At 46.4% G+C, this 121,896-nt stretch overlaps 1 protein-coding gene across 5 annotated transcripts; it reads left to right on the forward strand.

Moving 5' to 3' along the window:
* The first annotated feature begins 30,606 nt into the window (after positions 1–30,606).
* On the forward strand, positions 30,607–121,594 carry LRIG1 (leucine rich repeats and immunoglobulin like domains 1). 5 transcript variants are annotated; one of them, XR_009743818.1, is made up of 20 exons: positions 58,718–58,990; positions 66,935–67,006; positions 71,651–71,725; positions 89,367–89,504; positions 90,520–90,663; positions 92,870–93,013; positions 93,803–93,946; positions 99,136–99,279; positions 102,767–102,847; positions 108,269–108,340; positions 109,615–109,686; positions 111,345–111,508; positions 112,974–113,294; positions 113,888–114,169; positions 114,749–115,168; positions 116,266–116,388; positions 116,993–117,139; positions 118,223–118,531; positions 118,886–119,248; positions 119,854–121,594. XR_009743818.1 is itself a non-coding variant. In XM_061455808.1 (19 exons), the coding sequence occupies exons 1-19, from the start codon at positions 30,908–30,910 to the stop codon at positions 119,116–119,118; spliced, it is 3,267 nt and encodes a 1,088-aa protein (XP_061311792.1). In that variant the 5' UTR covers positions 30,607–30,907; the 3' UTR covers positions 119,119–121,594. The 5 variants fall into 5 exon arrangements, 4 of the variants coding, with proteins under 4 accessions (XP_061311792.1, XP_061311793.1, XP_061311789.1 ...); XM_061455808.1 differs by lacking the exon at positions 58,718–58,990 and adding an exon at positions 30,607–31,089 and having other exon boundaries at positions 118,886–121,594; XM_061455809.1 differs by lacking the exon at positions 58,718–58,990 and adding an exon at positions 51,234–51,444 and having other exon boundaries at positions 118,886–121,594.
* The last annotated feature ends 302 nt before the right edge of the window (positions 121,595–121,896 follow it).

A 121,896-nucleotide genomic window follows, 5' to 3' on the forward strand; every position in this document is an offset into this window, starting at 1 on the left:
CTGAAAGAAGGCAATGTTCTTCTTTCATTTAATACAACAAATGATGCAGTTGGACAATCTGTTGCTCATGATGGTCTTTTCCAAGCATGTGAAAGTGCAGGAAAACCCACAGTGCATTGACTTTAGCCTTGCACCAATTCCTGCCCGTGCTGGGTCCATCCCTATTAAATGTCAGAATGACACGACTCAAGAGGGAAAAAGCCCAGATGACACAGGTCTGACCCTTTGAAGGAGAATATATTCAACAGTTTTCATTAGAGATTTCTATTTAAAATAGATCAATCTGTGCTAAAGCCATCAGGGGAGGACACAGCTACAGAGATGGAATGCTTTCAGGATCAGAACCTGGATGGGTTCATACACTCAAGCTGGGTGCCTTGGGAGCTGCTGGGCTCCCTCCCTCAGGCAAGGCTGCTCTTTTTCCATGAGATCCATGATGGACCTAAACATGCAGCAATGACCTCCACAGTTCTCCTTTTCTCACCCCACAGTAACATCCACTGCCATTTAGGGAGGAAGAACTGGTGTGAATTAGTGTCAGAAATGAACATAGTCCAATTCAAGCATCATGACTAAGCACAAAGATAATAAAGGAGCTGCTAACGCAGTTTTCATCCCTTGACATCTTCACTGGCAGGCCAGTTTGGAGTAAGAGTTATCGGGCTCATTGGCAGGGTGACTGTGATCCTGTGATTCATGAAATGTAAACTTCCAGTTGTTGATCTTGTGATACTCTCTGCCCTTGAAACTACTCCGGCTGTACACAGGGGTTTATTCTGGTTTCCTGGAGCCTGGCACAGTGAAGTGCAGGAGAATACAAGAGTGTAAGGTCAACCCGATGGGGCCATGTCCTGACTAATGTATAGGCCTCTTTTTGCAGATGGGATGGTGAGGGACTGCTGAAAAGCTAGTCTTTGATCAGATGAGAGAAAGGAGGAAGACACCCAGTGGTGTAGAAACTATCACAGTGAAATCACATTTTCTGCCTTTCAGAAGGATGAAGCTTATTCTTCTCTCTGCATCTACAACTAATTTACTTTGGGTTGGGTGAGAGGGATGGAGAAGTGGGACAGCCCTGGGAATCTGCAGACCCATTCTCCTGTTAGAACATGCTTGGCTCACAAAGCTAAGCTGTTGTTCCAGCTTGGTTTGGGGCTATGCTAGAGCCATTTCCAAACTTCAGAATAAACCAAAAAGTAAAAGAAGCAAATAACAATCCAAAAGCTTATAATCAGCTGAAGTGCTGGGTCTCTTCCCCCAGAAAGTGTTTCATACTTTTACTGCAGTGTTACCAAATTGGGTCTCCACTGACCTATTACATAAAGCTCTTAGTCAAACCCAGACCATTACAAACTTTCTGCACACAGCCTCACCCCCAAAAAGGGTCAATCAGGAGTTTCCATAGTTGGTAAAACACACTTTCAATTCCCTATGCAGCACACAGACTCTTCACAGCTTGCTTTAAATTAGTCGTGGGACAGCAGAGAGGAATGAGAAAGATTTGGAAAGATGGAGATTTAAACATAATTTATGTCTTCCAGAAAATGCAAGTCAAACCTTGCCTGTTCTGGCCCTTCAGCACTCCTGGTGGGAACAGGATATGTGTTTAGCATATCTCCAAGGTATTCTCATATGAACATGACAACCAGGTGCCTACTGTGAGGACAGCTATAACAAATCACCCACATTCTTTTCAAGCCAACGTTGCAATTGTTCTTCTCGCCAGATCATCTGGCTTCAGTGTGGGCTCCCTTCAATTTCTAACACTGAAAGTATTTCCAATAGTTGACAGATGTCTTTCCTCGCTTTACACTCCTTCCTTACCCTTCTGTGTTAGCCTTACAGGAAATACCGACCTAATTGGAAAGATTAGGAAAGGTCTCCTACAGCTATTGGAGGGAAAAGTGGGAGCAGACAGAATGCAGCAAAGGGAGAGTAATTCCTTTAGCATTTTACTTTAGTATTACGCTTTAAATATTAACACCCAGGGAAGAAAGGGCTCTAAAATTGTTTGTTATCACTCAGCACAAAGTTCTCTCTCTCATAATAGTTTTAAACTAGGAGTTTAATTCCTTGCCCACATATAGAAGACATTTTCTAAGAAGCAAGCATTTGTAAACAGTTACTAGACATACCATTTGATCATGCTGTGCAATACTACAGTGTATGGTCTGGCTCACTGCTTTATACCACACACAGACCTTAGGGGTTTTGCCCATTAATTTCTCTCCTGTGGAAGATGCAATATCCATTCTCAGCAGCAAAAAACATCACCAAAAGAAACACACAGATGAATTTTTGCAGCATGTAGATAATGCAAATTTCTATAGAAATAGTCCCTTATGAGCTCATTGGATTTGGAAGGAAGCAGGGTTTGATGCCAAGATTTCTAAAGGATGAGAAGTGTTCCCAGAGTATCCAGGAGTCTGATCCAGGTTTTCAATTCCACCTCCTCTCCCCTATTTCACAGACAAAATGTATATCCTCACACCGGTATGCTCAAATCTGGAGTTTGATCTGCTCTGATTTACAGGCTATGTTCAAGTGTGAGCAGTTCCAAAGAATTTTCTTCCTGAAAGACCACAGAACACACCCTGTCCTAATTATTTTCCTAAATGCACTGGGGCCATCTAAGCTGTTTGGACAGCAGGAGCCTACAGTTGTAGCGGAGGTATCTGAGCACCACTGAACTAAATATATTACTCCTTTGGTAGTGCTGCTCTTGCAGCAAGACAAGCACCATTCTCCTCAAAAAGAGATTTGTAATCAGAGGGAGGGGTGGGGAAATGGACACCTCTATCCTGCAGAGACCAGCTGCATGAGGAAAGCATACCAAAGGAAAAAGCTCTGTATGAGCAATACTTAACATGCAGCAGTTAGCTCATATCCAGCATGAGAGGACACAGAGAACGGACACGGCTGGAGCACGGATGTATGAACAAATAATAGACTAAAACCCAGTTCTGTGCTTAGACCTAGATGAAGAAGCATGAACAATTAGCAAAGACATGGTAATTCAAGGTACAAGTCAGTGACAGTAACTGCAGGGCTCTACAGCAGGAAATGGTTTCATTAAGGTGCAGGTCTCTGAGCTGTTACCACCATTACGGCTGGTGGGGATAATTTGGACTAATTTTCAGGATCGGTATTATTTGTGTCATGCCAGCCAGCACTTATCCTGCAGGTCAAAACTCAGCACTCATTTAAGAGACATTTCAAAGCATTACCTGCTCAGGCATCTGGAAGCGCTTAAGCACGTGAACCTGTTTGCTATTTATGCTGCTTAACTGTTCCCATGTTAGAGTGTGGTGGAAAGTTGGGTGACAGCAAAGAAAACAGTAAAGTGCAAGACCAAGCGCCTTTCTCAAGGCAATGGGATGTTAAAAGTTCACTGGCTGCTTTGGTCTTTGGTTTCTCCTTGTCTTATGCCTTGAGAGTCCTGGGGAACAAGTAACAGGGAAGGAAAATGAAGAGTAGCCATGACTGCAGATGAAGAGCTGCTCTGGTGACATCAGGATGAAGACTGCCAAAGTCTGATGGAGAGCAGGAGTATTCCAGAAGGGAATCTGCAAGAAACAGGACCTTGACAAAGGATGCCTCAGCTGAGGACACTGAACAAATGGGATCGAGTGAGGAAGGGTCTTTTGCCAGCAGCCATAAAGGCTGAAGAAAGCCCATGATAACTGCGATGAAGGGCTGCAAGAATGCTTCATGAGCATTACTGAACTGCCAAAAATAAGTCACAGGCCCAGAAGTCATAGCAAAACTACCCACAGCTCATCCTGAGTAATTCTGACTTAAAGTTCAACTCAGCTTTGTGTTAGCAGATCATACCTCCACATGCCACACGTGGTGGCTGGCAGAAGGAAAGAGACAAATTACAGCAGAAGGCAGGCTGTGATGTGTAAAAGCTCCCAAACAGCCGTGGTCCAGAGGCAGGACTATCACCTTACGCAAACAAAGCAATAGCAACCAAAGTTCAGTGCTGATAGAGGCAAAGCTGTACACGCTGGAAGGTGCTCACCTCACTGCATGGGGCAGGAAGGGACCGACAGCATTGAAGCAGCAGGGATGACCTCAGCTGAACACACATGCATGGTGAACAACACACGTCAGTGAAACCCCATCACAGGGAGCAATATGGAGATAAGCAGGGATGTGCTGCTCTGCTACAGGACACTCCATCCCTGGAGGATGCTGGACAAGGAGGAGTTTAGAGAAGCCAAACAAACACTGAGGCAAGAAAAAAGCTTCCTCTAGAAAGCCTGTACAAGATACTTTAAAAGGAGACAAAAAAAGAAGACAAAGGAATCCACTTTCTATGACTTGAAGAAAGCTGATGAGCAATTTCTCTTATCCTTCTCCCATTACTCAAGAACTACCAGAGCAAAACCAGTCCAGAGGACAGCAAAAGGCAGTTTCATGCAACCTCATCCTGAATTATCACTCAGGCCCCAGGCTGGGCACATGTACTACGTCTTGGAATTACTACATAGAGCAGTTTTAGAGATGCTGTGCACAGATCTGCCTGCTGCAAAGCTTTAACGCCTTCCCCAGCAGCAGGATGAGTCCCCCATGGCAGAGGCAAGGCCAGGCAGCACATCTGGCACAGCAGGCAGCAGATGTGGCAGTGCACAGCACCACGGTCTAATGCTGCCTCAATGGCACACATGCAGCAATGTGAGGACAGACACCTGCCAGCTCTCAAAGCCAACGCATTCCTGAGCCAATGGCAGGCAAACGAACAAATACAATGACTTGCCCCAACAGCAACGCAGGGCAGGAGTCCCAGCTTGTCTCAAATATCAATAAGTTGTTCTTCGGAAGGGCATGGGGCTGATCTGCTCCAAGAACGCCCACACAAATATTTGGGGGTATGTGTTTCTCCTTAGCTTAGGAGTTATTGTAAAGCTTCACCCTATCACCATCCCTACGCTTGCAGCCCATGGCAGTGCTCCCCTGCCACTCTGCACTGCTCTGCATGCCATAATGTCCCCATAGGATCTTCCAGCCAAGGTGCCCATCACAGAATACCAGCTTGGAAGGGACCTCAAGGATCATCTGGTCCAGCTTTTCAATCTAAGCGTGACCTAGACTAGATGTCCATCACCCCACATCAGATCATCTTCCAGCCTGTGAATAGATGCAAGACGCAGCCATGGCTCAGGAAATCTTGCACCAGTACGACCTCCACAGCGTGACACCCAGCTAAAAACCCCTTCTATTTTCACCCTTTAATGCACATGTAAAAACAAGTCAAATATCTAATGTGAAGGCCTCTGTTCTCTTGGCTTTCTCCTCTCAAGCACTCCATGGGATAGTTGGTCACTATTTTTCTTCACCAAGTCAGTTCTTTTCCTCTTGCTCTGCCAAGGTTTATAGTCAAATCTCAGTTTTCCTCTGAATCCCAACTTGTAATTACCATTGTTATCTAACTCTTTTTTAAGAGAAAGGAATGCCCCTTGGTCTTTAAATCAGCTCAGATTTGTGACCTGAGTTTAAATACATTCAGCTGAAAGCCATTAGCAATTACTCGATTGCCTTTGCTGTAAAATAGCTTAAATTACTCAACTTTAGTCCATTATTTGAAGAAAAAATATCAATTAAACCTTCAGGCTCAGAGAACTTACATCTATACATTAGAGGCATTTAGCAGTATTTGGATTTTAAACTTTTTCCACCAGATTCAAGCAGGGGCCTTATTCAGAGCACAGCTTTCCCACACCAGAGTGTGTTCCCATCTGAGATGATGCCAGGTGTGCAGCATGCTTGGCCCAATGCTAGATCTAAGTGTGCCATGGACCTGAGGTGGTGCTGGGTCTAAAAGCATGCCTGGAACCATGGATAGGCTGCAGAGCACATAACCCCAGGTCCATGTGTCCTACCATGGATATGTGTACCTCCCAGCATACAAAACTCTTCCAGCTGAGTCATGCAGCAAAAGCTTTATTCAGTTCCACTGAACACTTTGCCCTGATGCTGTTGGCAGCACGGTTTGTGCCAGTGAAAGAAGAAGGGTGAAAAAAGGAGTTAAAAATAATAAAGAAGGAAAGAGTCAAACAAACGGTCTGGTGGCAGTGCTGACCAGAGCATCATTTCTGTGTATGCCTGTCCTCCTGCTGCTTCTTGGCAGTGAACAGGCTTAATTTTCTCCCCTTCTGCTCTGAATTTGACTCTCCTTCACGGCCTAGGATGTGGAAATGCTCAGGTCCTGGCCATTAAAATCATCGGTTGTACACAGCACACCCATCTGGCACCGGCCACAAGAAAGGGTGGCTCTAATGGTAATGCAATCTGTTTGATTTCAGGAGTGCGTGTTTTATTATCCTTCAGAAACTCTGAGCAGCATTTCCCAGGAACAGATATCGGAATTTGCCAAAAGAGGGAGCATTCCCTAAGCACTCGGACACGGCGGAGGGTGTACGGTTCCTGCCGCCTCCATCCAGCCCCAAAGCCCGTGGGGTTTTGCAACAGGGGAGCGGACAAAAGCTTACACTCGGACACCATCATGACTACATATTCCAGCCTGTTGCTACTGCAGAGCACCAGGTGAACAAACCAAGCAAGGTCTGCCAGCCTAATTCAGTGTGAAAGGGGCACAGATTGAGCGGAGGACCCTCTGCCACCCTGATGGAGACATCCAGGCACAGGTTCACCCTTTAGGGCAGCTTGGGCTAGGTACAACTGTTTGTGGGGAGCAGCCAGGAGCAACATGGGGTGGACATAAAGCAGGAGATGACTCCCTGCATGAGGTTTTGGGCCAATAGCACCTTCTTCTAAAGAGCTGGTCAGAAACAACTTGCTTAGATAGCAACTTTCCCCTGGATCCATCTCCAATGCAATCTGAAGGCAGAAATAGCCAGTAATGTGATACAGGGCTGGTGTTAAGTCTCTCTTGAAATGGAAGAGGGAAAGAGCAGTTACGTTGCCATTACTGATGCCACAAGTGATGCCACTGCAGGGAAACACTTGGCTCACAAGTGCCTAATTCAAACACTGGGCCAAATTCAGACACAGATTCTAAGTGGCACGGATGGAGAGACATTAAATGTTCACAGAGAGGGAATGAAGTCTGCAGTGTGCAAACCTCCCCCTGTACCCTCCTACCAACTCCATCTCGGATATTTTCTTAACAGCCTTTTCTGGGGCTGACAGTCAGTGCTGCAGAGGAGGCCAGCAGGAGTCCCTGCACCACAGTGGTGGTTTGGCAGCTTTATGATGTTTTACATCACTTTTGCAAAGCGCACCATAGCTATAAAATTTGTCGTTTTCTTAAACCCCCAGAATCCATTTAATCAAAACAGTCCGGCGGCCGCACCAGGGCATTATGCAAGTGCATGGCTGCTTCTCCTTCAGCTGCAGGAGGAGGAATTTGCTGACAAGTCAAGATTAAACTCTCAGTTCCTTCTGCTCGGTCATTATGTGCAGTTAAGAAGAAATTTCAAGTTAATTAATTCAATCTCAGGAGAGGGAAACACACGCAGGGTTTAACTTGGTGCAGCTATGGAAGGGAAAGGCTGAGTGTGTTTACTGCCGAGTGAAAAGCAGTTCATGTCCTTCGACACTCCCTTCTCATCTTCCACTGCACAGGGTGTTGTCATGGGGTAGCCTGGTTGGAAATCAGTTCACTTGAAATGAGTTTTGCAGCCCCTAAATGGATGTGTACCACCAAACCCCTTGATTTCTGAGCCACTTTCTGTCCTGCATTTTGTCTTCCTCCCAGGAACTCCCTGTATTCACATTCCACAGCTTGGCACAAGCGCCAGGAGCTGCACCTTGCCTCCTTCCAAGCCAGAAACTGGTAGGCAGGCAAGAGAGCCCTATAAAACACAATTAACCTTTTCATTAAACAACAGCTCCCCAAGTGAAAACCAGGCCATATTGGAAGGAATGAGACTGCTTTATGTTAACGGCGTGTCTCAAACCTTAAAATAAAATATTTGTGCTTACATAAATAGTTGGAAAGGTAAAAGTGTCATAACACTGGGTGTTTGTTATTGGAGCCGGAGCTTGCCTCCTGCCTGCAACAGAATGTCATAACAAAGCCCACATTGGACTCGCTGCGTTTACTCCTCGCTGCAGTGTTTAAAAGTCAAAGACAATCCTGAGCTATAAACAGATTGTGTGATAGCTCACGTAAGGGCTCCTATCACAGGGGGGCTTATTTTAGTATGATGTAGATCCAGCATGCCATAGACCTGAGATGATGCTGGGTTCAACCATGACGTGGACCCTGCAGACCTGCAAAGCTTTGCAACATCTGAGATGATGCTGGGCCTGCAGCACACTTGGAGACATGGCCCAGCTTGGGACATGGACCACAATCATCTTGGGTTCACAGCACACTTCAGACCATGGCCCAACTTGGGACCTGAACCAACATCATCTCAGGTTGATCCACCTTGACCCAACTTAGTCATTCAAAGCCTGGATAAGAAGCAAGGATTTAGTGCTATATAATCATGGCAGGAAAACCCATTCTGCCACGGTGGGACTGGGCAGAAGACAAGTAAATTAAAAGACATCTATATCCAAGAAGTGGATAGGTATCCTTTTTCTTTCAAAATGGCTTAGGTAACCTACAGCTTATGACCTGCTTTGCTAGCACAGATAGGTACTGATCACTTGTCTTGTGTAAGCTGCATTCAAGTGGTCTTGAAAAGCAGCTGGCCTTTGGAATGAACCCCAGAGCAGGGACAGCCTTTACACCTGTGCCTTATCATGCAGCAGAACCTGTCCTTGGCATTGTCCCTGACCAATAGACCTCTGCAGCTGTGAGCAGCCAAGAACGAACATTCAGCATAAAGCAGCATGACTCCCCAGAGCAGCTGTAGAAATACTTCACCTAAACTAAGCATTACTGTAGCAGCAAAGTGCCTATTCACAAATGAAGAGCTGGAGGCTGCAGCCAGACTTGCTTGTCCCAGTCCCCCCAGAGCCAGGGCAGAAGGCTTACAGGTGTTGCCTGGGGACAGGACTGGATGATGGATTAGAGGACCAGGGTTGGAGGCTGTACTTGTGCTCTCAGTGTCTCTCTGTGGTCATTCAAGAGGTGGGTGATGCTCACGAGGTCTCCAAAGGCTGGATCCTGTGGCACAAGCCACGCTGCTGCCCAGAGGCTGATGCTGTAAGTGGAGCTGATACCTTTATGCAAGCATCTCCCCATGGAGAGTGAGGTCCTCCCTGAGCTGAAGTATCTCTGTCACCCACCGCAGACCCTCTTGGGTAGGCAAGAAGGTCACCCTTGTACCTGCCCCGGGGACTATCACCTTTTCAGCCATACCTTCCCACTCCTTTCCCAACTGCTGCCCTTGGCATTTACTTTCAGAAGCAGGTGTCTATCTATCTGGAGGCTTTTAAACCCACACAAAAGCCCCTTATTGCCCAATTTCCAGAATCCTGCTCACTCAGCAATTCACTCAAGTCCCTGGAAAGGCATCAGTCGTGGGTAGTGAGGATCCTACAGCTGGAACCCTTTCCTTCAGGAAAGCCACTGCTGGTTTATTTGCCCAGTGCAATCTGCAGCTGCACCATATAGACCCTTTGGCTTCCCCCTGACTTCTATGGGGCTGGGGAGCAGCTGTATGTTCATGTCTGGGTGGGGTGCAGTCAGCGAGCAGAGCCATCAGCAGAGCAAGCCAAGGTTTCTGTTGCCCTCTCCCAACCCACAGGAATTCAGGGTCATGCCTTTCCCACCGGGAGAGAACACCACAGCTGTCCTCCCGTGGAGCTTCCCTGAGTCCAAGAACCAGACTCACTGCAGCAGCACTTCAAAGGGCTTCACTTCTCATCACTGAGGAGCTGGGATCCAGCAATCCCAGGCTCCAGGGCTTTAGTAAGTGTCCCCGAGGGATGGAGGGAAACCCAGATGCACAGAACACTGGTGGGTGAAGGACTTCCCCACTCTCAGAGCTCAGCTCCCCACCTGGGAGCACCAGCACCAGCATCACCTGGTGCTTTGAGGTTTATGGGTGCAAGGCTCTGGCACAGCACTGGGGGGCTCGGGGGCCCCAGGGCAAACACAGGCGCAGGTGGGGCCATGGGATGCCAGCACAGCCGGCTCAGGCGGGCAGAGAGCCATGGCCCTATCGCTGCAATCAAACCCTCAGCTCCAGCAGGCTGGCACCCCCCTATGGAAAAATGTGCTTGGAAGCTCTCCAGCCATTGCTGCTCCATGAGTAACTGATAACCCTGCTGCCAGTAGATACCCTGGGATCATCCTCTTCCTCCCCACCAGAGAAGGACGTTTCAAACCCCATCACTTCCCGGTCCAGCCTTTCAATGCCTTTCTATTTCTCAAAAGAAATTCCTGCACAGCCAGAAGACTTTACCACTTTGTTCTCGGAATATCATAATATTTTCTTTTTTAATTAAATCGCATTCTCCATCTGCCTTGCATACATGTGCTGGGTAGTCTACTTTTGCCAAACATAAGGTCAACATCCATGCTACTAACTTTCTATAAAAGAGCAATAATACTAAAACACTGTTTTATCTAAACCCGATGTTCTTCTCACAATTCTGACCGCACCCAGGCTAGGGCTATGTGACTTCACTGCCCTGGATCCCCATCAAGAGCCTTTTAACATGAGTACACTCATTTAGCGGCATACATTGTCCTGCTTTCTTCAAGAGCAAACTCAAACCTCCCAAGAATGACTTATAACATTTCCATAACAATTATGAACTCGAAGAGAGGGGTTGCTGTATTTGATTTGAGCTGCAAGGAAATGAGCAGGGATCTCCCAGGCTTTAGTTTTAAAGCTCCAGAACTGACTGAAATCAAGGGAATTCAAGAGAGCAAAAAGTTAAAGCAAGGGTATTAATAAGGGAGACAGCCAGGAAAAGCAAATCCCAACCTGCCTCACACAGACCGACAAAGTCTATACAGTTGGCCTGAAAGATGAACCACATAAATACAGATACGGCAGGGATTCTGGGATAGATGCACTCCAATGAAAAAGCTCACAGTACTTCTATAAGCTTCTTGTCCAGAGTTCACAACCTTTTCCCAGAGAGATTGTAACCTCCCAACTCTCCAATTTACAGAACTGAAGTGCAAAGATTAATAATTCATACCAGCTTCCATCTATATCCTGCAGCATGGGATAGACAGAAATGAGCTTTGGCCAGTGCATTACACCAGTCCAGAAGCTCTGTATAATTCATAAGGGAAGGGTTTTGGACAAGAGCTCGCCCATTCACATGCAGTTGGGAAGCACGGATCTTTCCCTCCCCATCCTGAAGCTGAAAAAAAGGCTGCACTCAGCTATAAATCTGGACTAAGATCTGTAAGGCTAAATCAAGATAAGCACAAAGCAGAATGTCTGCAAGTATAAACTCATCTTCTTCAAAGCATTTCAGGCCCCAGCTGCAAATTGGTTTGTTCCGAGAACAAATTGTTGCTCAACTACTTGGAAGCAGTCTTCCCAAAACTTCAGGCTAAGCATCTTTGATTGAAAAGAACATCGTATCAGTGATAAATAATATCACGTGAGAACACAGGAGGAGGCCTCAGCCTCCCCCAGGAGTGAGATAATTAACTGCAAGACGTGTTCTATCATTTGCTGTTCCATACCAGCCAATAAGTTGCCCAAGAGTCTTCCCCATGGTATCGTACAGAGTGTCCTTCTTCCTCTGTGCAACTCATAACAACCTTCCTCCACCAAGATAAACTTGCACTAAAGAAGGACAAATAATTGTGCTCTGCTAACAGAGGGTTGGCTGGCCCAGGAATTCTGGGTGAGCTTCAAGGATGTAGAGGGAAAAAATACATCCTGTCTGTATTAACTCCTGCCCTTGCCAAGGAGAGCACAGTCACATCTCAGGTACATAGCTCCCTTTGGGAAAGGAGATGCTACACAAGGTCAGCTCTAGTCATAGAATCATAGATCATAGAATCATAGAACAGTTAGGGTTGGAAAAGACCTTAAGATCATCCAGTTCCAACCCCCTGCCATGGGCAGGGACACTTCACACTAAACCATCTCACCCAAGGCCTTCGTCCAACCTGGCCTTGAATTCATCCGTGAATTGTGTGATTGGTGGCACTTTGGCTTCAGCATCAGAAACACTGAGGCCCCCCCGAGCACCCACCACCTCCCACTTGCACAGGCATGACTCCACTTGGGCAAATGGAGAGATGGAGACCATGTCTCATCTACTGTAGCACTCAGTGTTCTCAACTGGAATTGTCTGAACACATGTTTGGGAAGGCATGGTGCTGTGCAGTCAGATGGCATGATACTCCTGCAGGTTAATGTCTTATTTTCCTTTTATTTTTTTCCTTCAGACTTAGGGAACTGCAAAAAGAATATTTTCCTTCCAGCATTCTCAGTTTAAGGTGACAAACAAGGGTCAAACCTGTTCCTAAAAACACAGCCGTCTCTTTCTCTTCTATTCTGCACAGGAAAGGGTTGTGAGAAGGAGGGACACAGAATGAGGGAGGGCCATGAGGGGTGAAGAAGAGTGAGGAGAACAATGTGAGAAGGCAAGAACATAAACAGAAACACATGAGGTAAAACATCCCTCACTTCATCACTAGACAGCTCAGCAGGGTCACAGATGACATGAGGAACAAGCCTAGCAACCTCAACAAAACACCATCCAGGTTGTGTTAAGACAAGAAACTTCCCCTGGAGGCCATCACATGCTTGGGTTGGTCAGAAGTGATGCTGATGCTTTGGGGGTTGCTCAGTCATACACATCCCCTGCAGAGCAGAGCATGGAGCAGATGGCCGTGCCATCAGCGAGCCCAGGCACCCCAAGTGCTCGCAGCAGATCCATATACCAGGGTTACGTGCACACAGCTTGACATCTGGGTCAATACTCCTGGGGAGCCAAGGACCATGCTGCAGAGGCTCACCATCAGCAGATAAGCTATTTGCATGCAGCACTGCAGCTGAAGGAGCAGCCCCCAAAAAGCCTTTCTTTGCATTTTGCTGCTTGAATTTATTAATTGAAGGAAACAAACAAGGCCATCTCCTGAAGTCAGGCTATGGGAGCTTTTGGGAGCAGCAGAACACCATCTCCCTGGAAATACTGTGGTTTTTATTAGGGAAATTAAAGACACAACAGAGCTGCCTGATCCAGGGTGTCCATGCAAGGCCAGGGGCCACATCTGGGGAAGAGCATCCACCTGCACTGGATTACTCTACTGAATGTTGACCTCATTTTGGCTCTCCTGCTCAGTGTTTGAAGTTCCTCTGCAGAATCAGATTTAGCAAGGTCCATACCTGGGCTGAGAAATATATGTCCCGGGGGCAATTCCTCAGCTGTCCTGGCTTTCATTAACCAAGCTCCTCCACTGTCCTTTTTTCACACCCATTAAACAGCACCAAAGGGAGCTGGCAATACATTTTCCTTTGCCCTTCTCTTTTGTGCTTCTCCTTGATGAATGGCTAAAGCAGATGCACAGTTGTCTTTGAAGGCTCTGGTGGATGAGCATGTTGAATCAATGATGGATTGGACCAAATGAATCACAGTGTGGGAGAAAGCGCAAGGCAATGGTTTCTTAGTGGCCTTCACATCTTTACACTTCAGAACTTGCTTTAAAAGCCCATTTTCTTCTTTTTATCTGGTTCCAGTTTCTGCAGTGCCTTTGCATATGTTGAGGGAGGTAGGGGGGGAAGGAGGAGAACCTTTACATATAAACAGAAGATTCCACTTCTCCATCAGACAATAATGAAGCATTGTCATTTAGGGAGTTCAAATAGCTGGGAAACCACTTCAAGGCCATGCAAAACAACTGGGTAGCATCAGAAAGAACAGCAGTTGGCAAACTGAGCAGCAGAGTTGAAAACTCCAGTATAGCAAACTAGCAAAAAAACCCCACAGCTGGTTCAATGGCCCACTTCCCCTCATTGGGACGTAAGAATGCTTCAGAAAACAGCTTTAATGAAATGACATTTTTAGGATACAGCGGATTGCCAGAGATTACTGGATATGTAACTGCTGCTGCTCATTCCCAACGGAAACCCTGCGCATTCAGACAAGCCTTGTGTGTCCTTACCCGCAGTGAGCGGGAGGTCTCCAGTACCCATTCAGAGCATCAGTCATTTCCAGCTTGGCTGCTCTTGGGCCCTCCCTGTGACTGACGACATGACTGCACTCATCAGAGGGATGTTTTTCTCTCCACAGATACACCAGGATGGATAAAGGAAATCAAAAGCACTGATTCTGCAGTGCTGGGCACAGGAGGGAGGCAGAGTTTGTGGGAAAAGGGAATTGAACTTTTGGGGCTGACAGTGGACAAGAGGGAGAAGCACATGTACATACACACACACCTGCAGGCTCAGACACCTGAAAAACCTCCAGCAAAAATCATACCCCAGCTGGGTATTGGGTTTTATGGTTAAGCAACAAGCCACACACATTCACATCCAGGTCTTCACCACTTCATGTTGCAATGTATGCCCAGATGACAAGGAGGACACTAGTGGCTGATCTCTGCTTGGGCAGAGGTCTTCCCACACGCAAGCCTCTCTGGGATCTGCTTTATGTTACAGCTCGGGATGATGCCATATGTGGAAATACAAGTGGAAGCTTGTTCAGACCACAGGATTTGCAAAGCCTGCTCGCCTAACCAGAGCTAAACATGAGCCAAGGACAGCTTGGTTTGACTTCTTTATTCTGGATACCCCACATGAAACACCACAGCTCCTGCAGTAGCATGGAGAGGCTGTGGCAGCAGTGCTAGTGCTCGGATGAACCTTGCGGAGAGAGCCATGGTTGACACAGGTAAAAGAAGGACAAACTGGAAGCTGCTTCCAAGACCCTTCTTGGAGATGGAGACAAAGCAGAAAGCAGAGAAAACAGGGATACAAAGGGCCTATTCCTCCAGAGTCCTCTTTGCAGTGCCACTACTCCTCACTCGGTTGTATTTGCATAGAAGCTGCCCATCCACCTACAGCAGCAGCATCACTGTGCACTCTGCTCTTTGCCTCCTCACCAGTGGATCCAGTGAGGTACAAATCCCTCTGCCCCAGAGATAATGGACTTGGATGCATTAACTCCTCTGCAAATTGCAGGCTTGCCCCAAGCAAACAGCAACTGCCAGCACTGGGCAGGGACAGATCCAGCTGCAGCTTCCCACTGAATGGTCAAAATCTCCATAGCCTGGCAAACAGGGCTCGGGAAAGCACCTCCTGGTCTCTACACAGGCAGTGATATATTAAGTGCTGTGAGGTTGGAAGTAGAATTGTAGCCACAGACAATGGGAGTAGGGACAAGCTGAAACACAATTTGCTTGAGACACTTCCAGTGTCACACCAAGTTTACACTTAAAACAGTGGAAAGGGATGTACGAGCCTGTCTGTGGCCAGAGAATGGTACTGCAGACTGCTGCAACTGGAAATGTGTGAAATAAAGGTGCTTAGGACAAAGGGAAGTCTGTTAAGGTAAGGAAAGCCTGAATAAACAGGTTTTTTTATATGTTTTATATGTTTACTGAGCATCGCACTTGCACAGCCAATCTGACAGGGACTCAGGCCCTGTGAAGCCAATGTCAGGTGTTCACAAGGGTTAAATCTCCCTTGCTTTGCAGATCCCTCGAGCATTCAAAGAGAAATTAAATCTCTCCAGCTGGAAACCCACAGGAACACACTTTCCCCCGTAGCCCCACAGACAGAGACCAGTGTCAGGATGAGCCAGGGATGCTGCGAGTTACACAGCCCTGTAAAATATAGTATCACTGTCCCAAGGCATCATTTACAGCCACCCCATCACGTTTGTCACTGGTTCTCTGTGCTTTCAGAAGCACATACTGTAACCCAGTGGGATGCAGGCTGTGCTCAGCAACGCCCTATGCATCTGCTGGGCTGCAGGGCACTTTGAAGTGCTGCTCCTGCAACGAGAGCTCTGGTCGGTAGGAGAGCTCACATACGTATTAGGAGGGGAAGATGATTAATTGCTTCTCTCCCCCCTTCCCCTCCAAGGGGGGGCTCCTCGATGCTGTCTCGCTGACAGTGATTTTTCAGGACCATATGGCACTTCCACATCCCATTAGTAACGCGCCTGCTGCACCCTGTCCGCTCCGTGATGAGTTTCATCTTTCACTGGGTTGGGGAACGTGAAATACCAAAGCTCTGGCCGAAAACTTGAAGGTCAGAAGTTGGGGTTATAGGTTTCATGGAAAACTAAACTTCTTTCCCGCTATTGGCAGTGCTGGTGTCACAGGGCACTGACCTCACACAGAGAAGGGTCCCATCTCCAACAAGACCTCATGTAGGTGCAGTGCTGAGATGCCCTATCAGAGACTCAGCTCTCCCTGGACAAAGGGCTGTTTTTAATCTGTTATTACAAGATACTCTCATAGAAGCAACTGAAACCCTACTTTGGGCTCTTGTCCTTTTACCCCCCACATTATGGAGCTTCCCCTGGTGTGCACAGGGGAGACTGGCAGCAGTTAGAGGGAACATGCCCCAATGCTCACAGCTCCAGAGAGCAGGAAACCTGCAGACTTCACGACCAGACACAGCATGGTGATGTAGTGTCAAGGTGCATGAAGCTGCAAAGCTATGGCTGTATTAACAGGTAGATCTAGATTAAAATGGCCTCAAGTTGTTCAGGTTGTTTCTTTATGCTTGGTTGGTTTTTTGTTCCAAGCTGTTCATCATTTCATGTTTCCCAGCCCCTCTAACAGTGCTCATGCCTACTTGGAGCGGGTGCATTCATCTCATCATGGATGGTATAGGGGGCATCTATGAAAGCAAACACACAGCAAAAGCGATTCCCAGTCCCCGCTGCTCCTCCAAGAACACCACAGGGACCTTTCCCACCTCATCTGCAGCAGAACACAGCACCCTTTGCAGCCAGGCACCTGCAGTAATGTGGGTGCTCTGGTCCCAGGGCCGGTGCGTGGCAAAGCGCGGTTGCCCAGGAGAGCAGGATGTGCTGCAGTGAGTGCCGCGGCCGGTGCGAGAGCGCACACTGGCTCTCAATCACTGCTCCACAGTGCACAGCCCCCCTTGGCAGGCAGCGTGGAAAATGCCAGCACTCACAGATACGGTCTCTAAGGAGGACAGTTTCCATAACCTAAAGCAAAGCAGGAGCGGCTGCCACAGCGGCTGGGGGCCAGCACCCACCTCCCGATCTGCTGGCAGCTCCTGGTGGCAGCGGGCTGAGACACCCCGCTCCGAGCCTGGCAGGCGCTTGCCCTGCAAGTGTTTTGCTCACTTATCCTATCTCTGGTGGCTGTTTTTACAGAAGGAAAAGTCCAGCCAACTAAAAAATAAATAAATACAAAAGCTAAACAGAGAGCAGCTTCCAAATGACATTATTTCACTCGGTCATCCAGTTCCCATCACAGACGGGAATTGTTTTCTTCCAAGAGAAGAAACAGTTGTTCACCTCAGCCCCATCCTCAACCTCCCCTGCGCAGGAGCTGGGCACTGCCATTGCCAGAGCCACCAGCAGTGCTTTGCCACCATCTCAGGGACCCCAAGGTATCTCAGAGCATCTCTGCAACCCCAGCAGGCCCTGCAAGGTCCTGAGCTGGGATCTGCACAGGGATTTCTGCCCGATGGTCACTGGCGTCAAGGACATGGGGTCCTTATTCCGCCAAGCACCTGGCAAAGGGCACAGCTCCTCTGCTGTGATGCTCCAGTCCCTCCATGGGGGAGGCTGGGAAAACCCTCCCTCAAAGACCTTCATTGCTATGTAAGGGGAAAAGGAGACAAAGAGATCAAGGGGAAAACAGACCTCTGCTGAACCATGGAAGATCCCTGCTGCTGAACCCCAGTGCCCACAGGACACATACCTTCCCCAGCCTCGCGAGCATGCCAGCAAACCTTGCTGCTGTCTATCTAATGTATTCCATATGGAGCATGCACCTCCGAAACATTACTTAAAATGGGAATAAATCCTTCAGGAGACCTCCCCGTGACAGATACCACTTGATTGAATTGCCAAGCGAGGAACTTTTATTTTAAGGAAAAACCTGCAATTAACCTATTGTCACTCTGCAGCAGGGGGGAAGCAATAAACTGTGTATGTCTGCTTTCCAGCCAAGTCCAAAAGGTTTATCCGCAAGCCCTTCTTAGCAGATCTCCTCTGCAAGTTCTTTTGATACCTTATGGATTTGTTAAACATTTGTAACATGAAAGCGAGAATATTATACACACTGCCCTGGCATAAATCACAGGTCTGATCCTCTGTATACGCTGGCAATGGAAAGACGGACCTGGAAGGAGTAACAAGGTTCTAGGCTGCAAGGCAAGTAACTGGGAGAGGTTTCTCTCATCCCTTCATTCAGTACTAAATGCACACCGAGGTATCATAAGGAGGTGGTTTTCCCCCAGCCCCTCCAGCTTCCCAAGTTTTACACCTAGGGAAAGAGGAATGAACAATGGCTGTTAGACAGCAGTGAGGTGAGCGCACAGGACATTTAAGAAGTGGAAAAACATCTGTTTAGTCCAGATAGAAACCAGATGGAACAGGGGGGAGGTGCAGGATGGAGGAACAGTCAAAAGGAAAAGCAGGAACGCACTCAGGAAGAAGGCTGCAGGAGAAAAGAGGCACTTCCAGGAGGCAGAAGTATCACCACACCGAGACCTGTATGTCCTTGTAACGGTGATGGGTGAACAGCAGAGCACAGCTCTGGCTCATACGGGGGACTTGGGGCCACTCAAAGCAGCTGATTCTGGAAGCTCAGATGCTGCCTGGCCACCCAGGACACCATATGGCCACTAACATTGGGAACTGCTAAGCCAAAGTCTCACTGGTGAGGAGGAAGTGAGACATGGGCTCATTTCCAGCCATCAGAGAGCCACAGACCTCCCTCGGTGTCTCCAGCTCTGCCCTCCAAAACACCCCAGTGGTGCCTGGCCCAGAAGCGTTTCCTACAAGGAACACATTCTTCTGCAAGTGTGGTGCTTTTAAAACACCACTTGGCACTATTCTGCAATCCTCTGTAGCCTCACATGCACCACAGCAATCAAGTTGTGCTGTTCTGCCACAGCACCGCTGATGCTAGGGCTTTCAGAGACACCAGTGTCTGGTGCTTTTATGGCGGCAGTAGGGGCAGTAAAAGAAAGCAACGCCTGGCAGGCAGGGTACAGCAAGCAAAACCTAAAAGGTTATGGCACAAGGCCATGGCTAGTCTTTGGGAGGTGCTTCTAGTGCCTTCAGGCAGAGAACAGCAAGTAACTTCAGCAAGAGGACTGGAAATCCCCCAAGCTGAACCACCAGGATGCTGAGGAGAAACATCATTGCAACACCAGGGACACGTTATCCATGGATGTGTTTGTAATGCAGCCAGCCACGTTGGAAAGATCACTAAAACAGGACAGCGAGATGTACTGCAAAAGGCACCCTCAATAAGGTCTGTTTCCTCCTGGTTTTGTGTCTGACTTTGCTCCCAGGTTCCACTTTGGCTGGCAGAGCAGATGTAAGAAAAAGCAGCGATATTTCTTTTTAAGCTGTGAAAGGCCTCTCCAATAGCATCAAGTGGTAAAACTGATGAGCAGTTTCCTCATTATTCAGTATTTTCCCACAGACAAAAAGATTGTCAAAGCCAACTTCTTTATTTGCAGAAAATGCTCAGCTCTGGGGCCATTTTGACCCATTTTTTCAATCAAGGTGAAGGGTCCCATTTCAGGCAAGTGCCAAAATTGAAGGTCCTTATGTTGCTGTTCAAAATGAGTGCATTCCCAAAGTAAGAAAGGGATCTAAATACAGCCCTCCTTTACCCCCTGAACAAAACCCAAGTGCTTAAACATGGCCACTATGCAATCTAAGAATTACGCCTTTCAAAGGTCTCTAAAATATTCCCCATTTGGGAAAACTATTTCCCACTCCATTTTAAAGGAATGCATTACAAATGGCCTCAAGCTACCTCTTCGCTTGATGAAATGCTTTGCATTAAAGGAGACATCAAATGTCCAGCAGCAATTTGCTCAGAGGTGAGAGTAAATGAGCCCTCTTCTGACCAGATCCTACAGAGAATAAGGTAGTAGTACAAGACTGGGTCAGGGAGAAGGAAGGATCGATGACTGCAGCAGCCAAAATAGAGAGGGAAAGAAGGAAGAAGAATATAGGGGTTCCCCAGAAGATAAGCAGTCTGTGCTCACGGAAAGCCTAATTCCAGCCCACTGCAGCCAACCACTGTAGGCAGGACACCAAGAGAGGTGGCACTTTAGACTGTGTTTTTGGACCATGAGCTGGACAAATGAAACCAGAGTTCTCCAATTTGGCAATCTCCAACAGGATCTCACCCTACCTAACCAAGAGCAAGTCCCTGCTGTTAGTCCTTCATTGCAGATGCAATGCCGCTGTGCATTTATCTTCTTTACCAGAGACAGAGCACTGACATTCTCTTCTCTGTCCTGCTGCCTATTTGCAGGAAACCTATGGAAACCCAACTTTCCTGGAGCCCGGCACATGTACAAAGCCATTCTCCCACCAGCTTCCTCTCCGGCCGGTTCCCAATTTGTCTGCAAACCACAAGTTTAATTGGAGTTGGCAAGTGTTTTGACTTCAAAAACGCCTGTAACACCTGGAAGACAACGTTCAGGTTTAAGGGGGGAGGAAATGGGATGATATCCAAATGCTATTGTCACGCTCACAGCTGCCTGCGCAAGGAGGAATGAGTAGCTGCAGGGTCTGGTGCATGCAGGCGATATGCAGGCACGCACACAGCTCTGCCTTCCTCCAGCTTCATACTGAAGTAGGGTTTTGAGGTAAAAAACTAGTTAAAAAACCCTTTTGCTGAAAAATAAAAAGCCACACCCTATAATGGTTGTGGAAAATGAATTCCAAGAACTAGGAAGAGATGTTGATGTGCCATTCCTAGCCAAAACTAGATACCACAAAGCAGATGAATTATCCAGCAGCTAAGGGTAGCAGATGGGAAAGACTGTTCTGCTGAAGGACGTGGTGGGGGAATGATGACTCCCCTCCATGTATTCCTTCAGCATCCCTCCAAGCTAGACAGTCATTTTGGATCAAATCCACAACAGTGGAAGTCTGCACCATCCATTATCCCACAAGACACAAGTTCCAGCTGCCTGGACACGAGTTTTATGGTCCTTCCCATTATGGTTGGCAATGCTTCAGGAGAAGAGGCATACAAACCAGCCCATCAGCTGGAGCTATGCCCTGGAAAGGTGTGCTGAGGGTCTGGGTTTTGGAGCTTTCTCTGAAAGACTTCAGTGCCCACAGTTAGTTTGACCTGTTGCAGGAGGAGGAGGAATGGAGCCAGCTCCCGTTGGAGCTGCCTGGGGCGCTGGTGTACCTGTGACTTTAGAGGTGGACATCCAGTTTACTGCTTTTTATGCACAAGTGTTTATGGCCAAGTCTTTCTGAGTCTTTTAAAGACCAGCTTCGGAGGAAATACTTATTGCCAGTGGCTTTACCTTAGCTGAGAGTGGAGCAGATTTCTCCTCATTGTAGGTTCTTGCAGTCCCAATCAGCAATGCCCTGCTAGTTACTGTGACCCTTCGTGCCAGCAGGGTACAGCTGAAAACCGGTTCCTCTCACACAGCTTTGGGGGGTAACAAATATTAACCCTTAGAAGAGATCTAAACCAGGATAAAACTGCTATGATGCAGAAGAATTCTGCAGTTACACCATTTTTTATCACATTACATAGACCTGAGGAGAACGCACCCACTTCCCCCCATAAGTTTCACCTTTTATTTTCATTGTTGAAAGCCCCACTAGTTTGTTTCAGGTCAGTTTATTTAATAAACACCTACACAAATAACGCAGAAAATTACAGAATCTGATACGAAAGAGGTGAACCGGCCGTTTCTGGAAGTTCTTCGCTCAAACCATTGACCGAGCCTTTAATAACAGGCACTAACATATGAGAAATGTTAACAGAGAATGAATGTTAAAAAAGAAAGTAAATGGTTTGCAGGGTGTTCCAGCTGCAGCCCCAGGGACCAGTGTGATTTGTGTAACAGATTTCCTTCCCTTTCAGGGAACCAGTAACTTTTGCATCCTTGCTGCAAAAGGGTACTGACATATTCCTGGTGTAAAAGCAATGTGCAGTATGAGAAACAAAGTAGTTGTTTTATTTTTACCCCATGCATTACACACTGTATCCCATCTTTTAGATCTTGCTGTATACCTGTATGTTTTTAGCTGTTCTGTATTATATTGAGTGACTTTCTCAAACCTGGGTAAATTCTTACGAGACAGATTTTTGGAGCAAATCCAACCTGGAAAATGTGAGTGCTAATTAAAATTGTGACACTGGCATGATTGCTACGTGAAGGGGTAGACAGTTCTGTTCATTAGGAAAAAGACACCTCAGAACTTACGCAAGCAAGAGCAAGTACAGCAAAAGCATGAACTGAGCTGTCTCTTATTAACAGCACAGATCAAATGAGCCAATGCAACTGCTTCTGCTTTGCCTAAATAAAAGTCTGGATCAGTCATCAAAGTAGGATTGTTTTCCACAATACACTTCCTTGAGCAACCCAGATAGCCTTTTTGTTGGCCCCAATAATGATGTAATGGGAAAAACTTACAGTCATTCTGTCAAAGCCATGCAGATTGCTCAAAATACTATTTCCCAAGGCTCCAGCTTCACAGGTGCAGGCTCAGCAGCCATCAGGACTTGCTGTGATTAATGACTTTTTCCAACGTGTTGCCTTACATTAATACAGCGAGCTAACCTTTATTAAATTATGGATGATCTATTAGAGGATTCTAATCACCTGCAGGCTGCCATATGCAAGGAAACTGTCAGAACCCATGCAATCCGGACATCTCAGAGACAAGCCAGTTTAAGCTTTGTGTTACCTCCGTGCATTGTGGTTCATATAGACCTCCTCTCTGTATTGTATTCTGCCTGTTTGCGTTCTGTACAGAGGCCAAAGGAAGACATTTAGGAGAATTACCACTCCAGTCTCAAAGCCATCAGCAAAAGAGGCAAGGAAAACCATCAGTCCTTATGGAAACCGCCTGAAAATGCCATGTGCGTTGGAACCAGCAACCCCTCCCGAATGCACCCAAGACTAAGCTCAGTGCAGAAGCAAAGGAGGTATCTCAAATCCCAACGCTTCACTCAAAGACACCAGTTCAAACAATACAGTAGCTCAGATAGAGTCACCCAGCCATTACTAGCCAAACTGGAAATAAAAAACCCAAACAAAATAGCACTTAATAAAACATCATTCAATAAGAAAGGCAGTTCTCCTTCACTTACCCCTCATGTTGCAGCCTGGGACCACCACAGATATTTCAAACGTCACAGGGCTCTACTGTGCACTCAAAAACGAAACAGAGGCATTCCCTTCCACCTGAAGCAAGGGGAAATCCTAGGGCTAGGAACAAGGAATCACCTGAAGTGCAGCTCTGATGCTTCTAGCAAAATAGCCAGCAAAGTCACCACATGAAAAAAATAGCACCCATTAGCTGCCATTTTACATCCTTCACAGGACAAAAGCCTGGTGCCTGATTGGCAGTTGATAAGTCACACCTGATTTTTCTCAGGTGCAGCCCATATGGGTATTCCCATCCGGGGAACCACCACATACAGAGACACATAAAACCCATAAACGTAGGGGAGAGCAGACCTTATCTTTACTGCAGATAGTCCTGTTTCTAAAAGAAGGGCTAGTAGAGCCTGTGTTCTAGTGTGTTATCAGATGGTGTTGAAGGGAAGGAGTTCAGCTTCCCTTTCTCCTCTCAGCCAGCCTGTGCTCGGGGGATATGACTATGACTATTTACTGCGTTTTTGCCAGTGATTCAGTGACTACAAAGACCTCTTCAGGAGAATGGGGTAAGCAGGAAGCAAAAGTGACATTTTTCCCTTCTTCCACCTTCTCACCTTGGGGGTTCTGTTGGAGGTTGTCTGCTCTCTAATCTGCCCTTAGAACCCTCTCTTAATGCCCTGGCAATAGGTGATGTTATCCTAGCTAGGTGAGGAGGCAGGGATGGCTGGTTGATATCTTCAAGGTGTCTGGTTATGGAGCTTCCAAAATAGAATAGATGATGCTATTGTCCAGGGTAGCTACAATAAAAAGGCTCTGGCTAAGTGAGATGGAAAGGGACTAATATAGCCTTCTTTGAGAACAATATAGAAGCTAAAGAAAAAAGAAAGCCTGGCGGAATTTAGCTCCCATCTGGAGCAGCACAGTTGTGAGGCTAAAAGCTCTATGCAGTTTTCTCTAACCCACAAGGCAAATTGCATCATACTGTGGTGCTTTTCCTTTTTTAAAGCTGGATGGCAGGGAGCATGAGGCATCTTGTGCCCCTTCAAACAGTGCTGCCTTCAGAGCATGAGCTGGTACCGGATTCAATCCCATTACTCCTGCATGAGCTCTTGAATCGCAGCGTGCCTTACTGCCAAGTTGATGGAAACCTCATTGCAAAGGCAAAAGGAATGTAATCCTCTTGGGATAGAACAGAAAAAGTCATCCTACATCCCTGCAACTTCCTGTGGTTGCTCACATCTTGTGGGAGATGGAGACTGCATGTATGAAACGGGTGTTGCTGTAGGCACACAGAGCTCCTATAAATCCCAAACATCCACCAATGCATTTATGAACAAAGCTGTCCAACTACTGCAGTGCTGGTGTGACAGTGCTAGAAACTCTTTCATATGCCATGGCAAGCTCTAAAATGACTTTGAGAAAGCTCCCATCTACTTGTTTCCCCACCCTGTTTCTAATTAGTTATGCCATTGGCATAAACCAGGTTCTGTGTCTATTAAGTCTTCATCTGCTCCTCCTTATTTCCACATGAAGTCATAATCCTTCATGTCATCCCAACTGCATTCTATGGAAGTGATTTAGGATGTCTCAAACCAGAGGGTAATAACCTCAGGTATTGAATAAATAGAATAACTGTGGGGGAAAATAAGCCGTGTGTCACACACTGATGGTCAGAAGCACATGCATTAGGGTGAGACAGAGAAGGGGAGGAGAGGCTGATGCATCCACAGAAGAATTTGAAGAACAATCATGAGATTTTACACATGGCAGATGTCTAAGATGTTTTGAGAGATTCTTTTCGGGGCCTCTAAGCCACAGCAGGGCCCTGCCACATTTTTTTGTTCTTTGTATAATGATGCTGTGCCATTTGTATTGCACTATTGATGCACTCCTGGGTGGTACCAGCAGGACAAGAAGTGTGGTTAATAGTTGGCTTCAAGGGCCAAACAGAAATATCAGCCTGCCGTTCGGTCCCTAGCCAAGAACGAGGCACTCAAGAGCGAGGGAACAGATTTCTTTCCTAAACAAGGGATCAAAGTATGATGAAGCAGCAGACAAATCTGAGTATCTTCCAGCCAGATGAAGCAAGAAGAGTCCGTTTGGTCGTAATAACCCATGGTAATCACAGAGGCAGTACCAATAAAAACTGTCACAAAGTATCTTGCCCCATTTCCAGTATGGATAATGATCAAGTACAACAGTTAGAACAAACTAGCTCTGACCTGCAAGGAAGTGCTCGTTTGCCAGATCATCCCAAAGTCTGGCTGTTGTGGTCATTCTGCAGTCATCTTCCTTTAATTGTTATATGGGATTTAGACCTTTGAGAACAGCCATAACTTGTGCAACTTTCAGCTAAACTTGCCTTGAAAATACTGCCAGGCAGAGACCACCCTTGCTGATGGTGCCCTTCCTCTGCAGTATGAAGTCTTGACAGTAAGCTACTAAATAAATACTCAGCTTGGCTACTTTTTGAGGGGGCACCCTGCACTTGCTTTGCTTGGGTTTTTCCTTACCAGCCATCCAAGCCCACAGAGAGGTATGGGTTGTTATTTTTGGTAGTTACCTTTGTTTGCTATGAAAGTAACTGGAAGACAACAGCCATCAGCAAGGAAATACAAGCTTTACTCTGGAAACACTTTTACTTTGCATTACTTTTACTTTAAACAGTTTACTTTTACATTAATTTTATTAAGCAAGCTGGTTGCTCATTTTCCCACTTACATTGAGGTAAGGGTTTGCAGTAAAATAAAGCATTTGCTACTTTCAGATGCACCTTAAACCTCTCCTCTTCCTAGAGGAGGCTTGTCCAGAGTGAAGAAATAGTCTCAGTTTAAAGCATCCCTTTCTGAAAGGGAAGTTAAACTCCTCCTCCTGTATTCCTAAATCTTCCATTATCCTCTGAGCAGGGGCAGGTGGTTCCACTTGCATGATTTAATCTAATACGTTCCTTTGGGGCTGCAAGAACTTCACGCTTCCATCTCAGCCTAGAGGTGAAAGCAAGGGAAAGAAGTTGCACCACATAATTATAGTTATTATGCCAGTTAATAGAGCTCTTCACAGCATAAACACTATTAGTGCTAGTCACTGTCGGGAATAGCTGTGACTCCAGCTCTGCTCTTGTTGTCGGAAGCTTGTCACAGATCTGATTCCAAGCCGAGATCTGAAGAGCAAACCCTAATACCTGCCAGCTCCTACATGGGGCCAAATATCAACCTGGGCTTGGGGAAACTTCTGGATTTTGGATCTCCAGCATGGCTAGGGGAGTGTAATGTCATGCAGAAATGTGTGATCCAAGCAGACAGCATTCAGACTTCAGGTCTACCAGCTTTCTTCCTACTCTTGAATTAGTCCATGGCCTTGTCTACAACAACATGTTTTTAAGCAATTGAGTGTAAGCTCCAGGCTTACACTCAATTACGCAGGTACTACAGGTTTACCTTCAAACCTTCTCTCTTATCATGCATTTTGCCCATCCAAATGGCAGGTGATATTCTAGTGCTAACAGCCACTTGCTCTCCCCTTTTCTGTTGACCATAAATGACTGTCATGCTTTTCTGATAGTCTGCTTTTAAAAGGATGACATAAATACACATATGTTTATACCAGAGTTTTAAAACAAGTCTTTTGGGAGGGAAAAACAGAAGGATCAGAGGTGGCAGTGTTGTGACAGAACATGGATTTAGTTAATTGGATCTAGCAATTTGCACCATCTTTTGCTAGCTGCCTGTGCCCGTCCCAGGCTGGGAAAGCAATTTGACTCCTTGCCTGTGAAAAAAGAAATGACAGCAGCTACTTGAGTGAACTTTCACAATTATGAAGCATGATCTGGGCTTGATCAAAGACTCTACGTTCCTGCAGGACAGGGTTCAAGCATCACTCTCTAATTTTAAGAGAGAAGGCTTATGTGTCATTGCAAGGCAAACTCTGAAGAGTCTGAGCCCAAGCTAAACTTTCATGTCAGCACTGTGAGTGACCCTGTATTGAAGCTTGATGTGATCATCTCTTCCTTTAATTCTCACTGTCATATGCTGCCTCCCGCAAAGCTGAATTGGCTTCACCCATTATCACAGTGAGAAGCGATGTTATCGTTAGTTGTTGCTGGTAGGCACTTTCGGATCACGTCATACATCTTGCAGGTTGTTCCAACAAAATGAGCTCTGTGGAGCAGGATCGGGATCCAAGACATACAAAGACCGGCTTTGGGTGGCAAGATGCCATAAAATTGTCCTTGCAGATCTGGTGTAACCAGATCAACTAATAAATCTCTGGAATGCTGATGCTTTGGTTGATCTGGTCATACCAGAGAAACCATCTCTTGCAACTTGGATGCTGGAAGCCAAGCCATGCAGCTTGCCTTGAGCGTCTAATCCTAAAGACCACTGTTAGCTATATACAAATGTGGCTGTTGCGGTGCTGAATAATCACTGTGATCTTGTATACTGTCCCTACAACACACCCTCTAACCTTTCTGAGCATTTGTCATTATCACAATATGGATTGACACATCAGTGCACCAGGATGACAGTATAAGGAATTGTGACCATGAGTATCAGACATCTTGCATGTCTCAGTGCTATCAGTGTTGGGTCAAAAGTGTAATGACTGTTATGAGAAGAAGATAAATATTGTTACAAGGAGATTTGTGGCCCTTCAGATAGAAGCAGCAAGCTGAAGCAAAGGAAGATTGTCAAATGCAAAGGTGGTCAACATAAGCTAAGGCACATCCTCATCCTTTCCTGTTGCACTGCCTCCAATCTTCAGCCTGCCCCTGGAGAAGTCAAATACATCCCTTACAACTATGATTTTCCATCCAGTGTGTCACATCTTCTGGGGTGCTCTGCAGCCTCACTAGGACTCCTGTTCAGTGCTGGGACTTGTTCTGAAATCCAAGGACTCCATGGAAATTGACTGGAGATCCATCCAAAACCACCTAGGTTGGAAGTTATTTGGAACCTCTAGCTTGCAATCAAATTACAGAGATATACTTTCTGCAGGAGCCAGGAGACAGAAAATAATGAGATGTTAAAGACGAAGGGTGCCCTGTGCTTGGGGCTCGTGTGAATCCTGGCTGCACCCCAGGTACGCAGGGTCACCTAAGGTGAGCCACTGGGGCTCCAGTTCCCCCGCTGTAAGACAGGGATAACTCTTCTGTTCTCGCCTCGGTTTGTCTTCTCTGTTTAGATTTCAAGCTCCTCAGGGCTGTGTCTTGCTACATGTATGTACAGCTCCTAGCTTAATAGTCGTGATCCAAACTGAAGCCTCCAGGCACTCCTGTGTGTTATATCATTACTAATTTCACAAGAGGTTGCAATCAAATCCCTTTATTGGGCAAAAAGGAAAAAAAATTAATCCTAGAAAAGAATAAAGCATTAAAAACCGAGGAGAATCTTTGCTGAAGTGGAAATAATGGTACTTTGTCCCAAAATGCATGAAATGCGTATTGCAATTAAATTCTCTATTGGCAAATTGCTCTACAATTAAAAAACACAGGAGCTTGAGTGAGGCAATTAGAATAATAGTAGAGTGTTAATTATAGCTTGATGGATTCTGCATGCTGTCAGCAATTACCTTCCAAGTGTGCACTTCTGAACCATCTCCAAATCCACAAAAAGACACCGGCAGAATTAGAAATATCTTCCTTGTTGGCATGCCTTTGCCACTCTAAAATTTGTTTTCATAAATACTTTTGTAAGCTACTTAATTAGGTTTAATGAGGTTTGAGGAAGAAACATCCTCCATGCTGTACACAAACTTCTCCCTAGCAAAAGGATTGACTCAGATAGGAGGGAGAAAGTCTTATTTCCTAGCAACTGCCCTCATTCAATTGTTTCCAGTGCACAGCCCAATTTCTAGGAGAGCTGCTTCTAGATTTCTGTTTTATAAAGGTTATCTAAGGCTTTCAGGTCTCTCTCTATGGGAAACCAAATGGCCAGCTTCTCACCCTTGTCACAGGGCAGGGTCTTTGGGCATAGGCACTGTAATGGCAATTGTGTGGTGCAAGGCGAGTGTCCTCCACTGAATGGGTGAGATGAAATCAGTGCGGTTTGAGGTCGTGGGGCACAAGAATAATTAAAATATGTTTAATTACTAAAATTAATTTAAAAGTTCGGTTGTCAAATTTGGAAATGCCAGGAAAGAACCAAAAGTTTTTTATTTGCCCTACTGGGCAAGAGAAATCTGCTCCATGAAAGTGCTTTGTGTTTCTGACATGGAAGAACTAAAGACATAGTTTTAATGTCTTTAACATCAGACCCAGATTCTTATTCAGCTGGTGTGCCCTGTTCTGCAGATGACACCAACCCAGGTTTGCTGCCTTTCAGGAGGCAGTATGTTTGTGCAGCTTCCGTACCACCAAACAAACCTGAGCGTGATTCCCTTTGTGCATGCAATTTTATATGAAGATACGCGATTCTTGGAGGATGAGCAGCATGATCATTGTGGTGCAATGTCCCATCCTGTTACCAAAAGGGAATACTGCTCTGGCCCTGCACCAGGGAGAGAACTGCAGCAGAAGGACAGAAACCTAATCAAAGGTAGTTGAAGCAGGATCAGGCTGTGTCTTTCTCTCCCTAAAATATCACACCCCTTCTTTGCATATAATTCCCAGTGTAAAGTTAGGCTGATGCCTTAGGGGTTAAACCCCGCTGTCGCCTCACTGAGCCCACCAAGAGCTTCCTCCCTAAATGCTATGTGGACCACATCCAAACTTGACCAAAGCCAGTTGGATGCTGTCCACTAAGGTCTAAATTCAGTCTTTAGAGTGTATCAATGCTCTAACATTAATTTTGCCCGTAATGATCTTGCTGCAGCTATCTAATGAGTCATGCTTCGACCCGTGCTGGACTGCTTGCTTCCTTGCATCTGCTGTTTGCTGGGCTTTCAAAAACAGGAGTAGGTTTGGGAAACAAACCTCACCACTTTAGTCTGAAACACGCGTGGATAATTAATCCACTCCTGCGACAGGTGTGTGTGGGAGGACACGTTTGGGTTCTGGAGAAGGGCACATCGCGGTGTACTCTCGTCTTGCAGCAGGTCATCTGCATCTGCAGGAGGGAGAGGTTTAAATCGCTTTCCCCGCGGCAGAGCTGGGATGGGTTAAAGAGGACGCGGCCCCTTTAAGAGGGGTAGCGCGGAGGGGGGGGCGAAAGGGGAGGAGGTGTTCGCCCCCGTTCACACCTGGAGTGGGAAAGAGGGGCGGGATTTAGCGCCTGTGATTGACAGCCCGGGGGCCCCTTCTGACCAATGGCAGCGGGCGCGGGCCCGCCGGAGGCCGCCTGCCAACCAATGGGCGAGCGCGCAGGGGGCGGCGCGGCTACATGTTGCGGTGTCGCCAACGTGGGTCCGCGGCGAGCGGCGCTCGGGCCGGGCAGGGAGCGGCGGGGCGGGCAGCGGCACGGCAGCGCTAGGGGAGCGGCGCGGCGGCAGCGGCCCTCAGCCCCGGGGAGCGCACCGAGGACACGGAGCTCCAGCGGCCGCGGGGCCGGAGCTGTGCGGCGTGAAGGAGGAGGAGGCGCTTCGGGGACGCGGACCCGACCCGCCCGGCGGAGCCCGCCCGCCCGCTCGCCGGCGGGTGGATGCCGGTGCCGTGAGCGCCCCACGCCGCCGCCGGCCGAGGCGATGGTGCGGGCGGCGGAACGGCGCTGAGCGGTTACGGGGCCCCGCGGCGTTACCGCTGCGCTCCGCGCCGGGGCCGCTGCTGCCGCCTTCTCCCGCCTCGGACCTTCTCCGGTGCCGGATACAAAATGGCGGTGCCGTCACGGGCGGGCGGCGGGGCGGCGGCGCTGCTGCTGCTGCTGGGCTCGCTGCTGGGCTCGGCCGCCGCTGACTGCCCCTCCGGCTGCGCCTGCGGCGGGGAGCTGCTGAGCTGCGGGGGGCTGGCGCTGCCCGCCGTGCCCCGGGACCTGCCCCGCTGGCCGCGGCACGTGTGAGTACCGGCGGGGACCGGGGAGGTGAATGGGGGCTTCGGGCAGCACCGAAGAGCTTGGGAGACAAACAGGCAAAGCTGAACAGAACGGCCGCAAAGCTGAGATTTGCTGTTTGGGAGGTGCGAAACTTATGTCGTGATCCGGTGTCCCACGGCGGCGGGGATGGAGGCAGAGCGGCCGGCGGTACCGTGCTCGGGGCTCTCGGCCCAGCTCTGCTCTCCGGCCCCTCTGTTGGGTGTCGCGGAGGAGGAATAGCTGGAGGGAGGCTGATCTGTCGGTCAGCGGAGATAGCGGCTGGTCACTGCTCGACCACCCGGCTTGGCACCCGAACGCGGACTGCAGCGCTCGGCTCTCCCTGCTCTGGAGCTCCCAGCTGGTGAGGTGTGAGAGCCGGGGAGGCAGCGGCCGTGAGCAGAAACAGCTGTAGGCTTTGGGTGTCTCAAGAAAAACCCGGCGCTGTTTTCCAATCGGAGCTGTGATTCCCTTGGCGCTTGTCTATGGAAGTTATTAACCTGCGGTGTATCGTATGTCGGGATGGCAGTTGAGCTTATAGCCCAGCACCTGGTGGTTAGTACGATGCTTTTATTCCCTAGAAGCGTGTTTGAAAGTGTTCAGGTACCTGCCCCAGTACAGGACAGCGCGGTTGCCGTTTCTCTTAACGCGCATCGGGTAACGCTCCGGTTGTGTGACCACTGCTCTGACCTGGGATCCATAGCGCAGCATCAGGCACTTGAAGCACAGGAGATCGGGGGGTGGAAGTGTGCTCAGCTTTGACAGCTTAATTCATTCAACAGTGACAGTGCAGGAGGGCTGTGTCTGTGTGCTCATAAACTTGTAAAAGTAAGTGTCCAACTCATAGCTAACTTCGGGGAAATAGGGATCCAGAAAGGGAGATGGGAAAACGACTTTTTGGTGCTTCTGTTGCTGGGCCCTTCTGCTGTCTGAACAGATTTATAGATTATTGAATCCATAAAACTCCTGGTTGTAATAGATACTCTTCAGCTCTGCCAGAGAGAGAACGGTCACTGAAGTGTTGCTGGAGATAATCCAGCTCCTTATTAAGAAGAATTATTAGAGGTTTGTCAGGTTCTCCCAGTACTATTCACTTTTGGCTGCAGGAATGCCTTGTTGTACATGAAATTATCAGGTGTCTACTGAGAGGAACGTGTGGCTGCTGTTAAAATCCTGACTCATCCCATTCACCTGTTGCTGTGTGCTCTGAAGGAGCCTTCCTTCAGCCTTTGGGCACATTTTGGAGGAAGTTTTTAGCCTTCTTAGCATAATTCCAGCATTCCCGTGGACCTCTTAAAATAGGACTGTGTATCTCTGTTCATGCAGAGAAATGCGTTAATAGCCCAGCCTGAAGAAATTACTTCTTGTGGGTTTTTTGGGAGTGCTAATACCCAGGAGTGTCTCTTTCATATGGAACAGATTTCTGAGTGTTGCGAGTTCAGTTTAAATTTTATTGGTGAAGTAATAGCACGTATGAATCTGCTGCTATGCACCTGTGGGGTGTTGAGCTTGAGCCACTTGGACAGAATATGGTTGGTAACTTTGAATTCTAAACTAACAAAATATTAGTTAAAGTGGCAATTTGTGATAGTTTTCATAGGTGATAATGTAAAAATAGGGTGTTTTTCCTTCTCCATAACTAGTAAGCAAAAGCAGGCATTTAAGCTATTGCAGATGCTTTTGTTTTTAAAGTAATATTGTTTCTAATTGCTAAAAATCACTTGAATTGCTTATTTCAGTTTAGGGGCACAAAGTTGAAACATGTTTTTCATGCTTGATAGGATCATAAATGCTAAACTTTGGTGCAGAGAATTGCTAACCTATTGTTTTAGGAGTTGTTTAATGTCCTCTATAAAAGCACCATGTGCTGGAGTAAAGTTATCTCCGTGCAACATGCCCTTTTAAAGAAACAGAAGGGAAACATGAAGGTTCATGGTGGCCCTGGGTTGATGGAGGAGCACAGGTTGCGGGTGCAGGTCCCATGGCCATAAAGAAGGGTGAGATGGGTGATGTCTGGGCTGCATGTCCCTTATCCCATCACTTCTGGGCAGGCTGTGTCTCCCCCTGGGATGATAAGCTTGGGCATGTTCGATCACTAATAAGAGACAAGATAATTCCTGATTTCAGTAGCTGTGCTTTAACTTCATTAAAGTGCTATTGAAAAACCCCTTCTTAGCAGTTTATCTCTTATTCCTAATGAAGAGCTGAAGCAGTGCTTGGGGTCAGTTTTCAGTGTGTTGGAGATAAAGCTTTTGTTTGTAGGGTTAGAAATGTGGCTGGGTGCCTTGGGGAGGGCTCCGAACAGCCGTGTATTTTGTCAACAGGACTATGAGTGCTGAGGAAAAGCATTGGGATCTTTGGAAACTATTGTTATTTCTCTATTGGCAGCAGAGCTTGCAGTTGTAATTCTTCTCCCTAGCTTGCAGAAGACATAACTGATGCACAGAAGGGCTGGAGTGCTGTGGTTGCTCACAGTTAATGCAGTGTGCACAGATGTTAGGCAGCTCAATACTGTGTGCCAGTTGAAGTGTGTGGGACTTGCTGGCTGAGCGTGTTATAAGTAGAGCACGTTCCAAAACTCCAGCGTGCCCCATACTGTCCTTATCCTGCTGTGAAAAGTCCCTGGTCCGTCTGGGAATGCCGGGAGAATCCAGCTCTGCAGGGCAGTTGCTGTGCAGGACTCCTTTGGAGTATCTCACTTTGAAGATGCTGGAGATGCTTTGTGTTTGTCTGAAATTTGTCTTTACATTAGCGTGTAATACATGGTGTAAACCTTAGAGCTGAGCTTAAGTACAAAGCACTTTGTGCCTGGACAAGCCAGATGCAGGGATCCAGCAGTGTTGGTGAATTGGGACATCCCCTGCACCCTGTCTCTCCATGCCTCTTAATTTTTGAGGAGTGATAGAAGAGGCATTGCTTCCAGGCATCGTGTATGTGAGAGGGTTTTTTCTTCCTTTTTAGTGATGGAGCCATAGTATTTTATGTACAGACTAATGATGAGAAGGCTTTGGGGCTGTGGAAGTGCAGTTGGGTAGCTGATTCATTGCTGGTGTATCCTGGAGTAGTAGAAGTTGTTAATTTTAAACATGTGCTGTGTGTTTCTGACCCAAATGACTAGAGGGAATTTTCAGGGATACTGGGCATCTGTTGCATGGACCCTTCTGCCTATGGATCAATGTGTGCCTGGCATGTCTGGAAACAAGGCAGAGTCCTCGAGTGCCTGGGGTAGAACAGGGCTGGGCACTGCTTTTTGTTTCCTGGGGATCCTCTGGGGTTTGGTTATATGGATAAGCTGTCCCGAGGCAGTTCTGTGAATATTGGCCATTATATGGTGCTGCTGTTGTATGCAGAGAGTGGGCAAAGTGGATGCTTCTGAGAATCCTGTGGGTGCCTGTCAGTGGTTTTAGAGCGTGGAAGCACATTTGAACTAGGAGTCGGGAACAGATTCTTGCTGTGCTCAAGCGTACACAAAGATTTTGTCAAAGGCAATGAAACTGCTCAAAGTTGCCTGTTAACTTAAATTTCTTGCTAAACTGGGCTTTTAGTGTGCCAGGTCTCTGATCTGTTCTCGCATAAGCGTAGCTTCTTTGCTTGCTTGGTGGAATGGGGCTCTGCAGAGCTTGCTGTACCACTGCCTGCGTGCATGGTGCTCTATGGAGGTGGACATAGTTGCTCTGTCTGTGGAGTAACTGCTGTGCCTCTGCAGATGCTGGAAGAGCAGGCTGCGGGGGGACGGTCCTGCTGACAGCGCTGGGAGGGGGGAATGCTGCTGGCAGTTCCTCCCCTGCATGCCTTGCTTCCAGCCCTGCTGAAATAATGGAACAAAGATTAAGTAATCGTCACCCTGGGCTCATGCAGCTGCAGAGCCCTCACCGTGTGCTGCCTGCCTGGGGGGCTTGGGAGAGCCCGATGGGGATGGCTGCAGGTGGCTGGTCCCCCTCCCTCCTCCTGGGGAAAGGGAATGTAAAGCAGCGGCTCCCTCCTGGGTGGTGGTCCAGGGAAGGTTTCCTGCCCGATGTTGATGGGCGATGGTGGGGCTTGTGAAAGCAGTCCTGTTCAGCTTGTGATACGCTTGGGTTTGGTGCTTCCTGGAGCATCGTCCTCAGAAGTGGGCTGCTTTGGAAGGTCTCCATCTGCTGTGTGCCTGGCCCTGGTGGGGTAACAGCAAAGCCTGTCATTGCAAAGCAGTGCCTCTCCAGGCCTGCTGCTTAAGCACAGATAAATGCGTGTGCTTGCACCCTTCCTATGTGAGCATGTGTCTGTGGATTTGCTGATTACCCTCAGCATGCAGTGATATTTATTAGTGCTTAAACTGGAGGACAGCCGTTAACAGCAAGCCCTTTGCAATTGCTGTCTTGAGTTGCTCATCTTAATTCCTGACTGAGCCACAGCTGGGGCAGAAATTATCTCAATCAGACTAGCGCTGGAAATACATGTGAGATTCATAATGAAGCCTGAATGCGGTAAAATGTCCCTACCAAGAAGCTTTTCTGGCTCTTGCAGAAGCTCCTGGCTTCAAGTGAAAGGTTCTAGGACCCCCTCAGCCTCTGCATATTCTTCTCTCCTTTTGAGAAACTTCATGGCATTTAATCACTTCGAGGCTTTTCCTCTCTGCAGTGACTGCAATTTGAAACGCAGGGGTCCCATACAAAAGAAGCAAGTGCTCAATGGGCTGTGTTAATATTCAGTGCCATTTACAATGGGTGCAGTTTGAAAAGGGGAGAATGGATGGTCTGGGAGCTGGGGGAGGAGGAGCAGGAGAGCGAAAATTCCCAGGGCAGGGGAACTAGCATCTCAGTAGGCAGCCCAGGAATCGAACACACCATCAATTGTTCTATAGGAAAATCAAACATTTCTGTTAGATACAGCTTAGTATTTCTTTTCTTTGCCAGTGCAAACTGCTTTGCAGTTGTGTGGCTGCGAGGCTTGGGGTGGCTGAGCTTTGCAGGAGTTCCTACTTGGAGTTTAAAGAGTGAATGTGAGGTTGATTGCTGGCATTGAGAGGCTAGAGGTGGTAAACTGATCTGTTTGGGAGCCCAGGCGCTTCAATAAAGCACTTGAGGTACTTAAATGCTTTCTTGAGCATGGGTGAGATTTCACTTCCCTGCTTAAACTGGTGCTGAAGTCTTGTCTCCGGTGGGGATTTAGGTAGATGCAGCAGCACTTTGGGGTGGGGTTTAGTTGGTTTGAGCCCCTCCTGGTGCAGGGAATTCCAAGAGGGATTCTCCTTTGTATACGTCTATAACAGAGTGTGCTGGAAGGGTTCAGGGTGGCTTCACGTTGAGGTGCTCCCCAGGTGATGGAGAAACTCCTGACTCCATGGTCCCGCTGGGCTCATGAATATACATGTAAATACAGCTCCCACTGGCTCTAAAGAGCAGCTGGGAATTGCTGAGGACCTGGCCATGCCTAAGCAGTGCCTGCCTTTGGGTTCTGATTGCTTTGATCCCCCGAAGAGGGATTAAAGTTGTGTCTTGAAGTTTGAGTAGCTGTGAAATGGGATGATGGCTTTCATTCCTCAGTGGCCAGCTCTGATAAGAACTTGTGTATTGTCCCTGGCAGTATTGTCTGCGCCCAGGATCTCTGTTAGGGCTACAGGGCTTTTAATTGATCACATTGGCTGCCCCTGGAGACACCTTGGATTGAGTTAGCTCAGCTCATCAGCTTTTAACATAATCATTTTGTGCTGCTAACCTAATCACCCAGTGTGACTCCCTTGTTTTGCAATGCTGAGCTGGATGGGGTCATGTGGATGAATGGAGCAGAGATAATTTAGGCTAATGCTGCTGGGAAGAGCCATCTGCAGAGAATCCAGGCTCCAGGTTCATCAGCTCTGCAGGACCAGGACTGGGCAGGAATTAGCACCTCCTTCAGGGTGAGGGGAGCGGATTAACATAAGGATGGCTTTGAGTAATAGTGAATAAACACAGCCCCTTGGGCTGGATTGTGGTTTGGTGCAAGCTTGGGCACCCACTGGTGCTCTCCTGAGGTCCCTTGCTAGTTGTCAGTGGCCTGTGAAGGAAGGAGCAGAGTGTGAGGCTGCAGGAAGAAACAGAGGGTGAATAAACCCTCTTACCTGTTTCCTGGTGTGTCCAGCTATTAAGTGACGTGCTACAAAGCTGGGTTTTCTCCCTGCTGTGCACAGGGGCCCAAGTCAAGGACCAGGATGCCGTTGTGCTAATGCACAACACGAAATACCCATTACTGTTACAGCTGAGTCATCCATTAATAGTTAACCAAGTCCTGGAGTCCTTCAACCCTGGCCTCTTCCAGCTTCAGAGCAGGACCACAACACATGTAGTAGGTTATGCTCTCTCATTATATTTTCAGCGTGTTGTCTCTCAAGCCACAACCATATAATTTTGGAGAAGTCTAGGAGCTGGCCCTGCTATTTTGGGAGCACCTCGCATCACATCAAGACCTGATGACGTGTGGCATCCAGTTCCAGGAGCGTGGCTCACTTCTACGTGGTTGTATTTTTGGTTTGAGTAGGAATTGAAGGATGGGTCTCAAACTGGAGCCATCTGCCTAGTTTTTAATGTGAACCGTGCTGGATGTGCAGGCAGGATGGTTATATGCACTTGTGGCAGTTCTGTGTTTTATGGTGGCTTTGCATGGATTTCAGCAGAAGTATCAGAGCCCTTCTATTGAAAGCACCTGATTTTAGATTAATCCTTTTGGGTTAGAAAGCATCCCCTGAGTTCAGTGATAATTTGGCTGTGAAATCTTGAATTAAGATGCTTTTTTCGTGGAGCACCTCCTCCAGCTGGCAGGTTTCTTGCTCCCTGCAGAAAGATAGGACAAGCCCTCTGGTGCAAGAAGGAACTGAGAGATGCAAAGTTGGGACTGTGCTGTTTCCTGCTTCCCCACACACAGGGACATAGATTCATCCTCTCCACCTATGTGCCTCTCCCTGGTTACCCAAAGCCTGTGCTTTTGGGGTGGGCATGTTCCAGGGTGAGACCCCATTGTCTTTCAGTGCTGTGAATGCTTATGCTCCCTGGAGAATCTACCAGCACCAGCTACTAATGAACCTCCAGCTACTGCCCCGTGAGTTCAAAACACATTTTGCCTAGCCAGCGTAGACTGGGCTGTTTTATAACTGCACTTAAAGCCTGTTTTAGCCTGCTGTGTGCCAATATAAACACAGGTTTTTATGCTATCTATCATCTAAAACATACTTGTCAGAACTGCCGGCTGGCCAGCGGGCTGGTGCTTGCGTTGTGCGTGGCACTTGGCTAGTTCTGTTTGATCACTGGTCCAGATGGGTACTGGGGTTGAAGGTGCTGGACTGAATGTGTCCAGGGCTTAGTGGGAGATAATCTGATGGAGATAGCAGGTTTCCTGGGCACTGTCTTCTTCTCATGTGAAGGATGCGATGCTGGAGGTGCCCAGTTGGTGGGACATGTGGGTGATATCCCTATAGAAGTGAGGTGGTGGGAGACCTCATGGATGGGGGGGCTGTTGGTCTGTGTGTTCTATCATGGGTAATAAAATGGCTATTGTAGGAAACAGCCTGGCTGGAGGCCCTGTGAAAAATCACCCCCTAAATGTGTTCCAGTTGTCCAAACATTGGTGCCTCTCCTTCCTCTGCTGCATGCGGGGGGAGGCTGGAGCTAGCTCTGCACCACCGCTGCCTGGGGAGCAGCCCTCAGCAGCCTTTGCTTGCTTTCTGCTGTATCTTGTTCAGCTGCAGTCCATCCGTTCTTGAGCTGTGAAAAGGCACCAGAAGCCTTCCTTTAGCACAGACCTAAATAAATATCCTCCAGCAGCATGGGCTGTTGCTGCAGCAGCCCAGCCTGTGAGCAAATAACCTGAATTTGGCTCTTTACCCAGCACCAGGAGGTTGGTTTGAGTTGGAGCCGGAAGGTGCATGGAGCCATGGGATTTCCTCCTTTGCAGCCCTGGGGGGATATGGGGATGGGGAGTATGGCAGGGAATGTGCATGGCCCATGCCAGTAGTGTCCTCCCTGTCATTTGCAGAGGGTGAGGAGGTATCTTTTGATCATCTGAGTGGCACCTGGACATTCCCCTTCTCTCATACCCACTTACTTCATCTGGCAATGGCATGGGCAGTGCAGAAATGCCTGTACTGCTCACACGAGGTGGTCTGGCCTTGCTGGTGAGCCAGGAGAGCATCCCATGCTGTCTATCCCTGTAATTTGCCATAAACCTCTTGTCTCCTGAGCCGGGGCTCAGAGTCACGTCCACAGTTGTATTTCATTTGCTTTGGCAGAATGGGGTAATTTCTTCTGTTTCAGGAGATTTAAACAAACCATATGATGTTTTATTTTGAAAGGTGTCATAATACTTTCCACTTTTCCTTTGCTAAGCATATTTTTGTGCTGTTCCTGTCTGTTAGTTTATAAACAACTCTGTTCCTCCTTTCTTCCCCCTTAAACAAGTCTAAGTCAGAATTCCTGGCTTTCAAACACCTGGAGTAGGGCACACATTCTGCATTAAATCAGTAAATAAGATATAGTGTGTGATTTGGAAGCTTTTGTGAGAGTTGGTTGTAAACCTCTTATGTATCCTCTTTCCTGCTTTCCAACCTTGTTATTGAGACAGTGACCGCCCAAAAGCTGTTGAGATCGATGGAGTTAAGGGCTTTGGATGAGGGCTCAGAAGAGCAGATGAATGAGCTCTTCCTTTTACAGTAGGATAAGCTTCAGCTTCTGCAGTTCTAGGAAATGCATCTGTTTATCTCCATGGGGCTCAGTCCAGCTCCCCAAGTGAGGTTGCTTGGGTTTTGACTTGGTGAGCTGAACCCCTTCCAGGAGCTGTGTTTTCATCCTTATCAGCAGAGACATATCCTGGCCTTTGAGTTAATCTTCTTGGACAAGAAAGCTGTACAGATCTGACAGGGTGTGTTTGGCTTTTACATTCTACTTAAAACAGCGGTTGGCTTTGCTCCTCCCTGGTTTAATAGTCTCTGAGACAGGTACTGCTTTTTACCCAGGTTTCCTGAGATAGGAGGCTATGTTGATGGTGCATGTGTCTGTTTTCTCCCCCAGAGCTTTTGATGCTGTTGGCCAGCTTCAGTTTAAGGAGTGAACTCCAATTTGAAATGCCTACCACATTCATAGGCAGCAGGCTGGGGAGAGTGGCTGTATGCCCACCAAGGGAAGGGAAGCAGTGTGAGTTGATCCCATATGAGACATCAAAGAATTTCCGTGGGGGAGAGCAGTGCTATTAAACCTTCTGTGCAGGAAGAGTGAATAATGGAGACCCAGTTGTGAAACACAGCTCTGCCAAGCACTGTGCAGGACCAGGAAGTTGGTGAAGGAATAGTTTAGAGTCTTACTGGGATGGTGCTGTCACTGGTTAATATCCATAGGCAGGAGTGGAGGGTTTGGTCCTGGGTTACCCTGTGTCTCATTCCTGTGAGCAGGAGGTGCCGTGGAGGCAGCACCCAAATCCTGGCCTCTTTGGGGACCAGCATGGTCCTTTATGTATGAAGTGGTGTCACCCATGTGGTAGGGGAGCGTCTCAGCCAAAGCAGCAAACTGGGGATTGGTTTTGGTGGCTCTCTGCTCCTCTCTTGGAGCAGTTTCCAGGAAGAAGGTGCATTTGCGGCCTGATGGGCATTGAGCTGGTGGGAAGCAGTGGCCCTGTGTGCTTGCATCGCCCTGGCAGCCCTGGAGCAGGGCATGGATGGCTGCCAGGGGCTCGTGGTGTCTAGTCTTCATAGCAGGGTGGGGAGAAGGCAGAACCATGCAGCTGGGCAGCATCCCTGGGAGATGCCAAATCACAGCCTGAGCTGTTTACTACAGCGCTTCTCTCTCATGGCTCCTAGCACTTGTGTCTCAAGTACTACCACTTTGTGGTCTGCTTAACAAGAGCCTGGCGAGCTGTCCTTTCAGCTGGCAGGGACATGGATGTGCTGCATCCCTCTGTCTCTCCCAGGCTCTCATTCAGACTGCAGGTTTATTCCAATGCCCCCTTGCCCACCCCATCCTCAGGTCTGGGTCCCTTTCAGCAGCCCTGGTGCTGGCTGGGCTCCCATTACTGCTGTTTACTTTGTTGGCTTCACTGTCCAGCTGCGGATGCTGGAGCCAGCTCCTAGGCGAGGTTTTCAGGCACCCCGTGAGCAAGTCGTAATGCCAGCGTGGGGCTCGCTGTGTGTGATTAAGCCATTTAGGCTTGCCAGACTGTTTCTTTAAAGTCAAAACAACAAAACAACGCAAATCCACCTCTTTTGGGGGAGGAGGAGGTTGCAGCTGGACACTTTTGGGGCTGCGTGCTAGTTAATGTTGCTTTGTTCGTGAGAGGCATGGCTAAAAGAGGAGGAATTCAGTGCAGACTTACGGGCCTGCGCATTTGGAAATAGAATGGGGAAGTTTCCCTGTCCAACAATTTCCAATTGCTTCCTCTATGGCTTCCTGAGTAATTCTGACCTCCAGTTATAAAAGGCTCTGCCTTGCTGTTGCAGGATGCATCATCCCTCAAAGCTCTCCTAGATCCACTGTCTCCTTGGGCTGCTTCATCCCCTTCCATTTGGCTCCCTGTGCCCTTTGCAGCTGGTGGCAGGAAACATTCCAGCCCCTGGGAAAGCAGTTTCCTTACTGTGATAGACAATAACAGCAGCAGCACTCACGGGACTGGGGTGGGATTGGGAGTGGATTGAAAACGTGCTTTGAAATGTTTCGGGGAGTTTATGGTCTGTCACAGTTGAAATGCCTTTTGATGGTTTTCCTGCTTTTAGGTTTGAAATGCAGAATCCTTCCTGGCTTGTTGGGATGGCTTTGGAGCCACCTGGCTGTGCCTGTCTTTGAGGAGCAGAGCTGCTTCTTCTCTTGGCACTTCGGTGGTGTGGGATAAGGGGTTCCAGGGTGCCTGCTTAGGTGTGAGTCTACATGGAGCAAATGCGGAGGACAAGCCAGGAAGGAGCTCTCCGGCACTTCTCCCTGTGCTGGCTCTTCAGTGTTCTCTGGAACCTCCACTGAGTGCTTTCAAGCCCATGTGAACCAACCATATTCCCTTTGGGAGTGTTTGTCATATTTGATGGTGTTTTAGGGGCAGCATGCATCTGTTTGACCCATGCCCAGGCTGCTGCAGTGGTTGCTTTCCACCCTCATTCTGCATTGGGCAATGCTGTGATGCTGGTGTCTTGCAGTCAGCAGTCAAAAGCATTCCTCCAGCCCTCATGTCATGATGTCTGTTGGGCCTCAATGGGGTTCAGGGCAGGAATAAATGACAAGCTGATGTGGCCAGTGGTGTCACAGCAGGAGCTGGGCCTTACTTTGGAAGGCACTGGCAGATTGCTGGTTTGGGGAGGGTTCCTTGGCTTGAAAATGGTCCTGTAAGTACAGCAGCGAAGATCTGTCTCACCTAAGGTAAGTATTAGGCTTTATGGTAAGCTAGGGGTCTAGTTTTCTCAGTTTTGTGGCATGCAGTGTCTGTTTCCAGAGGACAACTTAAGTATTGTCCTGGGAGCTGTGCAAGCAGAAGACCAAGAGCATGCTTGCCCTTTGGTTCTTGTGGATGGGGAGGCATTGGGAAGTGGGTGGATCCTGTCTGGGGAGAAGCGACTCCGAGCCCAGAGCTTTTATTCACAGTGTGATCATCTCTGTGAAGGCCAAGAAAACTTGATCTGAAAGTCTGTTTTATTTATTCATTCTTAACTCCAGCCCTGCTTTGAGGGGAGCACATGGAGGCCATCAGCCTTGCTAGGCACGCAGGCTGTCCTGGCACGGCTGCTTTCCCGTGCTGGAAGAGCGTGTTGGGGCGATGCTTGAAATGTAGCAGAAAACCCACACTTCCGTCAGGGTTTTTGACTCTTGCATTCTTCTTCTTGGGCAGGCTTTAAAGCTCTGTGCAGCATTCAAGGGAAGGTTTTGGTTTCCCTTTGCCCACATGTCAGCATTCCTGAACAAAGCAGCCTCAAGATTTGTGGAGCAGATTCTTGAAATTCTGGGAATGTTTCGAGCCAGAAGATGCTTCCAGAAATTGCCTGGCCTATCAAAAAGAGTTGGTAGGACTTGGGCACAGCTTGGAGGGGAGGAAAGGGGGAGGCAGGGAAATAAATGAGGCATTTTTATCCCTCTTTAAATGAGCATCATTCCGATCAAAACCACCATCCTCGGTTTGGGAACTGGTGAGCTCTGCCACCTTGTTGCTGTTGAACCACAGCTGTGCTCATGTGGGCAAACCAGATAAAGAAGATATGCACTTTAAAACTGAGGTTTGTTGCACTGACTTCCCTAGTGATCCTTGCGATGTCGTTTAAGGTTAGAGCTGAAAAGGGGCTTAGACATCTAAAGGTGGATTTAAGTGAAAGTGAAGCAGGGGTGTATGGCAGCTTGTGTACCTGCTTAAGCATCCTGGGGATGCTCTCCCGGGCACATCCAGAGGTGGTTAAGTCTTGTGGTCACCGTCACCCCATAGTTTACACCCCACAGCACCCATGTGTTGCTGTTCTGGTCTGTTGTAAATGTTCCAAATATCTATTTATGATGAGTTTTTGTGGAAGAGCTCAGTGGGAGCTGCTGCCTTTGCCCAGAAATATGGAAGTGAATGTGCTGTCTTCCCTGGGGCTGGGTAGCCAGCAGTGGCACTTTGAATGGGTAATGTGAGGGCAAGGGTTGCTCGCTGCCTTCCTGTTCTGGTTTAACTGTTGCTGGGTTAGGGTTTAGGCATTGGATATCTCTTCCTGTGAGCATCTTATTATAGGCACGAGTGACCGGGAAGGGGATGTGGAGTGTCACACCACCCAAGGCAGTCATGGGGAGGTGTTGAGAGGCAGGAAGGCTCTTGAGTCTGGGACCATTGACCCATGTATCTCATAACCTTGTTTTTGAAGGTGAAAGTGCAGATCCATTGCTAGTTTGACCCCAATATGGGGTTTATGTTGGGTGTTCTGTTTTTGCTAGCACACTTCTGGTGTGCTGGGGGTTTGTGGTATGAACATTTTCTCCTCTGAGAAGAGGTTTGACTCAGACCACAATTGCTGATTGATTCCCTTTTTTACCCTCCCCCTTTTCCCTGTTGAAGTCAAGAACCACTTCAAAGGCTCAGATGTGTTGGTGCCAGATGCCACGCAGTTATTGTTAGAGGAATCTGAAATATAATTGAAACCAAGCCTTTGTTCAGCTGGGCGTATCTGGCCATTGGCTTTCACTCACGGCAGAGATGGGTGCTCAGCCTCTTCTGCTAGATTCAGTGTCTACACACTTGTCACGGCAGATGAAATGTCTGTGAATTCTCTTCCATCTGGTAAATGTTTGCAAAACCCAGAAAGTCTGTGTTAAAGATTCTCTTTTTCCTACCTAGGAACCCACTCTGAGGCTCTGAAGTTACCAGCATACTTGTGGAATTCCTTGTGGTAATAAAACACATCAAATTGTTCTTGGCAGGCTGATCTCCATAGAGATGCTCTAAGTCCAGGTTTCTCTGCTTGGTGAGCACAGGGTTGTCTCACTTCCTTTTAAGACACGTCTTTTCTGTGGGATACAGGATATTGTTTGATGTAAAGGCGTCAATAAGGTAGATGTCAGCATTCATTTTAGCTTTATTTGGTGTGAAAGCAAAGGCTGATATAGGAGGTTTGTAATCCAGCTCATTTGGTTCTCTTGGTGAAGTCTATGAGGCTGTAGGCTTCTGAAAGAGCCCAGCAGACTTTAGGCACTTAGAATCATAGAATGGGTTGGGTTGGGTTGGGAGGGGCCTTCAAAGGTAATCTCATCCACCCCTCCTGCAATGAGCAGGGACATCCTCAGCTAGATCAACACCTGCTTGATGCTGGGTAAAAACTGTTTGCAAATGTAATCTCATGGGGTGTGAAGACATGGTACATGGTTGCAGGATGCAGAGTGTGTTTCTGGTTCCTGTTTCTTGTAGTTATTGCCTATATATAATTTAGAAGAGTGCATCAGGTCTGTCCTGCATCAGAATTTGAACTGCTGCTGTGCACATTAACCCACGGCGTTGTCCTGGGACTCAGATGCCACCCCATTCTCTGTGCTGTGCATATATGATCATCTGGACATCACTGTCCCTCCTTGCTGCAGGTACCTGAGTTGGTCTCTGTTAGTGCTGTGGCTGTGGTCAGAGAGATGCTAAAACCACTGCCACAGCTGAGAGCAGGGAGCTGGCTGCCCTATGGAGATTACTTCTGTAGCCTAACTTGGGAAAACAGGTCCCTCTCAAATGTAGTAGGTCCTTCAGCTGCATGAGGGTTGCTGAATTTGGTGTTTCTTTTCCTTTTAATCTGCCTGCCCTACCAAAAGCACTAGCCTCTTTGCATATGGCTGCCTGTCTGTTGTTTATTCTCTCTGTTACCCTGTGGTTAGTGCTCGCACATGATATGTCTTTGGTTGCAGTACAGACTGAGCGGGTTGTCTGCCACTGGATCCAAAAAATGTAAACTATTTATAAATGAAAAATACTCTCCAGTTCTCAAGTGCTGCGTTGTCCCCTCTCCCTCCAGCATGTGCACATTTGGCTGATCTCCTGTAATCCCACAAATGTAAATCCAGATCTTTAACAATTTATGGGACTGGGGGCCTCCTGGAGAAAATCTGATGTGACCTTGTTGCTTGTAGAGGGGAGAACACAACGTAATAGTGATTGAATGTAATGGAAAAATGTTATTTGGCTGTGCTGCATTCTGCACAGACACTGACCCAAACTCAGATAAACCTTCCTTCAGAGTTCAGGGATTCTTGATTTTGATTTTCCAGTTGGGCTCATCTCCATCATAAGCAATCCTTGAAAAATTGAGACGGAGCTTATTACTCTGGCTTAAAATGACCTGAAACAGCTAGAGTGGTTTTTTTTAGTACTCCTTACAATTAAACTGTTTGCTCTGTGTTTTGAGCATGTACTTAGTTTTATATTGAACTAGCTGCTGATGTTTAGTCTCCCAGGGAAGAAAAATAAGACAGGATTTCATAATGTATTAAGTGAGTCTGGGATAAGTTTTCCTGTGCCAGTTTGGAAAGCAGGGCAGCAGATTTTGATCTGTGGTGGCATGGTTTTCCATGCAACTGTGGTGACAGTAAATGAGGCGGAGCTGTGCTGCTTCCTGCTCAGATCTGGAAGATTAGAGGGTAGCTGGGTTTTCTGTGGGGGGGAGACTTCACAGCATCCCATGAGCCATCATACAAATAGAAATAGTGGAAACATTCTCATTCCCAGTGTATTTGGGTAGTCTTTGCTGTGTGGCTATTAGTCAGTATGTAACTGTGCAAAAACTTCGTGGTATAACTGGTGCACAAAGGAGTAAGACATAATGAGAGTAAATTCACTATAACTTCCAAGTTTTTCTCTAGGCACTATTTCCATTGATAGTGATAATTCCTTGTTTTGTAAAACCCAGTTGGTAGGAATATAGGGTTTGGGGCTGCTTTTGAGTATTTGAGAGCACCTAAACACATTTGCACTTCTGTGCTCCGCAAGACAGCAGTGGCTGGAAAAGGCTGTTACAGCCTAGCTGGGACTGTGGAACCAAGCCTTTAATGTACTGATTGCATATTAATGAACAGCCAAGGAGGCAGGACAGTGCCAAAAAGCAGTGAGTGAGAAAGCCAGCAATATCTGCGTGAACTTTGCACTCTAGAAAGTGTGAAGTGATGTTGGTGAAAGGAGTTTATTGCACAAGTGGAGCGCTGTGGTGTCCTCTTTGCCCAAATTTCTGTGTTAATAAACCAAAAAAGAATAATTGGCTGGTAGAGCTCAGTGGGTTCCCATTAACCCTCTTCTGCACCTGTTGAAATGTTCCCTGATCTCAAGTGTGTTTGCTCCCAAGTGCTGTGCCTGGCATATAAAGCTGTAATGCCTCTTGGAGCACATGGAGTTACTGTCCGCATCTGGTTTGTATTGCCTTCAGTGGGTTTTATTGCAAGCTGTAGTGCTCTTGTCTGTACCCTCCTCCTTGCCCAGTTCTGTCTGGCAGCATCGGGCAAGTGAAACCCAGCCTGGAAAAAGCTACAAAATGGGCTGCACATGAATTAATGGCTACTGATAGCGGGGTGTTTTTCCTGGTATTTGGCAGAAATTGGGTATCTTGGCTCTTACCTCTTCATTATCCAGGCTTCTTAATTCCAAGCTCATTACCAAGTCCCTGGGATGTGTTTAAAGGCTCCCTGCCTGCTTGGAAGGGGAGGCTGGTTCTGAAGAGCCCAAGACCTGCAGTGGGTGAATGCCAGTAGTGGCATATCCCCATGGGGCACTCGGGCACAGACCAGCAATCACGGTGGTGTCAATTGCCTCGATTATGTCTTTATGCTCCACAGCTCCCTCCAGGAATGTGCAGTATTCAGTGTGGGGGCTTGTGTCCACGTTGCAGCCTAGGAGTTTTCCATCAGGAACATTGGGAGTATTGAAGATGATCTCGCAAATGATCTTTTTAATTGGCCCCAGCCCAATTTTTGCTTGTCTCCAACGCAGAAAGTGGGTTTGGAAAGAAATGTTGTTGTTTCTCCCTCTCTCCCCCCATTTAAACATCTCAGGAATGTCAAGTCTTGTCAGCCTTGGCTTTGCTGGGGAAAAAAACTCCCTTGAGGAGCTTGGGGATGTGTGTTTTATGTGATCTCCAAGCCCTGAGGGAAGGTATGGGAGGGAGGGAAAGAGCAGGTCCTTAACAAAAGCTTCCTTTATCCCAAATTTTAACGAGGTATTGCCATTAAATAGCAGCAACCACACAAATTCAGCCACCCTGACTTGGTTCTCCAATGTTCAGTCCCTTGGTTTATCTCATGCTCTCACTTTGCTGGTTCCTGCTATTCCAGTGTTTTCTAAGGCAGATCACCCCCAAATTTGTGACATAAACCTGTTTGGTAATATGGCAGATTGAAAAGACTTTTCATCACCTTTTCCTGCTGCAGTTACACATAATCACCAGTAATCAGTGTGGAAACAAGCAAATGGAATCTGATTTCCTGAGGATTTCTGTCTCCAGGGCTGACTGAGGCTTTAATTGACTTGTGCAGAGTGTTCCTGTTATCTCTGCACTGTGTTTTAGTGTCACCTTCCTTCCCCACCTCAGCTGTCCTTGTTGTATTTTGGGGGCACGTGGGCTGCCTGTGTACCGAAGCAATGGGTGCAGGCCATCCCGGCCAAGGGCAGGTGCTGTGTGATGGCCCCTGGCCACTTGCCTGCCCCTGGGAAGGGGAGCTTGCTCACCCTTCCTGCTCCTTGATCTCATCCCAGTTTTAGACTGTTGGGATGATATATGTTTGGAGCCTTGTCTTCCTTGGGAGCAAGGCTACAAATGAGTTTCCCCCCCCTTTCTTCATTTCTTCATGGTAAAGTGAGAGATTTGGTGTACTTAGTGGAGCAGTGGAAGGGATGCTCGGGGTTTCACAGAACCCCTCTCCTGTTGTCTGGGCTGTTTTTCATGGAAAGCTGCAGTGGATCTTGCATCCCCATCTTTCCACTTGCTTATCCTAGTGCTACGGGGTTGGTGTGCCCTGTCATGATCACCAGCCATCCCATGGGTGCTCTTGGCGGTGATGAGGAGCGTGCCAAGCCCTCTAAGCCCACAGTTACACCTCAGCCCCATGCCTGCTGCCCAACTGGACTTTGGAGCTGAGCTGTAGACCTGGGGAGGAAAACCCTGAAGAAGGAGGAGGAGGAAATGTTTGTTTAATCCCTGACGTGTAGGTGTAGCGTAGTGTTTGGAGATAGCAGATTGTGAAACAGCGTGGCTGGGTAATCGCCTAGCCTGCAGCCTGCAGATAACACGTGCAAAACAGGCAGTGTTGTGGGGCTGCGGTGGCTCGGGGTGGGGGGGTGGGTGGGAAGCAGCAAGGTTTATTTGTTTGTGCAGCTTGTTTTTAATCTAAATAACCTTTTAGAATCCCCCCTCCCTCTGAATAGTGATTCCTTATTTATAGAGGCCTCCCCTTATTATTTAGCCTGAAATACAGCCTGTGCTCCGGCTTTTACGATGGGGATTAGTTTTCTTAATGGGCACAGGGGGTGGGCAGGCAGTGAGAGCCCCCCTGCCTTGGAGTTTCCTTTGCTGTCATGGGGTTTTAGCTTCTCTCGGTGCATACCTGGGGCCTGCTGCCCTTGGGGCTCCGCTGCCATAAACCAGGCAGCAATGTGTTCCCAGCTGGAGCAGGGCCGGTAATTGCTTTGGGCAGGTTTATGGTGGGGAGGTGCGAACTGCTTGCTGTCTGTCTGCCCTCCATGGAAGCGGGGCTGGGAAGAGAATGGCCAGTGTGGGAGAAGGGATGTGTTTTTGCCATGGGGAAAGGGGAGGTGGTTAGGGAGAAAGCAGTGCTGTTACCCGTCTTTAGAAGGATGCATATCATGAGGTGTGAGGCTCTGGTACCTTTGCCCACTCTGAGAGTGCTCAGAGAAGCACACTGGCTTGTCAGAGTGCATCTCTGAAGCTTTAGGCTCTGCATTTCTGTTAAGGAGGAAACCAAAAAGTGCCAAAGCAGCTGCTTGCAGACTTGTCATAAATATCACAGGGATTTCACAGCAATACGCAGAGACTGTTGAAGCTGGTTGGGCGTACCAGAGACTTTATGGAAGGAATAGTTGGATTTGATCAACACTTAATCACTCTCAGGCTGCTTGGCTCAGTCTTGCTCATCCTCTCCCTCATGCCGCAGGAGGCAGGGGGTGCAGGACTCAGCCTCCTGCCCCTGCTGCCAACGGCATGTGTCCGTGGGGCTGATGGCATCTGTAAATGCCCCAGGTGAAACTGAGCAGGTATTTAATGTGCTCTTGCTATAAGAGAGCAGTCGAGCTGCACCAGGTTGCTGATGCCCCTTTTAGGACAGTGGTAAAATGCTTCCTACCCTCCTCCACGGAGCATTGCAGACATCCTGCTTTTGTGAGCAGCCTGGCAGAGCTGTTCTTGAGTGGCTTGTTTAACAGACAAAGGTGCCTTGTGGCAAGGTTTTATTTGATGCTGCCCCATCCACTGCTGTTGCCCACATGCAGGCAGCCACCTCCTTACCTCCTGTGCCACGGGCCTGTCTCGGTGCCATGGGGTGAATGTAGGACTGCACATGAATGGCAAAGGAGTGGTTTTACAGAGGACGATGCACTTCACTTTAATTGCCAGTAAGAGTATTTTGAGTGTATACTTCCCTAAAACCTCTTGCTAATGCTGTTTGTCATCCTCATGCAAACAGCTTCCCTGTTCCTGGCTGTCCAGGCTTACAGCACTTCCTAAAGACCTTATCTCCTTGGGTTTAGAGCAGCTCCGTCTCTGTAGGCATGCACATGCACACATAATTCTTCACCCCAGTCCTTCCCAGCCCAGAGTTGCACTTCTTTTGCATTACCTTGTGGGCCAGTGTCCAAATATTGAATACATGGGTTTGATTCTTTGTGCTGAAAAGCAGCTTGCTTTTTCCCTAGCAGAAAACTTCACATATAGGTAGGAGTTTCCAATTAATTCCATGAAGTTACTGCTAAACAGGAATGGAACATTTGCAGCAGCAGCAACACTTTAAAAAAGTTTGCTTACAAGCAGTTTATTGATCTAGCAAATAAGTGGATAACACAAGCCTGGAGGTGTATGATAGTTAATGTGTAACCATTAAATAGACTTATTTGAGCACTTTTTATGTGCTTGCATGGCAATTAAAGCTTATAAACCTGTGGAGAGTGTTTTTACGTGGAGTAAAATGAGAACCTTTATCCCAGAGAAGGTGTTTGTGGAAAAGGTACAGTTTATGCAATTGGATTCACGTGACTTGATGTAAGCTTGGGGCCAATTCCTGAGGCTCACTGCAGTATTGCTGGGTATTGGCTGCCCTCCCAGCAGCCCATTTGGTATACTGAAATCAGTGTCATTCCATGATGGCGTTTTATTGTGAGCCTCCTGAACAGAGGGTTATGTCCTTGCTCTAGATGGATCTTTTGGCTCTTGCTCCTGTGTTTGTGGGAGTTTTGTGCCTTGCAGTGGTGGTTGTAGGGTCAAATTTGCTGTGAAAATCCCCCCCCCCCCAAAGTGGTTTCCCACTGGTTAACTTGATGAAGCTCTTGAAGCTTGTCCTTGTTTAAGCAATTACATAGGAACCCAAGCTTTGTGGGAATGTGGGAAAACCTTGATTTCTTTACCTTTTCCTTTCCCATACAGTGTGTTTTATTAAAAGCAAAGACTGAGATATCGGGGATTCACTAGATAGAATAGATGTATATATATAATATATATGTAAGCCACCTCCTTCGTGACTAAAAGAAATGAAGGCTGAAAACCAGACTTGTTTCAGGCCTTTGCAACACTACCTTCTCCACACCAGAGCATGTGGACAGCAGGGAAGAAAGGATGGAGGGTAGCCTGGTTCAGCATGTGTAATTGTGATTGAAGAGCTCCAGGCAAATATTGACACCAGATTTCTTGGCAGACGTGTTGTTCCCGAGATGCCTTTGGAGTAAGTGATCCTTCACTGGTGCATGAAGCAGCCCCTCTTGCAGTGGTGGAGGTGGTGAGTAAAGGGGAAGAAGCTCAGTGAGTGGAGCTGAGAAATGTGATGCTAGAGGGGGTTTCACACAGAAATACTGTGGTATCACGTTGAGGTGTCGGAGCATCCGTCCATTTGTTAGAGATGGGACACCTTGGTCTGAATGCAAGGGATGCATGTGCCTACTCTTTGCACCACAGGACAGCCCTTGCCTTTTCACATTCTTAAATCCCTGCATAAACCCCAGCTGCCAGCCAGAGAAAGGGAAAACTGTAAAATGTTGTTTTCCATCAGCAGCTGGCTGCCTGGGCTATGTGCCGTGGTGAGGGTGCTTTGCTGAGCATGTGTGAGATAACCTGCTTTCTCTGCTGCAGCTCTAGAGAATGCACCAGAGGGTTGTTAGCATCAGCCAGATACCTCTGTAGAATGGCTTTGTAGCACAGTCTGGACAGAAGGTTAAATCAAGCTGTCGTTTCTGCAGTGTTATTTCCTATACAACACTCTGGAGAAAGTTCAGTATCACTTGGTTAACTTTTGCAGGGCCATTTCCTGTAGGCTCTGTTAGAGAAAAGCTAGATTATGTGTTTCCAGTTGCGGCACAGTTATTTTCCCCTATAAAATGCACTACAATTTATTTTTACATGGTTTTCATTGGTTTGCAGAAGGCTTTGGGGGGGGAGTTTGTGTGTTTGGAAGATTGAGAATGTTTTTATTTCATACCTCGCTTACTGTGACAAATTGAGGAAAATGTGTTGTTTAATGTGGCTGTAGTCAAGGCAGGCTTGGAATAGAGAGTACAATAGCATGTGCTCTCACACTGCTATGGGTTGGTGGCTTCTCTGACACAGGGTCCTGCTTCTGACAGTGCCTGGTGTTAGGAAGGACTGAGAAGACTGCAGCCAACAGCCAAGTTGTGATTTCCCCGGAGGAGAGAAAATATCTCCTCTTTGTGGCTTCACATGTGTGGTAGGGATATGCATGGGTGTTTCTTTTCTGTGTTTTTTCAAGCATATGATGTGCTCTTACCCTCTGGTCTCCTTGGACTTGTCCTCTTTAATCTCTCCCGTGACCCCACTTGTGCGGTGTCTTGGGTTCTCTATCGTGGTTCAGCTCAGGACTTCATCTTTGGTGCATGAAGTGCTGCACTTCTTTTTCCATTGCTGTCTTCTCTTAGAATCATAGAACGGTTTGGTTTAGAAAGGACCTTAAGAACATCTGGTTTCAACCCCCCTTCCCTGGGCAAGGATGCCCACGCTAGACCATGTCCCCCAAAACGCTGTCCAGTCTGGCCATGAACACTGCCATTGTTGCTTTCCATGAGCCCTAAGAGTTCTCTTTTTCCTGATTGCCTTGTAATGGTGACATTTCTCCTTATTCTCTTCACAGAAGTTAATTTATCTACTCCCCAAAGGTCACAGTTAGAATTCTCCAAGCCATGAGCACACTTGTAGCCCTCCCCATACAATAACAAACCTTGGGAGCAACTTGTGCACTTACATTTTTGAGATAACCACCTTTTGGAGTGCAAGGTGTTGGGTGCTGGTGCAGAGCCAAGGTGATTTTTTTTCCCCATGGGAGACTCGGTGTGAGTAGTGAGCTCTTTGGCACAGGGCCTGTGAGCTTATGAGGACCAGTCAAAAGAGTGAATGGGGTGTTTCTGTTCCTGGCCTGACTGTAGTGTTAGCTTTTTCTATGATCAGTACAGCTGGGTGGCCACCCACATGGAGTTTCATTATGGGACTTCCTTTAAGAGGCCATCAGATGATTTTAAAGTGGCATCTACGTTGGGTTATGTCTGAAATGGGCTTGAAGCAAGAGGGAAGGATCTGTCTGCCTTTTCGCATTCCTCTGCAGAATTTGTTGTTCAGGCAGCCATTGTTCAGGTGAAGGGCTTCCCTGTGCTTGAAGCTGGTGCTAGAACATCCACTGGCATGTACACAGCTAGGGGGTACAAACTAAGACAGTTACAACAAAAGATCTATCTCAGATGCAGAGCCGAGCAGTACTCCAGTAATAGTTAAAAGAAGATGGAATGGGCTTATCCAAATACCTCTGAATCCAGCAGTTTTGTAAGAGAGCGAATTCTTAATTGCTTCTTACAGCAAAAGAGCAGAGGAATGTTCCCCTTCTCATCCCTGTACAATTTAGAAAGGATAAAAATCTATAGAAAAAGTTTGTTCTTTGATTCAACTTTAATAACGTCCACTCTCCTTTGAATTAGCTGTGCTTTTAGCTGAGAAATTGCACAAATCTGAGGGAGTTCACTGAATAATAAATCAAGGCATCCATCCAGTGAAGTACATCCCTTTGAAGTATATGGAAAAAATACCTTCCTGATCTGAAGGCGAAACGTTTGCTCAGCTTTAGTGCCTGAGTGATGCTAATGCAGGGTTTGAGCTCAGCTCGAGTGCCCCAACAAGGAGTGTAGGGAGCAGGAGCAAACCTAGCCTCATTGATTGTCTGATTCACCTTTGCTTTGCTCTTTAGAGACCTTGTCCTGGGTTCAGCAGTAGCAGTTGTTTTTCTCCTTCTTAGCAGCTGGTGCAGTGCTGTGATTTTGACTTTCAGCCTGGGAACAGCACTGATAACACCGATGTTTTTAGTTACTGCTCAGTAACGTTTACTCTGACCAAGGACTTTCTGAGTCTCGTGCCCTGCCAGGGAGGAGGGGAAGCTGTGAGGAAGCAGAGAGAGGACGCCTGACCCAAACTGACCAAAGAGGTATTCCATACCACAGCACGTCATGCCCAGGATGTAAACTGGGGGCAGTTACCCGGAAGGACTGGTTCACTGCTTGGTCGGGCTGGGTATCAGTCGACAGCTGGTAGTGGTTGTATTCTCTCCCCTTGTTATTTTGCTTATTATTATTATTGGTGGTAGCAGCAGTCAGTGGTTTGTGTTATACCTTAGTTACTGAACTGTTCTTATCTCAACCCATGGGAGTTACATTCTTTCGATGGGGAGGGAGTGAGCAGACAGCTGTGTGGTTTCTAAGTGACAGGCTGGGCTTAAACCATGACAGACCTGAAGAGTAAAAAGCTGCAGCCACTGGAAACAGGGACTGTGTTGTAATCCTGGGAAGTCCTGAGGTACCTGACTGAGGAAGAGTAAGCTCATGTGAAGGATTTCCTAAATGTTATTGGCTATAACTGTTCCTTTCTCTTTGTGTCTCTCTGCAGTTTGAGTTGTGCTAATAAAGAAGTCTGGCTTTGTAAGTGGAAGGAGTTGAAAAATAGCACCAATAAAAACTGTAAAGCTCTCAAACATGTTTAATAATAGTGCTTCTGTAAAGTATGCAGCATTATATGCTGGGGCAGAGTGCAATAAAGATTTTTACTAGCGCTCTTCACAACTCCTTCATAAGCTATATGTACAGCTATCCCAAACTCTCCTCAGAAAGCCTGTCTGCCTGTATACATCACTGTAGGTGTACTGCCTTTGCAGGTATAGATGTGTATGTGCTTGTGTTTGTAGCTGCACATGCATCTATAAATTCATAGTGAAAGTCATGAACATGTGCAAGTTATCTGAGCAAGAATATATGCTTATTTGTGACATCCTGCTGTATGTAAGGAATGTGAAGACTGGCATGTAATGGAAAGCAGCAAGAGATTTAACCATCCCCTTGACTTCTTTGTGGCATTCTTTTGGCAGAGACATAAGCACCAGCTTCATCTGCTTTGAAATCCTTGCTGGTATCCCGTGGCTATCCCAGCAGTAAACAGCACTACTACAGGAGTTACGCCAAGAAAGTATGAATGCTTGTTCTGATAGATGGCCCTGCTCATAGCACTGAGGCAGGAATACAGCTTTCTATATAGCACATTGTAAAATGAAGAGTGTCTTCTGGAGGAATGTTATATTCTAGGTCATGCTTATTGTAATTGCAGTGATCATTTACACGTAGAATCAATGTGAGGAGAGTGTCAAACAGTATCTAACCCGATGGCTTTCTCCTGCCAGCAGGAAGTGCACTGTGGATCACTTTTGGTAACTCCCCTATCACACCATTGCCTCTGCGGTCTGCTACTTCAGCCTTTTGCTAGGCAAAGGTGGTAATGCAGCTGTTGGGTGCTATAGTTTGTGATAATACGAGGGCAAAGGAAGCCATCTCTGCTGTTCTTGCACCATGTGCAGAGAAACAAGCTTATTGAGGAAAATGGTTTGTTTAGGACCTAAAATATGGAGTAAATTAAATTGAAAGTCTCTTCTGGCTTTTCATTTTCAAGTGAAAAGTAAATTTATTTGCCTTGTTTTGCAGCAAAAGCATTCTATATAGCTTGGCTTTTATTTCTGTTGATCTAGGTGGAAATGTCTTTTAAATGTAGCTTTTCCATCTTTGAAGGTCAGTTAAAACAGGTTGGAGATCAGATAAAAGGGACAGAACATTTGCTTCTTGGTGTATCTATTTCTGTAATGTTATCAATGTGTGTGGTTTTATTTCTGGCATTTTGTTCCAGGGCTTCCTCTAAGACTGAAAAAATTGAATCAGTTGGATGCAGTACAGCTTCCAATTTGGGGTTAGAAATCCATTAAATTGCTTGGTGCTTTATTGACAATGCAAAAGTGCTGGGAATGAAAGTGCATTATGATTGGACATTGATTACTTGAAAGGAGAGAGTGTGGATGCCTGTGTAAACCACACACCTCCTGCGAAGGATGGCCAGCTTAGGGATTTTTTTTAGCTTAAAATGTGTATGTTTTCCCCTTAAAATGCTGTTCTTTGTAATAAAGAACTATTTTTAACCTGCAAATGGAGAGCTGTCTGCCCCATGTTTTTTCACACCTCTGGGGGATTAGAGCTGGCACAGCATCATGCAGTGCTGCCAGCATGAACCGTTAGCTGGTGCTTTGAGGTTGTATGTGTCGTTCCTTTCCATGCACAAGGTCTTAGGGTTTGGTCAACCTCTCAACTTCAGACTACAGCATTGAAAACTGAAGGGAATGTCCTTGCTTGAGTGTGGTTTGTTTTTTTTTGTTTTTTTTTATGGTGAACATAGCAAGAAGTCCAATGTAATTCCACTCAGATTGCTGCTAGGATCAGAAAGGGATTATTTCCACTGTGGAAAGCTGCTGAGTTCTCTGGGGATTATGTGAGAGTAGTTATTGCCACCAGGTGGGAAGAAGGGAGCCAGAGACAGGAGAGATGACCAGTGCTTGGGGTAGCTGCTTTGGCTCTAGTCAGTTAGAATCATACAATAGTTGGGTTTGAAGGGATCTTAAAGCTCATCTAGTTCCAACCCCCCTGCCATGGGCAGCGTCACCTTCTTTGCAGCACATCAAATGGGACAGAGCTTCAAGTCAACATAGTTGCTGAGATATCTCATCGGTGATGATGCAGCAGATGTACTGGGTGAGCAGCAGCCACTGGTGATACTGGTGTAGTGCGGTCAGCCTGGGTCGACAGAGAATGGGAGATGCCTCTTTGCTTTTCCAGTGTTCTGCTGTATGAGGGTGGGAGGTGCTGCAGCCCCTCTCTGGTGTTAAAAGCAGCATTAGGTGAGAGAGAGATGAGAGCAAGCTGGTGATCCCCACGGCTGAGCTGCAAGACAAACCTGCATGCTGTTTTCCCGGTACCTTTTCCCTCATCTCTTTGCCTGACTAGTTTTAACCAGCGCACAAAATTCCTTTGTGCCGCTTCCAAGTGAGTGTGCTTTTTGGGGGAGATCCGTCCTTCCCAATTAACTGTTAATGGGAAGAATCAGTAGAGAATGAAGCGCTGGGCAAACGCCATGGGAGCAGGCTGCCTGCCCTTCTCCCTGCCATTAATGATTGACCAACCTTTGCTCCAGCATGGACATGTGGTGCTGTGCCCTGTGCTGCCATTGGAGCTGTGTGTATGTGAACATGGTGGTACTGTCAGAGCTGGGCCAGGTGATGTATTTACTTGGTGTTTCTGATGAACTGTGGTGTTGAAGCAGTGGAAAAACACCTTCTTGGCTAGTGAAGCACTCTGAGCTTACCAGAAGTGCTTTCAGACATGACTGAAACCACTTTCATCCCCAAAGAGAGCAGAGCACATCACAGTTGAGTGTTTTAGAAGAAAGCATATCTTAAAATATGGGTTATTGGATACTATTGAATGGTTGTTGACCTAGGATGTTTTCTTGTGAAAGCTTCTGAACAGTGTCTGGGGAGCCTGGATTATCTCCCTTTTCCTTCAGCACTCAACTCGTAACCCACAGCTGGATTTTGCAAAGTCATGTGGTGGCAGGGTTGTGTTGCCAGCAGTTATACACACAGCCCTGGGTCTTTCCAAGCATCCAAACAAGCCAAAGGTTTAACGTGGTTTATCTGCTGCGAGTACTTGTGAAAAATTGCGCAACTCTGAGATGGAAATATTTGCTTTGCAGAAGCAGCAGGTTTTGAAACTCCAAATTGAACTTAGAGGTGATTTATCAGTGTAGCTCTTGTTATCAGTTGATGGAGGCTTAGCAGTTGTTCTAAGGGGGACGTGGATGGTGAATTATATAGTTGTTAATCCTCAATAAATTGGTTTAGTGTGTTGAATACACAGCGGGGAGCCCTATTTGAAAATGTTAGTAAAGAAGTCATGGCCTTTATTGATTTACTGGAGAAACACAGTGGTGATGGAAGCAGTAGCAATTTGTTTCATAGGCATTTTGCTTGAATTAGGCCTCCGGCCCTTGTTTCAGCACTCTGAGACATAGTGTGCTTTGCCTTGTGGAGGCAGAATTTGCCATCAAATTAGAAGGTGAGTTTGTTCATGCAGTGGAGCAAACAATGTGCAGGGGTTTGGTTTTAGGGTATGGCTTTCTCACAACAGTAGGCAGCACTTTGATTAAATAAACACAGAAACCCTGTGGGTATTTGGGAGGATGAAGGGAAGAGTTTTATTTGCGGGTTAAAAACCAGTCTTCCACATCCTGTTTTTCCTTCCAGCTCCTTACCTGTTGCAGGTGGCAAACCAGGGTTGCTCTATGCTAATTCAGTAGTTATTTGATGCCGGTGCCCTCTTTGAAATGTCTTTGTGCTTTGAGGCGATCCTTGGAGCTGATGGCTCAGTGTGTTTTGGGGAGGATCAGCCTCCTTCAGGCAGTGCAGCTTAACAGAAGCAGCAAATAAAGTGAAAAATTGCTGCAATTACATCTCGCTTGCTTTAAGCCTTTCAGCATCCCTGTTCCCTGCGTACAATGCTGCCTTTTGGGAGAGGAGGAACATGCAGTCCTGATGGGAGAGTTTATGGTCTCGGTATCTGTGAGCTAAGTGTTGCTAGTATCTTCAGAAGCAGAGAAAGCCTTGTTGAATACCTTGTCATTCATGCTTGCTTTGTCCAGCCATCCTCAGTTGGTTTGGGTCCCTGCTGGCTGCAGGAAGGGCTGAGGCCATTGGATGGCTTTCAAATTACTTCACTTATTGAAATCTCATTTTTATTCTTTTTGGAGCATGGAGCAGTTGAAATGCTGAGAGAACAACTGTTGGGTGGACCAGGATCAACCTTTGGTAAAATGAGTATCCTTACACTTTTCCTGATGCTGCAGAGGTATAGCAAGATGTCTGTAAGCACCGGAGTTACCAGAGTGCTTTGCATATATGTTGTGTGTTTGCAGCTGTGTGTGATTATGTAGATTAATCTGAAGCTAATCTTTCTTTAAGAAAAAATTTAAAAAATCGAGGTGTTTGGAGGAGATGGTTTTCCAAGCAAAATAAGAAAAAGGCAGCAAAGAACTGCACTTTAGTTTTGCTAAGGTTATTAAAATAGCAGGAAATGGGATCCTAGCTTTTGTCAAAACACATTTGTGTAAACTGAACAGGACCTAAAATAATCTGACACTGCCCTTTTTGAAAGAGACAAGTAAAGCCTCTGAAAGCTCCTTGTTTGTAGGAGATGTAGGAGCCTCCAGCATTAATGTAGCATTACCCAATGCTGCTGCAACGCTTCTATGCCCTTCCTCAGCCAGAGTGTGGTCGCTCTCTTGTGCTGCCTGTTTGAGCCAGGGAGCCAGCAGTGATGGAGATGCCTACGTTTGCAGCCCTACGTGAGCAGACCAGCTCTGGTAGTACCTTTACCCTTATGTACCAGATGAGATCTTTGTGCTAGTGAGCAGAAACAGTTGTGAGGGCAGAATGGCAGAGGAGGAGGAAGAGCCAGGGCTGAGAATACATGCCTGAGAGTTACTTGAAGCTAATTCCCTAACTCTTTGAACCATATCTATCACATGTTTAAGTTGTACTCCAGCACAATGCTTCTCAGTGATGAGGTTTTAATTAATGTTCTTTGCATTAATGACTGCATGCATCTGCTGGAATCAGCATGGTATTGATTCTTTGGTGATCATGCTACAGGAATTTCCTTTAGACAGTATTGTTGGTCATGACTGAGAGTGATTCATGGTGCAGTTTTCTTGGTGTCTGGATGACCTCTCAAAGTTTGTCTTCACTGTCAAATTAGCTCATATTATGGCTTGAGGGTTGCCCTTAGGTTGACTCCTTTCTGCACATAAAGCCCCTTATATGAGCAGGCTATTAACCCAGGCTAATATGATGCTGCTGCTGCTAATTTGAGCTAGGGCATAAGTAAAGCCTGAGTGAGCACATTCGCTTAGCTGCTAGCAGGACTGCTCAGTGATGGGGCACAGCTTTACCCACGTGGGTGCTACTTGTCTTTCCAGTGCCCTATAGGGTCCCCTTCTTCTTTCCAAAGCACACAGAACAGTAAGGAACATTCACTTTTGCTGCCCTGTGTGGATCTTGCTTCCTTTTATGAGGCAGCTCTTGCTGATGCTTCATGTGAGAAACTTCTGTGCCCCAGCAGTGTCCCTTCTCTTGTAAGCTGGGTAGAGCAGAGCTCATCAGGGTGCACTGTAAAATCATGAGGAGTTTGGCTTGTCTCAGCCATGGGCACCCCAGAAGTTGAGCATCCCAGAAGCTGCACGGCCCAGTCAGTCCCAAGTATTGCTCAGCAGTGTGCGAGCTCATGCTCGAGGCCGGCTTAAACACAGGATGTACTATGGGTGCAGAGCCCTTCAGTGCACCCTTCAGCAAGGACGTACTGCTGTTCTTTGTCATTGCTGACCATAGGCTTGTGACACTGAGTTTGGGAGCAGTGGAACAGAGGTGAGGGTGATGAGGCACCTGAGGGGCATAAGAATCTGTGAGTTTTCTATCAGTTTAGCAGGCCAGATTTAAAGGAAACTCAGGAATGGCTGTGTTGGGTTGGGTGGGTGATTCCTCTAAGTCCAAGCTTCATCTTCTTGCAGTGCCTGAGCCACTTCAAATGAATCTACAAGAAATCCTTCAGAAAGTAAATAAGGACTATGTGTCCAGCATGTGAAAGCTCCTCTTGACTCTCATCACTGTGGTGGCTTACACAACTCCATTTGGTGGCCATTTGTTTAGTGGAAGCTGGAAAATTCCCCTTCAAGGGAAGGTGTTGCTGTGCAGTGCAGATGTAGCTGGCAGTAGCTGCAGTAGCTGTTTGGCTACTCTTTCTTGCCTTATGGAAGTAGATTTTGGGCTTGTCCTGTGCACAAGGATGAAAAAATAGACTAAAGCTGCTTCTTTCCATCCTTACATGCATACAACCACCCGAATCCTTGCAGTCCCTTTTGATGTCTTTGTACTTCAGTGTTAAGCCTCACATGTCACTCCATACAAGGACTCTGCCATCTCTCTGGGAGCTCATGAGCTTGTTCAAAAGAGAAATTTGTGTGTGCTAGCTTTTCTGCACAGCTGTATACTTTTAGCATGGGCAGTGTGTTCCCCCTCTTGTTTTCCTGGCCCCCATCCCCAAGCTAATTCAGCTGAAGCCATGCTTTTCATACCCAATCAAGTGTGCATGGGGCCTCCATTCCTGTGCTGTAAAGCCATCCACAAACATGTGGGAAGAGGATGGTGCCTATTCAGTAAGCTGCAGACTAGGCAGCTATCTTTCGACAGATTAGCCAAAGGAATTTCTATTGCAGGGCTCGATTGTTCTGGGCCCTCGGCTCCCTTTTGTGCAGGAGCAATGAAAAGTTGTGTTATGACAATGGTTGACAAAGTGTTTAATGAAAGCCACAGTTGGCAGTGGCAGAACTTTGAGCCATCCTCGTTTTATCCAATGCCTGTCATCAAAAGGTGGAGAAACGCTTTTGACATAATCTTCTGCACTGACAGATAAATGGTTTTGATGTAAGGGTCGGAAACCTTCACCTTGCTAAACAGAATTCAGCCATCATCATGGTGAACACAGACCAGGAGCTGCCTATGTCTCCATTCCTTTGTCTGGCAAGCCAGCCAAGCACCTCTGTTTTCAAGAGAGGTGACTCCTCTCTGTGCTGATTAAGTTCCCAAACAGAGCCTTAACTTCTATGTGAACTCCTGCTCTACCCTGCTCCTTGCCCAGGGAGGCAGGATTGGCATCTCATGGTTCAAAGAGCTTATTGATCCTTCCTTGCTGGCAAGCAGAACCCTTTGTGACAGCATCATTACTTTCAGGACATGGTTTCAAGGCAGGCTGTGTACTTGGTTATTTAACAAGGTGTTCTTTTTAGTCTCTGCACTGTTCAGTGATCCACAGTGCCATTTTCACTATGTGCACTGAAGGCAAACCCTGCTCTCTTATTCAGTCTGGAATGGATGAATAGAACAGGGCCCTCCCATATTGATTTAAAAAGTCCTCAGTTCCTGATCACAGTCATCTTACTGACTGGAGGGGGAAAAACCCCCTACATTGTTGGATTAGCCAATACAAGGAAGACTTGAAGTGTGCAATGGATAAATAATGTGCAGAGTATGTCTCATACCATTAAGTGAAAATAAAGTTTGAAAAGACCCACAAACTTCAGAGCAGCGTCTCTATTCAACAGGGAAAAAACAATCTGAACATTTGAGCCCACTCAAGTTGGTGGCTCTGTCTTCTCTGCCATTTGTAGAAGCTTTTGACCTTTGTAAGATGCATCCCTGGACTTACAGCACAGGCTCTCGTCCAGGATTTCTGTTGGCTGTCTGAATTCTGTTTTCTTTCCACAGTTGCCTTGGATAGATCAAAATACCCTCCCATGAGTAATTCAGTGGAAACATGTACCCATGGAGGGAAGCAGGCAGGACACGGGGCAGTCTGCTTTCTGTGTGGGTATGTCCACACTTGGGTTTGGCTGACTCCATATGGAGATGCAGGTGTCAGGAAATAGGCAGACCACACAAAGACAAGGTCTCTTGGGACCGGCATAAAGCATTGTAGATGATGCTTTATAAACTGCCATGTTGAAGAGATGCCCAGTATTTGACATAGCTCAGATGTTTTAGAGGACTTCTGATTCAGGAAAGGATAGGTTTTGCTTTCAGTTTTGAGGGCTCTTTGAAGGCATTTTAGAATACTGATGGCAGAAAGATGTGCTCAGTGATCCATTGCACTACTGCATGCCATCAGAGCAAGAGGCTTCTTGAGAAGTGATGTGTTCAGTGCTATGGGAGAGCAGGAATGTGACAGTTTTCAGCAATGAGACAGCTGTGCCCCTGAGCTTGGCATCTCCAACCAGTCTGCATTGCTAGTCTGCTCAGCTTGATGAGGCTGAGCTGATGGAGATGTTACAGCTCCTGCAGTGCTTTGTGCACTGCTGTACATTTGGGACCCATGCTTGGTGGTGAGGGAGTGTCTCATGTACCCATGACCTCAGGTTTTGAGTTCTCTTTATTTGCATTACTGGAGCCCAACCAAGACTGAGGCCTCATTTCATCGGCATCAGGCAATCCAAGACAATACCTACCTCAATTTTATTTACAGTCTAAATAGACAAGACAGACAAAGGGTGGCTGTGGAAACAAAAGCTCTGGAGAGGTGATGTGACATGACCCGGTCACCCAGCAGGAGATTAACAGAGACAGGAATAGACAGAGGTTTCCTGACTCCCAGTCCCAATGATCTATGTATTGGAGCATGTTGGTTCGTTCTCCTATTTGAATTCTGTGACTAGCATGCTAAATACTGTCTGGTGAGGGGATCCACATTCTGGGAAACACATTCTTTGATTACTAATGCTTCAGGCTAGAAATTCTTGGGCATTTTAACATCAGTTGAAATACATCTGGTCTCAGAAATGGAGTAAACTGTTTATTTTGGTGTATATGATTGACTTCATCTCCTGCTTATTTTACACTGACTCTGTATTTCTACCTTTCATTTCCCTGTCTGATTTTATGTGTATTGTGTGTTTGTGGCAGTTAGAGTGGGTAGCATGGGGAGAACTGGAGACTTTGGCATACAAGGTGTAGTTCACCTGTGCCTTCTGATGAGCCAGCTACTTGTGCAGTGACTTTGATGTTCCAACTTCATGAATGGCAGCAACAATAATCAGAAAGTCTTGATGATGTTGAAACTGTGGCCATGAAATCCTTTCATTCACCAAGACATTTGTGCTTTCACTTGTGAACTTTTGAGGTTCATATCAGTTTAAGCCCTGGTTAAGCCAGGGATCTGGTCCCTTGGATGGGGTAAGGATGATCAGTTTGTGCCTGTGATTTTCAGTGCTTGATTCATAGAATAGCCTCTTAGCTTATTGCAGAGGAATGTTTTGAGGATAAATATGTTACCTTAAGAAATGCAAAGATTTGGAGCAATAGAAGGCATAGAAATGAAAACAGGTGGTTTCATGCACGGTCATGTCTGGGTGTATTTTCCCCTTACGGTTTGTCACTAGTATTTCTGTGTCAACTTTATCTTTATTGTCTTGAGCCTATAGGACATTACCGGTTGTGTTTTCTCTTTTTTTTGTCTGTGCATCAGGCAGGGGCAAGCTCCAACCTGATCTTGCTGTGTGGTTTAAAAAATAGTAATGTAATCTGTGGGCAAATTGCACTTTAATTCATAATTGTGCTGTGAGTATGGACTTGGCTTTCAGACGCACTCTGAGTTTAAACTGCAGTTTGACTTTTATTTAGATAAATGCCTTTGAGTTCATAGTGAAGTGGATATCTGCTGTAGGCTGGTATTGATTTAAAGGTCTCTTGAGTCTTTTAAAAGACAGTAGGGCCTTACAGGACAGTATATTTTAAAGCTAGATGCTTGGTTAGGTTTTACAGTCCTGTGTAGCTTCAGGTCTAGGCTCTTCTTAGAGCCAGCCTGTATTGTTGATTTGTGGAGCCTTCTTTCACAGCAGGTATTGGCATCAAATCGAACATGTCAGGCAAGATGCAAGGAGCTGCCTTCAAAGCTGGCTGCTCTGAGATGATGGGGAACTGCGTGTGAGTGAGAACTATGAAATGGTTCCCATGTGCAGGGAATGCTTTTGAGGACTTCCCATAAGTGTATTATAAGGAGGGCAGGTGATCAATAACTTCTTTTTAACTTGGAAGAGGTGTTTATTGCTTCCTGCTCATCATGCAAAGTTGGTAAGCTTTGTGGTTTTCCAAGTCTTGGTATTTGTAAGGTTGTTGTGGGAATGGATTTGTCTTTGCAGTACCATGAAGTGCAGTGGGTTAGCACAAGCAATTCAAACGGAAGGTGTTCACCTATGCTCTTCTGGCAGCTGCCCTTTTTTATGGGTCTTGTGTCCTCTTTACCATGGGCAAAAGTTCATTATGTGCCTTGGCGATTTAGGTCCTGTTTACCTGTGTGGCCTCCAGACTTGCTTGGGTTCTGTGGACACAGCTTAAAAACAACACAAAACGTGCAGCGCAGGGAAGATTGGCTGGTTTTCTAGTCAGACTGGCTTGGTGGTTTGAATGAGCAGCTGAGTGTTTGAGGGCTTATCTGAAATCAAGCTGTGAATCTTTTGGGTTGTGTTCAGAGGTGCAGTAAGAGGGTGTAACCTCCCTGCAGAGGAGACAGGAGGGTTGAATTTTACCCAGGATAATATCCTGGAGCAGGGTGTGGAGCAGGGTGAAATGAAAGTAGGTCCCCCTCACAATTTCCTTACAACTTACTGTTGTTGTTCCTCTGCTACCACCCATCAATTTGCCTCCTCCCTCTTTAGATTACGCGCTCACAGGAACATGCAACACTGCATACATCATGTTAATTAGGCCGTTTGTTAATTTCCACATCATTAGTCACTTGGTTTTAATTGAGCTGTTCTCTCCTGGTAAGCCCATAGCTGCAGGTTTGACCTGTCGTGTGTGGTGTGCTGATACTGCATATCTTGGAGGGGAGACTTTGCGGTTGTGCTGTATGATGCTACAGCAGAGCATGCCAAAGGTCTTACTTGTGGTTTTTGGAGTCCAGCTCTGGTGCCCCCAGCACAAGAAGGATATGGACCTTTTAGAATGAGTTCAGGGGAGGGCCATGAAGATGGTCAGAAGGCTAAAGCACATCTCCCTTGGAGACAGGCTGAGAGAGTTGGGTTTAGTTCAGCCTGGAGAAGAGAAGGTCTTGGGGAGATCTTAGAGCCCCTAAAGGGGCTGCAGGAAACCTGATGAGGGGCTTTGGACCAGGGCCTATAGGGACAGGACAAGGGGAATGGCTTTAACCTGCCAGAGGGGAGACCGAGATGAGTTCTTAGGCAGAAGTTCTTCCCTGTGGAGGTGCTCAGGTGCTGGCACAGGGTGCCCAGAGAAGCTGTGGCTGCCCCATCTGTGGCAGTGTTCAAGGCCAGGTTGGACAGGGCTTGGAGCAGCCTGGTCTAGTGGAGGCTGTCCCTGCCTGTGGTAGGGGAGCTGGAACTAGGTGATCTTGAAGGTTCCTTCCAACCCAACCCATTCTATGATTCTGTGAGTTGGTTCTTTATTTGCATTATTTTGTGCTTGCTGTTGCTAGCAGTCCTTGCAGCGCATCTCTTCCAGAGGCACATTGAGGTCTGGCTGTGTTTCAAATCGGGGGGGATGTCCCACAAAACAGTTCTGCTCTCCCACCAGGCTGTTTTCAGATAATACAACACAACCTGTTTGCCATCCATCAGTGAAGTGCTATAATATGATCTGGATTTATATTGTCAGTTGTTTCACGTTGTTGAGGACCAAAGTGTGTACTGCTACATGAGTAGCTTTAATCACTGATTAAAAAAACATGTAGTGATTTAAAATATCTGGGTAGAAAATGTACACTATATTTTATGTTTATACCTGGTAAGTGTGCATACCTGTGTGTATTTATTTTGTATGTAGCACAGCGGTCTGTGAAAATACTGTGTGAATACAGCTATAAAATATTTAGCAGAAGGTTTGCTGATTGCTTCAGTTCAGACTCTAATTTGTCAGGAAATATGCTATTCATCTGTGATTAGTCTTGTGGTTGTGAATAACCAATAGAAGAATAATAAATGTAATTGTGCAATATAAAGACAAATTAAAACCACACTAATGCAAGCGAGGAAAAAGCTTAGGGAGAGCTAGATAACATTCTGAGCATGGAACTTAACTCATTCACGTATTGAACAGAAAAGTGCTGCCCTGCCGTGTTCAAGTGCTCTTGTTTAAAACAAATCAAACCGCACCCTCCCAGTGCAATCCAGAATAATTAAGTCTGTGTTTTTGTGAGCATGGTAACTGCGCTATGCTGATCTTGCTGTCTCTTCTTTAACAGAAACCTGAGCTACAACAAGTTGACGGAGATTGATCCTTCTGCCTTTGCAGAGCTGTTGGACCTGGAGGAAGTGTAAGTATTCTTTCAAATCGTTTAAACCCGTGTTTTGCCAGGGCACTTTGTGTGCCAGGAGCAAATGGTATGTAATTTCCTAAGAGAGTGCCTTCCTTCAGTTAACTTGAACGAGCAGATCTGACTTGGTGTAGTGTTTCATTTACTCCACATTGTACCTGTACTGGGGGTTTCTAAACTAATCGGCAGAACACAACACCCCAGTCGAAACAGCATGGCTGTTACTGGAAATCATTGGAGTTTACCTCCATCAATCTTATGCAATGCTCAGCTAACACACCTGAACATACACACAAAGCTCCTTGCTGAAAGGATAACCCTGAAGCAAGGCAGAACAGCCTGGATTGTGATACCTGATGCCAACCTAACCCAAATCTCCCAGGAAACAAAGGTGTAGTGTAGTGGATAACAAAGCACTTAACTGTGTCTCCTCCTCTCTGACATTTGTGCTCCTTTTTGGAACCAGAGCAAGTTCTGTTTGAAGCCTGCTAGGTGAGGCTAAAACAACAGAGCTGTCTTGTCCTTTGGTGGAGGAAGAGAAGGAGCTGGTGATGGTCCCTGTGGCTTTGCCAGACCCTCCTTGCTGATAAAGAAACCTTGTTTAGGGAATTGCAGGATTTCCTGGCCCTTGATCTTTGCTCAGCACTTACACTTGCAGAGGAGCTGTGCCTGTCAGTGGTTCCTGGAGCTCTGATTTTGGGGTTTGAAAACTGAAAGTGACTGAAATTGCAAGTGGTGGGTTGAGGTAATGAGCTCGTGTTTGAATGGTGAATCGCTGGCATACTTGAGGTTTGGGCTCTGTTTGAAGAGCTACTGATGCCTCATGGGAAACTGAAAAAACATTTCCTTTCTGAAACAATACTTTGCTCTGTGTATATCATGCATTTTCTCTTGTCCTCTGTTTGTTTTCATTAAAGTGTTGGCTCTGAGGCTTGTGGAGGGGCCAGATCCTGCTGTTCTTAAATAGGCAAAAGGGTTTGCTATGGCAGTTCTGCCTGACTGATATCTACAGGATTGGAACATGGGGACCATGTAGCATCTTGCCCCTAGCTTCGCTGTTTACACTAATAGTAAGTAGGGGCCATGATCAAGCAAGGAGTGACTACACTGCTCTGAAATCAGTTCGTCATGAGAGCAGTCAGGGAGGGGAGAGAAAGTGATGCAGGTCAGTGAAACCCTGCCTACAGGATCTGTTTTCTCAACTTTAAACTGTGGAAAGCCTTAAATTGCTCTGTGCTTAAAGAAGAGAATTGCAGCCTTGATCCCATGAGCCTTTAGAATTATCCTGACATGATTGTGGCTTAGCAATAGCTTTTATTTGTGGAAATGCCTGAAGGCATGTGACTTCAGGGAGCGTGGGCTGGGAAATGTGGAGGGGTTCTGATTCCTTAGGCAGGGAGCTCCCTGTGCAGAGTGCTGCACATGTATAGAGCAGGACAAGCCCTGCATGGAACAGCCACTAAAAGAAGGGTTTGGGATATGTAAGTGATGCAGCCTGCAAAGTAATAGTGCAGATAAGAGCTGCTTGCTGTGTCAGGGTTAGGTAAAAGGGAGAGAGCAGAGGAGTGAGTTAGGAGGGAAAAGGGAGCAGTCAGAAATGGGAGACTGGGAGGGAGGCAGAGGTCTGGAGCAGAGCCTGGAAGGCAGGCTCTGGAAAGTGTGAGGGAGAAGCTCTATTAAAAGCCCTATCTACCAATCTTGGTTGCTTTTGAATAACAGCTAAACCACAGACCACTGAAATAAACTGCATTTCACAAAGAGAACCACATCTGTACTGCCCGAGCATCTCCTCTCTGAGAGTGGTTTTTTTTTATTAAGCACTTTACAAACAGTCATGAAACAAGTATCATGCTGTAGCATGTCCTGAGAGCAAGTTGGTGTTTTGCTGTGTGCGCTGTGCTGGGCAAACCAAGTCACCCGCAGGGGAAGACATTGCCCCAAATAATAGATGCATTGACAAAACCTGAAACCTCCCATGATGCTACCAACATGGTGCCTGTAGTTCCTGAGCCTTACAGATAAGGCTCAAAGTTCTCTGTCTCTCTGCGTGTGAATAATTAGTGTGGTACATTTTGAAAACCTTTTGTTTTCCCTTGATTTTAAGAAAATGTCTGCAGACCAAAAGGTTTAAACTCCATAGTTTATCTTGGGTGCTTTGGTTTTGCTTTACTGAGATTGTAATAAAGTTATATATTTACCCCACATTTTTCCTGTTGCCTGGGTGGGGTGAAGGCTTGAGAAGCCTTTTCCCCTTGGATAATTAAGTCTGTGGGATGAAATTTAGTGGTTCAAAGCGATATGAAACCCACATGCTCTGAAATAAATAGCTTTGTACTGATGGAGGCTCAAGTGGTAGGGCTGGGGTGGGACATTACTTCAGGTCACCAGTGCTCCCCCTTTAATAACAACCCCTGCGGTCTGTCCATTCCCATCCCTTGACTGAAAGGGTGGGATGGAGGGTGCTGCTTTTAGGCAGACCTTGTGGTCCTGTCTGGAGCTTCCTCGGGTCATATGGATCACGGGATCCATGAAAGCAATGGCTGCACAGCTCTCAGGTTTTCCAAGCCCATTTGTAACAGAGAAGTAGTAACTGTGCTGAAATTCCTCCCCAAACAACTCACCTTTTATTTGCTAAAGTGCCTTTCACTGAAGGCTTTGGAGAGCTGTGCTGTTTTTGAGCAGGCTCCATTTCAGCTTGACACCAGGCTGGCAACTGGACCGTAAATATTTTATATGGGTGGCCCCCCTCCTCCTCTGCCTCAGCATCCAAAGGCAGCGGGTTTGTGTCGTCAAAGGGGAGGGATGGGGAGGAGGAAGGAGGCTGAAAGTTTAAATTTGTTGAGCCTGGCTGTTCTGTTTTGGCTGGTTTTTGCCCTCCCCTCCTTTTTGCTCCTTTATATGGGAGAAGGACAAGATGGGAGGGAAGTCAAGGCAAACACTGAGTTAGCTGTTGGCTCTGTATTGACACCTGGTGCATGTGAATGAGGAGAGAAAATGAGGTGGGAAAACCACTTCTGGCCTGACAGGAGGCTGATAGATGAAAATCACACTTATGTCAGAGGAGGGGTTGACCAGTTAGGTGCCGGTTGGCACTGGAGCTGCTTAAGCAGAGCTGACCCAGGCTAGGGGAGCATAAGCCCACCTATCCTCCTCCCATCTTGTTTCAAAAGATGCTCAGTTGGATGTTAATGAAAACACGGCGCAGATATAAGCAATATAATGCTCTTTCCAGCTAGCTTTTTATCTTTGAAAGCCCTATATCCTTGCCATAATAGGAGCAATGATGAGCTTTTAGTTGCAAAGTGGAGCTCCATGCTGCATTGCAATGCATCTGGCTTTGTTTTTCTGCCTTACATTTTAAGGTATGGGTATAATGTCAGAGGCAGAGCTGAGCCTGAGGAGAGCTTTTATCTGGGAAGTGCCTGGAGCTCCTCATGAAATCAAATCCCTTGCCTGCTCTCGGAGGAGTCAGAAAGAAGTTCTGGGATGGATGTACTACTGCCATCTGCCACCTTCCAAAAATCATTGTAAAGGAAGGAAATAAAGAATCACCATAATCTAGGATTGCCTGACTCATGCTGTGTCTTAACTGCACTGTGGTCCCCTGCCTGCTGTGGGGATGCTCTGCTTCTTGCACCCAGTGATGGTCAGAGCAGAAGGGAATGGTTTAAAGGCAGTGTCGGGAGACCCAGCGAGGCTTTGCCTCAAGCAGTTGCTGATCAGAGGTGGTTGGGGTCCTGTGGAGCTGCCGTGTGCTGCCCTGCTCAGCTTTAATCACTTCGGCATGTGGCAGTGGGGAGCAAGATGGCTGAGAAATTAGGTAATTCTCAAGCAGCCAGACAAGCGACTGTTACAGTAATTAATTGACTAATTCACCATACAAACAAGGGCTCTTTAAACCAAGGAAGAGCCGGTCACATGGCGAGGATCTGTTTTCAGTCAGAAAAACACTTCAAACATTAGGCCATTGAAGGAGACATTCTTATACCACAGTTTCCAGCAGCAGGGCTCTGTCTGCATTTGCCATTAGCCCCAGGGGGGGCTGCATGGTGCTCCCTGGCTGGAGTGGGTCACCTGCATTTGGTGGCATTGCTGTGCCCACAGTGGGTTTTATGTGTGTGTTTGTGGCTTTGTGGGACTGCCCTTGTAGGATTTGCATGGTGTGGGGAGAAGGACTGAGACCACTGTTCTGCATGGCCATGGCACCCTGGCCTGGCATGGAGGGGCAAGTAAAGGCTGCTTTGTGGAGAGGGAGTTAAACTCATCGTCCTGAGGATGGCCATGGGTGCAGTCTCCTGTCTTAGGCTTGGCTCCGTGATGACTGTGGACACTCGAGCTGGAGTGGCATAAGGACCATCCTTGGTGGCTTTGCTTAAAGAAATGTGTGGAAGGGGGGATAAAAAGCCTTGGTTTTGTGAAGAAGATCCTGTGGGACCAGTTATGGTGCTTTTCCTTCATTAAATGGTTGGGTTTGGAGGATAAGGTGGGACCATTGGGGAGATCGAGACAAACCCCTTGATGCCAAAACATCAGCATTCCTGGGGAGTCATGGGGGTTGGATAAGGAAGTGCTGAAGCCATCCCCTACTTCTGTGTGCTCGGTTTTAGGCTGCTTGCTTCAACAACTAATTTGTGTTTGTTGCAGGCGACTGGACAACAATGAGCTGACCACCATTCCCTCCCTGGGACTCGCTGCTTCCAGTGTCCGATCCCTCCACCTGTAAGTCACTGCTGCTCTTCTGGCTTTGGGTGGTTTATGGGGTAGGTTTAGGTGCCACTGATGGAGGGTTTTGTGTGTGTCACACCCGCTTCTGTTGACTCTTCAGATTTCATTGTCAGGTTTGTGGGCACCTCAATGAAGGAACACGCAGAGTTGTGTTACTTGCGTGAGGTTGGGCTCAGTTGCTGCTGTCCTTATGGTCAATGGTAACATGTCATAAGTTATATCAGGAAATTCCCCAGGTTACTGCATATTGAGTAAAATCACTTTTTTTCTCATCTGCCTTTGAGTTTCAACCATTATGTCATACTCGTGCTGTTAAAATGGTGTATAATTTTACCTTTATTATTGTGGAGTTTTTTTAACATGGTCTTGTTCTGATCTCTTCTCTTAAAGCCATTCACATCTTAATCCTTCAGGGAACTCATTCCAGACCCATTTTTATGGTCTCTTTCAACTTTTTTTTCCCCTCCTTTTGAGAGGGTGATTGGTGATTGTAAGGGTATATCTGCATAAGCTTTGAAGTTCCTAACTCTTTAGTAGTTTAGGTGCCCACAAAGTGTTAGACACCTGAGAGCCCTTGTGTATCTGCGCCGAGGTTCTTAAGGATGCTGCAGAAGGCAATAAAGACATTATAATATCAAACTACTTACACCTTAAGAATTTGGATTTCTAGAATTACTTTTGCATGTGTGTGCTTGTAATGCACACCGAGAAGGAATTTTGCTGAGGTATACATGATACCTCCCAAGTTCCTGGGAAGGGGAAGTGGTTATAGCTAATATGGACTCCAGCAAAGTGTTTGAGCAGTTCAAGTGATGGCTTCCAGTGTGCATGGCCTTGCAGTGTCATATTTGACATGGATTTGCGTCTCCTTATAGTGGAAGGTGCCCATGTCCATACTACCAGGTGACTGGCCTCTCATGCTCAAAAGGCTTTGATTTGCTCTGAGGCCCTGAAAGTACATTCCTGTTCCTTAAATGAAGGACAGAATTGGGTGAAATGAACTGGCACTGTTCCTGCTCTTCCATTAGGCAATGTTAAAATATGCAAAGCAGACAAACTCCCTCACTGACTTAATTCAGGTTAAGGATCTTAGCTTCAAATTGCTGTCCGTAACTCACTCCTGGTGTGAAGTGAGTTGAACTTTTGTTTGAGATACGGCTCCTTTCATCTGGTTCTTGGGTATACAGCGTTCCTGCGGAGCTCGTGAAGAGCCAAAGTGCTCCTCTGCTATCACGGGCACTGGATCTAGCAAGTGTTGTCTCTATTAAATGCATAAGTAACCACTTCACCTCCTGGGTGGAGGGGTGGCTTGTGTCTCAGCACTTACCAGACCTGTCAAATAAGTCGTGTGCAGTCGGTGTGAAACCATCCTGTTTGATTCCTGCCTCCTGACGCTGCCTCTCGCTGCTTGCGTGACCACATGTGAAGCCTGGATGCGTGATTTGGGGGCTGCTGGCTGCAGAGCAGGGTGGCAGCTCCCTCCGAGCAGGGTCCCTTGTTTAAGGCACGATCCCCTAACATGAGAGGCCATCTGCCTGCCACTTGAACTGAGCTCACCAGGCTGTGGCGTAACCCAGTGTGCTATGCACTGGGACTCAAAAACTCCAGAACTCTGATTTATGGGTGGGATAGCTTGCACACAGTTTACCATCCGGGATATAGTTTTAGGCCCCCCAAATTGGCTTTTCTTTCTCACGAAGTCTATAAATGATCTGAGTTTCACAAGCCCCTGTTGTTATTTTTGCTATTAATTTAGCTATTGGCAAAGGCCCAAATTGCCGGAGCTTTGGGGTTTTTATTCCTGAAATGAAGTAAGCAGTTTGGAAAGGAGGAATACTGACTGGTGGAAGGCAGTAGATTTACAGCTCTTCTGAAATTTAAGAGTGGTGCAGAAGGAAGAGGAAAGGTACAAAGGCAAATGATAAAAGGAGGGTATTCTAAACAGAGCTGCTTAGGATCACTTTCCAGAAATCTGTAGTGCTCTCCTCAGCTGCTACACATAAATAACTCTGATAGTGGGATTTGTAATGCTGCTGTCATACCTCCGCAAGAAGGATCTCTTTGTTTAGCTTGTTTCAAAGAATGCCACTTCCCCCCCTTGCATTTCCTTTTAATTTTTATCAGAGGTAAAAATAATCTGCAAGCTGTTTTAATGTACCTGCTTTAATCGATGCTGCTAACTTGCATTGCAATGATTTGCTGAGGAAGTGAAGCTTTCTCTGTCCTTGGGAGTCTTTAAATCAATCGGATTGCTTCTTAAAAGATGGTCCTTCAGTTCAGCTCTGGGTTAATGGGCTTGATAAGCAAATTGTTGGGTAAAGTTCTTTGGCTGCGTGTGATGTAAAGAATCAGATAATATGGTCATACTGGTTTCTTCTGGCCTTCGAACCTGTGAAGTAATAACTGGGGAGGCTGCCAAACCAAACCCAGGGTGAAGACTCATAATGAAGACTGTGTACTGAGAGACTGGTTTAAGTGTATAGTGTTACAGTGTATTCTTACTGCTAAAGAAAAATAAATACATTTCCTCTTTTTTTCTCAGTGTTTAGAAATGTGTGAAGTGTGTTTACCTCACAAACCTCTGAAGTAGGTCTTGTATATTGCATGTGGTTGAGTATTTCCAAAGGGCTGCACATGTATTATAAAACCAAGGATTGTATATTTGTCACTCAAAACAACCCCTTTGAATGAGTTACTTCATATCCTACTCTTCCTAAAGTAGGGAAGAGACTTTTTCTCCTTTTCCAGAAAGGTTTCTTTTAATGAGCTTGGTGGCTGTTTTGGGGTTTCCCATACCTGTCTCCATCACCCCAGTCTTGACCCCCGCATATGTGTGGACCATGGGCCAGTTATGCGTATATGTAAGCATGTGGGAATCTGTTGGACAGATAGTTCTCAAGGTTCTTTACAAATCTTTGGGTGTTTCAGGCTGCAGATGGATGCAGACATATGTAGCAAACATGCTATGCCCTATTATACTGTCATGAAGTTTAGTTCAGCTTAATTATTCCTTGAAGAGTCAGTTTGTTTCCCTTGCACATTGAAAATACTGCCAAAGTTGTCCATCTCGACAAGAGCAAACATAAGGGACTTGATAAGGCTTTTAATAGAACAGAAGGGAAAAATAATCTTACGTACGGGTTACCAAATAAAGACAGACATTAAATGCAAACATCTGTTAGTGCAAACAAAAGCCAGGAAATTCAGCTGGGAGGGGAGAGACCGAGTCTGGATTCATTCCGAAATTACATCGGAGTAGCTGAGAGGAGAATCTTGCCTGAAATTCCCACAGCATTTGTAATTTAGCTACAGTTCCTAGACTTGGACACTTGGGAGTTGATGGCAGGATGTTTTCACTGACATGCTCTTGGCTGAGGATTTCCCTTCCCAATGTTCCTTTCTCCTGCAACTCAAGTGCATTATTAACTCTGTAGGTTCTTGAGGAGACTTTTACCTGATGTGGTGGGGAAGGGGAAGGTAGAAGAAACCGTTTATTTCCAGCAGAACTGAGTCTCTATCCAAGCTCCTCAATAACTTGTGTGGAGAGTCTCAGTCTTGCTAGCAAGCCAGGTAAAGAGGAGGACTTGAGCTGCAGTCAGTTCTGTGTGGGCACAAGCTCAGCCCATACGCTAGGGCTTGTCTGCCACTGCTTCATCTAGCTGCATGTGGGTCAATGCATCTTGAGGGGCATTTGGGATGTCTGCATGGGATAACAATGATGGATCTTTGTCCTCTGCCCTGACTCCAAGCTGATCAGCCTGATACAGTCAGCATCTGCCAGTGCAGGCATGCCAGCACAGGCTGCTCCGTAGCTGTAGAGCTCAGTGGAAAGCTTGCTAACCAGACCTGAAGCAAGCGTGGTAAACAGAGCACACTGCCCTGCATCCTTAGCTGGCTGGGAATTAAGGAAGTTAAGAGTTTAAACACTTAAAAATAACATTAGTTTCTTTCACTCATAAGTCTTTTAAGCCCCAGACCATTTAGGAACAAAGGGGATAGTGACCCACGGCAGTCAGCTGTATATTAGCAACAGTCAAAGCTGCTTGAGATGCTTTGGCTCCATGATCTTGCTCTCAATAAGCACAGATAACAAGGAAGTCAGAATAGGGATTTTTGGAGCAAAAGAGTGTGAAATAGGATTAGGTGATTCACAGAGGATGCAGTGACACTCTGCAGCATATTTACTGGGGAGAGTGAAATCAATAGGACTACTCTGCTGCCAAACCGAGCATAAAAGTCTCTTGAAGAAAATCAATCTTCTTTACAGGCTCATTAATGTGAAGATCAATTCACATTAAACTGTAATTAAACAGAGAGGGCTAATGGGAGAAGGGTAAGTGATCTACTGTGCCACAGGCAAAATATATCATGTAAAATTTGAAAACTAAGTACATGGAGAATTGGAAAGCTGGGAGTGGCAGGGAACGTGCTCAGTCTGCTTGAACGGAGTGATGAGCTCAAACGTGGATTGGGGCAGCGTGGTCCTTGTTAGAGGAAAGAGCTCAAAACTGCTGCATCTGTACTGTTTATGGAGCATAGCTCAAGCCTGAGCTGGTTTCTACACGAGGTGTGAGCTCACTTCATGTTCCTGACGAGGCCAGAGTATGAACCTCTGTGTAGGCGGTGTTGATAGTTGGGAAGTTTGGTCTTAAATGAAGAATTGAGGTTGGAGCTAGTACAACAGTGTAGAGGTAGCCTTGGAGGCCATTTGTGGCCTGGGATCCTGCTGTGCTAATGCTGTACAAACAAAACAACTGCCTTGATCCCCAAGAGGCTTAGTCTGCAAGTCATCTTTGCTGAAGTTAAGAAAGGATGATCTAACAATTAGAAATAAGGAGAATACTCTGTTAATTCCATCTGGGTCACAGCAAGTGGTTTTGTACTCATAAGCACAAAATCCAGATGACTCAGATACAGCCGTGTGCGGGGTCCGGTTGAAGTCAGCAGGCTCTTCTTGTGTTCAGGATGTGTCTTGGGCAACTCAGACAGCTTCTCTGCCTCCCATGCTTTCATCATTACTTGCACAAGGAAAACTTTCTCTGGAGTGTGTTTATGCAGGTGTAGATCCATCAGTGGGAGCAGATGCACCCCCTGTCCCTGCTTGCATCAGTTCTTACATGCACTGTAGTATCTACAAGGGCCAATTGTCTGCTGTTTACTCGGGCAATTCCCTTCTGATGCTGGATTGAGAGTTGCTTTCTGAGGGGATTTGGTCCATGCTACAGGCTACGCTACTCAGCTTCTATTTTGAACGTGAATATATTGGTATGGAAAAGTGACTAGAAAGAATGCTGGCAGTCAGGCTCTTCAGTATGCATGCAATGTACAGGCATAAGATATTCTGAAACCCACCTCCTGTTTGTTTTGCTCAGAGTCCATAGTAAGGCTCTAGTGAGTAAAGTCTTGCTAGTTTTTGAGGCCAAAGACTGCAAGAGCGTTTCCCAGTGGAGGAAATTCTCATTAATCATGTGCTCCCTAGCAGCAGAAGAGATGCTGTTTTGACCTCTCTGTTGGAATGATTCTAATCATTTGCATGTCCTCTTCAAGCTTTCAGATACAATGTGAGTGCATGGAAATGGCAAAAGATCTGAGGCTATTCCAGGGAAATGAGTAATCCTTTCTTCTAGAAAAGCGAGAGCAGTAAAGCACGGAGCTATCAAACTCAATAGAAGAGCATCAGAAAACAATCTGGGCATGTACAGAGCAGTGTGGAAATTGGCCAGAGGAAAAAGATAGTGAAAGTTGGTGGCAGCTCATGGAATACCAATTACCCCTTGAGGCTATTTTATTATGTATTTACTAGTGAGGATAAGTTTTGTGAAGCCTTGGCATCTGCTTCTGCAAGTAGAGAATTGCTTTGAGCTGGGCTAGGTCTGCTCTGGATCTGTATGCTGCTTAGCAGGCCATGCTAGGTTTGTATTTGTTCTGGATGAAGGAGAGGACCACAAGGGGTCCTGTGGGATGGAGCACAAGATCAGGAGTTGCAGTACTGGAACGGTGTCTTTTTTGTGTCCTCCACGTATTCATTACACCCCAAGACAAAATAAACTCCTGTTTGGATAAGCTTGCTTCATCAGAAGAGCAGGTATTGCCCCAGGACAGATGGAACTCATGAATGTAAAGCATTTTCTGGTGTGTTTTCCAAGGGCAGGTGGTTTCATGTACAATGCACAAGTTGGTTTCCAAGTTCTGTCCCTCTTGCAGATCAAGCCTAGATTAGTTGTTAGGGTTATTTGCAACCATGATCTTTTGTTTAAGGTCAATACGGAAAATAGCCTCATATTTGAGCCTTAGAATAGCCCAAACTTGCTACTATTAATATCTGTGGTAGATTGACTGTCTCATTTAATGGCATATGGCAAATACAGCACATGTCTACAAAAGCAATTCCTTTGTTAGTCTTCACGGGCAGAGCAGATTTCAAACAGAAATAGCTTGCTGAGTTGAAAGTTTTATCAGCATATTGGAGTTTCCTGCCTGAAAACTGCTCGTAATGGCAATTTAGTTTGCTCAGGGGTGAGTAAAAGCAGAGTTGCAGCTGCAGTAAGGCAAGTTAAATAATCTCTGGGTAGAGTTCTCTATGCTTTTTTCTCTCTGAAAGCTTGGATTCGGTTTTGTAACGAAATAGCACAAAATCAAGAAGCTGTCAATATGTGTTACTGCGTCTGTGCTTTCCTTACTACTGAACTGCTCAGTCCTCATTATCGGTCCTCAGATTATCCTGTTAGTTAGACCTGTGGTGCTTGCTCAGAGCATCAAATAGATGCCCAGTGAGGAGTAAGAGTGGGGTAGGGGCAGAATTACGGTTTTTATTTAGAAATGTGGTGCCATAAAGCACTTATGAAAATATCTCTATTTTGTTTACCCTCAAGTGTCCTGGCAGGTTTGAGAACAGACAGTGTCTTTTAGTGCCTCTATATATAACAAGGCTAAAACTGTTTCAGCAGAGGTGTTAAAAAACACATCCTGCCCATGTGGTTCAAAGCCCAGTGAGTAAAACATCAGTTTTGCCATTCACCTTCTGCTCTGTAGGATGCTCAGCTCTTCCATCATTGCTTCCACTGGCACCAGCAGGAATAGTGTACAATTCAGAGTAAAGAAACACTAGTATAAACAAGCGTTTGCTAAAATGTGATCCTGCTGTGTCTAGGTTATGACCTTACTCTTCTGGAAACAGGGAGGTATGTGGGGGAAAACTCTGATTTCTGGTTAGGGTAGATGGTAGAGAGATCAATCATACCTTTAGATGAAGTGCTCACTTAAGAGGCCTCCCTCCTTTCCAAGTGTGTGCATAACTCTTGCTTGTTAACAGCAATTCCACGTGAATATTGATTGGGAATAAGTGGTTGGGTGAGTACATGTTCTGCCTGTCAAACCATTTAATGTTCAATTGCACATCAGGGAAAATAGCAACGGCAGCTGGAAAATGGAATAGGAGTGCAGGGGCATGCGAGTGAAAGGGCAACTGGTTTAGTGGTCAGACCTGAGCAGAGAAAAATAAGTTGGGGAGAGGGGAAGAACTGGTGGCAAAAGAAAGAATCTCTAAATGGCTCATTGGTTTAAGACTTAAACTATCTTCTCCTGTCTGGTCCATATACTGCAGATCTGCAGTATATGGGCTGCACGGGAGCAGTTGCTAAACAGAGGGGTGATGAGTGTAAACGACCAGGGGAAAGGCACTGGACTTTGTCTTCCTTCAGGTACCCTGCAAAAGGAAAACCTTTCGCTGTTCTTACTGAAGACTAGTTTTATTTTCCCCTCTGGTGTATGTTCTTGAGACAGTTGTCCTCTTTTTCAAAAGAAGAGGAACTGAAGCAGTAAATGGTCTTTTTAAAGATGCTTGAAGAACTTATTTGCTAAGTGGTGGTAAATGCTTGCCATTGAGTTTATAAGATCTGCTCTAAGGAAGTTTGAACAAGTAGTGTTTTACACCAGCCTGGCACAGCATAGTAAGAATTCTACTTCGGAGCTCCAGTTCTCTGTTCCCTGGGTCTTCTGACGCCTTGTTCTGCAGTTTCCTGAGGCCACCCTTCCTACTTGACACGTTTTATTAATAACAGGATACCCAGACTTGTGAAGAGCAGCTATTTTCTCTGCGAACTTGACCACTGCTTTTCCACTTCATTCTTGCAGGCTCAACAGCCTCAGCTGAGCAGTGAAGTCTGCCCAGAGGCTATCCCTGTTCTGGTGACCTTGCTGACAAGACAGATAAGCCCTTTCAACAAAGCACAAGTGCGTGTCATGTTGGAGCAGACTAACCAGCAGCCTATCTACATCTCTAAAGTGTTAACAGGAGTTTGACTGGCCAGTCAAAAATGTGTTTCTCAGACTGCTGCCTTCAAGAGGCAAGTCTCTTAGCAGCTTCTGCTGCAAGTTCCATGGGATTTCGAGACTTCGGTGGTCTGGAGAGTAGATGTACTCAAGCATGTTGTCCTTTATTTACCTGCCTTGCCACCACAGTTACAGAGCTCTTGTGTAAATCCACCTATCTTCATTGTACTCCTGTCAAAGGTGAGAAAAACCTGTGTCAGATCATGGCTTTCAGACGCAGTGTATCCTATCAAGGAGCCTGCTTGCAATTACAGCTTGCGTTAAAGTTGCAGCAACACGGGCAGAGTCATTACATTTGGTTTGCACTTAAATTGCTTCTCCGCTTGTGTATTTTCTCCTACTCACTCCTGTGGAGAGACAAAAGCAAAACAAAGCCACCCACAAAACACATGCACTCACTAGGCTGTGGTGGATCTTCTTTACTTTGATCATTTATTACACAAAGAGAAACTAAAATCAGCATCAGGATTTAAGGATAAAAGTGCCTACATGCTCTGTGATCCAGGGCTCTTTTGCCTTTCAAATGAAAGTGTTTATTAGAAGCACAAAATTTGCCTGCAATGAAAATGAAAAGCGGCTGCTGCTGTCTGTGCTGGGGAGTGGGACAGGATAGTTGCCCCAGCCCCTGCTCTGGGCCTCTTAAAATGAGCTGGATCTGATTCTTAATGTCTGTTCTTCCTCGTCACAAACCTGACTCATCTTTGAGGGCACTGATAAGGATGTTGGGGCACGAGGCAGCAGTCCTGACATGGAGTGACTCCTTGTGCTGAGTGCTGTGCAGTTGTGGGGCTGGGGAGAGCAGGAACTCGTCTGAGCAGCAAACTGGTGGGGGTGAATCAGGGCTCTTGGCTTCAAGGCCTGGCTTATGCATTTAATTTGTGATAAAAAATTGAGTTTGGCTGGCATGTGTCATCAGCAGAAGAAAGCCCTTGAGGTAAAAGTGCAAGAGGAAAAGCCAATGGCAGAGCAAGAGAATAACAGACCAAAGATGTAAGATGTAGAAACGCTGACCTGACTGTCATCTGCCAGCAACTGAATGACCCCTTTCAAATACTGATGCAACTTGGCCTTTTAAAGAGGCTCTGCTGAGCCCCACGACCCCATTCAGACAGCTGGCACAGAGCCATGTGGTTTCCTGCATTCTTGTGTGAAAACTGCCATTTACCTTATATGACTCTCTTCCATCTGTTCCCGTGGGACAGTTCTCTTCCTTCTTGGCAGAGCCCAGCACTCAGCAGGGCATCTCCTCTCCTTTGCAGCCTTTCTCCGTGCTTGCTCCAGACTGAGGTCAGGGAATGTGTGAAGATGGAGGGTGGCAAAAGCAGTGGTTTGGGCTGAGAAGTGGAAGAGAAGGGGTGTGAAAGACTAGCATGGCTCAGAGTATCCATAAACTGGCTGTTTCAAAACCAGCACTGATTGTACTCCATGACTTAGGGGTCCTTTCCCTCCCTTGTACCAGAGAACTGGCCAAACTGCATTATATGTTGGGCAGCCCTTGCTAGAGGTGCCTGCCCTGAGCACGGCAGGTGCCTCATCCCATTGAGGGATGCACACAGTGACCCTGAAGGTAATTGCTGAGATGTTCTGTGGTAGAGCCGCACACATGGTGATGAGGTTGTGTTCTGGTATTGAGTTCATAAAAGTTCAGGGAAGCTCCTTAAAGAGGGCACGTGACAGACAATGGAAGATGCTTTGCACGGGCTTTCTAATGCATCTGTGCCCTTTGTGAATACGTCATTTAAAAAGCCTCTGCGGGGTACAATCTTAAAACATCCTGTGTAACCAGAACAGAGCAGAAACTCTGGTCCTCTTGGAACCACCCTGTTGCTGATGGGGGGAGCTGTGCCCATAACAGAGACTGTCTTGTCTTCAGAAATCTTAATTTGCTTTGATGTCATAACAGGTTGTGTAATTTTCTGATAAGGCAGCCTCTGTTTTAAAGATGACTAACTTCTCCTCCTGCCTGTCCTGCATGTTTCGCTCTGTTAATGGAATTGAATGCTGAAGGCTTAGGAGGTTTTGTATTGCAAAAAAATATCCAAAATCATATGGTGGCAAGTCAGCAAAGTCTGGTGAGAGTAAATGCAGATCAAAGTGAGGGAGAGAGCTTTTAAAAACTACATCACGTACCTCAGTGCGTCTAACACACAGCATAAGGTCATCTAACATGTCAGGAAGTTTCCTGCTAGTGCAGAAATACCCTAAGAGAATATGTATCTCACTGGATGTGGCATTTCTGGTTACATCAGAAGAAAGGCTTTCCTTCATGCAGTTCATACTGAACTCAACAAAAGGCCTTAGTTCATCAAATCCAAGCTCTTGCTTATGTCCAGCTGCTATGAAAGTCAGTTTCTAAGAAGTATGCATGATCTTTGCCTAACTCTTATCCATGTGGCTGCCTTATGAAAGAGCTCTGAGAGTGTGCCTGGCAGGAGAACATCTGCCTGTGATTAGGTACCCAGGGCACAAAGATGCTCTGAGGCCACACTTGGACTGCACCAGGGTCAATGGTTGCAGTCCATTGGTGTGAGAGGCAGATGAGTTTAGTCCTGTGGGTGGCCATAGAGCAGCCTTTAATAGATAGGGAAAACACAGCCCTTGAGTCACGCTGGTCTCACATGAATAGTCCTGTTGACTGCAGTAGAACTATTTGTATGAATAATAGTTTGCTTGTGGGAATAAGGAGCTCATAACATAGCCCTTTGCAGTGTCATGGACTTGACTTGCAGGTGGCTGCTGCTCCCGGGTCCAAAGGGATGAATTAGCAATTCTTATCTCCCACATTGCTTTCTGACTCTAAACATCAGTGACCTGGAACAGGAGATGTAGTTACTTCACTATGAAAGGTTGCTTTCAAAAAGGAAGAAAGAAAACTTGGTTTTGAAGCTCCTGTCTGTCTCAGCTTGCATATATAGCTGTGGGTAGTTTGCTTCATGCTTATCCATCCTAAACTAACAACAGAGGGTGAGAACATGACCTGATGAAAGCCCCCTTGAAATAGATCTGTTTTGAAGCTGATGTACAGCAAATGGAGAAATGTCTGTAGACTTTCTACCATCTAGTGTGTGATAGTTGGAACAGTTCCATCAGCTTCTTCTTGCTTTTTGCTTAGATATGATGGCTTCAAGTGAAAAACAGTGTAAAATGGCCATGGATTTTGTTCTCTGCATCTTAGGCCTTTTCTGAAGGGGTGCTAGGGAGAGGGAAGTTCCTGACACGCAGCCTAAGACAGAGCATGTAAACCATTAAGAAAACGTGAGGATGCCTGTAAAAATCATGCAATGTTGGGGTTTCTTGGTGGTATGTGGGTGGGTTTTGTTGTTTTTTTTTGTGGCTGACCCTAAACTACAGTGCCTGTCACTGCTCTGCTCTTGTGCATGCAGCCTGCACCTGAACAAACAGAGCTTTATCTGTGGCAGCCTGGGAATCCACCAGGACTCCTTGGGGGGAAAGAGTGATTCAGAGCATCTGAGAGAAGCGTGGGCTGCTTTCATGCATCCTTGCTTCCTGCCCAAGTGATAACCCATGCAGCCTTACTTTGCAAGGGCAGTGGGGCTGCTCCCATAAGCAGATACATGTTGTGTTGGACAAAAAAAGTACCGTCTTGTAATGGCATGAAATCTTGAGCCTCACGGATTATCCTGGCAAGGCTGACATGACAATGCCAAGTGTCAGGCAGCTAGGGAGCCTTTCCCAGAGCAGTTGGGAAGTGTGAGAGCTTATGGATTCTGGGCACTTCAGCCCTTCAGGGAAGGTCTCATGCAGAGTAGCAGAGGATGGTGTGCCATGGATTTCCAGGATGTCGTCTGCATGTTTACTTCATCTGCTGCTGCAGCCGTCTGCTTCACTATTCCAAGGCAGCTCTTTCACAAGTTGTAGTACAGAAGAGGAACTTTTCTGGAATAAAAATCTTTTTTTCTGCAAGTAAAATATTAAAGTAATAGAAGAAGTTCTGTATTGATAAACTGTACGATCTTTGAGTCAAAGCTGATGTCCAGGTCCTAATGTCATTCTCATCTTGGCTTTTTTCTTACATTAATAAGAGTGACTTGGGACAGATCTTCAGTTATTGACTGTAATAAGGTGACCAGAACACACAAACATTTCTGTTGCTGCTATTGTAAAAACAAACACATCTGCCACATTGTCAGCTCCTCGTCATCCTTGTCAGGAAGATTGCTCAGGTGCTGTGTTCTATTCAAGAATAGAACAGTCTTTTATCATTTGTTTGTGTGTGTGTAGTGAGTGATGGGCTAAAATCAGCTAGTAGATCATTTAAGGTGAGAGTTCAGGAACCCGTGCCTTGAATCTTCTTTAGCATTTCTAGGAGGATCAGTATTAGATCCCATCTTTTCTGTACTGAGAAGGTGAAGGAGGAGTAGGGCAGGTAATTCCAGGCATGGCTTAGTCACACTGTATGTGATCCATCTCCTGTTACAGTGCCTTTGATCTCCCTCCCTTTGCATAGCCTGCATCTGACACCAAACCTTACCTCTCCTTCAGCAGCAAACCCCATAACTCTTTCTGGCTCCAGCATTTAGTTTCTCTGATACTTTCCCCGTATGGAAATATTAACCAAAGCCTGAACTTTTTAATCTCACTGTTTCTAGTCTTGTGATCTCCTTTGTATGCTAATGCTGAAAATGTGCTGGCATATGAATAGAACCCTACCCGAGGTGCGAACCTCTCTTTTGAAGCTTGATTTTATTCCTGATGCCTCTAACAGGTGTTGGTTTAATAGGTTTGCTGCATTACGGCTTGCCTCTTTCTTTCTTGTGTGAGCCCAGCCAGATCCGTAAGCTGACACGACATGAAGGCCAGGCATGTGACTTCTCCCTGCCTTTACCCTCACTTCACACCAAACACTTGCGCTGCAGACACCCGGCAGTCAAGGCAGCTTTAATTCAAGCTTTGTCTAAACCAGGAGGTTTTGTGCTGATTGTATTTGAATCAGCCCAGCCAAAGCCCCCTCGCGCATTCCCATCCGAGGGTCTGCTTGCTTTGATTTTCCACTGTCAGCTTTCTGAGGGGCTGCTGAAAGGAAGTGAATGTGGCTTGGACAGCAAGAGGAGAAGTGTATTTGTGCTGCTCTCTGCAGAGATTTCACACGAGGAGTTTGAAGCCACGGTCTGCATTACACTGATCAGTGCTCTCCAAAGGACAGGCTTGCTGCGAAGAGGAAGGTGAATTCTTCTCCGATTAGGTCTAGTGGAAAATGTTTCACAGCCTGTTTATCAAACAAATATTCACAAAGACTCTTCGAGTGGGGAAACCCACGGGGATTAAAGTGTAACTTTACCTCTAAAATACGAGATTCCTGGAAATGCTGCAAGCTTTTGACTTTGTGCCACCTGTTGTTTTCCTGCCATCCTGTTCGGCTCCCTCCTGACTCAGAGCAAACCCAAACATGCTTTGGCTTCACTGGAACATTCTGCTTGTTTTTCTGTCTCATGGCAGAGCTTCCTGATGTGGTCCTCGTGGAGCTGGTTGAGGTTAATCCCAATCTCCTGTAATCCTGAGGGGTCTGTTCAAGAGCAGTGCTGAGAGGCTGTGCTACCTGGGGGTGTTGAACCCTGGTGCAGGAGGGTTAAGCAGTGGTGGCTGGAGGGCAGGGAGCTTCCTTCAGCTCTTCTCTCTCCTTCTGTAGTTAGTGCCGACATGAAGGTCAAGCAGTTCCTCAACAAGTGCCATACATACGCGCCTCAGAGTATGACAGTAATCCATTGCTGACTTTGAGCTATCTTGGTTTGTCCCTAAGATGTTACAGTATGAGGTGGCTCTGGGAATGAGGTTGGGTTTGCACCGTGGAGTTCAGCTTTCATAGCCAGATCCTTCCATATTCATGAGCAAACCCAAATGGACTGCGATGGGCTCCTTGGTTGCTGTGATTTCTTTGTCACTTGAACTGTTTTCACTCCAAATTCTTAGTCCTCGGTGAAGGCAGTCCTGCATCTTCCTAATCCTGTAGTGCATTCCCATATACAGTTGGTAAACTAGAGGTAGAGAGGGGTTAAGAAGCTTGCCCAAGGCAGATGAGTCAGTGCCAGAGCTGGGAATAGAAACCAAGAGACTTGGCTCCTGCTCCAGGCTCTAATTGCACAATCTTGCATTGAAGCCCTGTCATCATATACTCTTGAGGTAACACTGGTTGAAGTGAGATGGGGGAAGCTGTTTCCAGGCTGTGACACCTAAGGAGAGGGGAGAGGAGGAGACACCTGGAGCCAGATTGGTTGTGGAAGCACCAATAATTGGTGCTTTAAAGCCTGGTCTCAGCAATTGGTCCTAAAATCTGATCTGCCAGCTTTGAAGCCAACAAAGTGTAAACTAAGGAGCTGTTTGGGAAAAATCCAGCCCTTTTCCAGTCACTGCTAAAGGGGAGAGGCAAAGGCAGAACATCACTGGTCTTTTCTGTAAAACACCCTTGCAGTGAGACTGGGCACAAAGGCAGGCGAGCTGGAAAGTTCCAAGTGATAACAGGAAAGGTTAAATCCCATTTCAGCTGTTACTGCAAAGAACGAAAAAGAAAATGTAATCAAGCTAGTAAAAGGTTTGGATGATGTTGCATTCATATCACATGCTGTGTATAGGAAAAGTCAGCCTGGCTGGTTTTGTTTGAAGTGCAGTGCTTGAGAGGGTGCAGTGCTTTGCAGCGAACTGTCTGACATTCCCCAGCTGGGACTGGCTGGGGATGGTGTTTGGAGCTGAGAGTTCCATTTGGAGTCGGCCCATGTTTGAAGGAGACAGAGGGAGAGAAAGGAGCCTGTTTCTTTCCTGTGTGAAACAATGCATCCATCTAATCTGCCAGCTGTAGCATGTGGAAATCAAGGCAAATGGACAGAAATCACCTGGAAACTGTGAATATAGCTCAAACAAGAGTTCTTTCTTGTCCTTTCTTCTGGGACAGCAGGGAGATCTGGCAGATTGGATATGCATTGACCAACTAAAGCACAGAAATATTAATACTCTAAAAAATAACATTGGCCTCTGAAGAGTGCTTCGTGTCCAAATGCACTCTATGCTCTCAGTCCCCTTGCACAGGCATTGTCAGGTAATCTACAGAGTCTCCACATTCATGTGTAAAAACCTTCATTTCCTTCTAATTTACAGCCAGATTCATCTCGGCCCTCCCGGCCTAGATGAGATCAGAGCTTAACTCGCAGCCCCTGCTTCAGGAGAGCTCCAGAAAACATGCTTGGGGTTTGTTTTCACTTATGTCTGTGGAGCTATTTTCCCGAATCAGAGTCACACATACACAGGTTTAATTCTTTTGGGAAGGGAAGAGATTAAAACTTTTGAACTTGCTGATGCTACTGATCAAGTTCATTGCAAAAGAAACTAGTCCTTGGGGAAAGGAAATCCCCCTCGTCCGTGTGCTGAGTTTATGGAGGTCACAAAATTCTGGGTGAATTTCCCTGTATTTTACTCTTACTTGTACGAGTAAAATTAAAGTAAGAGTTGAATTCAAGTAAGAGTGAAGTAAGAGTTAAATTCACTGGTCCTCAGTCCTATTATGTGCATGGATGTGAAAATTGAGTTTTCATTCCTAGCTGTAAATGAATATTGGTCATTTGGATAGTAGTCATATCGTTGCCTTTTATGCAGTTAGTGGCTGTAGAGACCTGTTTGCCTGTAACCCGTGGAATAACGAGTTTGGGGATGTGAGTTACGACTTCCCCTTAATTTGGTACCTTTTGCATCGTATTAGCAGCATATTGCTATAGTGGTATAAAATTTGTCCTTTTATGAGCCTATGATGAATTAATGAAGTAGCATTTAAACTCTTTAATCAAAGCAGTGTTTCTGTGAATGCTTTGCCCGTATAAGTGAGGATGATGTGCTGGCTGTTTAAAGGGTGAGTCTCCAGAAAGCAAATTGTTCTGGGGATGCAGTTTTTACCCTTTTGCTATTACAGATGCCAGCAAATGTGGTGAAACAATCTGGTTTTAATTACAGGGAGGGTAAAGGAGCAGATCCCAGTGTGGGGAGCAGGTCCCTTGCCATGTGCTGTTGGTATTTTGAGGGGAGGGGTTTTCTTCTCAAGAGACTTGTCTGAACCTCTGGGAGAGCTTGAAGTGGGAGTGAGACTGCAGAAGACAGCAGCTTCAGTGCCTGGAAGGCTGTGGTCAGCTCATCCATCAGTTTCAGAGAGCTGTGTTGTGAGAGTTGGGTTGTCCCGGTTTGCATTCAAGAGTGCTCTCACTGGCTGCTGTCTTCTCCTCTGTCTTCTCAGTAGGTAGCCAGACGGATTAAGGCACAGTTCTTGTCTGAGCTCTCTCTGCTATCTGTTATTATTCAGCAAGTTCTCAAGTGTCTGGTGAGCATCCCTGTTTGGAGTGCCTCACTCACAGCCTTGCCAGTAATACCAATGGCTGGTCTAGATTCACACCAGGCATGTGCTCTGCTACTTGTGACTAATGCACAATGTATTTTTCTAATTGATTACTGTTCTCTTGGCTGATTCAGGCCAGAAAGGAGTCCAAGGAAAGGACTCAGGGTTTTCTTACTTAGACCTTGTTGAGTACAGATAGGGTCTAAGAGGTACTTGACTGTTTGATGGCTGTGGAAACCCTGAGGGCAGCTTGTGGTGCCTTCTCTAAAGGAAACCATTGGGTTGAATCCTTCAAGCTGTGGCTGGTAAAACAGTAAACACAGGCGATTGTTAGAGGGTCTGAGCTTGGTGCTTGGGCACAGCATTGGCACTGTGGAGTTTTCCTATGGTAACAAAGCTAGCAAAAGATGAGGAATTATTTGCAAGCCCTCTTACAGTGTTCCTGTGCATTACAACCCCTTGTAATATAGTCTAAAGCTGTGAGCTTTTGGAAAGATCCATAGGAAGTGAGGAAACAATATTTTGTAACTTGCTGAGATCATACTTACTCACCTGTTTCCCGCTTGGAAAATTCCATTCTCTTTGTATAGCATTGGCAGGCTGCTTAAACCATTGAGGAGCACCCCTTGCCTGCGGGTTTATAATCCAGCCCTGCGTATAACAAATCTGTTCTGAAAGAGCAGTTTTGTGGGATTCTGATATTAAAACTGATGGAGTCAATAGTTCTGTAGAAGAAAAAGGTCTTGTGCTATAACAGAAGCGTCTGGAGGCTTGCAAATATCTGTGAGGATCAGCACGGGGATGAAGGAAGATCCCTCTGGTGTGGGTTTCTCCTTGGACAGCTATTGAAGAAGCACCATAACTCTGAGTGTAGGGACTGAGAGGCTGGCCTCTGGGCCTGCTGCAACCTCGGGTATTCTTTCTGTTCCTCTAAGAGAACTAACTTGTCTCTGTTTCTCCTCCGCTCTGTTTCAGGCATCACAACAGGATCCGCAGCATTGAAGCAAGTCAGCTGAAGCCCTACGTTTCCCTGGAAACGTTGGACCTGAGTTTCAATGACATCACAGAAATCCGAAACGGCTGCTTTCCACAGGGACTTCACATAAAGGAGCTGTGAGTTTTTCTTGTTGGGAACAGCTTTTGTTGAGTTACCTCAGCAGAGGAAAGGGCCTCAAACCTTTAAAAAGAGACGGAATGAACACACAAAGTACGGGGTTGTTCCTCAGGTTTCTAAGTGCAAAGGACAGCTAGAAGGCAGCACTTTGTCCCTACTGTCAGGTTGGTTTTTGAGCTCTGTCTTTTTGGTTTCTGATGGATCTGTAAAGAATACAGGTTATTATTCATTATGTTGCATGGCACTGGTGCAACACAGAAAAGGTATCCTGCATCCTTCAGGTGTGGTTGTCTTCACACCTACAAACCAGAAGAGCTGTTTGCAGCAGGCCTGTAATGTCTCTGTCCCAATGGCAAGTGTATATGCTGTTTCTCAGATCAGATGCTCTGGAGGATCCAAGGGGAGGAGGGAAGGGGGAATGAGTATTTCATCATCAAAGTGACTACTGAATGTTAAAACCAGAAATCGCTCATTGGTTGGTTGAGGAAAACTGGGGGTTAAGCAGAGTAACACCTTCCTTATTCAGGGAAACATAAAATAATCTGGTTTAGGTACCTTTGAAGAGGTGCAGACAGATAATCTGCTTGCATTAAAGTTTGCACCTAAATTTCTGCCCCTGGTTGTAAGAGGATACAGAGAATGGTGTTGTGACTGATGCTTTCCTGTTGTCCTGTAAAAGCAGCCTCTGTGGCTAAGGCTAAGTAAGAAAGAGCCCTGGGGCAGATGCGGTGGAGAAAATGCGGAATGAATAGAGCCATCCTGCACTGGAATATTCTCCAGTTTCTGGCTTCCACTCCGGATTGCCTTGCTGAAATAAGAGGATATCAAGGAGCTCTTGGGAAGTGCATAGCACTTCTCTGACACATGGGAAGGGCACTGTGCTCTTTGTGCAGCCAGAAATCCAAGTGATCCAGAGCTGTCTCTGTGATTTCACCAGCCTGTCTGGAGACCAGTGAAATGCTGATAAAAGATTTCTGACTGAACTGTTCATTTTTCTGCTGTGATTTATTGCAGGTACCTGGGGAGCAACAGAATCAGCACCCTGGAGCCTGGTGCTTTTGATAGTCTGTCACGGTCCCTGCTAACACTTCGTCTGAGTAAAAACAGGATCACTCAGCTTCCTGTCAAGGCATTCAGGCTACCCAGGCTAATACAACTGTGAGTAGAAATGCCCACTGTAATTAAGCTCAGACACACTTTATGGAGAGAAAATATCCCTGAGGATATACACAGCAAATGTCACCCTTCCTCACCTGCTATCTATAAAACTTAGAATACACTATGCAGTAGTCCTCTGCCAGCACCTAGTGCAACACGTTAGGAGAGGGTCCTTTTTGTCTTGTAAATATTGCCTTTTCAGGCTGTTCTGATCTGTTATGAAGGGAGGTGTGCTGCAGCAGACATCAGCATCTTGTGCACTTAACAGTGCAAGACAAACCCATTCCCTTGAAAGCTGCTGGTGTCTGTGGCACAAGAGAGGTTTGGAAGATGTTTGTATTGCAAGTGACAGAGCTCAGCTACTGTGTTAGTTTAAGACCACACATATCTTTATGTGGTGGTAAAAAATCAGTGATGGAGGGTTGTTAAACTGTGATATATTTGGGCAGAGAAAATAGCACTTTAGATGAGTTAACACACGCATTGTTGTTGGTCCATATGGCCTGTGGTCCATATGGCAGGAGCTGCGTGGGGATGCATAGACATCTGCAGCTATAAATATGCTTTATGTGTAAAATAGCACTAACGGGTTTAACTTTCCCCTTCTGCTCCTGGTGGAGAAACAGGCCCAGCCTGAGGCATGTTGCAGTTTATCCTTCAGATTTGATAGGGAACAGGTCAACCTCTCTCTGTTAACAAAGTCCACAAAAGCTGCTGGAACTCACGCCTCTAAATGGCAACCTCTTGATTGAAAGACAAATCCTTAAGTCAAGGCATGCCTAAGGAATGAGTGTGCATTTATGCTTGCATATATGTAAGATTTATAGCTAGTTTGGGACTGCACAGTGTGACGCAGTAGCAAATGCATCTTAAAGTCTGTTGCCTCTCAGTTAGAAGTTACTGTCCATTGACTGAGAGCTTGTAACCCTCTGCATCCTGTGCAAAATGAGAGTCAACTCAATCTGTTTAGGATCATAGTTTTCACTGAAAGTTGGAGTAATTGGCATTCTTAAAGACAGCCTCACAGCTTGTTGTTTAACCCTAAAACATGAATGAAATGCAAGCTATACAGACTTGGTGTGTTGTAGAATTCACGTTTCCTGGCAAAGCATATTTTGCTATAGCCTAGGAAGTGCAGTAAGGCAAGAGTCTTTAGGCCTGTAAGATTTTAATCGCTTGACTTTAATTACACTTGAGTGCAAGTTCAACATTGTTTGTTTAGGCAGTTACGAAGCAAGCTTAAAGTTTCTACAGCTTCCTCATCTTTTCCAATACAAGTTCTGATGTTGTAACCTCCACTGTTTTCTTCCACATAAACACTGAAGAGGGAACCACCCTTAGGTTAATCTTGTATGTGCAGAAAGGTATCTGGTTTAAAAGCTCTGTCTTCGGCTTTTAGTGCATTGTGTTAAGTTTTCCTCTGAATTTAGGGAACTGGTCTGTCTGGGTCTAGCAGTCCATAGGATTCTTTGATATAGTTGGTAGAGGTGTTGTGAAGATGTTCACAGTGCTATTCAGGCAAAAGGTATTCCCAAAATTTAGGACCCCATCCTCACCCAGGGAGGAAAGAAATGAAATTTAATGAACCAAATTGGAGGTCTTTGTATATACAAAATACTGAGGCTGCCTTATTATTGGAAACGACTTGTTTCACTCTTTATTAGTGTCTTATAATAGGAAGAACATGAAATCTTTCAGGGGAACTGAAAGCTTTCCTTTCAAACTTAGCCATAACATTTCCTCTTGGGCTCACAGTTCTCAGGGCACCCGCTTGTTTCAGAGCACGTTTTTAACTGGGCAATTAGAAGTCCCATGTGTTGTAAGGAAAATAATGCTGATGTTTAACTATGTGCTTCTAATGGTGTCTCTGCCTGAGAGAAGATGAAGTGAATTCATCCTTTTCATTGATGAAAAGGATAAATGGCTTAAAAGAAATGCAGAGAGAGGAGGGATGAAGAGGGATTGCTGCACTGTGTGATTTCTGTATAGTGCAAGTCTGTCCCAGGGCAAGTTTGTTTAAGGGATCACACCCAGCTGACTTCCCTGCCTAGCTCTGGAATTGAAAGTTTCCTGTGTGCTTCTGCTGTCTCCTGGGAACTGCTGACAGAGGAGCTGTTGGCATTGCTGTCCCCATTGTATGCTGCACAAATGCTTTTGTGACAAAGAACTGGGATTTAATAAACTTTTATGGCCCTGGTGATTTTAGGGAGCTGAACCGGAATCGCATCCGCCTGATCGAAGGCCTGACGTTCCAGGGACTGGACAGCTTGGAAGTCCTGAAACTCCAGCGCAACAACATAAGCAAGTTGACTGATGGGGCTTTCTGGGGTCTAGCCAAGATGCAAGTTCTGTAAGTGGGGGAAATGGGCTTTTTTCCCTTAAGCAGCCTAGATTTCTCTTATCATGTCCTTCACTTATCAGAGAACATTTGTGCTTCTTTCTGTGTCCTGCATGCACAGAGCTCTGACAGCAGCTTCTGTTTCATTAATCCCCATTTTACTGAAGCTCATTGCTTTACCAGGTTCAGTAAAGGAGTCCTGTTTTTCAAGCTGTGGCAGTATTTCTTTGCTTTGAACATTCAGTAGGATCTCAACTGGTCTCTAAATAAAAGTTCACGTGGCTTCTGCGAATTTGGAGTGGTACATGGAAACTCTGTGTTGCAGACCTGATTATTCTGCCTCTTGGGATACCCACAAACCAAGCTGGCCTATCTCAGCGATGTGTTCTTTCCATATGAGAGAATAAATTGAACAGTCATTGCAGAGAAATGCTTGAAACTTCCAACATGAGTTACTTTCAAGTGTGTTTGTGTGGTCACAAGTGATCAAGGCAGCATGTTTCTGGATGCTGCTGTCACACAACTGAGGCTCCGCAAACACTAACTTGAATGGGATGCTTCAAGCACAGTTTACTTGCAGTGGAACATACCTCTGCAGCCCCAGCTCATTCTGGGCGTTTTCTTTGTGTTTTCCTTAAATTTCTATTCTTCACTTGCACAAGAGTTGCTTACACATGCATATATCCACATGGATTTGTAGAAAGGTGCGTGGGAATAGCTAAAATTCCAGTTCTTGTTGGAAATTGTTCAGTATTTGGCCAGTGCTTACGTGTCAATTCCTTGTGGTTTTTGTCTCCACAGCCACCTGGAGTATAACAGCCTGACAGAAGTAAACAGTGGCTCTCTCTATGGCCTTTCATCTCTGCACCAGCTTCACCTCAGTAACAATTCCATATCCCGCATCAACCCTGATGGATGGAGCTTCTGTCAGAAGCTGCACGAGCTGTAAGATGGTTTCTGTTGTTGGCTGGGCAGAGTTTGATGCTAATGTAACATAGGTAGGAAAGGGGAAACAGGATTTTTCCCAATCATATGGCTTACAGCTCTCACAGTATCAACCTGTAGAAATGCAGGAGCTGCGGCCTGTTAAGTGATGCCCTTACTGTTCATGGTACTCTGACCTTCAGAGGACCTGATTAAAATAGGTTTGCACCGGCAACAAAGATTAGAACCCACTAAAAGTATACAGTGCCAAAGGACCTGGAGAGCTTGTGAGCTGCAGCTTGCCAACACTTTCTAACTAGCTAGTTACAAGACATGCACAGCCTGCCATATAATGACGACACAGCCTGAAGGAAGCTTTGCTTTATCCTCTGTATTTACAAAGAGCAATCATGGTTTTAACCAGCAGAGGTTTGGCCCTTTAAGGCAGTTCTCCTTGTTTCTCCTGTTTACACTTTACCCTTCCTGTAAGGCTCAGTTGTTGAAAAGTAAATCCATTGACTTTGCTCTCCTGAGATTTCCAGCTGTGAATACAGTCTCTTTGATAAATGAAAGAAAGCCTCGCTGCTGAGGACAGCACAGCAAGGGTGTCTTTTGGGTCTGTGGCACTGCTTAATGCCTTTTTGAAGAGGCACACATGGATGCTTGCAGTATTTACAGAAGTAGCTGTCATCCCCTTGGTGGGCCTGTGGAAAGATTCACTTTTTTCTTTGGAGAACTTGACACATGTGGTTAGCTGAACTGCAATTCATTCTGCTTGGTGCTCGGAAATCTCTTGTTAAACATTGTTAGGGGTTGTCCTATCCACCAAAAAGCAGTACAGTAAAACAGCTTCCTGCTTTCAGAGGCCTTGGTCCGGACTCACACTTGAAGGCTGGTCGGTATCAGCCTACCCAGCTGGGAGTCCCTAATCTTTTGGGATGTGGATTCAGAGATAGGTGGACATGGCACATGTCATTCCTCTAAGCGTAGAAGCTGTAGAATTCATTTGTTAGCCAGGCAGGTGATTTTTTGGGGCACAAGAAAGTAATTTTTTTTCCCTTTAGTTAAATACTCATGTGCTTGTTTAATTGCCTAATTTTCCAAATTGCTGTGAAACTGCCTGTGCCTAAAGGGCTCCTTTACTTGGCACGGTGTTGTAGACAAGGGAGAACTGTTCCTTCACATGCAGATCCTCAAGTGATGTTTTACTAGGTTAGGGCAGCGTCAATAGAGAAATCCTAAAGGCAGCAGATCAGAGTCAGCACTATGCCTGTGGTCTGCTTGAATCTAAAGCATCATAAAGGGAGAATCTTCCTTCATAAGGCACTTGCAGTTGTATCCCTGGAATACCAAATTCAGGTGACTACTGTGTTAGCAGCATAGCTATGGGAGCTTTCTTGGGCACCTCCTATCTGGTGTCTGTGTTGAAGCCTTATTTCAGCCTAGGTTCAGATGGGATGGGTAAGTCCCATCTGCATCTTGCAGAGCTTATGTCAGAGCTGTTTAGAGAGAACCATGCTTGTCTTTACTACCTGACACTGTCTTTGCAAACCTTCAAGGTTTAGGTTAGAGGTTGACTGTCTTGCTGACATTCTGTATTTGTTAGGTATGGATTGGGATCATTTACCAACAAGCAGTGCTAACAGTGAGCAGTCCTGGCTTATCTGCAGAAACCCAGTGTAGCACTCACTTGGCCTGGTGCAGGATAGGGTAGATGTGGAAAATGCCTGGTGGTGTGAGGTGGTAGGAGCCACGGGGGCATGTTCAGCCTGACAAACAGGATTGTGCTGGAGTGTGAGGCCAGAGACGACATGGGCTGAGATTGGGAAGGTGATTAGGTAGGTGTTAGCACAGATCCCTGCAAAATAGTACAGGCTCTTGCAGGTGTTGCCTTTAGGGTAAAGCTGCTGCAGGGAGGCATCAGATACTCTTAACTGAAACTCCCACAGCCAGGGAACACTTGTAGGAGAGGTCTGCTCTGAAATTGAAGGGTGAGGAAAGGAAGGACTAGATAGATCTAGGCTGTCTCTGTTCAAGTCTATGAATGTGTACATTTTGTTCCCTCTTAAAAGATCCTTGCTCACCTTCACTATTACTAAGGCTCTACTGGGTTCAGTTACCAGAAAACACTCTTTGATTGTACAGGTAATGAACTTCAAAGTTCAAAGAGAGGTGGCCAGACCCTTGCTTATCTGTGCTAAGGAAGGAGGTGATCATCTGAAGGAAGAGTTGTATCTCCTTCAGATGCTGGGAGAAAATGTGACCCCAAGGCTCTGGTCTGATGTAAAAGCTTACAAGGAAAGAGAGGTTTTGCCTTGCTAAGGGCAGGATAAAAGGCTGATTGTATTCACCAGTCAGGTGCTAGGGCATCAACATCATGGAAAAATCCACAGTGGGAGCATAGGATTTCATCAGAGGTAAATGATGTCTTGGCTGCTGGGTCTTTCTTTTCACTTTATATTTACAGTTCGGTCAATGGGGATGAAATGTGTTAGATGTGCCTGGTCCAGAACTGCCTGGCAGCAGGAGCTCCAGCTGCACAATAGGTTTCTATTTGAGAAAAGGTGAACTCCTTTATGTTCCAGTTTTGGCATGCTGCTCCGTGTGCTGCCATCCTGCTTCCTCACCAGGCCAAAAGGGCTGTGAAGGCAAACGTTCCCACTTGTTTGTTCCCATGATTTCTCACTGCTAGAGAGATGATGAGGTAGGGGAAGCAGCACTCACTTCTCAACCCAGATAGTCCAAACTGCTGAGGAGGGAAACATACAAACTGTCCCATGGCAGGAAGCAGAACCCTTCCATGTTGAAGGGAGCCACTGTCAGGTGTGTTAGCTCCTGAAACCTTCCATCTGGTTGCAGTCATTGAGAGAGCCCTCTACATACTGCTGCTGTCCATCCATCCTTCTTGAGGTGCTGTCAGAATGAACAGAGGGGAACATGCCTTCATCAGTTGTGGCAGGAGCTCTTCTGTGTAGAATCAAAAGCAACTATTTTTACTTCAGCCAGGCTTAGGATTCCTTTTGAACACTTTTTTATTTAAGCAAAATTGTTTCATCGCAGGTGAGGATGTAATTTTGACCAGATGCCAGTTCCTCATAGCTAACGCTGCAGCTTCTTTAGGAATGAAAGTATTTGTCCCATAGCTTCTGCAAGTTCATTAATCAGTGATGATTTTGAAGCTTGTCCTCTGCTCACTCACCCAGCTAAAAGACAGGCAGCTCATTTCCCAGGTAAATGACTGTCAGTGCTCAGATTGTCTGTTTTGACTTAGCTTCTGGCTTTGCACTGACTTTCACACCAGCCATAGACCCTTTTTTAAGCGGCCTTGTTAACATGTGGTACTAGAAGAGGAATTCGGAGGTCTGGAATTCAGTTGAGGCTTTTTTTCGTGTTGCCTGTACAATGAGGGATTTCAGTGCTTGTTCAAAGCTGCATAACTCCACTTTCTGAAGGTTAGCAGCCCAGATCCTCACATCTTCTGAAGTAACTTGTCCTCTCAGGTGACTGAGAGAAAAAATCCAATGCAGCTGCCCTTTGTAAAGAGGGAAGCTTGAGAAAATGTGAGTAGCAGCAGGTAATTGAATGCCACTTTTTATACCTTCAGTATGCAGGCAACTTAAAGGTAAGGCTGTTGCTGGTCACACTCATCTGCCAGCAGCCCTGCAGGGCTTACCCAGCTGCAGTGACATCCAGAGATCAGGAGGAATATACTTGCAGCAGGGAGCTGTGGGTGAATGCTTCAGGCTGAAGATCACTGACCAGTGACTGCCTGCTGGTGCCCCATTTGATGAGCCATGCTGGCCTTCACTGTCGCCAGTGCTGCAGCTGTACTGCTTGCATAGAAGATGGTTGCATAGTGTGTGAGGTGTCTGCCGTGGGTTTTAGCTTCCTAGGGCCTGCCCTCTGTGTCAATCTCAAGAAGCCTCATCTGCACCCTGGCTACAAGAGGAAACCAGCTTTATTCCCACCAGTTGCCAAACTACAACAGGAGTAAGCATTTAAATAATCTCCAAAACCCAGAGATAATCCAGACAAGGGGAAGGGATGGAAAGCAGGAACAAAACCAACCCTCCAGTATGAGTCACTCGTAAGTGAAGATGATTTCAAGCAGGCCGTCCGCTCCTTGACAAAGGGGAGCATGAGGGAAGGTGGCTGGTTTACAAGGGGTGCCTCTTTTCCTTCGCATGAAAGGGAGCATTCAATTGCCTTGTGGTGAAAAGCTTTTGGTTCTTGCCTGGGGTGGAGCAGGCTGTGGGGACACCCACACGCAGGCGCCCAGGACTTGCTGTCCACAAGTGCAGAACGATAAGGCACCTCCTGAATGCAGAAGTCCTGGGCCCTGCCAAAAGCCCGTGTGAACTTCAGAGTGCATCTGTTTGACGTCACTCTGCATCTCGCAGGGCATGGGGGGGCTTTTTCCTGTCAGCCTCAGAGGGAGTCCAAATGGGAGTGAGGATTGAGCATAACCAGGACTGATGTCGAGTGTTACTTATCCACTTGGGGTCTGAGAAGGGGTGGTGCACCTAGACATGAACCTAACCATAATAGTAGCTTGTCCCTGCTATACCTGACAGCACGTGCATTAGGTTATTGCTCTCATTTGCTGCTGGAGGAGCCTCTATTGCCTGTGTAGAAGACTTCCCTATAGCTGGCCACGAAATGCCCCCTCTTCCCATATGGTTATCCAAGCTGCCCCACAGATATCTTGTGGGAATATTTGCAGACTGCAGCCATGTATCTGATGGGGGGCTGTAGGGATGCTGGGGAGGGACTCTTCATTAGGGACTGTAGTGATAGGACAAGGGGCAATGGGTTAAAACCTATACAGGGGAAGTTAAGATTGGATACAAGGAGGAAGTTCTTTACTGTGAGGGCGGTGAGGCACTGGAATGGGTTGCCCAGGGAAGTTGTGAATGCTTCATTCCTCCTGGTGTTCAAGGCAGGGATGGACAGAGCCTTGGGTGAGATGGTTAATGTGAGGTGTCACTGCCTATGGCAGGGGGGTTGGAACTAGATGATCTTAAGGTCCTTCCCAACCCTAACTATTCTGTGATTCTGTGATTCTGTATTTCCTAATCAAGCTGTTATGTATTCACTCAGTACATATTGCCTCCTGTAAGGTGGCTGTGGGAGGCAGGCATTGCTTGGTGCAGGAGTTTGGCAAATACCGGTTGGATTGACAAGGGCTGTTGTTGTTTTTTTCCCCTCAGAATACTCTCTTACAACAACCTCACCAGGCTGGATGAGGGAAGCTTGGCAGACCTTGGGGGGCTGCATGTGCTACGACTGAGCCATAATTCCATCAATCACATTGCTGAAGGTGCTTTCAAGGGACTCAAAAACCTGCGTGTCCTGTAAGTCACTCTGTCAGCTAACACATACCTTTCCTCCACAGTTCACGTTCTTCCAAACTGTTCTGCTTTGCAATTGCTTTGGGTGCCCGTGAGACGGAATCTAGCCCAACTGAGCAAAACCCCCTGAGGTTTCAAACCTTCAGCTGACAGTGGCATTTCTCTTGCTATTTAATTGAACTTCATCAAATTCATAGAAATGGACCATTTCTATGGACCATTTCTATGGTTGGGTCATTCTGTGCTCAGGAGGAATAGGGAATGATTTCTACCACTGACAGAGCAGTCTTTTCAACCAAGGGAGCAAGAAGCTGTTGCAGGTACCATGAGAGTAATCTTTCTGTCTTTCTTTCTCTTTGGTGCAGAATTGGGCTCACTTGGGTCATGAAATGTTCTGTGGATCTGATTTTCATGGTAACCCCTGAACAACAAAAAGGTAGTCTCCATGATATCAGAAGAAAAGTTTCATGTGCCCTAATACTGAATTGCCAGATGATCCATCCATCGGTGGCTGTGGCCATTGCCTAGAGACTTTTAAAGTCATTGACACAAAGTAATACTTGGAAAGGAGCTTGCTTGTCTGGATACCAGCTTCTGAGATACTTGGGCTAGTAGAGACCATTAGATCAGTCTGACCTCCTCTGGTATGGCAGCTGTAGAACTGTACTGTTACACACCGTTAAACCCAACAGTAGATTGAAGAAGATCTGGGCTTGCCTTAGAAACATCAGAAGATGGGGAGTCCGATACTAATAATTGTCCATTCCTGCAGCTGTGTTGCCTCATTCCCCCTTATTTGTAGCTGCTGAGCTGATGGCTGCTGTCCTGCAGGGGCTGTGAGCTCAGCCCCTTCAACTGGCACACCTCAAAGTTCTCACAGTCTGCGTTACAGCACCCTCCGCGCTCCCAGGCTGGTTGAGTTCAGCCTGATTCAATTCTTTCTTCAAAAGAGAAAAGAAACCCCAATACTTCTGTTCCTTTTCAGAAGCCCATTGTGGCCTGAGTGATTAAAAAGAAATGGGAACAGAGAGGTCTCCCCTCTTTGCAGTACATTTTGCATCTTACTCTTTTCCTTTATTGAAGTTCACAGTGAAGGAAGTGACTGGAAAGTGAGTTTGGGTTTTGTTCGCTTTTTATTCCCCCCCTTTTCTTAAACTGAAGCCAAAGCCTTTCAGGCACTGGGCATTCAGAAAGGGAGCTCTCTGAGACAGCTGTCAAGACCGGAACTAAAGGTTTCCAAAGAAAAATGGAGGGGAAGGGGAGCTGGTAGTTCTCTTTGCTCTGCAGTGAATGTGGAGACTCTTTCATGTCTAGGGCAGAGGGGGGAGGCGGAGAGGAGGGGAGTGTGTGAGTGAGCTCTAATTTAATAAAGAGAAAGGCCTATTGGGTCCTGCACCTGGTGAAAAAGACCCGAGCATGCTTTAATTATGGGCTATTGTTGGGGAGCCTTTGGTGGGTGTGAAACTGCTGAAATGTGGAGCTATTCAAATAGAGGTCAGGCCCGGAGACCTTGCAGCACAATGATTAACAAGGCTGCGAGCATTCAAGCTCAGCCAGCCAGAAAGAATAGGAAATTGGCAACAGGGCTGGGAGAGGAGTTTGAATACAAAGAGAACCAGGCCAAAATACCCCACTCTTTTTTCTCTTCTCTCTATTTTCACTCATTTGTTAAAAAGGTTTTTATTCCTCCTTTCGAGCACTAAACCTTTGAGTTGCCTCTGGATGAACAAGCAGTCCTATTTTCTTTTCCTTTCTCAAGAAAAGACAATGTGTGGTAGTCAATTAATAAAAGTGTGTGTCAGGGAGCTTCTACAGCCTGTTCCCACTTGTCTGTTTCTGCCATGGGAAAGGGTTTGTTGGCCCAAAGACCAGTAGCCCGTGGTGGAACTGAAGAGGAGAAAAGTCTGAGAAGGGATTTGCCCCTGTAAACCAAACAGAACAACAGTCATTGGCTTGGCAACCACAGGGGAAATACAGAAACTTAGCTCCAGGAAGATGCATTTGCTCCTGCCCCGCTCGGATGGTGCTGAAAATGTCAGCACATCAAAGAGTCTCTCTTGGACTTGTCTCTTAGGCCACCACAGCATTATGTGCACCCATACCCCATGGGGATGTCGAGTTTTATCCATTCCTTTGGCATAGATCACCCTGACATCCACAGTGAGACCAGGGTTCCCCAGGGACATGAGAGTCGGGTCTCATGCTGAAGCTAGCTGAGATGCAGGAATTGTGGCTTTTGGCCATCTCCTTTCACATCTTTAGTTCTCACACCAAAGCTGGGAAACAAGCAGAGTCTGCAGTAGCTTAGGTACGGAGAGCAGGAATCTGAGCCCCATCTCTACCAATGGTGAAACTGGGGGAGTTCTTCCTTTTCTATTCTCCTGTGGGTTACTCTGTATTGGTGCTGCACAGCCCAGAAGCTGCTCTATGATGCCTATGTCTGGCATGGTGCAAAATGCAGGGGGTTTGTTTCTTCTTTTTTGATCTTCTTATTTTAAACTGGAAATGTTCTGATAATGATCTTCAAAAGGTGCAAAAGGAGTAGCTGAGGGTTCACGGGGGTTATCTGGGTGGTGAAGTTTACTTTTATTGTGGGGTTTTGCTGGGTTTTCAATCCGAGTGATGTAACAAAACCAACAAAGCCTATTTATTTTTTCTTCCTTTCTTTGTACTTCACACTAGAAATGATGAATTTCTGTCTGTGTTGCTGGGTGTTCATTGCTTGCTGGAATTAAAGCTGGGAGGGAAGGATTTTTAGACTGTTTAAACAGCTTTTGTGGATCTCTGTGTTTGTTCTGGGTGCTTGTTTTTCTTCAGACCTCTTTGACTCGTGTAATTGATGGTCAATTTGAAAGCCAAAAGAAGCTCATTCTGAAAAAGGAATTCTTACTCTTTCTTTTTTGTTTAAAGTGGTTATACAGAGAGTTGGATTCGGGGGGGGAGGGGGGGGGGGGAAATGTGTGTGTGTGTGGGGTGATGGTGCTTTCCCTTGTTGAGCCTTCAAGTTCATTGCCAGAAAAAAATGCAGCTTCATATAGAAAATACACCAAATCATCTTCCTCTATAAACCAACACATTGGAATAGCCAAAATTATCTCAATTCATGATAGTAATGTTTAAATACAGCTGTTTCGTTTAGTTTTGGGGACTTTGTATATTCTTTCCTCCTTCTGTTCGAATGCACAGAATCAGAAAAGAACTGAACCCTACTTGTTAAAAAGCAGCTATGTGCCGCTGCTGCTGTCTCAGAAAACAGGGGTTTAGCTAGGAAAAAGCCAAAACTCTCTTTGGAATGCACCATCTCAGCATGGATCAGTGCAGGACAAGTGGTTAGTGCTGCTTTACTGCAGGACTCTGCTTTTTCTGGTAACTGACAGGAGGAAAAGGGAAGCTCTTTATTGTAGCATTCTCAATCTTTCTTCCTTTTGTTTTAACTGGTGAGCCTAGGACTGAGACATTGATGATGAGCTCTCTCTTGTCCTCTCCCCAGGGAACTGGACCACAACGACATCTCGGGCACAATAGAAGATACCAACGGAGCCTTTACAGGCCTAGAAAACCTGAGCAAGCTGTGAGTATCCCTGGGTTTGAAGTTGTGCAAAGCAGTTGTGTTGTGTGTGGGCCTCTCCCCTCCGATGCAGCCCTCATCCCTTTGGAACAAGATAAAACCCATCAGAAAATCTGAGCTGTAGTAATTTTGCAGGCTCTCTGCAAGAGTGCAGATGTGGTTATCAAGCACTTGTGTTTCTAACCAGATACGAAGCCATTATAGTCCTTTTAAAGCAGTGAACAGCCAGTGCCACATACTGTAGTTCAGAGACACAGGAGAGAGAATCTTAAGTTGTTTTCATCTGTCAGATTCAGCACAACTGTTCCTTCTAAAACTAAACAGCAACAGAAAAGACCCCTCGCAGTCTTCAGCGAAGCACTGATTGATGCAGCAAGTAACAATAAACAGAAGAGAAAAATCACCCCACTTCCTGTTACAACAGAGGATTGAAACAGGATTCATTTCTGTGGGATACTCTGAGAGTGATCTTTTGGGCTTGCTTCCATGTGCAGCGACAATAAAAGGCACCATGGGGCACAGGCTCTTATAGAGATAAAAAGAAACCTAAGGCAAGCATGCGCCTTGCAAATGTTTATAGCTCGCTTGGCTTTCGCAAGTATTTTCACATTGCTCTGTACTTGTTCGTGTTCCATTTGAAATCAGCTCTGTAAATCAGCCCTGTCAGAGAAGTCTCTGATGGCTTGTGACAAATCAAGAGTCTCTAATCATTACCTCTTGCTTTTGTTTAAGTTCTCAGCACCCCCCTATCACGCTGTCTCTGATGCCGAGATGGCACAGCCAGAGGTGCAGTAAAAGTACCTCGATGGATAGCAGATGGCTAGAATGAATCCTGGCAGGCGGTATATTGTCATGCTCTCATTAGAGACTCCTGGGGGAGTGGGAAGAGCCAGGCCAGAATTCCTGGGGAATTTGGAGTCACAGACATAGGTGGCATTTGATCATTGCTGAGGGGAGTGCCTGGATCCAAGGAGAGGGGAGCTAAGTTGTAGCTGCAAGTGAGGCAGAAGGCAGAGGACTTTGGGCATGGAGAGTCAGGCAAGGAAGTAAAAGAATTGCGGGAGAGCAAGAGGCCAGTAGGAATTGCTGTGCACGTGGAGTTGGGAAATCTTCCCACGAGTTGCTGGAAAAAAGGCAGAGGAGCAGATGTGTTGGGTAGGAGAATCCTTGGCGGCTGTTGCTGAAGTTTCTGGTTTGAAGAAGGCAGTGAAGCCATGTGAGTAGCTAGAAGGGTAGTGGGAGCACAGGCTCCCAGAGGGATTTGCAGGCTATAAGATTGTGAGCCTGTAGTGCTGATTTGGCAAGGAAAGAAGGTAGAAGAAAGGAGCAGATAGACAGAGCTCTCCTGGTGGGACGTGCACTGTAGGGCATCCCTTCAATGTGGCACTGACATGGGAGCAAAAGTGGCGATCCCAAGCCACTGAGATGTGTTAGAAATGCTGGTGCAGATAATAGGGGAGAGGTGAAAAAGCCAGAGGAGAGAACACTGGGGGAAAGAGCTCAGCAAAAGGATTGACTCAGCAACCCTGAGCAGTGAGCACTGATGAGCTGTTGCGGGGGTCAGGCAGGGGCCAGGAGGTACTGCAAGGAGCAGGAGGAGGAAGGAAAGGAGCAGGGGCAGCCACGGGGTTGTGCAGGTTGTGTGCTTGGAGCTCTGGGCAGAAGCTGGAGCTCCCCAGTGAAACAGCCGTGGCTTGATATGATCAATGTTTGTCATCTGGAACAAGGTACAGCTCCAGAGAGGGCAGGTTTTCTCTGCTGGTAGCAAAGGATGCACTAAGGGCTTGATCAAGTCTAAAGAAGTTGGGTTTGCATCTTTATTCGTGTTTCCTGTCCTTCGTTGCACATACATGTTCAGTCAGTCCCGAGTCTGGCTGGGCACAGGGAAGGACATGGTTTGTGGGGGCGGTAGCAGCAGATTTCATAGCTTGGAAGAGCGTGTGGATCAGGTTGGTCTTGAGCAGACAGGAGTGAATCATAGAATAGTTAGGGCTGGAAAGGACCTTAAGATCATTTAGTTGGTTTGATTATCTAACACAGCAAACCTGCTGTGGGCCAGACAGGGTGCTGGGATTGTTCATTATCAGGCAGAGTGTAAGGCTAGAAAAACCCTTAGAATACGAGAATTACTTCATTGTATTTCTTGAGGTGTTCTGGGGACACTTGAGTTTTGGGGACACTTGAGAGTAGTCACTTTTGAAGGGATCTGCTCAGGTCTAGTTTAGCTCATCTGCATGTAAATCCCAAACTCTTAAGGCTGAAGTGAATATCCTTCTTGCTGGTAAATACCAGCCTTTACAGCAAACATTTCACTGTGTGATTTAGGGCCCCTGTTTAAACTGTCAGCCACCTTTAGCATTAGCATTAGCACAGAGAAAATAAATGGGCACTTCAGAGGAGACCTTCCAATGAATTAATAATCACCTCAGCTCTGTGGAGATTGCCTTAAAAGCCGTTCCCCTTTGATATGGCACAGATTAGCCTCTGAAAGGATTTAGTGCAGAGAGGGCTGTTGGCTGAAATGAAGGTGTTAAACTGAGAGGTGGGGAGGCCGGTCACTTCAGCCTTCCCTGCATTATATATGAAGCTCCCCAGGATGGAGAGCACAGCTAAATTAAAATGTTGCTTCAAGAAAGAGGGAGTTGGGAGGCACCGAAGCAGAAAAAGCAGCAGTGGAATCGCCAGGGAAGGACAGGTTCCCTAATGCTTCAAGCTGCTAAATGTAGCCGGTTTGTTGATGGCTTACTCAGTGCCTGAGCTCTTCCTGCAGGTGCAAAACTGGCTGGAGGAGAAAATGCTGCTTTCTAATGAACTGCTGCGTGCCTAGCATGTAATTACACTTATGCAGTCACTGGGAGAGCAGGCTTGTGCCCAGCTCTGCCCACAGCAGAGGAGCGTTCCTGGGCTGCAGCAGGCTAATTGTGGAGCTGCATACCACTGCCTTTGCATTCCAGCCAGCCACAGCCCTTTGAAGGGGGCCGCTGGGTTCAAACCATTCCAGAGTGGGAGAAGTGGTTAGTTGAAATTTGAAAGGTGTCATGATTTTAATGAGTTCGCTGGGGCATGGCTTTGTTAACAGTGTCTTGTGTATTTCTCATGCATGGAGCCATCAAACTGTACGCACCTTGTATACAAGTGGTGTATACATTGTGTAGTCACATCCGCAGACATCCTGCTTATCTCTGCATGGATAAATGGACAGATATAATTGGTATCTCTGATTTTCAAACTCAGGAACCCACCGTAAACAAGAAATAGAAATCCCCAGTTACCAAACCCAGGCTCAGCATGACACCCTCATTTAGGAATATGGCTCCAGAAATTAGTGTGTATGGATGCAGGCACCACCCAGCGTTTGCATATAGTAAATTATTTACTATATTAATCATTTTAATGGATATTTCAAAGCCTTCATTAATACTACATCATTTTTAGCAAATGATGGTACACACATGATTACATACAGCCTTTTGGTGCTTAGGATATTTCATCCGAACCAAAAAGCCAAACACTCTGATGCAGTAAATAGGATTCTGCCTGTAGGAGAGAGCTTCAAGTGTGCCTCACCATAGAGGCTGGGACATGGCTTTGGCTGAAGCCAAAGCTTTTGGTTGTGTTTTGCTCTAGATGTATAACATTAGTGATTCTGGGGCTATAGACCTTTTGTGTGGAGATGGGAGTTTTCTGTCTACTCAGTCATTAGAGTGGTGGCTCATCTGATGATACCATCATCAGTGTGATTGGTTTTGTGAGGACCTGCTCAGGGTCATAGTGATGCCCAGTGGCAGGCACCCAAATTCCCTCCAGAGGCAAGAGGCTGCAAGGACAGACTGTGAAACAGTCTCAGTCCTCACTGTCCTATGGTGTGATAAGCCCTAGTTTTCCTTTCTACCCATTGTGGCATCCACTGCTTCATCCACACAGAATTTGGGCTTTCTGGGTGCCAGTGTTGAGACACCAAATTACCCTGACATTGGAGGGTGCTTTGTGGAAAGCCCCAACAAGCTCCTGCAAACGTGTTTGCTCATGTAAGGGCTGCACATGCTTCATCTTGTATCCCAGCCAGTAGCAAGTGGAGGCACCATCATAGTTTTAGAGCCTTTTAGGGTTGCGGATGTAGGTTGCACTCTATATTGAAGGAAAAGTTTTGAAGGAAAGCTCAAATCAAATGCAGCACCAGATGTGCAGGTTTTAACCTGAGGTGTTAGCAGTGACTTGCACTGGACACCATGTGGATGATAAAAGCATGCACCTGAAAGCCAAACCTTAGAGAAAAAGCATGTCCTGATTGATGACATTGGTTGATGTTTTATTAAAGCAGGTGAGGACACTGTCCATTTTGCACGGGTCCCCTGCCCTTGGCCAATCACCACTGGTCAATATTTATAGAGAGCTGTTACTCTGCAGATAGCAGCTGCCTGTGATGGTTCCAGCTGGCTTTTGCCTGCTGATAAGTCCGCTTGTGCTGCTGCGTAGCACTGTGCTGATTCAGAGGAATGCTCCCTGGTCATAGATGCAAGCAAGCACGCTCTGCAGCTCTGTACAGTAACTTTTCTTCTTTCTGGCTTCCACTTGGCTATTATTTATTGTATTATTGTATATATCATTGTATATATTGTATTATCAGGTCAGATATAAGGAAGAAGTTCTTTACTGTGAGGGTGGTGAAGCACTGGAATGGGTTGCCCAAAGAAGTGGTGAATGCTCCGTCCCTGGCGGTGTTCAAGGCCAGGCTGGACAGAGCTTTGGGCGACATGGTCTAGTGTGAGGTGTCTCTGACCATGGCAGGGGGTTGGATCTTGATGATCTTAAGGTCCTTTCCAACCCAAGCCATTCTATGATTCTATTACTCTGGTATTGTATTTATAATAAGCCAAGGAAGGAAGTCAGCAGTCATTTCAGTGAGCTGCTGTGTAAACATGCAGCCAAGAGCCAGCCCTCAGCCCTGGTGTGTGATGTCCGTTCAGGCCAAGCAGCAGTGAATAAATTACCACTCTTTTACTATCTGGGAAGAAGTCAGAAATGAAAAGTGTTGCAGGGAGAGACCAAAACCTTGTTAAACTGTCATTGCACTTAATCCTGTCCGCAGCCAGCCTCCGAAGAATAGAGGGGACCTTCTGTTACTCAGCAAGCTGGTTTCCAAGCACTGGAGCAAACCTGCCTTTTTACATGATACGGCACATTCCCTTTTGTGCTGTCATCACTATTAAATTCAAATACAGATAAAAGGGTTTAATTTCAGGCGCGGGAAAGCGAGTGTACTTCAGCCCTCTTAATCCCTACGCAGTTCAGATTTCCCGGGATTTACACTGAGGGCATATATCAGATAAAGCCCCACTAATTGTGTCCCTTCTCTTTTTCTGCCCCCCACCCCCCCCCAATTTTCTTTCTGTTTATCTGGCACTGGATGTTTGGAAACTGCAGAACTCTGTTTGGAAACAAGATCAAGTCCGTGGCCAAGAAAGCGTTCTCAGGGTTGGAGGCCCTGGAGCACCTGTGAGTAACCCACCATGCCGCAGAGCTTGGGAAAGGGGGGTCTGCCAAAAGGAGCTGCTTGAGAGATCTGCTAGCAATTTAATAGTGTCTTTGTAAACTGAGAAGCCAGTCCATTTGTGGGGGCCACCTGCTTCCTTCTCATTATAAGTCTGCCTCAACTTTGGCCTTTTTTTGTGCCAGGAACAAAGTTACAGAACATATGGCAAATCTGCGTGCTCTTAATTTTGTGATTTGTTCCTGGATAAATATCCCCCTGACTTGCGCGTTGTAGGCTGTTAGCACTGAAAAGACTCAATTGCAGATGTAGCCCTCTTCTCCTCCATTGCCCCGACTCCCTCCTGACCCTAGGCTCTCTGGCAGTGACACTTCTCGCACATGACTGTTTATGGTGCAGGCACTGAACGTTCCCATTCAGCACAACTGCGTTACGGTGATTTGCAGGAAGCACATTTTGGCTACCAGGATGTCATTTCTTTCCTGTGTCCCAAGGCTGATGACTCCAGCAGTAATTCAGGGATAATCTCCTTTCTGAATGAAGCCAAGTTAAAGTATATGTGATATTGCTCTAGATGTTTTATTGGCTGTTGATGGTATGAAATGTGATGACCATTGAGAGCATACTGAAGGGTTAGGGCTGCCTGGCTTGGGGGATACATTCCCAGATAAAAGGTTCCCTTACTTTAATACTCTACTGAGATTTCCTCTGCAAGCAATGCTTGTCTGTCCTGCACTTGAGCCCTAAATCTGACACTGTCCTTTTTCAGAAGACAAGTTTTTCAGTCAGCAGTGGTTGTGAGGGAGGCCTTTAAGAACACCTTCTTTTGGAAACATTGCAGTGGTTTTCAGACACAGCAGAAATGTCACTTTCAAATAACTTTTCAGATGCCGTTTAGTGCAAGCATTTGCTTTCTTTATGTTTGCTGAAGGTCTAGCCTGGAATACGACATTCCTGACTATCTTTGGTTATCGAGGGGCCTGAGGAATTTCTGAGCTGTGGAAGATGGAGGTAGCTGAGGCTGAGGAAGTGTAGTGAGAAGCTGGGGTATGGAATGACTTAGTGATTCATTCCCATCATTTTTGTTGGTTGTCTATTGTTCAGCAATACTCAATATTGAAGTGTTTTGTGGAAAACCATTTCTATGAACTACAAGTGCATATGGCCTTAAGAGAGCTGCTAAATTACTTGGTGCTGGAGTCATTGCTTAAATCTGGAGAGCCTTTGCTATAAGCATAGCACCCCTTTTGTTCACACTGCCTTTGGTTGTGTCGTGCAGGAACCTCGGGGATAATGCCATCCGCTCCATTCAAGCAGATGCCTTTGCCAAGATGAAGAGCCTGCGGCAGCTGTAAGTAACTGCACTGTGCACACCATTAACGTGCAAGGATCCTTCTTGCCCTGGACGTGAGAAGTAGCACGTTGTTTCCACTGGGGAGTTAGCCACTTTGCAGGGTATTTTTACACACGAGTAGATAGATGTCACGGGAACATCTTACATTTAATAGTGAGTGAAATCAGATCATTGAACAGGTTCTTCCAGCATGTTTGCGTCTGTGCAATTATTCATCTCCGCTCAGGAAGTCCGGCCCTGGTCCTGTTGGCCATCTCTCCTTCTCACACTGCCACTGATTTAGTTCCCAGTGGCCCCTCTGCTCCTTTGCTGTACCTGTGTTTAGGGTTCACAGCCAGCACTGACATTTCAGTGATAAGCACCATTTGAACTGGATGCACTTGTCATCCAGCCTTCTGGTGTAAAAATATGGATGTGTTATCAGAGCTGCTGCTTGCGCTCCAGGCTCCAGGCCGGGGCTCTGCACTGTTATCAGACACTGTTCCCTGTCTTGCCTGGTTTCCTATTCTCTTCTTCTCCATAAATATTTAATCCACCATGAGTGCATTGCTACACTGGAGTAGTGCAGTGGCTGTGGAACAAGAAATCACTGATTTGGTATTTGGGCAGGTTCAGATTCTTCTTCCTGATGTTGGAAATGGGAATCTGATGGTCACTATTAGCAGTGACATTTAATACCAGTGACTTGGGAATGAATAAGACAAACATTGCATGTCCAGTGTTTGTTTAACCACCTTATCTTTTGCAGTGGCTCTTGAAGCAAAATTGAGGTGAAAGATTAATCTTACTAGAGAAGAACTTGTGGGATCTCACATATTGTGAAGGAACCTTTATACCATGGAGAGGGTGTCAGATATGGGCATATACATGCAGAATGCATTGTACTGGTGTCTTAAATACTAAGGGTCTCTCTGAGCTTTCCCAGCTATGAGCAGTGTTTATGCCATCATGTTTATGCCATCTGTACACCTTTGTAGAAGAGCAAAGTGAACAACTTTGGAGAATCACATCCCTGTGTTCCCTTGTTCCCTCCCTCGTTCCCTCCCTCTCCAGTCCAGTTCTTTCCCCTTTCCTGGCTAGTTTCAGACTACAGGATTTCCTGAGGTTATCGTGTAGACAAATCGGAGACTTGCATCTTCTTAACAGCGCAGTGCTGGGATTCTACTGTGCTCTTAATATCCTGCTGTGTTCAGTATGACTGTTCAGTAACCACGTCCTGAATTCAGTCCTCACCAAGTATGCTCAAACCTCAGAGGTGGAGAAGGAGCATGAGCGGTAATTAGATAGGAGAAGTGGGACCAGTACTGTTGACCTGTGCCTCTGCTGCGTGTCTCCTTTGTAGATGACCTGCCTTAGTTTCTCTCACTTCAGCCGGGGCTGGCATTGCTCATCTGTTCCTGGGGATCGCTCTGGAAATTGATTAATAAATATAAGGCACTAGGGAGTGTCACTGGAGAGCAGGAATGGGATGCTCCGTGCGGAGATGAAATGCTGTTTAAATGTGGTGTGCATTTAACATCATTAGTGCCTCGAGGACAACCCTCCAGTCCTTTTCTTCCTTCCACCCATGCTGGGAGGGGAGGGAGGAATGTGTCTTAACATGAAAAGGCTGTGAGGACTCACAGCAGGCTTGTGTTGGTTCTGTTCCCCTGCAGCCACATAAACAGCGACAGCTTCCTCTGCGATTGCCAGCTGAAATGGTTGCCCCAGTGGTTAGTGGAGAAGGAGCTGCAATCCTTTGTGGTGGCCACCTGCGCCCATCCTGAGTCACTGAAAAGCAAGAGCATTTTTGCCATCCTGCCAGAAAGTTTTGTGTGTGGTAAGTGCTGCCTCTGTGTTCTGAGGTTGTACCAGGGGTAGGACTCACTTGGGAAGCATTTTCTTTGCCTACTGGTGTGTTATTCCAGGAGGGATTCTGTTTTGGTTTGTTATTCCTTGGGATCAAAGCAAGCCCAAGCCTGCACTTTAGAAATTTGTCACTGGCTACAACTTATTTCCCACCAAAACCACACAGCCCATTGCTTGCATCAGGGTATTCCTTACAGCGCTCCCGGAGTATTCAATCAAAAGGGACTAATGCTTGTTCCAGTTCCAGATGGGGCTGCACAGAGGTTTCCCTTGGTGTGATACTACCAAGACTGCAGCTGTAACTTTTGCACTCTGCAGTGTTCTGAGCTGCTTCTGTGGCTTTGTGTTCTGCACTCGTATTTTCTCCTTGTTGGAGATAACAAAGGGCTAGAAAAAGTGGAGGAGAATCTCTCCATCATAGCTCCTTTTTGGACCAGTAAAGCATTAACATGAACCTAACAGCTGACATTATAATCTTCTTTTCTCCTATGGTTGGTTTTAGTTCTAACCAGCACCTACTTCTGTTCTCCCACCCAAACACTGCAGTTGGCTCTGCACCTGAGCTGTGGTTCCAAAGCAGTTTTAGTTAATACCCAGCACACACAAACCTCTGCTACCTCTCTCATAAAGAAGTGTAAGTGATCAGAGGAGGCCACAGTGCTGCTGCTCATGCATCCAGCTTTTGGGGAATATAAAGGCCAGGTTTGGTGAGCCATACCCTGTGTGTGCTGTGGAGCCAACCAGGGTGGATCCTGGGTGGAGCTGCACATGGCTGTTTGATGAAGGAAAACTGAGCCTTTGAAAACACCAAGTGGAATGCATGACTGGCATTGAACATGGAGCAGAAGCTTTGTTCCAGGTGTTGTCCCGTATCCCTCTTGATCCCAGAATGGCAGGGCTCTGCTTAGGTGGCCTCTGTCTGAGCGAGTCTGGGAGGCTTGTGGTGTTCATCTGGAAGAAGAGATTGTGAAGGCTCCATTGCCACAGCAACATCACAAAGCGAAGACAGCTTTGCTTCTCCAGCGCCTGCCAAGTCCTCCAGGCACTAGTACTCCTGCTTCCAGAGGCCTGGCTGCTTAATTAAGCTTTAGTCAAATATTAAATTACACCATTTGTAGAAATCTAATAAATGAATCTGCTTGGAACCTTGCTAAAACCAACAATCTTCAGGGCAGAGACAGAGTGTGCAAAGCTTTCCACCCCAGATGGGTGACAGGCAAATACAGCTGCTTCTGCTTTGACAGTATGTGCTGATTGGAATCACAGAGTCGTTTGGGTTGGAAGACACCTTTACGATCATTGAGTCCAACCGTTAACCCAGCACTGCCAAGTCCGCCACTAAACCGTGTCGCTAAGTGCCACATCTGCCTGTCTTTTAAGTACCCCTGGGGATGGTGACTGCACCGTCAATGCTTGACAGTGCTCTGTTCTTTCAGATGACTTCCCCAAGCCACAGATCATCATCCAGCCCGAGACAACAGTGGCTGTCCTTGGGAAGGACATCCGATTCACTTGCTCGGCCGCCAGCAGTAGCAGCTCCCCCATGATGTTTGCATGGAAGAAAGACAACGAGATGCTGTACAACGCTGAGATCGAGAACTTTGCCCACGTGCGGGCAAAGGATGGCGAGGTGATGGAGTACACCACCATCCTGCACCTCCGCCACGTCACCTTTGCCCACGAGGGGCGTTACCAGTGTATCATCACCAACCACTTTGGCTCTACCTACTCCAACAAGGCCCGACTCACTGTTAATGGTGAGTAGGAAGCTGCTTTCTCGTTGCATTCCTCAGCCTGAGCTGGTACAATTCTCTCGCACCCTGAGGGTCCATTCCCGATGGTGTGGAGCTCTTAACCCCTTCACACAGCTGTTTGCATCTCAGTGGATGCTGAGAAATGCCACATGAGGAGCAGATGCTGGGCTTGTGATGGCTGCCATCCAGCCAAGCACTTCAGCACATTCTTAATGGCTTTAGCTGCTTCTCTTTGGCTGTTCTGGTAGAGTCTTTGCCTAATGAAATGGCAAAATGAAGATACCAAAGGATACAAAGAAGAGGGGCTGTAGTGATTGAAAGTTCTTTGTAGGAGAGATGATGGGGTTTCTTTCCAGGTTAATGGCAGAAGAAAAGCAGCTTTGATCTCGACTCTAATGACCCTGAGGGGGGTGGGGGTGGTGGTCTTGGGCACCGCAGACAGCTATGTGCTGTAGCCCCCAGCAGTTTAGATCTATACTGTAAAACCAGCCCTTGCCTATTGGTAATTATCACAGCCAAGAAGGAAAACCGTTGCCCAGAAGCAGGTGTTTTCCCCACGGAATTGCTCATCCCTTTGTCCTGTGTCTCTCCATCAGTGCTGCCCTCATTTATCAAAACTCCCCACGACATCACGAGCCGCACGGGGACCACGGCCCGGCTGGAGTGCGCGGCCGAAGGACACCCCACGCCGCAGATCGCCTGGCAGAAGGATGGGGGCACGGACTTCCCCGCGGCCCGCGAGCGCCGCATGCACGTCATGCCTGACGACGACGTCTTCTTCATCACGGACGTGAAGATAGAAGACATGGGTGTCTACAGCTGCACGGCACAGAACTCTGCAGGCTCTGTGCTTGCCAACGCCACCCTCACTGTACTGGGTCAGTGCTCCAGGAGACCAACTGGTGTGGAAGTGGGAACTGGAAGGGATTGATGTTCATCCTCTTCAGCAGTTGCAGATATAGCAAAGGGGTAAAGAGGCAGCGCTCTGCATTGAATCGTGGAATGGTTTGGGTTGGAAAGGACCTTAAGATCATCCAGTTCCAACCCCCTGCCATGGTCAGGAATGCCTCACACTAGACCGTGTTGCCCAAGGCTCTGTCCAGCCTGGCCTTGAACACTACCAAGGATGGGTAACCTGTTCCAGTGCCTCACCAGCCTCACAGTAAAGAACTTCTTCCTTATATCCAACCTGAACTTGCCCTGTTTAAGTTTGGCCTTGTTTTGTTCTTTTATGTTGTAGTTAACTAATGAAAAATACCTAACCCCAACTGGTGATGGAAGGGCCTTAGTGGTGATTGTTAGATATGCTGTGGTTTACAGCTGCCATGCTCCTGGGCACGTGGCTGCACATGTGTTGCTTTGTATTTGTCTGCAGGAGCATCAGGTTAAGTACTGCTAAAGGAAACCTGTTGTTACACTGTGCCCATGAATTAATGCCTGTGTTTATTCTCCTGCAGAGACACCATCTTTGATTCATCCACTGGAAGACCATGTGGTGTCTGTAGGTGAGACTGTGGCTCTTCAGTGCAAAGCCACAGGGAGCCCACCTCCCCGCATTACCTGGCTGAAAGGTGACCAGCCCTTGGTTGTGACAGAAAGGCATCACTTCACCTCTGGCAACCAGCTGCTGATTGTGAGGAATGTTGTCTTGGAAGATGCTGGGAAGTATACCTGTGAGATGTCCAACACACTGGGGACCGAGCGCGCTCACAGCCATGTGAGCATCCTACAGTCTCTGGGCTGTAGGAAGGACCGCACCACTGTGGGGATCATCACCATTGCTGTGGTGTGCAGTATCGTGCTGACATCTCTGGTCTGGGTTTGCATCATCTACCAAACCAGGAAGAAGAGTGAAGAATACAGTGTCACCAACACAGGTACCTCTAGATTCCTGTTAAGGCTTCCTCTGACCTTTTGTGCTGTCTGGCTTACCACTGAGGCTGGATCAGGTAGCTGTGCAATCACACTGGGAAAGCAACTGGCTTATCTTGGTGGTTCTGTTGGCTCAGGAAGCTGGAACCAGCTTTCACTTGCTGTCGAAGCATGTTCAGAGCTGCATTTCTGCCCTTGGCTTGCTCTTCATAAAGATCTGTTCCACTTGGCAGTGGTTTCAGCCATTGCTTTGCTACATTGATTTTTCCATGGCCATAAATGATAACTCTTGAGACAGTCTGGATTATGTCCATATGCTGGGAACCTGCCTGTCTTCTTGGGAATCTGTATTTTCAAAGACTTTGTATTCAAAACTTGAAGACGACTTTGAAGCTGGAATCCCTTTTTCCATGCTGCCTGGAGGAGCTGTTTAGCCCTGCTGATGAGAGGTATCCCTCTCATTTTATTGCTTCCTCCTGATAATTCAGAGGGGATAATTTGGTGCTGACATAGGTGTTGCAGTGAGAATAAACTCTCCTGCCCTCAATGGGAGGCAGCCTCTGAACAGAAGTATGGAAGAACCATAATTCCTGAAAATCTAGAGCTTCATGCCTGGCATCATTGAGTTTCGCTTGGGAAACTGAAATTGCCTAATGTAAAATGGAGAAAGCAAGGATAGCCAAGGGGCTCAGCCTTACTTGCCTGCTTAAGTGAATCAAAGTGTTCTCCACAAGTCTTTTACCCATGACTTTGGGAAACAGAGGGCTTGAGTTGCACAAGGTACTCTGAACTTCAAGGTAAAAAGGAAGGATTTACTTGTTCTGAAGAGACAGTTCCACCTCCACCTACCTTGTACTGGCCATGCCAAATGCAAACACTCGGAATGGCTTTATCAGCACTATTAAGTTTTGAAAAACCAGGAGTGGGGCTTCTGAGGGGAATGGAGTATTTTAGGCAGTTTGGTTTCCATTGCATCTACAGAGAAAGCCAGTTACAGATCTGGTCCCAGATCCCTCTTTAAAATGTGATTTTACATGCCTTTGAAAACAGAAGCTTTTATCTTTTAGTGGGAACTGATATTTCTGTGCTCCCATTGCTCTAGATGAGACTATTGTGCCTCCTGACGTGCCAAGCTACTTGTCTTCACAAGGGACTCTTTCTGACCGGCAGGAAGCGGTCATCAGAGTCGATAACCAACAGCCCAATGGGCACGTCGACAGCAACGGTGAGAACCGCTTCTATTGTTCCTTCTGTAACATCTGAACTTGATGGGAGGAGGTAGAAATCGCAGTACAGAGTACTTCTGGGCTTGTTAGGGGTTATCTGGGAGATCTGCAGAATGTAATTCTCCAGCTACTGCATTTATGCAGAACGAGGATGTATCTCTCACTGCACGAAGCTGTGCTCTCCCGGTAATAACAGCGTCCCTACAAGCAGGCAGCTTCAGGAACTGCTCGCTCAGGCCCTAAGGACTTATTTTTTTGCTAATTTTGGATTAGCTTTTTGGCACCAGCGTTACTCCTAGTTAAGCTCTACTAGAAAATACATTAGCATTGCCTGGCCCTGCCTTCAGGCTTAGAAATTAAATGTTGGGGTTTTACAGCAGTTAAAGGCAGCATGTTGGGAAGGAGCAGCTCAGTGTTCTAAACAAAGATTCTCCTCAGCCTGTACAGCATTAGTTCTGTTAAACGTTACCTTAAAATTATCTATTATCTCTAGTGCTGTTTTTCCCCCCCTTTCACAGCTTTTACAGTAGAAATAAGACTTAACAGAGTCATTTAACTGAGCAGATGGTTGTAATCTTTAGCCAGATGGTTCGTTTGTTACAGGTATGTGTCAGACCGATGCTGGAAGGTGTCCAGATGTTGAAGCTCCTGCTGTAGGTTGCAGACAGCCAAAGCTGTGCATCGGCTATAATAAAGACACTTGGAAAACCGAAGACATGGCTGATGGAATCCTTGTTCCAGATAAGACAGGTACTAAACCCCATTAATCTGGAAAGGTATTTGGTGTTTGTACAGATCAGAAAGCCCTCCAAGTCAGACAGCGTTAAAACAAGAGATTGTTCTCAGGTGTGAGCACAGTAAATTTACTTTTCTCCTGCTCTCTTTGATCCTGTATGGAGCTTGGGTAGCTTGAATTGGAGGAACTGTCAGAAAGAGGCAGACTGAAGCTCACAGTTGCTGCTCCTTGCAGCTGGCTGATTGGTATTTTGAGTTGAGCTATTCCTAAAATGTGAGAGCACTTTCAAGCTGAAGGTGTTAAAATGTTCCATGCTTTCTAAAGGCTCTGTCAGCTCCAGAGCTCAGCTTTGGCTTTTCATTCGCAAAACTTACAGGTTATTTTGGGCACTACACCTGCCTCTGCTCTTTGCCAGTTTCTTGGGTGTTACACTTGCACTGTTCTATTTGTGACTGTGTTTTCTGTTCTCATGCTGTATTGTAATAACCAGAGGGAAACAGCCAGTGAAGCACATTTTCTCTCCAGGAGAAACTGTAAAGTTTAATAATGGAAAGTTGTGGAGTGCACTGAGGAAATTAACTTTCAACAGTTAGAAACTCCTTCCTGCTTTGAGCTCTGTTCATCTGCTAATGCCACTGACAGCAATAACATATCTTAGGATAACTGCGTGAGTTGACAGTGATCCCTGTAAAGCAGCAGCACAAACTAAGAAAGGTAACTCTGTTTTAAAGCAGGTACAGGGAAGTTCCACTTTCTGTTTCTACCCTTAGAAAGTCTGGAAAGGGAGATAAATACATAAAGGAAATAAAAACATAAACCCAAAACTTTATTTTAAAGCAAGTCACAATTTTTTTTTTTTTGAGTAAAATAAAACCCAACAAATCAAATCTATTAATTGGAACTACCTTTAGTTATAGCTGGAGTTCTGATAGACGCAGGTACTTCTAGCCCTATATAAATCCAAGAAAGGTGTGTATTAGTGAGAGAGATTCCCCCACTGCCTAAACAGAGCTGCCTTTCCTTCCCTTCTGCAAGCTGTGCCTCGGAGCTGACAGCTTCCACCTGCTTAATGTGTTTGTTGCTGCTCTCCCTTCCAGGCTATGGGCTGCCCGTTGTGTGCACGGACTGCAGCGGCAGCACAGACAGCACCAATGTCCACATTTACCCCAAGGAGGCCGAGTACTACTCCGAGAGCCTTAAGACTCTGGAGAGCACCTGCCCAAACGCACTGAGCAGCAAGGAGCGCAATAGGAAGCGGGGTGCAGGCACCAGCCTTCTTCATCCTCAGCCGTGCAACGGGATTGCCAGTGGCAAGAGGATGGACACAGACGGGACCCTCTACCCCAGCAACCACGATAGAATAAGACCTGTGAGCACCACCAGCCCGCTGCTTGCAGACAAACAGGGTATGTGATCCCTTGGGGATGTCTCTTTCCCCCCTCGTGCAATGTAATTCCATCTGGGTTTTAGCAGAGCCCTGTTTTCTCCCATCTGCATTTTTGCTGGCTCAAGGGCATAAATCATAGAATGGTTTGGGTTGGAAAGGACCTTAAGATCATCCACTTCCATCCCCCCGCCATGGGCAGGGACAACTCACATTAGGCTGTGTCAGCCACTGCTCTGTCGGAGCTGGCCTTGAACACTGCCAGGGATAGAGCATTTACTGCTTCTTTGGGAATGACAGTGGCAGGGCTGGTTTATGGGGTGTGCTGGAGGCTGAGCACCACCTAACCACACTGCTTCCCTGGCTTGTTTCACAGGCTCTTCACAAGCAGCAGCAAAGCTTTCAGAGCTCAACAACCTTAACTTGGTGAGGGCTTCACCAGCAGGAGGGTCACTAAAGCAACTGAACGTGCTTCCAGAGATACCCCCAACACTACTGGATTTGCAGAGCGAAGCAGGAGTGAACCAGCCCCTCCTGTCCAATGGCGACGCACCCGAGCCCTGCGACTCCCATCCTGAGCTGAAGCCACCCCATAGAGCGCTGGACTGAGAGGACACAGATTAACACACACACTAGTTTATTATTTTTCCCTTTTTTAATATTTCTTTTGCACAGAGTATAGAGGCTACTACCTCAAATCTTGAACTGATGACCTGTCAGAGGCAAACAAACACCTGAGGTATGAGAAACAAGCTTGTATGGGGAACAAACTCCTGTTCGAGCGTCATCTGTTTGTACATAGTTTAAAACTTCCCTGAGAAGTATGAAGTGTTCAAAAGTTGACTTGCATATGAAGCACATAAATGCAAGGGATTATTGTGTAAAGAGAAAAGTATTTGATACAGTTGTACATAAGAGTTTTCATATATAAATATATATATATATAAATATATATATATCTTTTACAGAGGCTATTTTAATCTTTAGTGCATGGAAAACTGAGTGAAAATTTACCATTTTGGCAATATTGTTTTCACTATCAGGTTGCTGTTAAAACTTTGTGAGAGAAAATAATTCTGGTGCCTTAAATGCATAAGCAGAACTGTTCCAAAGGGATTGCCCTCTTTTCAATGGAAGTTCCTTTAAGTCACGTTATCAATTGGGTTAACTTAGCACAAATTTCCTTCCCCTCTGAAATTTATTGCACTTACATTTAGAATGGAGATTTTCAACTGTTTCAAATGAAGTTTCTAGGGAAAAAAAAGTGTGGTGAGGGATTACATAGCAACCTGATGTAGTCCTGGTGGTGGAAGAAGTTAAATTCCATTTTTGTTTTCCAAACAGCAGAGAAATTAAGTGTTTGAACTGTGACGTTTGAGCAGACCACACAAGAGGCACTAAATAATCCACCAACAGTGCAGAGCCCCAAAACAACCAGGCAAAGGCATTTGTGACTGGAGAGCACCAGTACAAAAGCAGTAACGCACAGAGTAAATGTGGGGTGGTCACAGGCACTGCACTGCTCAAAGCACCTCGCAGCAGAGGCGTTCTCATCTGCCCTTAATACACTGGGCACCTCCAGCCCTAACACAGCCACTTCCCTTTGCAGCTGGACACAGCTTTGCCTCTGGAAGGTACATGGAATGATGGAGCTTGGCCCTGTTTGGAAGGAAGAGCCTGTGCCAGTAAATGCATTTTCACACCCAAAAGAAATCCATCTGTTCTGGAGGGGGTTTGAAACCATAGAGCTGTTTTGACAACAAAGCTAAACTCACGCTCCTGAGCTGACAGCTGTACCCTTAATTCATCTGATACTTCTCTTTCCTGCAACACAATATTACATTTTCTCATTGAACACCATTAACCCAACCCGCAGCCAGACTCCCTATATGAAAATATCCGCTTCAAATGAATTAGGCTGCCTTGTGTAGCAGCCCTGGCCTGCTCAGAAATACACTCATTCAGAAGGGAAACTGTATAGTTATGGTTGAAAGGGCTCTGTTAAATGGCAGTGTCCCAAGTATTTTTATGTGGTCTTTTAAGTCTGTCCGTGAATAGGGGGGAAAAAAGAACTACCCGCATTGGTCACACAGATCTTTGTCACTTCTGACTTCAGGATGACGCTCTGTACTTACAGAAAGGCTGCTCTCTGTTGGTACCTGTGGATGGAGAACTCCCAGTTATTTGTAATTTGAGTTCTGCTAACATAAGGTTGCTAACTCTGGTGATGACTACTTTGGGGGAAGGTTTATTAGTGGGGGGTGTTACTGTTTTTTCCCTTAGGAACAACTCAAACACCAGTTCCACTGAAGCCAAGTGGTGGAAATCCACCTCTGCTAGTTTGGTGAAGCTCAAAACAAGCATCATAGGTAAGGGCAGATACATTTCATTGCTGTTCAGTTCCATCACTTTCAGCTCTGCCTGTGCTGGTGGATTCAGTGTGGACCAGCTGAACCTGACCTTGAGGAAGCAAGGCATAACTCAGCCAGGTACCTGTCTTTATCAGTCCCTGACTATTGACATGTTTGCACTTTGGGGCAGGTGGCTGATGATGGTGAGTGCCAAGTTGATTCAAAGCAAAGGAAATGGATGTTTGGGAATTACGAACCCAGCATCATTTCCCCTTTACCAGAGGGCAAACTGCGCTGCGGAGCCCACTTGCAAGGTGCAAACATTGGGAATGATTGGGAAAGATGGGAATGATTTACTGAGCTCGTTTTGCTGGTGGAAATGTCATCACCATTGCAGATACCAAGCATATTTGTCACATTAACATTGGAAAGTAATGTTTCTGAATCAAGTTAACTGCCTAATTTTCTGACTTCCACTAAATATGTGAATTTGCTGCTTCTAAGAGGCAATGTGAAAGAGGAAGTATTACTTTTGTGTACAAAGTTATTTATTTATTAGAAAAATTTGGTACAATGTTGTACATTGACAAACATGTAAGATATTGAAGTGTCTAACAAATGGCATTGAAGTGTCTTTAATAAAGGTTCATTTATAATATTACAGCTGTTTGGTTGAGAGTGAGCATTTGGGAGTTTGGGTTGAAAATACAATAAAAGTCTAATCTGTTGCTATACTCTTTTCTGTCTTTCTCTGACAAAACACCTGAAATCAGACCCAAGACTCTACTGTGAGATACTGTAGATCAGCACAAGATGCTGGCCACCTGAACTGATGTATGGGGTGGAATTTGGGGGCTGGGGTGAAAGATACAATAAAGACTTCATAAGAAATACAGGTCTAATATATCAGCTTGCTTAAGTAGTTGGCAAGGTGTCTTATCTTGGCACTGAGATGACCAGATGAGCTGTGTGCATTAAAGATGGAAGAGAAACAGGGCTGGGATAGCACCGGCTGTGGCTGCAGTTGTGAACACCT

Source organism: Pezoporus flaviventris, unplaced genomic scaffold, assembly GCF_033815535.1.
Source record: "Pezoporus flaviventris isolate CSIRO_AGI_PZ_B2104156 unplaced genomic scaffold, CSIRO_AGI_Pfla_v1 ptg000021l, whole genome shotgun sequence".
In the NCBI taxonomy this organism is placed as follows: domain Eukaryota; kingdom Metazoa; phylum Chordata; class Aves; order Psittaciformes; family Psittacidae; genus Pezoporus; species Pezoporus flaviventris.

Coding starts and splice junctions, on each gene's coding strand:
- LRIG1 (XM_061455808.1), top strand. CDS start 30,908: ATGGCGGTGCCGTCACGGGCGGGCGGCGGGGCGGCGGCGCTGCTGCTG. Junction 114,170..114,748: donor CGCCACCCTCACTGTACTGG/GTCAGTGCTCCA, acceptor ATTCTCCTGCAG/AGACACCATCTTTGATTCAT. Junction 118,532..118,885: donor GCTGCTTGCAGACAAACAGG/GTATGTGATCCC, acceptor CTTGTTTCACAG/GCTCTTCACAAGCAGCAGCA.